This window comes from Cervus elaphus, chromosome 20, assembly GCF_910594005.1.
Source record: "Cervus elaphus chromosome 20, mCerEla1.1, whole genome shotgun sequence".
NCBI lineage: Eukaryota > Metazoa > Chordata > Mammalia > Artiodactyla > Cervidae > Cervus > Cervus elaphus.
In genome coordinates this window covers 97,855,574-97,999,752 of record NC_057834.1, presented here as the reverse complement: position 1 = coordinate 97,999,752, position 144,179 = coordinate 97,855,574, and the positions used below count along the sequence as shown (strand labels likewise).

Below are 144,179 nucleotides of genomic sequence, written 5' to 3'. Positions count from 1 at the left end.
TTGAAAAAGAAGCAGAAGAAAAACCAAATGTGAAACGAATCACAAAGAGCTTTGACCACAAGAGACTCAATCCAGGGACCTGAAGGAGGTCAAGAAGGAAGGGGTATTACCTTTTTCTTTTCACCTTGAGCTGTGTGTCCTTTTCCCCTCTCCAGTCTTTCTCATGCCTTCTCCTTTATTCTTCCTCTGTCTCTAGACTTCAGCACACAGTGCGCCATGGTTACAGGTCTCAGGAGAGTCCAGAGCTAAACATTAAACAGTGCCGAAACCACAGCACAGCTTAACTCCAGAATGTGGTCCTTGCTAAACTGGGGCTTTTGGAAAAGAACTGCTTCTTGAGTCAAACACACTGCATGGGGGAGGGGTAGACTCGGGGTAGCTCAGCTTTTGCTTCTACAGTGCTCCTTGAAAAAGCCTAAGTACTGCTTGTGAACAGTATCTATGTTTTTCCATTCATATGTAGCTATTAGTTTGGACCCAGGTCTGTGAAGTTGCTGGATTCTAATGACCTTTTGTTTGTAAAAGATCTCAAGATTCTCAAATTATGCGATCCCTGTTGCCAAAAAGCGTTCAGGTGGCCTTTTGAGCAAAATAAAGAAAAATGGCACATGAATTCACATTCATTTTCTAATGTAAATGCCATTGTATTAAAAGTGGAGTCTATAAAAGGGCAATCATAATTTAAATTAATGTGTCTTCAAATAATACCTGTTATGGCCAATTATTTTTTCATATAATATAAAATCTCTGGGTTCATAAATGATAGTCTTTCCCTATTCAGGAAAAGCCATGCTCAGCAATGTGTTATTCATGACTTAATTATTCTATAGATGCTTCATTCATATGCATGCAGATATATCTGGCAGCATTGCATTTTAATGAAGATACTGAAAGGCAGCAGGCTATAATTTCTAACAGAATTCTGTCAGGATTGAACAATAGCAGCTCCTTGAGAGGACTAGGAAATAGCATAGCCTAAAAAGAAAATTAAAAACCCATTTAAATATTTTAATTATAATCTTCATTAGTGAAATCTTGAAATCCTTTTGCACATCCAGAGCTTCTATAGTTTAGGAGCTATTTTTGTTGGAGTAGAATAATTTGGAGAAAGGGGAATATTTTCAAGATTGCACCAGTTGAGATACAACCAGTCCCTAGGGAGCACAGGAATGGGCCTCTGACCAATCCCCTGCACCTCCTTACCCTCAGGTTTTTTTTTAATTGAATTAATGGGGCCAAACGACCAGTTAAGTCAACCTTGCAAGGGACAATGAAAAGAAAAAGGGGAGGGAGATCAGTTTTAGGGTTTTTATGCTATATATATATAGGGGTTCCCCATTGGCTCAGTGGTAAAGAATCCGTCTGCAATGCAGGAGACACAGAAGATGCAAGTTTGATCCCTGGGTCAGGAAGATCCCCTGGAGGAGGACATAGCAACCCATTCCAGTATTCTTGCCTGGAGAATCCCATAGACAGAGGAGCCTGGTGGACTACAATCCATGGGGTTGCAAATAGTCGGACACAGCTGAAGGGACTGAGCACACACACACATACACTATATATATATATATATATACATATATATATATATGCATGTATGTATGTATGTAGGTATATATAGTGTAAGAGTTTAGCACTGCAAAATGCACCTCAAATTTCTATCCCTTGACTCCAGAAAGTTCAACTTGACTAGAAACAACTAAGACCTATTTTGACTGTAGAGATTGCCACAATTTTGTTACTCCCTTTTTAATCTTCCTGGAAAGGAAAAACTGCCAGACAAGTGATACAATTCTTAAAAGCATGTGAAATCAGCTAAGTAAATCATGAAACAGATGGTAATTCTACTTGTTCTGTTACAAAATAAAAGCCAAATAGATACCTGTCACTGCTGCTGCTGCTGCTAAGTCACTTCAGTCATGTCGGACCCTGTGCGACCCCATAGACGGCAGCCTACCAGGCTCCTCTGTCCATGGGATCTTCCAGGCAAAAGGACTGGAGTGGGGTGCCATTGCTTTCTCCAGTACCATGGGTGTTTTAGGAGAGCTGTGAATATGCAAATGCTAGGGCATTTTAGGCCTGTAGGAACTGCTTCTTGATTCAAGCACACTGCATGGGGGAGGCGTGGCATTTTCTGGAAGGGTAATGAACAAGAGACACAGCTGTCCATGCGCTACCCTGGGTTTCCTCCTACTCCATTGAGAAGCTCTTGTTCTGGTCATCAGTTTTCTTTGTGTCTTCAAATCCAGTGTATGCTTTTCTGTCTTCCTCAAATTCCCCCATCAGTAGAATTCAACACAGATGGCAACTTCCTTTCTACAAACATGCTTCTCTCAGGACTCTTGAGACGTTGTTATTGTTTAATCGCTAAGTCGTATCTGACTCTTTGCGACCCCATAAACTACAGCACACAGGCTTCCCTGATCTTCACTGTCTCCCGGAGTTTGTTCAGACTCATGTCAATTGAGTCGGTGATGCTATCCAACTATTTCATTCTCTGTTGCACTGTTCTCCTCCTGCTCTCAATCTTTCCCAGCACCAGTATCTTTTCCAATGGGTTGGCTCTTCAATGAGACATTGCACACTCCTGCTTTTCAGACTTCTTGTTCTTCCTTCCTTTTTCTTTGTTCACTGTTGACCTTTGATAGTTGAATTTAAATTTTTTTTACATACTTCAATTTTCAGTCTTTTTATAAATTTATTTTACATCTTTCATTAAAGAATTCCTTGCTGTAAATGTTGACAATTTCTATCAGCTCATCATATTTTGAGGTAGAGATCCAGCCTTTTTGAATTCTTTATGTATGATCATTTGTCCTAGAATTACTTATTGAATAGATCCTCCTTTCACCAAGAATCTGCAAAGACAGCTCTGTCATCTCTCAAATACTTATATAAATACAGGGGGGTGCATTAGTTGTCTATTAGTTGCATAACAAATTACCACAGAAATTTCAGGTTAAAACAATACCCACTTATTATCTCATAGCTCTGTAGATCAGAAGTCCAGGTAGGCTTAGCTGGGTTCATAACTGAAATCAAGATGTTGGCTAGACTGGGCTCTTATCTGGAGGTTTTGGAGAATAACCTGCTTTCAGAATCATTCAGGTTGCTGGCAGAATTCAGTGCCTTGGGGTTTTAAGAATGAGGTCCCCATTTCCTTGGCTGTTAGTCTGGGGCCACTCTCAGCATCTCAAGGCCACCCACATTCCTTGGCCCATGCCACCTCCATACTCAAAGTCAGCAATTCCATGTTGGCTGCTTCTCTGCCTTTCAATCTCTGAGTCTCTCTTCTCTCACCAGCCGGAGAATAGTTTTTACTTTTAAAGGGCTCATTTGATTAGACCAGGACTACCTATATAGATAATATTCATTTTTTGCATATAACTTTTCATGGGAAGGACATTTCATTATATTCTACTTCAGTGAGGGGGGTGGATATTAAAGAAGGACAAGGACCATGGGAGTCCATAGAATTCTGCCTACACACTCTGTTTATAGCCTTTCTAACCTCTGTGCTATGCTGTGCTTAGTCGCTCAGTCATGTCCAACTCTTTGCAACCCCATGGATTGTAGCCCACCAGGCTCCTCTGTCCATGAGGATTCTCGGCACAAGAATACCAGAGTGGGTTGTCATGCCCTCCTCCAGGGGATCCACCTGACCCATGAATCGAACCAGGGTCTCCTGCATTCCAGACGGATTCTTTACCAGCTGCGATACCGGGGAAGCCCTTTCTAACCTCCACCATTGGCTTATTCCTGTGTCAGTATCTAATCATGTCTAATCATGTTTAGACATGTCAATATCTAGTCATGTCTAATCATGTTTAGACATGTTAACACTGTCTAATCATGTTCCATCAAAAATCCCACTGTTGTTTTAATTGGAATTTCATTGGATCTATAGTTCATTTTTGATATTGAATTTTATTTAAAAACGAAGTGTATCTCCTCATTCATAAGCTTGTTCATAAGTCTTGAATATCTTCCTTTTTCACATGTCATGATGAAATGTTGCAGTAACCTGTGGCCCAAAGCAAAAAATTTGAATGTGAGATGGGACTTCTGGAAAGGTTGAGTGAGGAGGGAGGCAAAACCTTTTCCTTAAAAGCAAGTATAAAACCAGACAAAGCTGTTAAAAACAGCCACTCCAGGATTTTACAAATTGACCAAAGGCATCCATCTAATTGAGAAGCATTTATTCAATAAAAACTAAGCATCAGTAAGAATAGTGGGAGTCTATGGCATTTTATCCTGGGGATTCTGCCATTCCTCACCCAGCTCTGCTGTTCAGTACTTTTATTAAGGCAGAGCAAGTTGTGAGGAATTGCAGTCTCCTTACCAGAGGGGGCTGATTTGCTCTGGAGCAAAGCACAGATACACAAGGGCATTGTCAAAAATGATAACAGGAAAAGCCAGGAATAATAGCAAACATTTTAAGTAAGCTGCCTGAAGTCACAATACTGCTTGGGCAAGGGAGAGATTGACAGACCAGCTAGAAAAGTAAAAGGGAAATTCAGAGACACAGAGAGTGATAACAGAGTTCACAAATGGCCACTTAGCTCTTGTGATTTAGAAGCAGGTATGTGCGTGCTCAAGGATGTGCACCCACAGAGGAAAGATCAGACAGGGCCCTGGCTATCCACTTGTCCGCGATGAATGTGAAGCTTTGAGATGCAGAAAGAATAAGCTAGAGCAGATTGTAAACTGCCTGAAGTTTGATGACATTCTTTAAACACACACAGTTCCATGGCAAAGGGTGGAAACTTTATTGTTTCAAAAAGTTTTATGTACACTCTCTAGTCAGTCACTGGCTGACCATTAAATTATGCTGTCCCTTAGGGAGTCAGGCTTAAAAATGAAACAAAAATATATTAAACAAAAAAAACCTGAGCAAAGACATCAGTGGCAGCACACTGCTGGGGAAACAGACTCTACAGAGTTAATCCAGGCAAGTCATTAAAGAAACAAAAAAATCTGCAACAACAACTATCCCTGGAGGGGATAAGAATCCAGAGTTGCTACAATACATTATCTAAAAATCCCCAATTTAAAAATTGCATGTAAAAAAAAATTGCTTAGGAAAGTATGACCATACACACAGAGGAAGAAAAGTGATTTCAGGACATGCCACCCCAAAATATGCCACCTTGACATGCTGATTATTTTGAGCTAAAGGAACTTAAAAAACAGCAGGTGAAAGAAAGGCACTTGATTCCACTTCTTATTCCTGAAAGTGTTAGTTGCTCAGTTATATCATATCTTTGCAACCCCATGGGCTGTAGCCCTCCAGGCTCCTCTGTCCATGAGATTCTCCAGGCAAGAATATTGGAGTGGGCAGCCAAGCCCTTCTCCAGGAGATCTTCCCAACCCAGGCATTAAACCCAGGTCTCCTGCATTCTAAGTGGATTCTTTTCTGTCTAAGCCACAAGGGAAGCACCTTTTATTCCTGAAAGCTGAAGTTAAAATTCACATGTGAGAGCTGCCTTCCCTGTACCAGGAGGAAATAAACATTTTTATCACTAGAAATAGGAGTCGAGGCCAGGAGAATGCTGTACTAACAAACCTTGCTAAAATAATTTCTTACCTTCTCCTGGTTTCTTCATTTTGGTTATGCTTCCATAATTAGCACTCTTTGTTCAATCCAGTATATAAGCATTTAGATTTTACCTCTTTGGATCTTCATTCTCTTATGAATGCTCCCATGTCATGCAAAACTAATATTAAATAAATTTGTTTTCTTTTCTTCTGTTAATTCTCAGGCCCAGCCAGAGACCCTGAGAGGGTAAAGTACTTGCCTTCCCAACAGTTTCTGGTGGTGACAATGGGATAGTACTGACTGGGTCTCTGCTGATTACTCTGGGGGCTGGAGCTGAGAGATCTTGGGGCTTTTGACAAAAGCTGGAAGCTGGCTGGAGTTCTTACAATGTCACTGTCTCCCAGACCTCTGCCTGTAGGGTCTGGTTGGGGTGACAGTGATAAGAGTCTCCCCTTGTCTTTTTCCTCATGCAAGTTCAGATTGGCAGGGAAAACCATTTATGTACAGTAGCTTTTTGGGTATAGCAACTCTAATGTCTTCTCTTTTGAGTATTCTTGTTTTCTGTTGATTTCCAACCTCACAGAGACAGTTATTGCTTTCCTTTGTCTGTTTCTGTGTCATTTGTCATAAAGAGGAGATTCATAGAGTAAACCTGAGGCATAGGTCTGACAAGACTTGTTGGAGCGGGCCTCACAGTCTGCTTAGTTTACAATTTTGACCAGATCAGTATCTGTTAAGACAAACTTTGCTGTGGATTACAAATAAAAACAACAACTGGATCAGACTCTCTCTTTATTTGTTTTACGTCTTGAGAGAATATTCTCTCTAGTCTCTGCTAGCCGGAGGAGACTTTTGTTGACTTTGCCTCAGGTGACCTCCCCACAGGCTGGGAACCCAAGATAAGAAATGACAAGCAGCAGTCTCTTTGTCCAGACACTTACTCCTTGGAAGGAAAGTTATGACCAACCTAGACAGCATATTGAAAAGCAGAGACATTACTTTGCCAACAAAGGTCTGTCTAGTCAAGGCTATGGTTTTTCCAGTGGTCATGTATGGATGTGAGAGTTGGACTATAAAGAAAGCTGAGCGCTGAAGAACTGATGCTTTTGAACTATGGTGTTGGAGAAGACTCTTGAGAGTCCCTTGGACTGCAAGGAGATCCAACCAGTCCATCCTGAAGGAGATCAGTCCTGGGTGTTCATTGGAAGGACTGATGCTGAAGCTGAAACTCCAATACTTTGGCCACCTGATGTGAAGAACTGACTCATTTGAAAAGACCCTGATACTGGGAAAGATTGAGAACAGGAGGAGAAGGGGATGACAGAGGATGAGATGGTTGGATGGCATCACCGACTCAATGGACATGGGTTTGGGTGGACTCCGGGAGTTGGGGATGGACAGGGAGGCCTGGTGTGCTGCGGTTCATGGGGTCCCAAAGAGTCAGACATGACTGAGCGACTGAACTGAAGTCTCTTTGTCCAACCATGACAGCTTTCAGGGGACTTTGTCTTAATAAAAGATCTCAGTCCATAAGGGGCCTATGTCTCACAAGTGCTGGTAAAGCCCCTTCCTAGTATTGCCTACCCTGTGTCACAAACTAGTAGGTCTATGACTGGAGGAATCTCAGATTCTTATGGGAGACCGGAGTCATGATTTTCACAAACATTATTCTTACCTAATGTGACAATAAGGATCTTTGATTTCTTAGGCTAACACTTGAAGTGAAATTTTTGGATAATGTGGCTGCATCTTCTAGACCTGCTTTGGGGATGCATCTTGTGTCCATGCAAGATGGAATTTGCCTCTTGATCTTTCCATAAAAAGTTTTATTGGATTGGGTTGCTATTGAAATAATGATCTTCCCAGGTGGCTCAGTGGCAAGGAATCCATTTGCCCAGGCAGGAGACATAGGAGACTTGAGTTCAATCCCTGGGTCAGGAGATCCCCTGGAGAAGGAAATGGCAACCCACTCCAGTGTTCAGCTCAACGTTCAAAAAACTAAGATCATGGCATCTTGTCCCCTCACTTCAAGGCAAATACAAGGGGAAAAAGTGACAATTTTCTTTTCTTGGGCTCCAAAATCACTGCAGATGGTGATGGCAGCCACGAAATTAAGAGATATTTGCTCCTTGGAAGGAAAGTTATGACAAACCTAGACAGCATATTCAAAAGCAGATACATCACATTGCTGACAAAGGTTAGTATAGTCAAAGCTATGGTTTTTCCAGTAGTCATGTACGAATGTGAGAGCTGGACCATAAAGATTGAGTGCTGAACAAAGTACTGGACCATAAAGATTGAGTGCTGGAAAAGACTCAAGAGTCTCTTGCACTGCAAGAAGATCAAACCAGTCAATCTTAAAGGAAATCAACCCTGAATATTCATTGGAAGGACTGATGCTAAAACTGAAGCTCCAATGCTCTGGCCACCTGATGCAAAGAGCTGACTCACTGGAAAGACCCTGATGCTGGGAAAGATAGAGGGCAGCGGGAGAAGGTGATGACAGAGGATGAAGTGGTTGGATGGCATCACCATCCATGGTGGACATGAGTTTGAGCAAACTCTGGGAGATCGTGAAGGACAGGGAAGCCTAGTGTGCTGCAGTCCTTGGGGTTGTAAAGAGGTGGACGTGACTTAGCGATGGAACAACAAGGTGCTTTGCAATGTTGTGTTAGTTTCTGTTGAACAGCAAAGTGAATCAGTCATATGTATAATGTATCTGAGCTTCCCAGGTCACTCATCAGTAAAGAATCCTCCTGCCAATGCAGGGGGTGCAGGAGGCATAGGTTTGATCCCTGGGTCGGGAAGATCCCCAGGAGGAGGAAATGGCAACTCACTTCAGTATTCTCGCCTGGAGAATCCCATGGACAGAGGAACCAGGCATGCTATAGTCCATAGTTGTGCAAAAAAGAGCGGGACATGACTGAGCACACACACACACACACACACACACACACACACACACACATCCATTCTTTTTTAGATTTCCTTCCCATTTTGGTCACCACAGACCAATGAGTAGAGTTCCCTGAGGTATACCATAGATTCTCACTCATTACCTACTTTATACATAGCAACACCAGCTCTTTCAAATTCCAAAGCATTTTTTGCTGCCATTTTCAAGTGTTAGTCGCTTCAGTCATGTCTGACTCTTTGTGATCCCATGGAATGTCACCCTCCAGGATCCTCTGTTCATGGGATTTCTGAGGCAAGAATAGTGGAGTGGGCTGCCATTTCCTTCTCCAGGGGATCTTCCCGACCCAGGGATTGAACCCAGGTTTCCTGCATTGCAGTCAGATTCTTTACCATCTGAGACACCAGGGACACCTGAACATTTTCAAAGATTCTACCATATTTAGAGAAGAGTTAGAAAGATTAGTGGCCTTTCACAGCCCCACTGTAGGGACTTGGACTGGCTATTAAAGGATGTTCTTCCCACCTTTGATTATACTGATATTATCAGACAGGTTAGATGGCCTCAGGGGGAGAAACCGTCCCCCAACCCTCCCCTGGCCCCAGAGGAAACAGGTGACCAGCATCTCCCCAACCTTCCTGCAAGGAACTGGAAATGGCTCAACCAGGCCAACATTCAGGGCCTGATGTGGGGATAATGGAGGAGGCCTTTTTCTCTAAGGTAAATTGGTCTCAGGCTGAATTGTGTGCTCAGAGGAAGGGGAACATTCTAAGACTTTGGTGGAACACTTTACACAAACTTTGAAAAGGCACACTGCAGTAAACCCTGGAGCCTAGAACATTTTAAAATTTCTGCCTTGATTGGAAACCTTCCTTCTTATACGAGAGAGAAATCCAAAATAGTGTCATTGGCCAGGCAGGTATGTCTCTTAACATTATTAGAGAAGTAACTATGTAACTCTTTGGAAATAGCACACAGGAAAACAAGACAAAAAAGAAATTAAAATGAACAGACCTTGATGTGCATATTGAGTCTTTACAAAAGTAAAAATGATGACTATAAGGCTAACTCAAAGTTTACTCAATTTTCTCACCAACCACACAGCCTCCCTCCAGACATCTGCAAATATTATGAAAAGCTAGGACACTAGAAGGACAATTATCTTTCCTTAACTTAAAAAGTTCAAATAACCTTTTCCCTAACCCTCAGAACTGTCAGAAGTTTCATTTCTCCCCTCCTCTAGCACAATACTCTACCAATTGACAGGATCAGCCGATCCTCAGTCACACTCCAAAAACCACTATTATACTTAAAATAGAGGATTGGAAACCAGACTTCTTAACTGACCCAGCTGAGTCTCTCTACCATCTGCTCAGAGGATTTAAAACTACCTGTCACCTCGGATTCTATTCGAGGTGTCAGAGTCTCTGGACAGCCTGTTCCATTGTCCACATCTCAGGCCACCCGAATATCCTTAGGCTCTCTAGCCCCAATATGCTTTTCTAATTTCTGATTCCTCACCAGCTAATCTTTTATTAACAGGTAGAGAATTGTTATGTAATTTTAATGTCATCATACGATGTACTAAGAAAGGCAGGTTTTTCTCCCCCTGCCCTCAGATTAAACCTCAAGTTTCTTACTTTCCCTAAGGAAATATCTCAATTTAAATCCTCTGAAGAGAATGCAACTTTAAAAGTTGTCCCAACTAGTATCTAGGCTTCACATGCAAATGAAACTGAATTCCTACTGAGTGTAGAGCTTGCGAAGAGCCAGGTATAGAAAGAAATCTTTCCGATGAGAAGTCCAGTAGACCCTTTAAGGAGACACAGTGGGGAATTGAACCTATAATAGAATTTTTCTTTTTTATTAAATAGCATGATCTTATCTTTACCTCCTCACTCTATAATACCAGGCTTGCCAGTAAAGAAAGAAGGGAAATTTGATTCAGATGGAAATGAAAACTATCAATTTGTACCAGATCTAAGAGCCACAAGCTCAGTTCAGTTCAGTTGCTCAGTCATGTCCAGCTCTTTGAGACCACATGGACTACAGCATGCCAGGCTTCCCTGTCCATCACCAACTCCTGGAACTTACTCAAACTCATGTCCATAGAGTCGGTGATGCCATCCAACCATCTTATCCTCTGTCATCCCCTTCTCTTAACTGCCTTCAATCTTCCCCAGCATCAGGGTCTTTTCCAGTGAGTCAGTTCTTCAAATCAGGTGGCCAAGGTATTGGCCACCTAGCCAAGGCTGAGTTTCAGCCTCAGCATCAGTCCTTCCAATGAATATTCAGGACTGTTTTCCTTTAGGATAGACTGGTTGGATCTCCTTGCGATCCAAGGGACTCTCAAGAGTCTTCTTCAACACCACAGTTCAAAAGAATCAAGTCTTTGGTGCTCAGCTTTCTTTATAGCCCAATTCTCACATCCACACATGACTACTGGAAAATCACAGCTTTGACTAGATGGACCTTTGTTGGCAAAGTAATGTCTCTGCTTTTTAATATGCTGTCTAGGTTGGTCATAACTTTTCTTCCAAGGAGCAAGTGTCTTTTAATTTCATGGCTGCAGTCACTATCTGCAGTGATTTGGGAGCCCCCCAAAATAAAGTCTGTTACTGTTTCCACTGTTTCCCCATCTATTTGCCATGCAGTGATGGGCCTGGATGCCATGATCTTAGTTTTCTGGATGTTGAATTTTAAGCCAACTTTTTCACTCTGCTCTTTCACTTTCATCAAGAGGCTCTTTAGTTCTTCCTTGCTTTCTGCCATAAGGGTGGTGTCATTTGTGTATCTGAGGTTATTGATATTTCTCCCTGAAATCTTAATTCCAGCTTGTGCTTCATCCAGCCTAGCATTTCGCATGATGTACTCTGCATGTAAGTTAAATAAGCAGGGTGACAACATACAGACTTCACACACGCCTTTCCTGATTTGGAACCAGTCTGTTGTTCCATGTCCAGTTCTAACTGTTGCTTCATGACCTGCATACAGATTTCTCAAGAGACAGGTCAGGTGGTCTGGTATTCCGATCTCTTTAAGAATTTTCCACAGTTTGTTGTGGTCCACACAGTCAAAGTCTTTGGTGTGGTCAATAAAGCAGAAGTAGATGTTTTTCTGGAACTCTCTTGCTTTTTCGATGATTCGGCGGATGTTGGCAATTTGATCTCTGGTTCCTCTGCCTTTCCTAAATTCAGCTTGAACATCTGGAAGTTAATGATTCACGTATTATTGAAGCCTAGCTTGGAGAATTTTGAGCATTACTTTACTAGCGTGTGAGATGAGTGCAATTGTGCGGTAGCTTGAGAATTCTTTGGGATTGCCTTTCTTTGGGATTGGAATGAAATCCAAACCTAACCTTTTCTAATCCGGTGGCCACTGCTAAGTTTTCCAAATTTGCTGGCAATATTGAGTGCAGCACTTTCACAGCATCATCTTTCAGGATTTGAAATAGCTCAACTGGAATTCCATCACCTCAACTAGCTTTGTTCGTAGTGATGCTTCCCAAGGCCCACTTGACTTTGCATTCCAGGATGTCGGGCTCTAGGTGAGTGATCACACCATCGTGATTATCCTGGGGTGTGAAGATCTTTTTTGTATAGTTCTTCTGTGTAATCTTGCCACTTCTTAATATCTTCTGCTTCTGTTAGGTCCATACCATTTTTGCCCTTTATTGTGCCCATCTTTGCATGAAATGTTCCCTTGGTATCTCTAATTTTCTTGAAGAGATCTCTAGTCTTTCCCATTCTGTTGTTTTCCTCTATTTCTTTGCATTGATCTCTGAGGAAGGTTTTCTTATCTCTCCTTGCTATTCATTGGAACTCTGCATCCAGATGGGTATATCTTTCCTTTTATCCTTTGCCTTTCACTTTTCTTCATTTCACAGCTATTTGTAAGGCTTCCTCAGACAACCATTTTGCCTTTTTGCATTTCTTTTCCTTGGGGATGGTCTTGATCCCCACCTCTGTACAATGTCACGAACTTCTGTCCTTAGTTCTTCAGGCACTCTGTCTATCAGATCTAATCCCTTGAATCTATACATGAATGTTTATAGTAGCTTTATTTATAATAACCCAAATCTAGAAGAAACCTAGTGAAGAAACAAACTCTTACATCCATAGAATAGAATGTTTATTCAGTGATAAAAGGATAGGAAGTCATAAAAAAGGCACGATGAAATTTAAATGCCTATTGATAAGTTAGAAATGCTATATACTCTATGATTCAAATTATATGACAATCTGGAAAAGGTAAGACTATAGTGACAGTAAAGTGAAAGTGAAGTCGCTCTGTCGTGCCCAACTCTTAGCGACCCCATGGACTGTAGCCTACCAGGCTCCTCCATCCATGGGATTTTCCAGGCAAGAGTCCTGGAGTGGGGTGCCATTGCCTTCTCCAGTGACAGTAAAAATATCATTAATTTTCAAGGTTCGGCAGGAGCTTGTGGTGGAGTTGCAGGGAGGTCAGTGGGTGAAGCATAGGGAGTTTTAAAGGATGTTGAAAGGATTCTGTATGATAATATAATTATGGATATGTGACACTGTTTGTCAAGACTTTAGAGCAAAAGGAGTGGACTTTAATTACAAAAATGTAAGCAAATCATTTAGGAGATTGGAGGAGTCTCAGGACTGACTGCTGCATGTAAAGAAACAATCACACTGTATGTATTACAAATGTATGAAACAACCTCACTGAAGGGGGTGGAGATAACAGGTACTAACCGAGGTAACTTTGGAGGTGATGGAGTCTGCAAAACTAATGACTACAGAAACTGTGCCCAAGCACTGTCACTACTTCAGTACCCTTCAGCATACAGCTTAACAGTTCTATGCTGCTATTCTGGGATTGAACAATTCAATAAATTGATGTCAGATCATGGGAATCAGATGTTAGATGATGTCAGAAGAAGTCTCACTGTTGCACTGAAAATTTATAGATATGCAAAGGAGGAAGGTTAGAATTAATCAAGCGGTCATGCCTTCCCAGGTGGCGCTAGTGGTAAAGAACATGACTGTCAATGCAGGAGATATAAGAGACACGGGTTTGGTCCCTGGATCAGGAAGATCCCCTGGAGCATGGCATGGCAACCCACTCCAGTATTCTTGTCTGGAGAATCCCCATGGACAGAGGAGCCTGGCTACAGTCCATAGGTTTGCAAAGAGTTGGACATGACTGAAGTGACAGCACAATGGGTTAGAGTTTGAGATGTCAATATGAGTTCACGTTTAGTTTAATACCAATACAGATGATTGCATATAGGAATGTGTATATTCACAAGTTAGTGTATACACATGTATTTCCTTGCTCTGGCAGCTGAGCAGGCCAGAAGCAATAGCACTCCAGTAGAAGTGAGTATACCTAATGCCCAGATCTTTGTTTTTGAAACCATTCTTCAATCAAAGGAACTAGGCTCCTTGGAGAACTGGCTGATTCTAGAACTGGGATAGGAAATACACAAAATGAGCCTGGAGCACCTTGCAGCACCAGAAAGTAAGAAAGAGTTGAAAAAACTAACCAACCAACCAACATACACCTACAATGTTGGGGATATGCCTGGGGCATAGGAAGCAAATGAAAGCTGCTCCCAGTGGCCAAATATGGAAGAGTTTGAGGAGCGAAATGAATAAAGTACTATTGCGTAGTAAACCAAATTATAAAATAAGCATCCATGAGTCCATAATGACATAAATAAATGATTGAATAAATAATAAATGGGGAAGAAGATACAAATTTCCTGTGTAGAGGAATTCTAAGTAATTTATGTAGATACACTTCCCTCAGAAAGGTGGAGTGTAATTCCCCACTCATTAGGTTTGGCCAGTATATAGTGAAAGTGTGACTTCCTTTCAAAGAGTACCATATGGAAAGGAGAAAAAAAAGAGTACCTGTACAGGAGAAAGTTGACAAACATTACCTTGATCAGCTGATCAAGGTCAACATCCACTTTGATAAGTCACATTGATAGTATGTATCTTTGATAAAATACAAAAATTGCACTTTACCTTTCTGATTTTCCTCTGCAAAACCCATAACCCTAGTCTAATTGTAAGAAAAACATAAGTCAAATCCCAATAGAAGGACATTATGCAAAATACTTGACCAGTACTCTTCAAATAATGTCAAGGTTATCACAAACAAGGCAAATCTAAGAAATTGCTTAGCCAAAAGCAGCTAAGTAAACATGATGAATAAATATAACATGGCATCCTGGATAGGATACTGAATCATAAGAAGGAAATAGGAGAAAAACTGAGGAAATTTGGTTAAATAATGGACTTTAATTAATAATAATGTATCAATATCAGTTCATTAATTTTAAAAAATGTACCTTATTAATGTAGGATGTTAATAATAGTGGAAAGTGGATGTGAGTTATAGGGAAACTCTGTACTATCTAAGTAATTTTCTATAAGTCAAAAACATCAAAAATAATTTATTTTAAAATACATACTATATATATGCATCTAGGTGAGTGTGATGCAAACAGTAAACTTAAAAAGATGTAGCAGCTATAATAATGTCAGGTAAAATGGAATTTAAGAAAAGAATATTTATAACAGATAAATTGTGGTATGTCCTAAAAGTCCATATAATGGAATATTATTCAACAATAAAAGGTATGAACTAGTGACACCTATCACAATATGGATGAACCTCAAAAACATGCTAAGTGAAAAGAGCTAGACACAAAAGATCTCTTTTAATAAGAGACTGTTTATATGAAGCATCCAGAAAAGCAAATCTGTAGAGAGAGTAAACGGATTAGTGGTTGCCTAGGGCTGGAAGTAAGAAAGTGTTTTGGCTGCCAATAGGCAAGAGGATTCTTTTGAGAGTGATGGAAATATTCTAAAATAGGAGTGTGGTGATGGCTCTGTGAATTTACATTTATGGAAAATCACTGAATTGTATACATTTAATACGGGCAAATTTAGGGGGAGGTGAGTTTTCCGGTTGTGAATTATATGTCAGAAAGTTGTTTAAAGCATTAAAACATTTTTACTCCCTAGAAAAGCTAATGATTAATAACATTTCCAGTAAAAAAAAAAACCCTAGTTAATGATTTTTAAAAATACATATCTCTAATTGTTAGGGGAAGCACACTGACTGAAACTGCCCACCCTGGCCAGGCCCCATAGTAACCATCTGCATGAGTTGTTTTACGACAGGAGGTCCTGGTAAGGAACACAGAACTAATAAGCCACCACCAACCGGAAGAGTTCGGGAAAGGTCAAAAGGAGACACCACATGTCCAACCACCTCCCAGAATCGTTCTCACTGGCATTCATCTTGCCTGAACGAGGTGTGCACCACCAGGAAGGAGTCTGAGTCAGAATGACTGGATAAAGACAACCCGGAAATTAATTCCATCACCATAAAACCAAGACTGCAGCCATGTGGCAGAGCAGTTCCCCTGAGTTCCTTTACCCTACTGCTCTCTTGGCACCCTTTCCCAATAAATCTCTTGCTTTGTCTGCACATGTGTCTCCTTGTACAATTCATTTCTGAGTGTTAGACAAGAGCCCAGTTTCGGGCCCTGGAAGGGGTCCCCTTTCCTGTAACATTATGACCAGATAGCCTAATATAAACATTTTACAAAAAAGGCAACCACTTCCGGAAACAAATGAAGAGAGTGCTCAATTTAAATAAATAGTTTATTTCCTCATTACTCTCCATTCAAACTGTTTGTTCTTTAAAGATAGGACTATTACTTTCAGAGAATAAACTTAAATATACAATAGCCCTCCAATTAGTTATTGTTTTATTGACTTCAAAGATTTATCCAACATTTGATTAAAGACCAAGTGCTATAATTTATTGGGCTAAATCTGTGTAGCCCAAGATGAGGTGCAATTTCTGATGACCTCTAAAAGGAAGCATTGTGAATTATTTTACTGTTCAAAATATCTACTCTCTCCCCATAACCTCATGCGAAGAGCTCTCTTTCCCAACTCATCTGATGTTGGTCCTGATTCTTGATGATTTGTTTTGGCCTCAGCTGGTCAGAAGGTACTTCTAAACTCCTGACCTTGGGCTCGGTTATGTGATTTGCTGTGGCTGGTGGTGCTTAAAGTACTGTCTTGTGTTTTTGCTATTGCCATGAAAACTTCTCAAGGGAAGAACCAGGTTCTAGGTTCTTCCTTACCAGCCTTACCGGACTTTGCTGAGAACCTGGGAGGGGCACACAGCAGCTAGATAACCTCTTGGATACTGTACCTTTCGACTTCTCTAAGGGCAACCCCAGGGTCAGGGGGTTCTTTCCAGTGCTGGATCCATCCACAGACCCATCAGAGAAGAAAATCTCAAGAACAGAGAAGCCTGCATAAACAGGTTATTTCACACACAAGGGTAATTCTGTGGTGGCTGGTGAATCTCCCATTGGGGTTGATGAGTTCACAGCAGCCCGAATTGAGTTATGAGAAAGTTAAAGTCATCACCAACATCATTAGTAATGAGAAGATGGTGGAAAAGAAAGGAGCTATTCCAAGTTCTTCTTTTTTTTGCCCCCAGCACTTTGTGAGGTATCCTGTCTTCAGACCTTTGCATATACTCCCCTTTTCTGTCCTGTCTTTCACCTGGGGAAATCCTTTACTACCTTCAAGATTCAACTCTGATATCCCCTCCTCTGAGACACCTTCCTTGACCCCTTTAGCCTTAATGTGGCACACTATCCTTTATATCCATGGGGCTTGGCACCCACTTGGGTTTTTGTCTTTCTCACACTGTTTATGATTATATACCTCACTCTCCTCAGCCTTACATGAGGAATATATATTACAGGGGCTGAACTGAACTGGTGATTAGTCTCTATGCTCCTAGTACCATGTACAGTGACAGGCATGGACAGAACTTTTGTAAATATTTCATCAATGAACAAGGACTGTCTGAAAGAAGAATGAAGAGAGGCCAGCCTCCAAAGGAATCTTTGAAGTTTCCTCTTACCTCATCCCTGTATGCCCCAGGTGGTCTGGGTTGCCAAATCCTTTGTGGGCTATGTGCTGTTTCCAGCCCACTTTAAAAGAAAATATTTTTATTATATATTGAAATTTGCAATGTCAAAAGTGATATTTCAACATCATGACCTTCAGGGCTAGAATTAAGTTGCACATATGTGTCTTTGGTTCTTAGCAATGAATAAAAGGTTGAATGAGAGATATTTCCAAGGAAAGGACATTTGATATTGCTACAAAGAATAGTCTTTAAACATTGCAAGGGAATTCAAGTTATTTCAAATGTTTTTATAAAGAGGTTGGGGAGGAGGGTGACCTTTAAGTATAACCAATTCTGTCTCTATGGTTCTACTTGCTGATTTGCAAATAGGCTGCACCTCATTGTTATTAGCTAAGATAAGCTCTTTAAAAAAAATGTATTGTTATATATCCTGCCTCCCATACTTGTGAACTTAAGTTCAAATCATACTTCTTTCTTCTTTCTGAGCAAAAAGTTATCAAGATAAATAGATGTGTAATTTATGCTGAATCCTCCTGCAAAGTACCTTTTTCACAAATTTGACCATCCTTTTTCCTGGTATACAAATGTTTTTCAAGAAATATGCTTATTTCACCTGTAACTGTTCCCCGGAAAGCAGTTCTGCTCCAAATTCAACCCAGTGCCCAGATATCCTTGGAAAATTCTTATTATCCTATACCTAATTGAGTGGGGCTGGTTTGTTTCAGTATTATGGTTTTATTAGGGGGAGGGGTGTTAAAATTTGGCCTCCCTTGGTGCATCAATTTAGGATGAGCCCACTCCTCCTCTATACTCTTGGCATAAAAACTTAATGCAACATATTACAGATCCTTGTGTACATGACTGTTCCTTTCAGTTCCTTGAAGGTAGAGATCAGTCCTGGTTCCCCTTCTTATCCCCAGCACCTAGCCCTAGGCCTGACACCTTGAAGGCACTTGGCAAATGTCCTTTGTTTTTTATTTTTTTTTTTGTAACCAAAACTTTAATCCCAAAGATTCTCACAAAACATATTACAAATGACAGCATGAAAAAAGAATCTTGCACAGTAATTCACTTCAGCTCTACAATGTACCCTTAAACTGGCAGGACATTTGTTATCTTGAGTATCTCCGATTTTCAAATAAAGAACGTTACAAAGAGCTATGTATTCATATACAGCAATCACAGAAGGAACTTACAACCTAAAGCAAAGGTAAACTAACTTCCTCGAAACTTCTTAGATTCTACACCAACTGGACAACCTTTTGTCCAGTGTGAAGACTAGTGGGATTTTTAAACCTATAATCTAGTTTAAGGGTGAAGCTTTAATTTTTCCAGCTGGTGTTTGAGTTCACAGCAGCTTTTAAAAACTGCTTAACTACAGCTGCATACCATATCCCAGCTATGTTGAAAAAAATCTTCCATTTTTTGCCAGTTTTTATTTCCATAATGTTAAACATTGACTTTAGCTGGGCAGGAGTTAAGAGGTTTATTATCAGCCTATGGAAGACTAAAATTCAAAGCAAATTAAATTTTGCTTAAGGGAACATTGTAAAGTAACAATTCTTGATATTACATGCCCCATATGATCCATTTCAAACCATAGAGAATTACACCTTTGTGTCACTGTTCCAACAGACAAACATGTGAACAGCTAAAACATTTTAAAAATGCACCAAGCTTATGAAGTCTCAAACAAAACTTGAATTTTCTGTACATACTCCTGTCAAATGAAGTTATTTCCTGTACACCACTCCTCTTGCAAACTGGTCTTCTATTTCCTTTCATTTGACCTAAATCGGCTATAAGACCTAGAGAAAGATCGGGACGGCTTGTGATTTCTCTCCCGGGACAGTGATCTCTCTCTTCTCCTGTCTCTAGAAAGGGACCTGCTCTGGCTGTGGGAGAAGCTTCTCCATCTTGGAGATCTGCGTCGAGGTGGAGGACTCCTCCTCCTATAATCATCTCAAGGGCGAAGACCCCAGGAAGGAGGTGGTCCACGATTACGACTTCTCTTCTCACCATTCGATAGTTCCACTCTTACTCAGCAGCCACACAGTGTTCTCCCATCTAGCTCTTGGACAGCATCAGCTGCATCTTGGGGATCTTTAAATTCAACAAAAGCAAAGCCGGGAGAGTTTCTAGCAACCCACACACTTAGGAGCGATCCATAATAGCCAAAAGCTCGTTCCAATTCAGTCTTGTTACCATTGTTTCCAAGATTACCTACATAAACTTTACAGTCCAATGGACAGGAATCACAATGCATTTCGAGATCTTGGGTTAGAAATGTGGAGGTCCAAATCCATAGAACCTAGGCTAGGTCTTCTCAGTCCCCTCCCGCCCTGCGTTCCCGGATGCTCTCGCACACCCGGTGTCCACGAAATGGCCAGTAAATGTCCTTTGAATGAATGGATGAACAGGTGAATAATAAGTTCGCCTTATTATGGAAGGCTGTGACTTTTAATTTTTACCATTGGAAATACAGCATGGCTATGTTAGCACCTATAGGACCAGTGTTAGTAGACGGATAAGAAACCGGGGATGTTTGGGTAGTGTTTGAGAATTTGTGGTGGTAAGGAAGATCTCTCAGGTAAGGAGCAGGAGAACAGAAAAGAGGAATAGTGAAAGAAATCCCATCTGCCAGACTCCATTCTTCCTTCTTCCCTCCTCTCAGCTCCAGGACCCACTGAACTCTTTTGAGTTTCTCTTTGTAGTCCATCCCCACTTGCTCCATTTCTGGTCAGAAGAACTGCAGTTCAGGATGAGGAATTATAAGCAGGTGAAGAATAGCAGCTAAATGTAATGGTTAGAAATTCATTTAGCCATGCATTTTAACATTGTATTCAATGCCAGGCTGCATTAAAATGTCCTCAAGGGGTAGGCCTAAATGACTAATTATCTTTGTATTTTATGGGTATAAAACTCAGTATGGTGTAGTGGAAACAGCTCATGAGGAGCCTGGTGTTCTTCTTTTTCAGTGTCTGCCAGGGTTGCTGCTGGGTTGATTCAGTGGATTGGCTGGGTTAGGCTAAGGTTAAGCCAAGAAGATCTTTTCAAAGTAAGTGTTATTTGGGGCCAACTACTGTATCTTCCCAAAGAACATATGATGTTGACAAAGAGATGTGACCTTAAAGGTATGTGATCCCAAAGAACATGACCTCGGTCTTTTGCCTGACTCTTACTTGTCAAAATAGTCAAGAAAATGTGATCAAGGGTCATGTTTAAAGAAAACTTAAAATTTTCCAAATTATATATTTTTTAAAGCATCAGTTTCTTAAGAAGTAGGGAATAAACACTGATTACAATGTAGGTGTATTTTTGTTTAATTATGAAAAGATTTTTAGGATCTCTCAAATGCCCTCCAGAATCTGGAAACTAATATTTAAAGTATACATGTTTAAGTGAAACAGTGAAATAAGAAACTTGCCTGCTGGGAAAAATGAGAAATTTTGAGCTCTTCACTTGGGTTCATGGTGATACCATCTGTATCTGTGTACCCAAGTGCTTGGCATATAGTGGGAGTTCATAAACGCTTGGTGCCTAAGTAGAGAAACTGAAAGCCAACTGTATTATGCAACCTTGCTCTGCTGTTTCAGTTGAGAGCAGCTGGTTGGTTATAACTAATTAGATGTCAGCATTTGTTATTTCTTTTGCTGTGAAAGTAGGTAAAGTAGGACTTCCCTGGTGGACCAGTGTTTAAGAGTCCACCTGTCAATGCAGGGGACACAGGTTCAATTCCTGATCCAGGAAGATTCCACATGCCATGGAGGAACCAATCCCGTGCACCATGACTACTAAACCCACTCTCTGGACCCCGAGAGTCACAACTACTGAAACCCCTGCTCCCTGGAGCCCAAGCTCTGCAACAATAGAAGCCACTGCAATAAGAAGTCCACACACTGCAACTAGAGAAAGTCCACCCACAGCAACAAAGACCCAGTGCGGCCAAAAATAAAAATATAAATAACCTAATAAAAGACCTAATAAAATTGTTAGGCCTACTTTTATTTTAAACCACCTATTCTAAAAGCTTGTTATTAACAATAAATTTGTTTTACTAGAAGTATTTACATGCGCCTGCATGTGTGTGTTTGCAGAAAGACCTACCATGTAACAAAAGCAGTTTTCTAAAAATTCACCATTCTATCTTTTGTAATCAGTAATTCATGCAGTTGTAGTCATTGCAAATGGGTAAATAGATAGCTGCAAGATTCTATAAAATCACAGTGATTTGAACTAAATCAATAACAGCATCATTCTATAGTTTTCCTGATTGTCAAGTCATATTTTCTTTTTTCTTTTTACTGCATAAAATGAAAAAGTGGAAAGAAATGAAAACTTGGAATTGCCACTATGAATACAATTCTCAAGTATTTTCAGTGTGAGGATGTGTAAAAGGCAGAATTCTAAGATGCCCCCATGATCTCCACCCTCCAAGGTTGTGCCTACTGTTAGGTTACGTAAAAGTGGCAAAAGAGATTTTACAGAGGTACTTAAGTTACTAATCAGTTGACCTTAAGATAAGGAGATTATTCAGGTGGACCTAACCTAATCATCTGAACTGTTTGAAAGCAATTTTTCCTCTGGCTAGTTGGAAAGGCAGAAGTCAGAGATTCAAAGCATGAGAAGAATTCAACATAGCATTGCTGGCTTGAAGAAAGAAGGGGCTGCAAGATAAAGAATGGGAATGACCTATCAAAGAATTGATGCTTTAGAACTGTGATGTTGGAGAAGATTCTTGAGAGTCCTTTGGACTGCAAGGAGATCCAACCAGCCAATCCTAAAGGAAATCAGTCCTGAATATTCACTGGAAGGACTGATGCTAAAGCTGAAACTCCAATACCTTGGCCACCTGATGAAAAGAACCGAATCATTGGAAAAGACCCTGATGCTGGGAAAGATTGAAGGCAGGAGGAGAAGGGAATGACAGAGGATGAGATGGTTGGATGGCATCATTGACGCAATGGACATGAGTTTGAGTAAGTTCCGGGAATTGGTAATGGACAGGGAAGCCTGGTGTGCTGCAGTCCATGGGGTCACAAAGAGTTGGACACGACTAAGCAAGTGAACTGAACTAAACTCAGAATTGAGAGTGAGTCCCAGCCAGCAGCCAGCAGTCAGTGGAGATCTCAGCCTATAATCACAAAGAACTGAATTCTGCTAGCTACCTGAATGAACTTGGAAGAAAACTCTTATTCAGAGCCTCCAGCTTGGCCAGTGCCTTGATTTCAGCTTTGAAATCCCAAGCAGAGGACCTAGCCTAAGATACGTCTGACTCCTGACTCAAAAAAAAACAAACTGTCAGATACAGGCTTTCCTTGGAGATGTTACATATTTGGTTACAGACAACTGCAGTAAAGTAGATATTGCAACAAAGCAAGTCACACAGATTTGTTTCCCAGTGCATATAAAAGTTATGTTTATACTATGCTGTGGTCCACTGAGTGTGGGGTAACATATATAAAAAGCAATGTACATATCTTTAAAAAATTTTTTAATGTATTTTTTAATTGAAGGATAATTGTTTTACAGAATTTTGTTGTTTTCTGTCAAACATCAACATGAAGCAGCCATAGATGTACACATGTCCCCTCCCTCTTGAACCCCCCTCCCGTCTCCCTTCCCAGCCCACCCTCTAGGTTGATATGAGCCCCTGTTTGTGTTCCCCAAGACATACAGCAAATTCCCATTGGCTCTCTATTTTACATACAGTAATGTAAGTTTCTGTGCTACTCTCTCCATACATCTCACCCTCCTCATGTTCATAAGTCTGTTCTCTATGTCTGTTTCTCCACTGCTGACTTGCATTTAAATTCATCAGTAGTGGGACTTCCCTGGTGGTCCAGTGGCTAAGACTCCATGCCCTCAATGCAGGAGGCCAGAGTTCAATCCCTGGTCAGGGAACTAGACTCCACATGCTGCAACCAAGAAGTTGCATGCCACAACTAAAGAAGCTGCATCCACAATGAAGACCTGTTGTAGTCAAATAAATAAATAAATATAAAAAAAATAAATTCATCAGTACCATTTTTCTAGATTCCATATATATGCGTTAGTATACAATATTTATCTTTCTCTTACTGACTTACCTATCTTAACTAAAAAATAATCCTGTTGGAAAAATGGTGCAAGTAGAGTCTCTTGAAGCATGGTTGCTACAAGTCTTCATTTTGTAAAAAACACACTATCAGTGAAATGCAGTGAAGTGAAGTGAAATGAAGCACAATAAAACAAGATATATCTGTAATAAGTATGGGTTGTTTACAGTTGCTAAGTTTGTGATAATTTGTTATGCAGTAATAGAAGACTAATACAGATTTTGGTATTGAGAAGTGGGGTCCTGCCCTCACAGTAACAAATACCTTTGGAATTAAGCAGTGCTGGGCAAGTAGCTTTGGAATTAGGCAGTGCTGGAGGCTAGAAGAATTTTGAGGAGTATGATAAAAGAAGCCCAAATTGCCTTGAACAGGCTATTTGCAGAAATATGGACATTAAAGATTCAGCTGGTGAAAGCTCAAAAAGAAGTGAGAAACACTATAGAGAAAACTTAAATTTTCTTTGAGAAAGCCTAAATCACCATGAACAGACTGTTCTTAGAAATTTGGACTTTAAGAACAATGCTAATCACACAAACACTTTAACTCAAGAAAGTTTTTCTCTGGGTGGAGAAGCAGAAGTCAGAGATTCAAAGCATGATAGGAGTACAATACGTAATGGCCAGCTTAAAGATGGAGGGAGCCACAAGCTGAGGAACGTGAGCAAGAGTGACCCCTGGTCAGCAGCCCCCATTGACAGAATAGAGACAATAACCCCACAACCACAAGACCTGGATTCTGCCAGCAACCAGAATGAGCTTGGGAGCAGATTCTTCCCTTTGAACCTTTTGCAGAGAACTCAGTTTAGTTGATACCTTGATCTTATTCAACCTTTGAGACTCTCAACAGAAGGCTCAGCTAAAGTACATTGGACACCTTGACCCTGGAATCTGTGAGATAATAAATTCATGTTATTTACTGGTGGAAGCTTGTGATAATTTGTTATGCAGCAACAGAACACTAATGTGTGTGTGTTTAATTATATGCTCTTAAACAATAGAGATCAAATTTTTACTAAACCACATAAAATCAGTCTAGCCAGAGGTTTATAGAGCAATCTTGTAGGTCAGTGATGAAATGAATTTTATGGTACACACATGATTCTAATAATTTTTTAAGAGCCCTTACTAGAAAGAGGTAGCTCTAAGCTTAAGCCTCTTATTGTTTTACGCTTCTGAGAGATTCTGTGAGGAATATACCTGGATAGTAAGCACTTTCAGAGAGATGAGATCCCAGTTAAACCAAATCATTTCAATAAATTATGGAAAAACTTGCATGCATCACTAGACACGGGGCTTAGCACTACGAATTTAATAATAAATATAATGGTGATAATATTTCTGGCCTTCCAGGGGCTTTATGTTGGTTGGGGGTAACAGTAAAGTAAATATATCATGGCAATATAGTGTGCTATCTACTATAATTGGATAATACAGGAGCACATATAAAAATGACCTAATCCAAACTTAGGAGGGATGGCGATGGGGGGAAGATTCCAGATCTGAGGAGCAGGGAGTAACAACCAAGCTGGGAGTATGTTGTGCATACACGGACAGGTGTGCAGAATTGAGGTATGTATTGGGGGTGTGAATGGGGAGAGTGTTTTAAGCATAGGAAATACATTTAAAACATGTCCTGAGATGTGAGAGCATTTGATTGATCTACAAGTATTTGAGTGTACCTATAACTAGAATGCAAGGGAAGTGGCCAGGGGGATATGATGAGGTAAATATAGGCTGGTTATGAAAGGTCTTATGTGCTAACTTGAACTTTTACATCAGACCAGATTCCTCCAGGTTAGAGATACCTGAGTTGGGTGATGGTGGGGATAAAGAGATAACAGGAATAAGAGCAACATGTGTTTATTTGCACCTGAACTGTGAAGAAGGAGAGTAACAAAGGTTCAGTTCGGTTCAGTCACTCAATCATATCCAACTTTGTGACCCCATGGATTGCAGCACGCCAGGCTTCCCTGCCCATCACCAACTCCCAGAGCTTACTCAAACTCATGCCCATTGAGTCACTAATGGCATCCAACCATCTCATCCTCTGTCGTCCCCTTCTTCTCCCACCTTTAGTCTTTCTCAGAATCCAGGTCTTTTCCAATGAGTCAGTTCTTTGCATCAGGTGGCCAAAGTATTGGAGTTTCAGCTTCAACATCAGTCCTTCCAATGAATATTCAGATGCTAATAAAGGTTAACGTCTAGGTTTTCAGCTTGTGAGGCTGGGTAACTAGTTGCATCAGTTGAAAGGAAGGGAACCAAGAGAATGAACAGTTTTCAGGGAGAGCTGAGCTTGGTTTTAGGCATATTGAATGTGAGGTGTATGTCACATACCAAGGGGAAATGTCAAATAGAAGGTCGCTAATATTGTTCTACAAGTCAGGAGAAAAATCTGGGCTAGACAGAGGTTTAGACAAGTAGGTGAAGTTCAATTACTATTGGAAAAGGGAGTTGAAACTGTTGGCAAGAGAAGGTTTGAAGTGATAAAATCTAGGCTATTTATCTATAAAATGGGGATAATAATTTATCTGTAGTAATACTGCAAATATTCAGGGTGGAGGCTTTCCAAACTAAATGTACGGATGTTATAAGAACATTCTAAGCAAAGGGTGCCCAGATATCTCACCTAATCTATGTGAAGTAAGTATAACTTCTCAAGTTTCCCTAGTTCTTCACATAACAACTGCCTACTTTGCCGGTGATGGTGTTTCACCCGTCTATGGTGAAGTCCTGCCAAGTGGCAGGAAGCTCTGAGTGGGAGCTTACCAAGTCTCTTATATTCCATAATATGTCACACTCCAAACTCCAGTATAATTACTTTATAAAGCTGAAAAAAACCTTTTTCTTGGCAAGCCCCATTACCTGTATCTAAATGGCATAAGTTCCAGGTATAATTCCTCACTAAACCACAATACCATCCTGCTACATTGTCCTAGGGTTTAGAGTGATGGCTATGCATCTCCTGCGTGCAGTTACATTGTCACAATGAGCAGTGCATATGTATCCAGTTGGATACCTAGAAAGGGCTCAGAATGGAAGACTTGAATAAAACCGTTAACACTTAGTCCATAGACAAACCCTGAATCCTGAGAATTATATCACGGAAGGCACAAAAATGCTTAATACGGTGCTTAGAATAAATTAATAACTGTACAAATGTTAGTCATTGTTAATTGCTATTACTTACTTGCTATTGCAATTACTACTGTTGTAGCAACCATTGATATTATTGAAGAAGTGAAGACTGAAGACAGCATATTAAAAAGCAGAGACATTACTTTGTCAACAAAGGTCCATCTAGCCAAGGCTATGGTTTTTCCAGTGGTCACGTATGGATGTGAGAGTTGGACTATAAAGAAAGCTGAGCACAGAAGAATTGGTGCTTTTGAACTGTGGTATTGGAGAAGACTCTTGAGGGTCCCTTGGACTGCAAGGAGATCCAACCAGTCCATCCTAAAGGAGATCAGTCCTGGGTGTTCATTGGAAGGACTGATGCTGAAGCTGACACTCCAATACTTTGGCCACCTGATGTGAAGAGCAGACTCATTTGAAAAGACCCTGATGCTGGGAAAGATTGAGGGCAGGAGTGGAAGGGGACAATGGAGGATGAGATGGTTGGATGACATCACCGAAACAATGGACATGGATTTGGGTGGACTCCGGGAGTTGGTGATGGACAGGGAGGCCTGGTGTGCTGCGGATCATGGGGTCGCAAAGAGTCGGACATGAATGAGTGACTGAACTGAAGACTAGAGGGGCTGATATCAGGAGAAATGAGGGGGTATCTGAAAATCATGATGAGGTTGAATAAATAACACTGTGGCAGTAATTGAATGAGAGAGGTGGAAGGAAGGCTGCAGTGAGTGGGGAGTTTGAATTTAAGCCTTGAGAAATGGGATGGGACCATTTCATCTTGGAATGAATGTGGGAGTGAGCAATGTGAGATGAGAGATGGAGGAAGAAGATGTGAGGTGGAGGTCATTAGCAGTAAGGAGGTCAAAGAAGTCAGAGACTGAGAAATGCAGGGGCTCATCTATGTGACTATGGGACTCCTAGGACAGATGACAGCCTGATATGGATTAGAGGAGACAAGTGTGAGTAAGTTCTAATGTTTAATAAAAGAAGGAAATACCTGAACTTTGCTTGGTAGGAATCCCCATGCCTGAAACTGTCTCTGGATCCTGTGGTTTTAGCAGAGTTATTATGTGTACTACTTATACCCTTGGCAGAGTTCTCTTTAAGCTCTAACTTCTATTGAGCCAGTTACCAGAGAACTGCTGGGATAGTGTATTTAGGCCTGAACTGGCTGTTTGAAATACATATGATGTGCTGTCCCCTTTCTTCTAGTCCAGGCAAACTGCCCTGGTTCCAGGAAGAAAGACCCCGTAAGAGCTACTTGACCGAACATCACGAAATCTGTTCTCATTCTAATTTAGAATGCAGGGACTTGTGTCGTGACTCATACATTTGAAAAGCTCAAATTAAGTGGTGGTGATCTCAACCATGATTCACTGATGAAAACTGGAAAGTGATTCATCTCCTTTGTGTGCTTGTCCTTGGGAGTCACGAGGCTTAGAGGTCTTTCTTCCAAAGAACACACAGCACTCAAGGAAAGACTCTGGGCCCCCCTGTGGTGGTATTTTAGTAATTACACAGAGTCATTCACTAGGTTTTCTGACATGGCCATTTTCTTTAGTTCATTTTACTTCCATCTATAACCTGAAAGCTACTTTTGTGTTGTAATGACTCACTGCTAATAAATTAGGGAAGGCAATGGTGCTTTCAGGCTAAAGGTGGGGATACATTTAGAAAACCACAGGTACGGATTCTAACTTTGTAATCTGTAGAGCTACTGTAGCTTTCTCAGTATCTATTATCAAGGAGTAACCTTTTCATAGAAGAAGGACTAGATTTAAATGAATAAATAAGATCCTCAGAGGAAATACTAATTAAAAATACTTAAAAGCAGAGATGACTTCTGAGGCAAATAAACAGATAGAGTAATGACTCATATACCAGTAACAGTATGGAATTAAAATTGATACCACAAAGATCCATCTGAAGATGAAAGACCATAATTCTTTGCGCACCTCCTAAGTGCCCAACTACTATGCTGACTACCCAGGACTAGGTAGGAACTCTTCCTATGAGCTTCCCTAGCACTGTGTACTATTAATAACACTGTTGCTTTTATAAATTATCAATTCCAGTGCCACCTCGTATATCTTACTTCCACACAATTGAATTTATTTTGTGCCAGGTTCTGGGTATGAGTACTAAACATGTATTAATGTATTTAATCTTTACAGCAACTCTAGGAGATAAGTGCTTATTATTATCATTATCCCTATTTTTATATACAAAGAGACTGAAGCACAGAGACATTAGATTAATTAACTAAGGTCACACAGCATAAGATGGAGGAGCCAGGGTTCCAACTCAGGTAGACTTTGGAGTCTGTATTCTTCATCACTCTCCTGTGTGACTCTATTAACTCTCTTTCTTGCCCATCATTGCATCCCTAGTACTGGGTATCATGTCTGGCCACTCAGCTTTCTTGTTTGCTTCCTGTTTATCTATTTTTTATGCAGTTTCCAGAATAATATTTAAAAACCATTAGATCAAATTATTATCCTTGTCAAAACCTCCAGTGACTCTCCATCTCATTTGGAATAAAATCCAAGCTCCTATGAGATCTGATGCAATCTGGCTACTGATTACACAAACTGATCTTTACCATTTCCTGCCTTATTCATGCCCATCTACCTACGTTGTTCTTGCTGCCCCTCCAATACAGCAATTCCTTCCTGCCTTAGGAACTGGAAAATTACTTGTCTCTCTGCCAGTGAGATTCTTTCCCCAGCATTTCTTTTGCTTCATTGATACATCTTTTGAAATACCATTTTCATGGAGGGGGCCCTTTCTGAAGAGCCTACCTGTTACACTCCACCCATTCCCAGTCTTTGACTTTCTCTTACCCCTCTTTGTAGCACTTAATCGCTATCCAGAATGCTACACAACAATACCACTCTTATGATGGCAGGCAATTTATTGTTCTATTCAGTATTGTATCTTGAACACCAAGAAGAGCACCTGGTTTCTAATAGGCATTCAATAAATATTTACTGAATAAATGCCTGTCTAGTAATACATATAAATTTTTTAAGTGAGTGAAAAAATGCATGCAGTCTTGTAGATGAAACACATACAATTTTAATACAGCATTAAAATGTTTATGAGTGCACAGAAGAGGGATTGCTAAGTATTTCTGGAGAGAATGGTGCTGAGCAGTCTTGAAAAAACAGGAATTACTTAGGCTTAGAATGGGCAAATAGGGCCTTCTAATCAAAGGAAACAAGATGCACAAAGATTTGCAGGTATGAAACAAATAAGTATTGCGTAGGCTAATTACAAGTAATTAGAGTATTCTAGAGGCACAGAGAAGGCAATGGCTCCCCACTCCAGTACTCTTGCCTGGAAAATCCCATGGACGGAGGAGCCTGGTGGGCTGCAGTCCATGGGGTCGCTAAGAGTCGGACACGACTGAGCGACTTCACTTTCACTTTTCACTTTCATGCACTGGAGAAGGAAATGGCAACCCACTCCAATGTTCTTGCCTGGAGAATCCCAGGAATGGGGGAGCCTGGTGGGCTGCCCTCTATGGGGTCACATAGAGTTGGACACGACTGAAGTGACTTAGCATCAGCAGCAGAGCCATAAAATATAAACAAACAAAAATGGTCCTGGAAATATAAGCAGGGACTTCCTCAATCTCTCTTTAACACTGAAATTAAAATGTCAAAAAAGCACAATCAACCAAGCAAAAGCATCCTGTATTAATAAATTAATGAGATGTACTAATGTATAATGTATTTACATAATTTAAAAAGTTATTATTAGTTCTCATGCATCTTTTTTAAGAAAGATAAAGGACATCTGAGACACAAGGGTATCAATTACAAACTGTTAGTACATGAGCAACTCAGGTTACTCCTGGATGATGAACACTTTCTGGAGCTGTAAGCCATGACTTAACTATGACACTGCCTAGAATGAAGGTACCTTCAGTGGTGAGATATCTCTTACCCCAACTGCTATTTCACTGAGAAGAGCAGCAAGTCTATTTCTTGTTGGTGGTTGATTTCCTTTCCAGATTATATGTTTCTTGAAGGCAGGACTTTACATATCTTGTTTATCACTGCATCCCCAGCACCTGAATGAACATTTGTTGAATGAACATATGGATATTCAAGTGGAGATATCTAGGAGGTATTTGCATACATGGATATAGAGGTGGTTCTCTGGATTAGAGGTAAATAAAGATGGTGTTGAGATGGTCCCCCAAATTACCAGTGGCTTTGCAGATTAATTTTATATGTGAAATTTAAAATTACCCACAAAGAAGGCAGAAGTTAAATAAAAGGAGATCTGGACTAGCAGTCAAAGAGTGCATGTTTGCAGGACAGTAACTAGGATGTCTATAGATGATAGCAATCATTTGAGATAGAGAGTGGTATAGATGGATGTCAAGGAGGTAAGTGATTCAGCCTGAGTATGGAAAAGCAACAAGGTACAAAAGAATAGGAAAGAATCTGGACTTTGTGGTACTTGGAGTGAGAAAATAGGCAGCCTTGAGAGGACTTAGGAGAAGATGTATTCTCCTGGGGGATTCAAGTTTTTGGTAAGACTAAGAAGGTGAAGGAACATCCTGTGACTACGTTGGCAATATAAAAAGAATTGTTGCAGTGGAATCAAGAGTTTTGTAGAGTACTGAAAAATAGGAAAGCAATGAAAAGAAGAATCAGAGGTGAGGAAGATGTGTGAAAGTGTTAGTCCATCGGTCGTGTCCAACTCTTTGCAACCTGATGAACTGTATGTAGCCTGCCAGGCTCCTCTGTCCATAGAATTCTCCAAGAATACTGAAGTGAGTAAACATTCCCTTCTTCAGGGTATCTTCCTGACCCAGGGATCAAAACCTGGTCTCCTGAATTGCAGGCAGATTCTTTACCATCTGAGCCACCACAAAAGCCTGAGGAAGAAGTATAAGATTGTATAGAAGGAATAGCATATAAAGGAATAACGGATTATAAAACATGCGTTTTGGCCAATTACCAAAGATGGCAGAGATGAGGGGCACAGTGGCATTGTTCTTGAGAGAGGGAACATTCTTAATCTGCAGCCATCTCCCAAAGTGTTAATTCATTCTACTGGTATTTACTGAGGATTTGTCAGCTGTGTTCTAGTCAACGTTAATAGACAGGGGAGTAAAATGACTCTCACCCTTTTTCTAGCGGATGCTATAGTGTAGCAGAATAGGTGGATTTAAACAGCTATTTATGTAATGACAAACATAACAGATCCAATGAAGGACATGTAGAGAACACATGAGAATTTATAATAAGGGAACTTACCTTAATCTAGAAATTCAGAGAAACTTAATCCTAAAATATGAGTAATGATATGTCAGATTATAATAGCCGACAAGGGAAAAGTCACTATTCAGTTTAGTCTCTTGGTCATGTCCGACTCTTTGTAAGCCCACGGACTGCATCACTCCAGGCTTCGCTGTCCATTATCAACTCCCGGAGCCTGCTCAAACTCATGTCCGTTGAGTCGGTGATGCCATCCAACTATCTCATCCTCTGTCGTTCCCTTCTCCTCCTGCTCTCAATCTTTCCCAGCATCAGGGTCTTTTCTAATGAGTCAGCTCTTCACATCAGGTGGCCAAAGTATTGGAGTTTTAGCTTCATCATCAGTCCTTCCAATGAATATTCAGGACTGATTTCCTTTAGGATGTACTGGTTGGATCTCCTCATAGTCCAAGGGACACTCAAGAGTCTTCTCCAACACCACAGTTCAGAAGCATCACTTCTTCAGTGATCAGCTTTCTTTACGGTCCAACTCTCACATCCATACATGACTACTGGAAAAACCATAGCTTTGACTGGATGGACCTTGTCAGCAAAGTAATGTCTCTGCTTTTTAATATGCTGTCTCGGTTGGTCATACCTTTTCATGGAATTCTCCAGATCAGAATACTGGAGTGGGTAGCCGTTCCCTTCTCCAGAGGATCTTCCTAACCCAGGGGTTGAACACAAGTCTCCCACATTGAAGGCAGATTCTTTACCAGCTGAGCCACTAGGGAAACCCAAAGTCACTGAGAGAAGTAGAAACTGTCTGGTACAGTAATACACAGTGTTCTGTAAAATTTAGTATGCAGTAAACCTTTAGTACTGTTATAACATGGAAAAGTGTTCCATGTGAAATGTGGCATTGGGTGAAGTCTTTAGTATGGGCATTTAAAATGTTTTCAAGTTCTATTGTCAGATATACATTCTCAATAGGTTGGTTTTGACATTTTCCTTCAACACCATAGCTATGTCTTTCCTACTGATAAAGAAAATTGAAAGGGTTGTTTAACCTTTAGTTGAACTCAATTGCAGTTCACTGACTGCAAAATGTTGTACAAGATACAAAGATGGTCATGAGCCCAAAGAAATTACAGTGTTATTGAGATTACAATATATTAAAATAATGAGAGAAAACAGTCATGCGATTAACAATATAGTAGATGGTACAGAATAGTATACAACAAATGAAGGTCATAAACAGGAGACATTGAATCATTGGGGAGAGATAATACCCTCTCCTGGAGTTATCTAAGAATTCTTTATGATGGAGTTGAAGCTTGAGATAATCTGCAATATCTCAGAAGAAAGGCCATAGCCAGATATTTTTATTTTGAAGTAAGCCTTTTAGAGTGTATTATTTAGGATCATTCTGGTTGCAACTAATGAAAAATATAACCCAGAGTGGCTTTAATGATAAAGGAAATATATTAGCTAGCAAAACTAAAAATTCCACTAGTAATGTAGGCATCAAACACAGTTTGACCAAGGACCTAGTTGTATTTCTTTTTAATTATCTTGGCCCTCATCTTCAATATCCTCAGGCTGTTTTCCTTCAGGCTTGTTTGACTGCTGCATTCAATAGCAAGGGCTACATGCCTCTTTGTTCACATCAGGGACAGAGAGAGAGTTTTTTTCCACAAGAGTCCTGAGTTTTGCTCTGACAAATTTGTCTTGGGCTTCCCATGTGGCACTAGTGATAAAGAACCCACCTGCCAATGTAGGAGACATAAGAGACGTGGGTTTGATCCCTGCAGCGGGAAGATCCCCTGGAGAAGGGCAGCCCACGCCAGTATTCTTGCCTGAAGAATCCCATGGACAGAGGAACCTGGTGGACTATGGTCCATAGGGTCACAAAAAGTCAGACACAACTGAAGTGACTTAGCACATGCACACAAAGTTGTCTTGTGTCCTTTCACAAGACCATGGGGACACTCTGTACTGGTTGTCTCTGGTTCTTGAACCAAGCAGCAAGGGAAGGAGGAAAGGGGAATTAAGAACTATGTCTTAGAAATAACTGAAGGTGGGGGATAAATTGGGAGATTGGGATTGACATATACACACTACTATATATAAAACAGGTAATTTAAAGCAACCTACTGCTCAGTACTCTATAATGACCTATATGGGAAAAGAATCTAAAAAAGAGTAAATATATATATATATATATATATATATATATATATATATAAAACTGATTCACTTTGCTGTAGAGCTGAAACTAACACAACAGTATCAACTATACTCCAACAGAAATCAACTATACACCAATAAAAAATTTTAAAAAGTAACTGAAGCTAGTCAACCATGTGACAATTAATTTCATAGCAAAATGACCTATAGTTTCAAGAAATAGAAATTTACAAACCATTAATTGTGAACACTGGCTACTTGTCCAGGCCTGTGCTGTTTGGTGTTCTCAGATTTATTTATGTTCAATAAAGGTGTATTGCATGCCTATCATGGCATTGTGCTAAGTGCTGAGGGATATGATATCAAGAATGAATTACTTCTTACCCCCACCCACCAAAGTATATTGAAGTATTATGGTAAGAGTAAAGATAATAAGGAACAGTGCTATGGGGGAGAGGAGATGCTGGTGGGAACCATCTCAGAAAGATTGCTGGGGATAAGGAAGAAAAACTTAAAGCATGCATAATAAATTTTCCTGTTCAATATTAGTGTGGGTTTTCTCTGCTTGAAACAGAAACAAAGAGTATGCTGACATATTAAGGATTTACCTAACAAAATATATTTGACTTGAAATAAAATCTGATTTAGAGTTAGGCTTATTCTTCTAGTCAATACATGCTAGTCAGAAGTATCCTTTAGTTGTTGTTATTGTTTAGTTGCTAAATCATGCTCAACTCTGCGCCCTCATGAACTGTAGCCCACCAGGCTCCGCTGTCCATGGGATTCTTGAGGCAAGAATAATGGAGTGGGTTGCCATGCCCTTCTCCAGGGGATCTTCCTGACCCAGAGATAGAACCTGCGTCTTCTGCATTGCAGGCAGATCCTTTATCACTGAGCCACCAGGGAAGCCCTATCTTTTAATAGAGTGCTGCCAAATTTTATTTCTTTGGTCACAATAGGGGAGGAAAATAATTTTCCCTCTACCTTTCTGAATTCTTGGCTGAGACTCCTGTAACAAAAGACAAATTAATAAGAGGAAAACAAGCAGAAGTTTATTAGCATGTTTACTTCAAGTACACATGGGAGACATCCAGAAAAAATGACTAACTCTCTGAGGATGCTTAGAATTCAGATTTAAATACCATCTTCATAGGGAAAGTGCCAGGCCTCTTGTTGTTCAGTTGCTAAGTTGTTCCCTACTCTTTGCAACCCCTGGCTTCCTGTCCTTCACTACCTCCTGGAGTTTGCTCAAATTCATGTCCATTGAGTCAGTGATGGATTTGATCTAACCCTCAGTTCCATGGACATTTCCACCCCAGGGCCAGGACTGGGAAAATAAGGTTACACGCAGCTGGGTCTGTTTGTTTCTTTTTTTCTCATTATCCTATACTGGTTAGTTTCTGTTGCGTAGTAAACCATCCCAAACTTGGTGGTTTAAATCAACAATTGTTTATTTGCTTATTCTTCTGTTTTTGACAGTCTGGTCTCCCTCACACATGTGTTGTCAGTGAGCAATCTTATGTAGCCTCCCTTGTTTGGCAGTTGTCATTCCTGGTGGCTCAGATGGTAAAGCATCTGCTTGCAATGCAGGAGACCTGGGTTTGAACCCTTGGTTGGGAAGATCCCCTGGAGGAGAGCATGGACACTCACTCCTGTATTCTTACCTGGAGAATCCACATGGACAGAGGAGCCTGGTGGGCTATAGTCCATGGGTCGCCAGGCAGACACAACTGAGCAACTAAGCAGAGCACACAGCATAAGATCATGGCAATGAATGCTGCCCAGCTTATTCACATGGTTGTGGCAATAGGGTTCTTAAAAGCAGCAAGAGACAGCAAGCCTCCAAACCCAAGCACTTTCTAGGCCTCTAGTTGTACCATGTTGACTAAAGTCCCATTGTCACATGGAAGTCACAGGACTAAGACCAGATTAAAAGGTGGAGAGACACTCCACCTCAATGGAAGAGACTGCATAGTTGCTTTGCAAAAGAGTGTGGATAAGGGGACAAGGCAAATTTCTAGTCAATGTTTATCCCACATCTACCACACACTCAGCAAGTAGTCTCTCTCCCTTTTAAGAGTATAGTGTAAAAATATGCATAACATAAAACCAGAGAGTGGACTAGAAGGAACTGATTCAGGCTCCTTGAAAAATCATTGTTAGCCCAGAAGATTTTCTGCAACAGATGTTAATGCCAGAGCCAACTTTATTTTGAGGGAGAAAACATCAACATAGAATAGATGACAGCATTTGTGAACACCAACACTTTTCTTGTTTAAAGATCCAATTAATTAGAAATTGGAAAGATATATGGAGTCTGGTATATGTCAGTAGCTAAGGATGCAACAGTGAAAAGTGTTACTATACCCAATTGTCGTGAAGAAACAACCCTGAACACAAGATTTGCAATCAAGAATCACCTTGCAATTGTGTATCTCATTGATAGTGGAGGAGCATTCTTGAACTATATAAATGATAACATGATGAATTATTAATCTTCTGGTTTCTTTATAGATTCATATCATTTATTATCATTGGACAATGTTGATGATCTTCACTCACGGCAGGAGGTTAATTTCTGGAACATTGATGATACTATCTCTTAGCTATGCTAATACCTAGTTATGAAATTACTTAAAGTGATTAATTTATCTAACCTGGGCTCTTTTTTTCAATGATATCATTGAACTAGCTAATGATAATGTGGTAACATTTCACCTATATGGAATTCCGCAATCAGTTTCATTCAGTTCCACAAATATTTTCTGAGCACTTGATTTGGTATAGGCATTGTATAGGCTGGGGATATAACGATGAATAAAGTAGGCATGTTTGGAGCCTCTATTTTGGTAAGAAAGACATAGGTTAATTAATTATAAATATGTTAGATATTTCAGTAAAATTAGCTATGAGATCACGTACTAGGATATCTACCTTAGTTGAGGAATCAGAGACGTCCTTCCTGAAGAAGTGATACTTTAGCTAAAATCGAAGAATGGATAGGAATTAACTGGATGGAGACAAGGACAAGATGTACAGGGTAGAGATGAGCTTTACAAATAGATGAAAATATATGTAGACAGACCTGTAGGTACAAGAGAGCAAGAATATTTGACAACCTGAGGGTAGTCCACTGTACCTGAATTAGAGAGAGCAAGGGAAAATGATGGGCGATGAGGCTGGAGGGTCTGTCATGGCCAGATTGCTAAAAAAAAAATCACTGAGATTGACAGGAAAAGTATTATCTTTCTTGGAGATTGTCATATATATAGAAAGTGTAGATCTCAAAAAGTATGAAAAATCTCTGGCTGTGCTCTGTGTATCCCCTAGGGCAAGAAAAGTGTTCAAACTCTGTTTTTCATGGATTTGCTTCATTATACAGATAGCTGTCTAGTTTCTCACATTTCCCTAAACAAAACATGTGGATTGTTTTCAGTTTTTTGGTATTATAAGCAATGTTCCAATATACATATTTCTTGCAGAAATAAGTTGAATATTTTTGTGGAATAATTCCCAGAAGTGGAAGTGCTAAGTTAAGGTGTATGTGCATTTCAAGTTTTCTTAGAAATCATTGCTTCACAAAAGGGTTATATAAATGACCATATATGTATTTGAAAACCAGGTGCTTAATATTATTATTCATCTAAGAAATGCAAATTAAAGCCACAAGGAGATACCATCAAGTCCCCATGAAAATGCCTAAATTAAAAAGACTGATTAACCAGTGTTAGAAAGGATATGGTACAACTGGAACTCTCGTACACTGTTTGTGGGAGTACAAACTAATACAGCACTTTGGAAGACTGTTTGGGAATATCTATTAAAGCTAAAGACATTCTGTGGCTCAGTAATCCCAAGATAGATGAACATATATGCCCACCAAAAGACATGTGCAGGAATGTTCACAATAGCTTTATTGCTAACAGGCCCAAACGGAAAATAATCTAAATGTTTACCAATAGAAAATTGACCAAAAATCTGAACTCCTTACCCATGTGAATGAATTCACAGATGCGTTACTGAAAGAACCCAGACACAAAAGAAAACTAACTGTATGATTTCCTTTACATGAAACTCAAGAATAGGCAAAACTAACTGTAATGATAGGAGTTACCATATCTTAATCCTGGTGATAGCTACATGATATTTTACATGTGTAAAAAATCTCCAAATTGTATAATTAATATAGTACACTTTACATGCTTTAGCATAGATATTATATCTCCATGAAAAAGAAAAGTAATTAAAAAGGAAAGACAATACACTTTACTAGATAGTATAAAACTGTCCTTCAAAACACTACAAATACACAGCCCTGTCTAAAGACGCGGATTCCCAGGTGGCTCAGTGGTGAGAATCTGCCTGCCAATGGAGGAGATGCAGGAGACATGGGTCTGATTCCTCTCCTTCCTCTTCCTTCACCTTCTCCTCCTCCGTCCTTTTACGCTTCTCTGCAATACTAGGCTACTCTTTGGCATTTCTTCTCTCAGATGAACTTTGGAATCGATTTTTCAAGTCAAGTCTTCCTATCCGGAATGCAACATACTTCTCTATTCAGTTATTTTATGTCTTTCATAAAATTCTAGAGTTGACTCCAGAGAAGTGTTGGATTTTTCTTTTTAACTTTATCCTGAGCTATTTTAAAAGTTTTTCTTTAATGGGATTATTTTCATGGCATTTTGAAAATGAACTTTGCTTGTATACAAGAAAAAGATCTCTTTCTCAATTTGTACCACAGATTTACTTATTTGGTCTAAAATTCTCAGTTGATTTTTTTTGAAGTTTCCAGGTAGACCATTATGTTACCTGTAGATAGAGATAAAAATTCCTTCACTTTGTAATATTTGATGCTATTTCTTTTTTCTATTTTATTGTATTTCCTAACATAGCCAGACAATATTAACTACTAAAGTCAATAGTGTTCCTATCTTAGATTTTAATAGAATGTTTCTATATTTAAGAGAAATAAATATTATTAATATTTATGTAAGTATATGAAATAAATATATAAATGTTAGTTTGTGCAGATGAATTTTATTAAGGATCCTTACATTTATTCTTATTTTACTAGTTTTCATCACAGTTGTTTAAAAATGTGTATCTGTACATTTTTATTCTAAAACTATTTTGGGGGTGACTGTTAAAATTTAGGTATAGTTGATGTACACTATTATATAAGTTACAGGTGCAGACTACAGTGATTCACACTCTTTGAAGATTAAACTCCATGCATGCGTGAGTGCATTTTAGGTCGCTTCAGTTGTGTCCAACTCTTTGCGACTCTATGGCCAGGCTCCCCTGTCTATGAGATTCTCCAGGCAAGAATACTGGAGTGGGTTGCTGTGCCCTCCTCCAGGGAGTCTTTCTGATCCAGGGATCAGATCAAGTCTCTCATGTCTCCTGCATTGGCAGGTGGGTTCTTTATCACTAGCACTACCTGGGAAGCCCTAAACACCATGTATAGTTATCACAAAATATTGCATGTTGCACAATATATCATTGTAGCTTATTTTATACCTAATACTTTGTACCTCTTACTCCCCTACTCCTATAATGCCCCTCACATCCCTTCTCCTTAATGGTAACCACTAGTTTGTTCTCTGTATCTATGAGTCTGATTCTTTTTTTTGTTATATTCACTAGTTTGTTATTTTTTAGTTTCCACATATAAGTGATATCATACAGTATTTCTCTGTCCAGTTTATTTCACTAAGCATAATGTACTCCAGGCCTATCCATGTTGCTGCAAATGGAAAAATTTCATTCTTTTTATGACTGAGTAGTATTCCATTGTGTGTGTGTGTGTATATATATATATATATATATATATATGTATATATATATATATGCCACATCTTCTTTATCCATTCATCTGTTGATGGACACTTAGGTTGCTTCCACATCCCCAAGTGAAGTGAAAGTCATTCAGTTATGTCTTACTCTTTGCAACCCCATGGACTGTAGCCTGCCAGGTTCCTCTGTTCATGGAATTCTCCATTCTCCATGGAATACTGGATTGGGTTGCCATTCACTTCTCCAGGGGATCTTCCTGACCCAGAGATCGAACTCAGGTCTCCTGCATTACAGGCAGATTCTTTACCATCTGAGCCCTGCTATGAACATTGGGGTGTATGTATCTTTTCAATTAGTATTTTTAGATTTTCTTTATAGATATATACCCAGGAGTGGAATTGCTCGGTCATATGGTAGCTCTGTTTTTAGTTTTTGAGAACCTTCATACTGTTTCCCACAGTGGCTGCACCAATTTACATTCCCACGAACAGTGTATGAGGGTTCCCTTTTCTTCACATCCTGGTCAACACTTGTATTTGTGTTGAGTTCTTTTTTTATGACAGCCTTTCTTACAGGTGTGAGGTGACATCTCATTATGGTGTTGATTTGCATTTCCTTGATGATTAGCAATGTTGAGCATCTTTTCATATGCCTATTGGCCATCTGAATTTACTCTTTGGAAAAATGTCTATTCAGTTATTTTGTCCATTTCAAAATCAGGTTGTCTTTTTGATGTTGAGTTGGATGAGCTGCTCATATATATGTTGGATATTAATCCTTTATTGGTTATATTTTTTCAAACACTTTCTCCCACTCAGTAGATTGTCTGTTTTGTTGATGATTTCCTTTGCTGTGCAAAAACTTTTATGTTTATTTCGGTTCCATTTGTTTAATTTTGCTTTAGGAGACAGATCCAAAAAATTGACTTTTAACAAAGGAAAAAGTGCCTATACTTAGCCAATTTCCCTTATATTTATATGACTGCTGCCATTTTTAAAAACTCTCTATCAGTAATATTATCAAAGTATCTTAATATTTTAAAATCTAGAATTCTTGCATGCTAAGTTGCTTCGGTCATGTCTGACTCTTTGCAACTCTATGGACGGTAGCCCACCAGGCTCCTCTGTACATGGGATTCTCTGGGCAATAATACTGGAGTGGGTGGCCATTCTCTCCTCCAGGGATCCTGACCCAGGGATAGAACCAGTGTCTCTCATGAATCCTGCATTGGCAGGTGGGTTCTTTACCACTAGTGCCATATGGGAAGCCAAGTTTAGAATAAAATTGTATAATTAGTTATAGCTTTTGAATGCTGAGTAGAAAATGTAAAGATGTGTAACATATGGTTAATAGTTTGTTTCAACTTACAAATTTTGAATAGAAACTGATTCTTATTTTTAAAGACTTAATTGAAGCCTCAGGTGGAATTTTTTACTTTATATCTGTTTGATTCTCATCCCAGGCAGACATTTCTCCAAAAGAAGAGCATGGTGGTAGAATGATACATAGAACATAGTGTTAATGCCTTCAGTGAAAATCCCATAGGTACTATACTATTTTTAATTCTGTAGGATTTTAGAATATACATATTTAATAAATTATTTATGTAATATTTTAGGTTCTATTTGTAAAATTGCTACTTACAAATCATTCTAAATATTTGAATTTGTCTTTCCTTTGAAAACTTGTGTGTGTTTTCACTGTAAAATATTTATAATGACTTTAAAAAGAATCAAAATTCAAAAAGAGGAAAGCAATCACCCTGTAACACTGATAAAATACTACTTTTCTGATACATTCGTTTCTGGTATTCTATTCATATACACACATTTACATAATTATAATTAGAGTAAGCATGTGATCTTTGTAAGTGGTGCATTTAACTTTATATCACTTATCTGCATTTTCCTTAAATAATACATAGTTATCAACAATGGATTCATAATATGAAATTTTTAGATGTATTATAATTTGCTCAGTCATTTTTCTTTTGTCAGAAATTTAGGTTATTCCTACTATTTCACTATGATAAAGTAATTTTTTTCCCCCTGTGATCTAAATTTTAAAAAATTTTTTGAAAGTATAGTTGTGTATGATGCTAGTTTCAACTGTTCTATATAGCTATTTGACATTTGCACACACTTGGAAATGTTGATCCTTTCTTTAAAGGCCAGGTTACTTAGCAGTGCATTTATTGAATAAAAGATTAATCAATTTTCTTATTTCTTTTGATGTATTTTTGCAAACTGTTTCCAGAAATTCTGTGCCAAATTATATTCCCATCCATCCTTCCAGAAATGTATGAGGGTGGGATTTTCCTGGTGGTCCAGTGACTAAGACTCCATGCCCCCACTGCAGGGGGCCCAGATTCGACCCCTGGTCAGGGAACTAGATCTCAGCTGCTGCAACTAAGATCGAAGATCTTGCATGCCACAAGTAAGACCCAGAGCAGCCAAACAAATAAAATAAATAAACATTTTAAAAAAGAGAGGATTTCACAACATTCTTATCAACACTGAGTATTATCATCTTATTAAAAGTTTTATTTTGTTATTTCATAAGATGAAATTTTCAGGCATTGGCACAGAAGATAAATATAACCATTTAATCGTAAGACCTGAAAAACAATGACTTTTGTTTGCTTCTCTCATTCAGTGGTGTGTGGTTCTTGTGTAGCAGGAGCTGCCTACATTCCTAGCTTAAAGTGAAGAATGTATAATTGTAAACAAAATTGGGTCTGTGTTCCTAGCTGGCCCAGCTTAATAAAAGAAGATATCTCTGTAGAAGACTTGGGAGGAGCCATTCTGAATTCTTGTAGGATAAGAGATGAATGAATTAGATGTTCTCAAAAAGTACTATTTGAAACACAGGTAAACTGCATACTACTTTTATGCAGACTGAGTAATTATAATTAGAGCATTATAAAGAAGGATCAGTTCCTTTGACCAATCCATGCTGAACATTATGCGGTGACCAGTCATAACTAGGGCTCACCCTAGTTTAGGAATCTGACCTTGAACTTCTCAAAGAAAATCCAAAAGATTGAAATCATACAAAGTATAGACTGACAATCTCAGTAATCATCCCAAAATGTTAAATAATAAAAGCAGAAAACATTGAAATGAAGAAAAATTTTAAAATAAAATCAACAGTTTGTCTCTTTGAAAAGACTAATAATACTGATAAGTTTAGATGAAAATTATGAAGACAAAAAGTGAGAAGTTAAAAAAAAAAAGTGAGAAGGAATGACAAAGGCGACAATAAAAAGAACCATACCTAGAAGGGTGGGATGATATGGGGGGTGGAAGCGAGGTTCAAGAGGGAGGGGACATATGTATATTTATGGCTGATTCACATTGTTGTACGGCAGAAGCCAACACAACATCGCAAAGCAGTTATCATCCAATTATAAAGAAAAGAACCATAAGAGTGCATTATGAACAGATTTATGTCAGAGCCTTAGAAAATTTAAATGAAACAGACAAATTTCTAGGTAAATAAAACTTACCAAAATGAGAGAAGAAGACAAAATCAAGGAATTATATATAACTGCTTAAAAAGTTAATGTATAATTAAACACTTTCCATAGAGAAAACTTTGAGTTCAAATCATTACCAATGAGTTTTTCAAAATATATAAAGAAAGAAATACTGCATCTCACACATTTTTTCTAGAAAATAGGGGCAAAAAGAACACTTACCAACTTTTTTGTGACATCTATATAACCTTAATAATTAAACCTGATGAGAACTTAAGAAAATTCAAGCCAGCTTTTTAAAAATAACCCTAGACACAAAAATCCTAAATAAAACAATGGGATACCAAATCCTGGAATTTATAAGAATAATAATAACATATAACCAACTTGGGTTTATTTCTAATAATGAAAATTTAGAAAATTTTATTTGTCACATCAACAAAATATAGAAGGCACATCATATGTTGATAGACACCAAAAAATCACTTTAATAGTCAACATCCATTCATAATAAAAAAATTCCTAGGAAATATGAAATAGAAGGAAACATTCTTAATCCAGTAAAGGGTATTTACAAAACACAAAAACCAGTTGAAAATACTTTGCTTATATCAGGCAAATTCATTTTCTCTAGGGAAGCTCATTGTTTAGTGCTTGAGTTACAATTTTTCATGGTATTTAAGAAGCAAATTATATGGATCATGTATCATCATCACAGATACTTAATGAATATCTACTGGATATGTTTAACTGTGCTGGGCACATTATGGGAATTTTAAGTTTCTAGAGAAGTGTGAGAACAACTCGTTTAATACATCCAGTTTTATTATCTAAATGTTTTATTAGTTTTAAAATTTTGGAGTGACACTAGAGAGTACTGAGATCAGGAATTAATAGTCTTCCTTGATCAAGCATTCTAGGAAATAATTGAGACAAATAAAATGGGCTTTCCAGGTATTAGTACTGGTAAAGAACCTGTCTTCCAATGCAGGAGACTTAAAAGACTCAGGTTTGGATGGGGAAGATCCCCTGGAGAAGGAAATAGCAACCCAATCCAATATCTTGCCTGGAAAATCCCATAGAGAGAGGAGCCTGGCAGGCTGCAGTCCATGGGGTCACAAAGAGTCAGACAAGACTGAAGCAACTTGGCACAGATGAGGGGGCAAGCAGATCCACCTTGGGGTATGAAAGGGATGTTTCCTCAACTGGTTAGAACCAGCTGGTCATTCACATGGACATTTATGAAAGTCAGGGCAAGGTTCAGGCAAAGAGAGTGGCTTTGGGGTTGTGCTTTGAATGTGAGAAGAAAAGAGTCGAGGTAGAAAAAGGAGAGATATTGGGAAAGCAGCTAATTCACTTGTTGAGACTGGGTTTCTTTGCTTATAAAAACACCAAAGAAAAAATGCAGTTTCATTAAAAAAAAAAAGTCAGTTCCTCAAGCATGCTATCACCAGCAAAACCCACTAAAAATGCCCAAGAATTAAAAACAGAATTATGGTAATAAAAAGTCTAACTTTTTTCCCTTTGTGTTTCATCTAGTTTTAATTGCTCATAGGGTGCCACTGGCTGAAGTCTTTCCTGTGGTACTTTGGACCAGCATTCGTAGTGCTAAATGGTTGTGCCAACACCACCTCAGCTCCAGGGTTGTGTAAAGAGACACTTTGGATGTAGCTCACTGAAATCCAACATGGCGGCAGAAGGCCGTGTGCAGAGACGTTGCAGCCGACACCGAGATCTGGAGTGAGTTCCCTGAGCAGCATAGCCTAGGAGACCCGGAAGAACTCTGCCCTGGCTCTTCTGGGGTAAAGCAGCCCCGCCCATGTCCTGTCGGGAGAGCACTGCCCTAAGAGTGTGAGCTCCAACCTCTCCATTCTTTGAAGGAAGAGGAAAATTTTCCTTTGCTTTTGAAGCAAACTTGGTCTCGTTCTTTTGGCTCAAACAACATGGGGCAGAATTCTTGTCAGGGCTCAACTAGGGAGGGTAGGTTTTAATGATGGCCACATCTGAAATGATCAGTAGTCATATGTGGCCAGTGATTATAGCATCGAACAACACAATACAGAACATTTCCACCATCACGGGTCTAGAGAGTAGAACCGCTTGGAACATAGTGGTTACTCAATAATATTAGCTGAGTGAAAGAGGTGAATAAACAATATTTGCTTTGCCCACTTCAGTTTTTGAGAATCAAAAGCTCTTTTCAGATGGTGAGGGATCTGGGCATGTTGAAGAACCGTATTTCCATGATGGCTGCCAAACAACAAATACTTCAGTGGAGAACCTTTTGTTCTATTGTCACACAAAGAATTTTTACTGTTAACTGTGTTTTACGAATGGTGTTTCCTTGTGTTCCTGCAGTTAAACAAATCTTTCCTGTTGATTACGGGAAACAGAGTAAACTTGACATAACTGTGTGATGTCATTAGTTCTTCCGTTTTTCTCTTCAACCATTTGACTCTGTTAAAAACCCCTTTGGGATCGCTCGTAGGAACATTTGGTGAAGAAGTCTAAGGGGAATAAAAGTGGGTGTGTGTGTGTGTGGTGGTGGTGGTGGTGGTGGTGGTGGTGGTGGTTATGAGCAGAGCTGGCAGTGAAGGGGTTTGTAATCCACTTGCAGTGGTTTCCCAAGCAACCTCTGTAGATGACAAAAAAAGCTGCTTTTCAGTAACAGGAGTAAAAGTGACTTGACTTCTTTGTGCTCTGGTTTTAATTTATTATGTTTTTAAAACTTCTTTGCTAATTGATCTATTTATTACTCTCAAAATGAACAGTTAAATTATTTAAAGCAGTGCCTTATACTTGAATCTGTCCCCTCAGTTTATTAAAATGCTTATATGGCATCTCACTTGTCTTAGAATGGTTTCAGAGGGTGGTTGGACAGATATAATTATTGTGGCAAGCAGCATTTTGAGTGTTTTGCTTCAGGTTATGTAGCTTATGAAAAGCAAAATAGGGCTAGAATCCAGGGCTTCTGATACTTACTCCTTTACACTCTGCAGCCTAATTTACTTTGAAGGGGGATGAACCCAGAGGTAGGTACTAGTATAGACACTAACTTGAGCCTATTTCAGTTTTCTCTAATATCTTTTAAACTGGGTTGTGTTTTGCTATTCTTTTATCTTTGCTTAAGTTAGATACAAGAATGTAGGATAGGATGGATTTTAAAGTCAGACAGGTTTGAGTTCTGATGTCTCCTCCACTACTAACTAGATGAATACATTTAGGCAAGTTACTTCCATTTTCTGAACTTTGGTTTACTCATTAAAAAACAAACAAGCAAATTAGCAAATCAGGAACCTCAGCTTGCTTACAAGTATACTATGACTTAGTAAGCTTTTTATAAATACAGCATTCTCCCCCCTTTTAGAACTGTTAGTGACAGATCTCAGATAAAGTTTAGGCAGTCCATGTGTTCTCAAAAGGCCTACTACTTATTTAGGTATCTACTATGTGCCCCTAAAATGTGCCATGTAAGGCTCATCAGAATGCAGAATCTGTGTTCCTGTCCTTTGAGGCTCTGGCACAGCCTATTGATTAGTGAACAAATACGGTTTATGGAGCACTTATGCATAGCAGTATGTCAAAAATGACATGAAAAATGGTAAGATGTAGCCTTACACATAAGATGAAATCTCAACCACTGGACCATGAGGGAAGTCCCTCCCATGTCCTATTCTTAATCTTGTCATACCCCTTACTGCAAACTCTCTACAATCTCAATTTCACACACTATTTTGCAACCATTACTGTCTGTTTTTTCCTATTACAAAATAGTTTGGCCAGACATGACCACTGACCCTATCCTAATAATCTTTTATCTTCCTGTCTCTCTCTGCTTAAATTCCATGTCTATTCATTATAACTTTTTTGCATGATACTGGCTCAACCCATCCAAAGTGTACATGCCTCAGATTCCAATCTTGTCTTTTCAAGGACATTGCCCTAGAAATTTTCTTCTGTTTCGATCAACTCATCATGTTCTCCTCTTTACTAGACCATTCTTAACAGCATAAAAATTAGCCATCATTTCTTCAATTAAAAAAAAAAAACTTTTTGGATCCCAATTTCTCCCAGTTACCCCCACTATCATTTCACTGCCCTCCTTTCCTTTATGGAAAAGCCTCTTGAAGGTGTTTGCTATGCTTTATATTTTTGTTTCCCCCTTTCATTTTTCTTGCACCTATATTTGTCAAGTATCTTTCCCCAGCACTCTACAGAAACTACTGTTAACAAAGTCAGCCAATGACTTCCATATGACTAAGCCAAATGAGCAGATGAGGTTAGTTCTCAATCCTTTTCTAACTTGACCGATTGCAGCATTTAACACAGATGACCACCCACCTTTTCTTAAAACACTTTTCTTCCATAACATCCATTTTCTTTATTTCTTATATATTTCTGTCTACCCTTTAAAATTTTTCAATTAATTCCTTCGCATCTCCCTGACTTCTAAATGTTGGAGTGTCCCAGAGCTCATCTTTGAATCTCTTTATTTCCCTTTTGCTATCTTTTCTTTTGTTGATTTTATTTAATTTCATGGCTTTAAGTACCATGTATGTGGTAACAACTCCCAAATATATGTCTGCAGACCTGATTTCTCCTCAACTCCAGAAACTTATAAACAGTAGCTTACTTGATATGTCGTGTGGATTGCTATAGACATCTCAAAGTTAGCATGTCAAAAACAGTTCCTGATATTTGTCACTAAACCAGCTCTTCACATTGACTTTTCCATTAATGGTAATTCTATCTTTCCAGGTGCTCAGGAGAAAAATTCTGGTGTTATTATTTACTTTTTTACTGTCTCCCCTCAACATAATTTGTCAGCAAATTTTGTTGGCTCTATCTTCACAATATATGCAGAATTCTGCTTCTCATCACTTTCATCACCACTTTTCCAGTCCAGACCTTCATCCTCTCTCACTTGGATTATTGCAGTAGCTTCTTAACAGCCTCCTTATCTCTGGCTTGTTCCATTGTAGTCTAGCCTCTGAACAGTTACTCCAAAGATGCCTTAAACCTGTTTAAACCAGATGACCTTAAACCTGTTTACCTCTCCAACGGCTTGCAATCTGAAAGCCCAGGAAATCTCACCAACCTCCCAGTTCTGAAGACCCGTCTGCCTACAAACTTTGCTAGTTTATTCCATTGTAGATTCTTCCATCAGGAATGACTAAAATTTCACCTAATTAAGACTAGCCATCTCTCCTAAAATTTTAATCCCCTCCCAATATTTCATGTACTTCCTTTTTCACTTATTTTCCTTAACACTAACCACTATTGAACGTATGTATTTTTACTTACAGTGTTCATTTCTGCTCAACTCACTAGAATATAAGCTCCATGAAGTCAGAGATATTTGCCTATTTTGTTTCACCTTGTGCTTGGAACAGAGAGCCTGGCACACAGTTGATTATCAGTTAGTACTGAAGATATTATTTAATTGTAAATCAACATAGAACTAATAACCTCTATGCTCTCTTAATGTATGCATCCTATACAGAACTCTCAAAGCTAGAAGGAGCCATAAAGATAATATGGTCCAGCACCTCTCACTTTGAGGACACTGGAGAACAGAGAGATAAGAAGACATTCACAATCCTATGGATAACAACAGAGCCCTGCCAAAGCTTTTTCATTACATGTCTTATAGTAACCTTCATCTTCAACATTTACATGGTCAGGGCTTACTTATAACTTCATGTAAAACTCTAGCTATTTATTTTTCAGTCTCTAAGTCATGTCGGACTCTTTGCAACACCACAGACTGTAGTACACCAGGCTTCCCTGTCCTTCACTATCTCCCAGAGTTTGCACAAACTCGTGTCCATTGAATCAATGATGTTATCTAACCATCTCATCCTCTGCCACCCCCTTTTCCTCTTGCCCACAGTCTTTCCCAGCATCAGGGTCTTTTCCAAAGAGTCAGCTCTTCGCTTCAGGTGGCCAAACTAGCTACTTATGCCATAATATTAGTTTACTAATATTTTCTTAAATGTTAAGTTTATTAGTTGCAAGTGAACTCCCCTGAAGTCAGGAAAAGCTATGTGACACATCTCACTTACATGACACTAAACACATTTCTAGTTTGATGGATTATGGTTATACGACTTAATTTTTAAGATCACAAAACTTTAATATCTTAGTGATTATTATTGTACTGTTTGTAATATTGTGATTTATATACTTTGAATATACCTATTATCTAAGGATAACAAAAAATATTCACAAGCACCACTTTCTTAGAACAAAGCAAGATTTTTCTGTTGTTCTTCTTGGTAAGAGAGTTATTGTTTATAATCCTAATGTAAGTAAAGTTTTATCTCAGTAAAAGTTAGCTTTCTCACAAATAGATCTGTAAATTAGTGTACCCACTTGTCTCAGAAATAATGGGTTCCTATCACCAGGGGATTGAAGAAGAGATTAGATAATCCCTTCCCTAAAATGTGACAAAGATTTATACCAGATACAGGCTGACCTGGATGACCTTTCAGTTTTAAGATTCTCTTATTCCAAATGGATGTCAGGTATCATGCAATTTCTATTTTATAAAATATATGGTGGGAAGAAGGCACAAGGACACATATTATACAGTTTTTAAATGAATGTGCAAGCTTTGTGAAAACTGAGTTTTGAAATACCAGTACGATTATTAATAAATATTTCTAGGAATATTAGTAGAATATATGTAAATGTATATATGGGTATATTATATACAAGTTTCTTATCAGCTGTATTTTTCGGAAATGTTTTCTCCTTTTCTGTAAGTTGTTTTTTTACTTTCTTGATGGTGTTCTTTGAAGCACAGATTTCAAAAATTTCCATAGGGGACTTCCCTGCTGATACAGTGGTTTAAGACTCCATGCTTCCACTGCAGGAGGGTGTGGGTTCAATCCCTGGACAGGAAACTAAGATCCTGCATGCCTCCCTGTGTGGCAAATTTTTTTTTCCCCCTCGTCTAATTTATTTGTCTTTTTATTTTGTTATTTATGCTTTTGGTATCACATCTAAGAAACCAGGCTTATTGAAATTTACCCTTAGGAATTCTGAAGTTTTAGCAGTTACATTTAATTCTGTAATCAATTTTGATATAATTTGTACATATTACGTGAGATAAAGGTCTAGCTTCATTCTATGGCATGAGTATATCCAGTTTTTTCCCAGCATCATTTGTTGAAAATACTATTCTTTCCCTATTGAATTCTCTTGGTGCCTTTGTTGAAAATGATTTGACAAATGTAAAGGTTAATTTCTAGACTCTCAATCATGTTAGTTTGATCTATGTCTCTATCCTTATAGTGATAACCATACTGTCTTGATTACAACAGTTTTGTAGTGGGTTTTGAAGTGGAAATGTATGAATCCTTCAATTCTGTTCTTTCTTTCAAGAACATTTTGGCTATTTTTGGTCTCTTCCCTGTTCCATGAAAATTAGAGACACCAAGGAAACATTTCATGCAAAGATAGGCTCAATAAAGGGCAGACATGGTATGGACCTAACAGAAGCAGAAGATATTAAGAAGAGGTGGCAAGGAGAAGGAAATGGCAACCCACTCCAGTATTCTTGCCTTGAGAATCCCATGGACAGAGGAGCCTGGTGGGCTACAGCCCATGGGGTCACACAGAGTTGGACACACCTGCAGACACACGCACACACTAAGCAGGCAAGCCCCTTGCACAGGAAGGGGCCTGATAGGCCTTCTGCCTGTGTTGCAGGGCTGCTTCAATGCCAGCTCCAGCAAGAAGAAGCTGGTGTCCTTCAGACGGTGAGCACGCGCTGTGCGGCCAGACCACACCGGAGCACGTGCCAGGACCCCGTCCCACCTGGGACCCACAATAAATGTGTGCGACTCACCTTACCAAAAAAAAAAAAAAAAAGAAGAGGTGGCAAGAATACACAGAAGAACTGTACAAAAAAGATCTTCACAACCCAGATAATCATGATGGTGTGATCACTCACCTAGAGCAGGACATCCTGGAATGTGAAGTCAAGTGGGCATTAGGAAGCATCACTATGAACAAAGCTAGTGGAGGTGATGGACTTCCAGTTGAGCTATTTCAAATCCTGAAAGATAATGCTGTGACAATGCTGCACTCAATATGCCAGCAAATTTGGAAAAATCAGCAGTGGCCATAGGACAGGAAAAGGTCAGTTTTCATTCCAGTCCCTAAGAAAAGCAATGTCAAGGAATGCTCAAACTACCTCACAATTGCACTCATCTCACACAGTAGCAAAGCAATGCTCAAAATTCTCCAAGCCAGGCTTCAGCAATACGTGAACCGTGAACTTCTGGATGTTCAAGCTGGTTTTAGAAAAGGCAGAGAAACCAGAGATCAAATTGCCAACATCTGCTGGATCATTGAAAAAGCAAGAGAGTTCCAGAAAAATGTCTATTTCTGCTTTATTGACTATGCCAAAGCCTTTGACTGTATGGATTACAACAAACTGTGGAAAATTCTGAAAGAGATGGGAATACCAGACCACCTGACCTGCCTCTTGAGAAATCTGTATGCAGGTTAGGAAGCAATAGTTAGAACTGGGCATGGAATAACAGACTGGTTCCAAATGGGAAAATGAGTACATCAAGGTTGTATATTGTCACCATAATTATTTAACTTATATGCAGAGTACATCATGAGAAACACTGGGCTGGATGAAGCATATGCTGGAATCAAGATTGCCAGGAGAAATATCAATAACCTCAGATATGTAGATGACACCACCCTTATGGCAGAAAGTGAATAAGAACTAAAGAGCCTCTTGATGAAAGTGAAAGAGGAGAATGAAAAATTGGCTTAAAACTCAACATTCAGAAAACTAAGATCATAGCATCAGGTCCCATCACTTCAGGGCAAATAGATAGGGAAATAGTGGCAGACTTTATTTTTTGGGCTCCAAAATCAGTGCAGATGGTGATTGCAGCCATGAAATTAAGACACTTGCTCCTTGGAAGAAAAGTTATGACCAACCTATACAGCATATTAAAAAGCAGAGACATTACTTTGCCAGCAAAGGTCCATCTAGTTAAGGCTATGGTTTTTCCAGTAGTTGTGTGTGGATGTGAGAGTTCAACTATAAAGAAAGCTGAGTGCCGAACAATTGATGCTTCTGAACTGTGGTGTTGGAGAAGACTCTTGAGAGTCCCTTGGATGGCAAGGAGATCCAACCAGTCCACCCGAAAGGAAATCAGTCCTGAATGTTCATTGGAAGGACTGATCTTGAAGCTGAATACTTTTTCTACCTGATGTGAAGAACTGACTCTTTTGAAAAGACCCTGATGCTGGGAAAGATTGAGGGTAGGAGGAGAAGAGGACAACAGAGGATGAGATGGTTGGATGGCATCACCGACTCAATGGACAGGAGTTTGAGTAAACCCTGGGAGTTGGTGATAGACAGGGAAGCCTGGCGTGCTGCAGTCCATGGGGTCACAAACAGTCAGACATGACTGAGTGACTGAACTGACTGATGGACTGATGTTCTATGAATTTTAGAATCAGCACATCAATTTATGTTTAAAGACAGTAAGTTGCATTGAATCTGCAGGCCATTTTGGGTAGCAATGCCAGCTTAACAATATTAAATCTTTCAATCCAAGAACATGGGATGTTTTTCCATTTAAGAATTTTTTAATTTCTTTCAACTTTCAACTGTGTGTTACAGTTTCAGGATACAAGTCTTGAAACACTTTTCTTAAGTTTATTTCTAAATATTCTATTCTTTGATACTATTGTAAATGGACTTACTGATTTGTATTTTCAGATTGTTCATTGATGGTATATAGAAATACAACTAATTTTTGTGTATTGATTCTGTATCCTGCAAGTTTTCTGAACTTACTAGTTCCAGTACATTTTTTAAAGTTAATTCCTTAGAATTTTATACATACAAATCATGCCATCTGTAAAGTTTCCCTTATTTTTCAATTGTATACATTTTGTTTATTTTCTTTGCCAAATTGCAAACTTCCAGTAAAATGTTGGATAGTAGTGGGAAGAGCATACAACCTGTTCCTGATCTTGGGGAGAAAATTCAATCTTTCATCATAAAGTAGAATGTTAACTGTGGGTTTTTCATAGATACTTTTTATCAGGATGAAGAAGTTTCCTTCTAGATGTGATTTTTTTCATTTTTAAAATGAATGTTGAATATTTTCAAATGCATTTGCATCTACTGAGATGATCATGTGACTTTGTCTGCTGCTCTATTAATATGGTGAATTATACTGATTAATTTGTGGACATTAAGCCAACTTTGAATTTCTAGGAGAAATCCCATTTGGTCATGATGTAGTCTATTTTTATGCATTGCTGAATTTGGTTTGTTAGTGTTTTATTAAGGATTTTTCATGTAAATTCTTAAGTGATATTTGTCTGTGGTTTTCTTTTCTTGTGATGTTTTTGTCTGATATTGTTATCAAGGTAAATTTTCCCTCATAGAATGATTTGGGAAGTATTTTCTCTATGTCCACTTTTGGGAAAAACTCTGCAAGTAACTAGTATTAATTCATTTTTAAATGTTTTGTACAATTCATGAGGGAAGCCATGTGAGCCTGGATATTTCTTTGGGGAAATTTCTGAATTACTAATTCAGTCTCTTTACTTCTTATTGATATATTCAGATTTTCTATTTGTTTTTCAGTCAATTTTTATTTTTATCATTTTTCTAGAAATTTGTCTATTCCATCTAGGTTGCTTAATTTGTTGGCATAGAGTTATTCATAATATTCCCTTATGTGTTATTAAAATTTACCCTTTTATCATCACAAAATCTCTTTGTCTCTAGTAGCAATTTTTGTCTTATTAAAGTCTATTTCATCTGATGTTAGTGTAGCCATTTCAGTTCTCTTTTGGTTACTTTTTCCATTCTTTAAAAGAAAAATCTATTAGTGTCTTTGAATCTAAAGTGTGTTGCTTGTACACAGCCTATCAGTAGATCATTAAAAAAAATACATCTTGCCAATCTCTGCCTTATGATTGGAGTGCTTAATCCATTTATATTTAATTGCTGATATGATTTTTGCATGACATTTTGCTATTTGTTTTCTATATCTTTTTTTTTTTTGGTTCCTTTCTTCTTCCACTTTTGTGTTCTTTTTTGTTAAATGTTTCTAGAGCATATTTCAATATTTAGCACATTTAAAAAGTTATCATTTTAGTGGTTGTCCTGGTGATTACAATTAACATCTTTAAAATTTAAAAGCACTGGATATTTATTAGGATTCTAGCTTGTTTTTGAGACATATGTCTCATGATATGTGTCAATAAAAAAGGTTCTATCCTTGTATAAGATTGAGAATTGTTTTATACTCTCTCCCATGTAGTATATCATAAAATACTTTAAATATTAAAGACAAATCATGTAGTAAACAAAGCTGTTAAGTTTGTTGAAACCCCAAGTTAAAAATATTAGCTACCATTTCTTGAGTAGCTTAGGGACTTTTCTGATAGCTCAGTTGGTAAAGAATTGGCCTGCAGTGATACACCACATTGACAAATTGAAAGATAAAAACCATATGATTATCGCAATAGATGCAGAGAAAGCCTTTGACAAAATTCAATATCCATTTATGATTAAAAACCCTCCAGAGAGCAGGCATAGAAGGAGCAAACCTCAACATAATAAAAGCCATACATGATAAACCCACAACAAATACTATCCTCAATGGTGAATTGAAAGCATTTCCCCTAAAGTCAGGAACAAGATAAGGGTACCCACTCTCATGTATTATTCAACATAGTTTTGGAAGTTTTAGCCATAGCAATCAGAGAAGAAAAAGCAATAAAAGGAATCCAGACTGGAAAAGAAGAAGTAAAACTCTCACTGTTTGCAGATGGCATGATCCTTTACATAGAAAACCCTAAATACTTCAGAAAATTCCTAGAGCTAATCAATGAATATAGTAAAGTTGTAGGATATAAAATTAATACACAGAAATCCCTATACACTAACAATGAGAGAACAGAAAGAGAAATTAAGGAAACAATTCCATTAACCATTGCAATGAAAAGAATAAAATACTTAGGAATAAATCTACCTAAAGAAACAAAAGACCTATATATAGAAAACTATAAAACACTGATGAAAGAAATCAAAGGTGACACAAATAAATGGAGAAATATACCATGTTCATGGATTGGAAGAATCAGTATAGTGAAAATGAGTATACCACCCAAAGCAATCTATAGATTCAATGCAATCCCTATCAAGCTACCAACAGTATTTTTCAGAGAACTAGAACAAATAATTTCACAATTTGTATGGAAATACAAAAAACCTCGAATAGCCAAATCAATCTTGAGAAAGAAGAATGGAACTGGAGGAATCAACCTGCCTGACTTCAGACTATACTACAAAGCTACAGTCATCAAGACAGTATGGTACTGGCACAAAGACAGAAATATAGATCAATGGAACGAAATAGAAATCCCAGAGATAAATCCACGCATCTATGGACACCTTATCTTTGACAAAGGAGGCGAGAATATACAATGGAGAAAAGACAATCTCTTTAACAAGTGGTGCTGGGAAAGCTGGTCAACCACTTGTAAAAGAATGAACTAGAACACTTTCTAACACTATACACAATAAACTCAAAATGGATTAAAGATATAAATTTAAGATCAGAAACCATAAAACTCCTAGAGGAAAACATAGGCAAAACACTCTCTGACATAAATCACAGCAGGATCCTCTATGACCCACCTCCCAGAGTAATGGAAATAAGAGCAAAAATAAATGAATGGGACCTAATTAAACTTAAAAGCTTTTGCACAACGAAGGAAACTATAAGCTAATTAAAAAGACAGCCTTCAGAATGGGAGAAAATAATAGCAAATGATGCAACTGACAAAGAATTCATCTCAAAAACATACAAGCAGCTCCTGCAGCTCAATTCCAGAAAAATAAAGGACCCAATCAAAAAATGGGCCAAAGAACTAAACAGACATTTCTCCAAAGAAGACATACAGAGGGCTAACAAACACATGAAAAGATGCTCAACATTACTCATTACCAGAGAAATGCAAATCAAAACCACAATGAGATACCATCTCATGTTGGTCAGAATGGCTGCTATCCAAAAGTCTACAAACAATAAATGCTGGAGAAGGTGTGGAGAAAAGGGAACCCTCTTACACTGTTGGTGGGAATGCAAACTAGTATAGCTACTATGGAGAACAGTGTGGAGATTCCTTAAAAAACTGGAAATAGAACTGCCATATGACCCAGCAATGCCACTGCTGAGCATACACACTGAGGAAAGCAGAATTGAAAGAGACATGTGTACCCCAATGTTCATTGAAACGCTGTTTGCAATAGCCAGGACATGAAAGCAACCTAGACGTCCACCAGCAGACGAATGGATAAGTAAGCTGTGGTACATATACACAATGGAATATTACTCAGCTATTAAAAAAGAATGCATTTGAGTCAGTTCTAATGAGGTGGATGAAACTGGAGCCTATTATACAAAGTAAGTCAGAAAGAAAAACACCAATATATTAACACATATATATGGAATTTAGAAAGATGGTAATGATGACCCTATATGCAAGACAGCAAAAGAGACACAGATGTAAAGAACAGACTTTTGGACTCTGTGGGAGAAGGCAAGGGTGGGATGATTTGAGAGAATAGCATTAAAACATGTATATTATCATATGTGAAATAGATCACCAGTCCACGTTTGAGGCATGAGAGAGGGTGCTCAGAGCTGGTGCACTGGGATGACCCTGAGGGATCAGATGGGGAGGGTGGTGGGGGGGGGGTTCAGGATGGGGAACACATGTAAACCCATGGCTGATTCATGTCAATGTATGGCAAAACCCACTACAATTGTAAGGTAATTAGCCTCCAATTAAAATAAATAAATTTTTAAAAATTTAAATTTTCATAAAAAAATAAAAGAATCCACCTGCAGTGCAGAAGACCCTGGTTGATTCCTCCTGGGTTGGGAAGATCTGCTGGAGAAGGGATAGGCTACCCACTCCAGTAATCTTGGTCTTCCCTTGTGGCTCAGCTGGTAAAGAATCCACCTGCAATGTGGAAGACCTTTCTTTGACCCCTGGGTTGGGAAGATCCCCTGGAGAAGGGAAAGGCTATCCACCTCGGTATTCTGGCCTGGAGAATTCCATGGACTGTATAGTCCATAGGGTCACGAAGAGCTGGACACGACTGAGTGACTTTCACTTTCATTGCATGTTAGGCACCATGTTCGGTACACAATCCCTCCCCAAACCAGTCAAAGGAAGATCTAGTACTATTTAGTACTACTTCCTATCATAGCACTGAAATAATAACTCATAACCACTTATCTTATAAAGAATATTCAAGTCTCTTCTACATTTCACTTAGTCATCACATCAAGGCTTTTACAGCCCTCTTTATAATAGCTTCAGCCATAATGTGTATTTTTTGCTTCTTGGATTAGTTATTCATTAACAGTTCTATTACAAATGTACTATTATATAATTCCCTAACACTCAGCAATATTTCTTCTTTTAGTGTGGTAGATTGTTTGATCCTGAATTCTTAGTCCTATGTCTCAATGCAAGGGTTGCTCTTATAAAGGGGTGATACCCCTTTGCTTACTTTTTGGAAGGAGATTAAGATATATGTGTATATATATATGTGTGTGTATGTGTGTGTGAGTATATATATATATACAGATACGAATCCAAGGTAAAAAAAACTTGAGAAACAGTGAGTTTTGAGATTATTTTTGGTAGCCTCTTGAACATATTTTATCATCCATATAGTATAATATTATCAACATATTAGAATATGAAATATCCATACTAATCATATAAATATTGAATATTTATCTTTCATCTTTCTTTTTTTAAAATAAGTAAAGCTCTTCAATGCAAATTTAATGTAATAACAGATACAAAATGGCTTGCCTTGAGGATGAATTTATAAACTTATTTAAATCATAACCCTCTAGACTAGGTCCTATGAGCTTTACCTACTAAGTTAAAAATAAGAGTCTTAAACAGAGATTCTCTAACTTTCTTGCTTCACAAAACCTTTACTGTCAGAATTACTTTTTAATGCACACTAAAAGAAATACATAAAACCTTTGCTTGTTACATTGATAAGTCCAGGTGACATAATAGACATCTTTGTTCTAATTGCCTAGTAACTTTTGGACATTGCAGAACTTCTCAAACTTTGGAATCAGATTGGACACGGTCATTATCACTTTGTATCCCACATTAATTTTTGCATGTAACATATTTTCACAGAAATCAATGGAAAGTGGTTTTTTAAAATGTCATCAAAAGGAATGTAGTGATCTAATGTTGAAATTGTGAACTACCTCAAGGTAGTATAGTTCATGGTTCCCAAAAGATACAGATGGTACTTGGAATCAGATTTTCATTCTGTGTGGAAAGTTGACCAAGTTATTTAGGTTATTGAGCTTTACTTTCTTCACCTGCAAAATAGCATTATCAAAACTATATATATATATAAAGACTAATTAGTGGAATCTCTAGCATAATATATACTTGTTATTTGGCTACTATTATTCAAGGAGTATTTGACCCACTATCAATAGCAGGAGTTACTAAATTGTCAAAGATTTTATTTGCCCCCAGCTTTTTTTTTCATTTATTTTTATTAGTTGGAGGCTAATTACTTTACAATATTGTAGTGGTTTTTGCCATACATTGACATGAATCAGCCATGGATTTACATGTATTCCCCATCCCGATCCCCTCTCCCACCTCCCTCTCCACCCGATTCCTCTGGGTCTTCCCAGTGCACCAGGCCCGAGCACTTGTCTCATGCATCCAGCCTGGGCTGGTGATCTGTTTCACCCTAGATAATATACATGTTTCAATGCTGTTCTCTCGAAACATCCCACCCTCGCCTTCTCCCACAGAGTCCAAAAGTCTGTTCTGTACATCTGTGTATCTTTTTCTGTTTTGCATATAGGGTTATCATTACCATCTTTCTAAATTCCATATATATGCGTTAGTATACTGTATTGGTCTTTATCTTTCTGGCTTACTTCACTCTGTATGATGTTGCCCCCAGCTTTGATGACTGAGTAGTATGAAAGTGGTTGTATTTGAAATAAAATTTAAATTAGTAGAAATACTTTAGAAAGCATCAGAAACCTATTTTTAATGGAAGGCTTAATTTTAGGGTTAGGGTTTTAATGGATAGGCTTAGATTTCAGTTGAAGTTTTGTTAGAAAAGTTACTTGACCTCCCTTTCCTGATCTTTAAAAAGGTGAAGATAGTATCATGGTGGGTATAATATTTGGAGTAATTTCCCCCTTTCTGTAAAAGTAAAAGGCACTCAATGAGTATAAGTTTCCTTTTCTCCTGTTTTTCAGAGATTGTTTTCCCATTGAGACTGATTTGGTATGGCAAGCCACTCCAGTACTCTTGCCTGGAAAATCCCATGGATGGAGGAGCCTGGTGGGCTACAGTCCATGGGGTCGCAAAGAGTCAGACACGACTGAGTGACTTCCCTTTAAGGGATCCTTTAGGAGACATTTTCTCTTAATCCTAATCATTGATCACTCTTATCTGTTTACAGAAGAAAGCACTGCATTTTATTCTTCAGCCAGATTGTAGATGATAGAATAAAACTGCCACAGAATTCTTGGAATGTAGGCTGGCTTTGCTGCCTGTTGATTTTTTTGGTTTAGAATATAGTATAGGAACTCTAAAAAGCAGAGACATTACTTTACCAAGACAAGTCCATATAGTCAAAGCTATGGTTTTTCCAGTAGTCATGTGTGGATGTGAGAGTTGGACTATAAAGAAAGCTGAGCACCAAAGAAGTGATGCTTTTGAACTGTGGTGTTGGAGAAGACTCTTGAGAGTCCCTTGAGGAAAACAAGGAGATCAAGCCAGTCAATCCTAAAGGAAATCAGTCCTGAATATTCATTGGAAGGACTGATGCTAAAGCTGAAACTCCAATATTTTGGCCACCTGATGCAAAGAACTGACTCATTGGAAAAGATTCTGATGCGGGAAAGACTGAAGACAAGAGAATGGGATGACAGAGGATGAGATGTTGGATAGTATCACTAACTTGATGACATAAATTTGAGCAAGCTCCAGGAGTTGGTGATGGACAGGGAAATCTGGCATGCTGCAGTCCATGGGGTCACAAAGAGTCAGACACGACTGAGTGACTGAACTGAGTTGACTGATAGGAACTCTGTCTAGATTGTCAATTATCAGTTACTAATTATTATTTTATATTCTCGAAGATGTTATTATTTCTCCTTGGCTATGACAAATAGGGTGCTGAAATGGAAAAAAGCTGACTTCAAACAACTTATTTTAAAAGTAGGTACTTACTAATAGGTTTATTTATCTTAATTCAATTTGAATTTTCCCCTTAAAACAGATTTATGTGTTTATGAATGGGACATGATTCTCTAGATTCCTCCAGATGAATACCCTTGATTCTTAGAAATCAGGTTACTTAATTTTTTCAATCTGAATTTCTGAGTTAATCCTTCCTGCTTGACGTAAATCTTCCTTATCCTAATTTAAGTTTTTAAAACTCACGTTCTATCTTTGCACTTGTAAAGCAGCTCCTAAGTCTTTTTGGTATAATATCAGCAGTGACTATATAGACAATCCAATTGGTGAAAAGGTATTGACAGAATGCTCCTTTAGTCAGATGTTCCTTTCTCCCTTCTTAACACTGTGGCTATCTTCACAGAGCACAGAGCTCAAAGTGGGATCTTCCAACTGGAGGAGCAGGCACAAAGAACTGCCAGACTTTCCGGTGGAAAAGGAATGGGAAGAAGGCAGGGGCTGACTGGCAAGTGTGGGAAGTGACAGTATTAGGAATTCTCTTACATTTAGAGACTTAAATAAGCACAAAACTTGGTAATTATTCAGCAATTTATTTTCTGCATTTAAAAAATAAATGTATGAATAGCTTTCTTTGTGGAATTAAGTTCATGTGCCATATCTAGAGACAAAATCCAGCAGATTGATGTTTATCTACAGTCACATATTCCATGTTATTTTATGGCATTTTTCTTTTTATTTTTTTGAGATATTTTTGAGATAGGAATTACTCCCAAAGAAATAATGATTACATTAAAAAGCCACACATGGGAAATGATGGGAAAGGCCAGTAGTTATGCTTAGATGAGCTCTGCATGATTTTACTTTGTAATTTCTGCTTTTTTGCAATTTTAGATTTTCTTTGAAAAGTATATTTTAATGAGTACTTATAATCTTAAAAAATGAGTTTGCATTTTATCTAAATAAAGAAATCAAATGGATGCATCAAGTACCCTAGTCAGTCTGTTCCTTCAAGCTGTTTTTACTTAGTCAAACAGGATTAAGATATAGAATAAAATTTTTTTTCAATATTCATTTTTTTTGCAACATATATCTCAGAAAAGAATAATTTTAAAAACAAAAGTGCTTAAATATATTCATATCTGAGTGTTAATGACAGTATTTTCTCTTTTTTCACTTTCTCTTCAGTCAGGTGCACTGTGCTTAAACGTAATTAAGCAGAAAAGGCAACAAAGTATAACCCCCCCACATTATTATCCCCATAATCTGATTTTAAACAGCAATTATATTTGTAAGTATTTTATGCTATTTTTTCAAAAAAATTACAGCCACTACTATATGTAATTGCTTTGATGTTATGTAAGTTTCTAATAGATAACATAATCTCTGAGAAGTTATTTGGTTGAGAGCCCTCAGTAAATTAGAGACAGGCTGCCTTACTGTGAAATCAGAAAAAGTAATAACTGCCTATACTAAATGGATATATTAAAGTTTAAACCATGAGAATCCTTGAACAATAATACATATGTGCATACAATTACAATGATTGTCTTAGATCAAAGACCCTGGTTTGAGAAGAAGTTTGATTTGACATTTAGTAACTAAGTCTTTTTCCAAGATGCTGCCTTGACACAGCAAAGCCACATACACATCAGCTGTAGAAGACTTTGGCTTTTAAATGTTAAAAAGTAATAGGAGCAGATAGTTGCCTAAAATACACTTTTATAATAGGAATGAAAAACAGTTTAATAAATCCACATTCATTTTCTATTTGATTGTAAATATATAAAGAGTTTTTAGTTATGATGTACCTGTCTCACAAAGTACGATTATCTAAATAAGCACTTTTTAAAAAGGAATTCCTTACTCAACTCTGTGCTTTCTGTAAAATACTGCAAAACTGTGTGCATCTGCAAGTTAAAAACCCTTACAGACAGTAGGCTAAAGCTAAACAGAATTTGATTGCAGACCTGACTGTGTTTTTCTGTGTTTTGTCACCAGAAACATGTCATGCTAGAATGTGCTCAGGATTTTTTGAACAGTCCATGAAAAGTGACAGGAATGTTAATCTCCACTTCAGCCCTGGCAACTTCACTCAAGTCCTTGGCATTCAGAATCAGAAGATAAGCAGGCTTTTGTCCTGCCCCAGGGCTCACCACCACACTCAGAACTACACCTGTTAATGAGAAGTTAATAAGGCAGTGTTGAATTTAAAAAAAAAAAAAAAGCCCAGAGCCATACAATAAATGTCACTGAAATACTACAGGAGACATTACACTCACAAATAAAGAAAACCAGATGACCTGATAGCGTGTTCTGACTCTTCTGCCACCTGGCCGTGTGGCAACCATGAAAGTGAAAGTGTTAGTTGCTCAGTCGTGTCTGACTCTTTGCAACCCCATGGACTGTAGGCTGCCAGGTTCCTCTGTCCATGGAATTCTCCAAGCAAGAGTACTCTCTTGCATTGCAGGCAGATTCTTTACTGCCTGAGCTACCAGCAAAGCCCGTGGCAACCATGAGAGGGATGTTAAATTTTTCAAGTCCCCTAGACTATAAGCTCCAGGAAGGGAGTGACAGTGTTCTTCTTGCCCACCATTGTATCCCGATAGCCTACCACAATGGTTAGAACACAGTGAATATTCATTGAATTCTTATTTAATGAATGTTTCTGTGTTTTTATTTGTGTCATAAGATTTAACAGCTGCTCTACTTACTGCAAAAAATGTTGTGACTTTTTAAAAAGACTTCTTAAAGACTTTGAAAACAGTAAGGTACATTATTTCTACAATTTCCAAGACCTAGCTTGGATGCTTTCCATCAAACAAAATAGGAACACAGTTTTCGCAGTTTTTACTGGATGCACTGCAAATGTAAAATCACTTAGTGTAAAACGGCTCTACAACTCTTTATTCTATTCATTTCTCTGCAGTCTCCCATATTTTAATCCCGGAAAGTATAACCTACCCCACTGTCCCAGCTTTGTAGTTGAGTGTATCTGAATTGCTGTTTTATAGACTGTTGCTCTAGATCCCCTTCTAGCCCCAGTTTACTAAAAAGAAAAACCAAAACTAGAATCTCAAAGTCCCAATTCTCTTGGATCAGTTAGAATATTCAGTTTCCCTCCTTAGAACCCTATTTGTTTTCAGAAATGTATCTAGGTCAGGAAAGGCAAAACTTAGATAACATGCTGCTCCTTCTTCCTTCTCACCTCCATCTAGAGCAGATACTGATATTCTGTTGTGACACCCAATGGTGCTCTAAGTATTTTTCCAACAGTACCTAATGAAATCTGACCATAAGATAAAACTTATCTTCAAACATATTTACATTCTTTAGTGCTGTCCTATTCAATAGCAGGAAGGATTATTTCTGAACATTTGGAAATAATCAACATAAGTCCTCTCCTAGTGAATTAACTATATGAACTCCAATGAGAAAAGAGGGTTCAGACACATCTATTACTCTCATTACCGTCATCTTCCTCCAAGGCATCTGGGTGAGAAACAAAGATAGGTTCTGAGGGGTATGAATCAGGCTCTTGCCATACCCAGGTTTCTTTAGTTTTGACGTTCAGCTTACAGAGCTGCTTATAAGAAAGAAAAATCAGTCAATATGCTTTACTTGACTAACATATGATTCAAAGTACTGTTTGAATATTAGGAAGAGGGATTAATTACCCTGTCTGGAACAAAGTGATTCAAGCCAAGTCCATACGCATATGTGTAAGGTTTCCCACCATACTTCTGGTAATTGATTTGAGGAAACTCAAATGCTACAAAATAAAATACATGCTTAGGAAAACTCACTTTCTTTGAGTGGAACATTTTGTTCTCTCACATGTGAAGTTTTTTCCTATACCATCTCACCTTGGCGAGGCCCTGAAAAGAGAACCTCAGGTTCCAGCCAGATGGTCTCGTCACTGCACAGAATTGCAGTGGCAGTTGTGTTGGGGAGTGTGACTAAATTCTTGCCTGTGTCAGCCTAAGAAAGAGGATAACAGAAACCTCAGTGAACAAGGAATAAAATTCAAGCAGCCGTGAGAACAGTTTCCAGGTTTAGTTTCCTGAGTTCTTCATTTCCTAAGTCAACATATAGAAGAAACAGTACAGAAAACTCTAGAGGGAGAGCCCAAGAACACGACTGGGAAAGCTGTCCATGACCATGTCAGTCACTGACTGTGTATTACTGGGAAAATCAGTGATATATGAAAAAAAAAAAAAAAAACCTCGTAGGCCCTTAGTCTTCTCATCTGTGAAATGAGGCTAACCTCAAAGGACACATAGGGCCCTGAGGATGTGGTTCTGGAAAAAGAAGTATTTTGCTTCACAGTGACAAAGACTTCAACCTGTAGGTATTCATACAATGTTTATCTCCTTTAAAGTTAGCTATATTTTGATTTTATTGGAAAAATATCATACCCTTATGTTGTCAAAAAAGAAAACAAATGAAAAAACTACTGAACCTGATGTTTTCTAAGATCTCTTGATACCGAAATTGCCCCCATGTCATTTTTCAGATCATATTATGAAAGGAATGAATAAATATCATGAGCTCTTCAAAGAACATATGCATTTAGTTTTGCATTAAATACCTGAATACATGGCTTGTACTAGACTCTATTCTAGACATTTGTGATATTTCAGAGAACAGAGTTCCTGTTGTTATGAAGTTTACATTCTAATTTGGAAAACTATAAGTATAGATAAAGTGTTCAGTATATCATGAATGTGGAGAGAAAAACAGAGCAGAGTATGGGGATCAGAAGTGTGAAGGGTAAGTGATTTATAATTTTAGTAGGTAGTTAGGGTGGGCTTCATTGATAATGTGATATTTGGGATAAAACTTGTAGGAGATGAAGGAAGCAATGTAGATATCTGGGGAAGAGCATTTAAGCAGAGAGAACAAATTGCAAAGGTGTGAGGCAGGAGTATTGTCAAGGGTGCTTGAAGAGCATTAAAGAGACCAGGTTGGCTGCTCTGACTGAGCTGGGGGGAGAACACAGGAGAGGAGGGTAGAGGGGTATCATGGGGTTAGACTGGGTAGAGCCTGATGGGTCATTGTGAGGACTTGGGTTTTTCCTGTGAGCAAGAGATGAGCAGAAGAGTTTGCAAGGCTATGATTTATTTTTAAAAGAATCACTCTGGCTGTTCTGTCAAGATCCCTTTAAGAATAGGTGATATGTAGGTGTGAAATCAGGGGAATCAGTCTGTCTTATAGTAGTCTAGTCAAAAGAAGACAATGGTTCAGACTGGGCTAGTAGCATTGAAGTTAGTGAGGAATGGAAGGCAGAGCAAAGGATTTCCTGATGGGTAAGATACTGGATAGGGAACAGGCATGAAATTACGTGAGAAGTCAAGGATGGCTCCAAGGTTTTGGGCCCAAATAGTTAAAAGTTGGAGTTGTCACAATAAAGATGGGGATTACTGAAGGTGGGATAAATTTTTTGGTAGGGGAAGAGGAGAAGTTTGAGTTTTGTCTTATTAAACTTGAGATGTTTACTGAACATCAAAATAAAGACTTAGCATTGGCAATAGCATACAAGAATCTTGAGTTAAAAGGAAAGTTAGAAGTGGAAGTGTAGGCTGCTTTAAGGCATGAGTCTTTACAAAGGAGTTAAGGCACAAATAGAAGCAGGACAAAGGGCTGAGTCCTGGTGCCCTCAAACATTAAAGGAAATACAGGAAAGAAGGGATAAATGAAGGGGCAAGAAGAGTCAAGAGAAGGATTTTATAAGAAGGCAAAATAACAGCATGATATGCATGAATTAATGAAAACAGGAGGAGAGTGAGATATATGACAGAGTGGGAGAGTTGTAGAATAATGTCCTGGAGTGGGTGAGGAAGGATGGGAAAGACTAGTTCTGAATAAGACGATGGATAATTCAGTCTGAGTACAGATGCTGGTGGGTGGGTAGATGTGGTGGCAGGAGTCTACATTCTTTTCTGATTTCTTTCATTTGTTTCAGTAAAAGAGGAAACAGAGACATTAGTTGAATATGAGTGTGGAGGTGGGATGTGTTAGAAGTTTGAAAGAGGAGGGTGTGAAATACTTAACTAGGAAAATGAAGTTGGGAAATGTTGCAGTAAGGTTTGTGGTCATATATTTAAAAAATGGGCCAATGAACACAATTGTGTATTTTTAGCATTTAATTTGAGCCTTAGATGTACAAGCATGGAGTGGGTAGAGACTTGAATGTAACTAGGATTTGTGACTTTGACAAATAAATTCTATAAAGTAAGAAAGTGGCAAGAGAAATGAGGATCTACTCAAGGGGGTGATTACAATGATCATGAAATTTTAATCAAATAAGGAGGGAAGATAAGTCTTCAGGGGAGTGAGAGATGGTGAGCAGGTTCAATAGACTGGAGGTTCTGGTGGGAATTGTAATAGGGTTGGTAATCTTGAAAGGTAAGTCAGAATGTGTCCTGTATGAACCAAGGTTATGATACACGCACGGTCAAAGGTAACAGCAAGGTCAATTGTATGACTTAGGAAGTGAGTGGCTGAGTCAGAATGGAAGACAGGATCAGTGGAAGATGTCAAGGAATTAGGCCAGGTTGTTGGAAGAATCATCTATGATGTGTATACTGAAATCACTGAGAGTCGGAAGTAGATCAGGGGAGTGTGACACTGAGCCAGAAGAAGAGGGAGTGATGATTAGTACGTGAAAACAATAATGAGGGGTTGTATATATAAATGTACACATACCACTTGAGTATATAATTAGTTGAAGTGAGATCTGAAATTGAAAGATTTTAAGGTTGGGCAGAAGGAACAATGGTTTGGAAGCAGCAAAGTGGAACAAGTGTTCCAACCCCAGGCCCAGTGGTACAAGGGCTGGAGGAGAAACTGCTACCACTGGAAACTGCTGCTGGAGACCAGTGTCCTAGAGAGTGTCAGATTTTTTGGTAAAAGAGATAAGATGGAAGGAACCTTCTGAGCAGAGGATAGATGGAGTTTTTCTGGTGATGTACAATGAACTAAAAGGAAATAGTGAAGGATTTTCAGAATTGGGAAGAGATAGGAGGTGAGGAATGGCTCTTTTAAGATTCCATGAAGTGTGACCTCAAGGCTCTTCGTGGTGATGTTGGGAAGCAGAGAGCAGCATGTATGTATAGATACATATTGATATATGACTACCTAAAGGTGGCAAAATAAAGAAAATTATATATATGTCTCTCTCTCTCTCTCTCCAAACAGAAGACCTGGAAATAACAATTGATCCAACATAGTGAGTCCTTATGATTTGTAGCATTGTATGAATTAAGAAAAAAATATTAGTTCAAATGTTGATGTTTAACACATTACTTATGGGACTGTAACTAACGATTTTACTCTGTTGTATCTTATTTTTTCTATTATTAAATTCAGGCTTTTTAATGCAAGAGATCTGTAACATCATCTTTGCTTTCCAAACCAGCACCTCTCTCCCTCTCACTATTTTTTTTTAAAAACAGATGTGTTTATCCTCTGATACAGCAAACTCACTTCTGAGAGTCTATCCTATTGCTATATCTGCATATACATAAAAGAACATACATACAAAGTTATTCCTTGTGACATTATCTGTAACAGTCAAAGAATGGAAATGACTCTGTCGCTCAGCAGTGAGGGACTGCAGCATATTGGTAAAAAAGAACACTGTGTGGTTGAAGAAAGTAAGATCTTCAATATATATTTTAAAATGAAAATAAGCAAGGAACAAAAATGTGGATACAGAAAGTTACTTTTTGTGTAAAAAGTGGGAATAATAATTCTATATGTTGGTATTTTTTAATATTTGCATAAACAAGCAAATGCAAAGGGAAGACATTAAAAGTTACACGTAAAAGTGAAGAGGAATGGTATGGAATGGATGTAGATAGAGGTTGGAGCGACACTTTCAGTGCAAACCTTTTTAGATCATTTTCATTTTCTGACCACTTAAATGCAGTCTATTCAAAAATAAGAAAGATATATTTAAAAATATCACCATTATTTCAATCGCTAAACCTGAAGCTTTAGTCGTCTTATACTCTTTCCCTTCCTTAGGCCTTCCTTCAATTTGTTTATCTCTTCTTTCCCTAATTTATGATCTAGTTTTCTCTTCATTACCAAACTTTAAAAGTACTGGCTATAGTAATTGATACCACATTGTCACTGTGGCTTGAAACCTGATTTCTGCCTCTCTCTGTATTCTACTGGAGGTCACTGAATCTGGTTTTTGGCTCCTTTTTCAGCTTCATTATTTTTAGCTTGCCTATACGTAGCAGTGGACACCAATGAAACCTTCTCTTGCCTTGTCAATGTGGCATTTTCCTCTCTTAGTTGTAACTAGGACCCTTTAGTGAATTTTTTTTCTTTCTTTTTCTGACTCCTCTTTTTCTACCACTTTCTGCACATGGGTGTTTCCCCAACTTATGTGCTTGGCTATCTTTTATTTCAACATTTTCTGGCTGTTAAGTTCCTCATTTTTTAAAATCAACAAATTGGTAAGTTTCTTTTAGAATGCTTATTCTGAAGTATGAACTTTTGCTGCCAGCAATGTCTATCCTCATATATTTGATCATCATTTCAATGCCAATAACTATTAGCTCTCTTCTTCTAACCCTGCTTTGTGTCACAAGGACCTGCACTTCCACATGAAAGTCTACCTGATATCTTCATGAAGATGTTCTTGATGCTGATCTTGTAATTCTCATCAACAACAATAAGATCAGCATCAAGAACATCTGCATGAAGATATCTGGTAGGCTTGCATGTGGAAGTGCGGGTCCTTGTGACACAATGCAGGGTTAGAAGAAGACAGCTAATAGTTATTGGCATTGAAATGATGATCAAATATATGAGGATAGACATTGCTAGCAAGAGAAGTTCATACTTCTTTGTTGTTGATGAGAATTATAATGAATATTATTTAACAGTTTATGTGGGGGACTATATTCAGAGATTGATATATATCACCTCATTTATTGATCATAAAAATCCTGTATGGTGGATATAGGTAAAGAAAATGAAATGAAAGTGTTAGTTACTCAGTTGTGTACAACTCTTTTGAGACCTCATGAACTGTAGCCTGTGGGGCTCCTCTGTCCATGGGATTCTCCAGGCAAGAATAATGGAGTGGGTAGCCATTTCCTTCTCCAGGGGATTTTCCCAATCCAGGGATTGAACCTGGGTCTCCTGCATTGCAGGCAGATGCTTTTACTGTCTGAGCCACCAGGAAAGCCCAGATAAAGAAAAGGGGATGTGAAAAGGTTAAATGTCTTGCCCCAAATGACACAGGAGAAAGCTGGAAGCCCTGGTCAACCTGGGTTTGTCTTCAGCCCTTTCACTCATTATTACCCTTTCCTCCTAGTTCTACAGTTCATGTCTATCTCCAAATCTGCTCTGCCTATTGCATTTCCTATTTCCAAAGGTATCAACATTCTAGACACATAGGGTTTCCCATGTCTAAGACTTAATTCATTCTGCCATCCAATCAAATGTAGGATCCTTTTAATTCTATCTGTAGGAACGCTCACTTTTGTCTTTCTGTTGCTACTACCACTACATTTTTCTGGCACCTGAGTAATTTAAATTGTCTCCAATCTCAGGTATCTTTCTCCTTCCAATACTACTTACACATGACACAGCCTTATTTTAGAAAATCAAAACAGCAAATGACCTAGTTATTATTTAGTCCAATTTATTTAGGTTTCAGAGCGAGCAACTGAACTTTGGGGTAACTTGCTCATTGAGAGACTTGCTCAGGGAAGTCGGACATTTAGCAGGAGAGACAACTAGAAGAGTCAGTACACTTGATACCCAGTCCACCCACTCTGAGTGTGGCTTTCTTCTATTCAAAATCCTTAATTCCCCACCACCTGTCAAATAAAATGCAAACCTTTTAGCCTAGCCTAAAAGCCTTCAAAGATTACCAACCTATTGTTTTTTAAGTTATTTTTGCCCACTTATCCCACTGTTTTTATTTGTTTATGTTCTAACCAGTTGGATTGCAATCAGGTTTTTTTTGTTTGTTTGTTTTTTTGTTTTTTTTTTTTAGCAATCAGTTTTAAAAAGATTTTGCAAAAAAAAAGAAAAACAGGTTGAGAGTGAAAACTGGTTTTCACTTTGACTCTGTCACAACTGGATTTTGCTAAGTCATGAGCTTCAGTTTCATTTATAAAATGAGGGGAATTGAATTTGCTAATTTTTAAAGTCCCTTCCAGTTCAGAAATTTTGAGCTTTTATGTATAAATACACAACAGGAGAAAAAATCCTGAGAAAGATGAAACATTCTCGTTATATCTAAAATCTATGTAGAGGGTGGTTACCTTGTCAATATTCAAAGGAAGTACATATCTCCTAACTTCAGGCTGAGGAGCCTTTCTGGCATTTTTTTTCACCTCTTCCCAGTTCTCACGTAAATTGGCTAAATATAGATAATTATAAACAAATTCAAATCTGCAAAAATAAGAAATCAAACATGAGGACAGACAATTACAAATAATTTTAGAGACATGATGCATGTCTTTTAAAAGCACAAGTGCTTGTCTCTTCTTTAGTCTCCAATCTAGAAACTCCTAAAGACTCAGGTATACTGGAGCCACTTCTCCTGCCCACTCTGGGTAGAGAAAAGAGTCCTGCTTCATGGGTATGTTTAAATAACAGCAGCCTTTGAAACTTTCTGCTCTGTTTCTCTATCACCATTCTGTCTGTGTCTCTAGGGGCTACTGTCTTTTTTAGTGACTTGCTGTTCTGAAGAAAGCATGTCTGTCTTTTTTTAAAAAAATCAAACCCAGAGTAGATGCAGTTTAAGGCTCCTCAAAGGATCTTGTTAACTTTGAGGGAAATTAAGTTTAAGTTCATTCATCAAGTCATAGAATCTTTTATTTTCAGGTCTGTTTCGTGGACCTGACCAGTTTTCAATCATTACCCATGGTTTGGGTAAAAAACCCTGATTTCCAGGAGCAACTGGAGAGGTAACATTTAACCATTCAATGTGCTCTCTTACCCTTTCCAGCAACAGAGATCCACAATCAGAAACTCATGGTCTTCATAGGTATTGATGTGATGAAAGAGGTTAAAAGGAGAGGTCCTGTATTTGTTATTGATGTACTTTTTTCTTTTTTTGTCAGCAATATGAAGCCAAACCTAAAAGTGAGAATATTTTGATGCATTTAAAAAGAAAAAAAGTATGCATTATGAAACACATATTCTTTGGACTCATCAACCTGACAAATAAATGTAAGACTTACCCCCATGGTTTCATTGGACTCAAAACAATCCATGTAGTTGGCTCCCCAGAGACTCCATGAAGAAAGAAACTTGAACAGATTAATTTTTACTGGTGTCTCCACAAAAACAATATAGTTGGGAGTCAAACCAAAACTGTTCAGAAACAGAAATAAACTTGTGAGTGGGAAGGGTTGATGCTCAAACCACAAAGAAATATGTACACATGAGGTATGCTCAGTTATATGAATCAACAGTGCCTACATGAAATTAATTACATTTAAATTTAGGTTTCTGCAAGAAAATGTCATGATCAGGACTGGTATCAAAGGTAGGCAAAGCAGATCTTTAAACTTGAGTTTTCCTGAAGATTCATAGCAGGCCTTCGAGTTACCTATGGACGTAAGATGGCTTGAATCGGTCACTGCAGGGGAATTGTACAACGATCTCTGACTTGCTTATTGGATCTTCCTTGTCTGAAATAAAGTGGTTTTAAAAGGCTGTGGAACAGCCTCTTTTTTTAAATACAAAGCATTTAGAACAGCTTATGCGAGCAAAGAAATACATTTTCAGATCTTGATTTTTTAAAGAGTTTATTTCCATCTTCTTGGTCACTGGCATTTCTGAGGGAAATTTCATGTGGAGCTGCAATCACCCAGGAAAATCCAAATAGCAGCAGATCTGGAAAGTGCGCTCAAACAGTGTGTGGTAGATAGAGTATAGTGGAGTCACATCTTACTAACTGGAGGTGGGTTCTAAGTCAAGGGGGTAAGGCAAAACTTTAGTATGGTCAAAGTGACTTTTACAATCTCTTAAATTAGCTGTAAAGTTGTAGAATATGTGGTTTTGTTGTCTGTGGGTGCTAAGTCCCTTCAGTCATGTCCGATTCTGTGTGGCCCTATGGACTGTAGCCCATAAGGCTCCTCTGTCCATGGAATTATCCAGGCAAGAATACTGGAGTGGGTTGCCAGACTCAGGGATCGAACCCCCCGTCTCTTAAGTCTCCTGCGTTAGCATATACCACTAGTACCACCTGGGAAACCCTTTTTGTGTCAATAGCCCTGTACAATAATTCTTAAGCACATTAAAGTTTATTTGCTACTAAGGCAGTGTCTTTAAACCTTAGTGTACACCGGAAATACATAAAGAGCTTCTGAAAATACTGATCATAGGCCCACCCTCAGAGTTACTCATTCAGTCTACCTCAGGAGGGGCTTGAGATTTGTATTTCTAACAGGTTTCCAGGTGATGCTGCTGGTCCAGGATCTAAACTTCACAAATTATACTAAGCAAAAACTAAATAAAAATCCATGTATACTCAAATAATTCTATTAACAAGATCAATATCAAATTTCTGACAATGAATGGAGGATGAATGTAGAATTCTAAAGAGTACTCTCTTCTGTTTTAGCATTCTTTCTGTATAGTCTATATATGAATTAAAAGGTTTTATTTGTAGTTTTGGGAATTAAATACATATAAAATACTAAGTACACTTTCATATACATAGACATAGGTTTGTTTAAAATCTTAATTTTGTCTGGCACATGGATAAGTGCTCAATAACTATTTGTTTGATTTGAATCTAAATTCTATATGATCAAAGTCACATATACACTACATCTTTGAAACACTGTAGAACAGAACATGGCCACATGTTTTTTATATTTTCAATTTGTCATTTCCTACTGTGGTGCTCTTGGGTATTTGTCCCCTGGTAGGGTGAGGATGAGGATAGTTTTCTGAAAATCTGAAAGTAATTTAACAGTCCATATAGTGGAATCCTGTATTTCCAGTAATTTTCTCACATTATAGATACTTGTTTTAAGAAGAGTCAAAGTGGTAAACTGACCTGCTTGTAGTGGTGGGATCTTTACAATATTGTAGGCAATTGAAAAATTTTTCCCAAAGCAATTACCAATGTTGTAAACAGTCCCGTCATTTTCAATGTGGGGGTGAGCAGTGGCTCCATTGACTGAGACATAGTTGCAAAGGTCAACCTATGGAAGGAAAAGAGATGTCACCCATGTTAAGAGAAAGACTGTATTCTATCTTTGGTCCCTCAGTCTGACCTCACCTCTACCATCACCTTCAGCCTAAGTGCGCCTTCACCCTAAGTGCACATTCTCTTTCCTTCCATCTCTCTGGGTCCTACTTTCTTTCAAACCTGTGGAAGTTCCAACTTTAGTGCAGAGCTCTTCCCTGACCCCCACACTGACCCTTCATGCCTTTGAAATCTTTAAGTTCTCTCTGATTGTGCTCTTCTGTTGATGTAGACCATGAATTGCTCTGGTTGGTTATTTTCCTTTTGTATATACAAGCTGTCCTCAAACAGTGATGAATTTTAATCCTGAAACTTCTTTACATTTTCCTTATTGAATTACATTGAACTGCATGCTGATAGCTATTCATTTTCATTTTATAAAAATACAAATTTTGTATGATACAACCTAAATACCAAATCCAGTGTCTTACATGTAGATGAATTGAAAGAAAACTCAGAATTCTAGTATAGAAAGTCTTAACCTGAACAGACTTCAGGGGAACCATGAATTCCTGGAATTAATGGAAACTTCTGAAAACAGGATTCAGTACTTCAATTGAATTTGATTCTCATAAAAAATTAAAAACCATAAATCTATCACAAACCTCAGTTTACATAAGGAGAACTTGAGTCAGAGAGGTCAAGTGACTTGTCAAAAGATGCAGAGCACTAGAATTTCTGCTTGGGACCTGCTCAGTAAAGATTTATTGAATAAATAATCCATGATTATACATTTGTCTAACCAAAGTTCTTTCTATTTGATTAAGATAATATGTTTTAAAGCTTAGGGAGTTTTTAGTATTCTCATTTAAATATTAGGCAAGACATTCATTCATTCAGTCATTTGTGAAGTACTCATTGGGCTTCTATTATATGCCAGATGCTTTGTCAGTGTCTAGGAAAACAGAGATGGTCCTTGCTTTCAAAAATTTCAGTATTGATTTGCAGTATCCAATACTGTAGCCACATGTAGCAATTTAAATGTAAGTTAATCATAATTAGATAGAACTTCAAATTCAGTTCCTCAGTCACATTAGCCACATCCATGTGCTCAATACTTGGACAATACAGATATAGAAATGTAGAAAGTTCCATTGACAGCACCGTACTAGACAATTGATTGGCTCAAGACTGAGAAAGGAGTACAGCAGGGCTGTCTGCTGTCCCCTATATGCTGAGCATATCATGAGAAATCCCAGGCTGATAAGTTACAAGCCGAATTAAGATAGGTGGGAGAAACATCAACAACCTCAGATATGCAGATGATACCACTATAGTGGTGGAAAGCAAAGAGGGACTAAAAAGCCTGTGGAGGAGGGTGAAGGAGGAGAGTGAAAGAGCCAACTTAAGGCTAAATATTAAAAAAACTAAGATGGCATCTGGCCCCATTACTGCATGGCAAATAGAAGGGGAAAATGTGGAAGTGGTGATGGGTTTCCTCTTCTTTGGCTCCAAAATCACTGCAGACCGTGACTACAGCCATGAAATCAGAAGACAATTGCTTCATGGCAGGAAAGCGATGATGGACCTAGACTGTGTGTTGAAAAGCAGAAATGTGATTCTGCTGACAAATGTCCGTATAGTCAAAGCTATGGTCTTCCAGTGGTCACATATGGTTGTGAGAGCTGGACCATAAAGAGGGCAGAATGCCAAAGAATTGATGCCGTCAAACTCTGGTGCTGGAGAAGACTCTTGAAAGTCCCCTGGACATCAAGGAGATCAAACCAGTCAATCTTAAGGGAGATCAACCCTGAATACTCTCTGGAAGGACTGATGCTGAAGCTGAAGCTCCAGTATTTTGCTCATCTGACATGAACAGACGATTCATTGGACAAGTCCCTGATGCTGGGAAAGATTGAGGGCAGAAGAAGGGGGTGTCAGAGGATGAGATGGCTGGACAGCATCATTGATGCAATGAACATGAACTTGGGCAAGCTCCAGGAGATGATGATTACAGGGAGGTCTGGCATGCTGCAGTCCATGGGGTCGTAAAGAGTCAGACACGACTGGGTGACTGAACAACACTAGAACAATAAGTTGGAATAAGTGTAGTAAGTGCAAAACCATATCTGTAAAGAAAAGCCATTTAACCCAAACTGGGAGATTAGGCAGGGCTTCCCAAGGGTGATGACTCCAACTCATGTTGAAAGATGAGTAAAAGTCAGTCAGATGCAGAAGGATAACAATGTGTTCTAGGAAGCAGGAACCTTACTGTAAAGGCAGTTGTAAATAGAGTTGTAAATAGTGAACGCTGCTTGGGGAATTCTATAGTCATTCAGTATGGCTGTGGTGAAGAGCACACAGGGAGAAGGAGAAATAAAGATGGGCCAGCCACAAAGGTCTGTGTTTTAACTTTATCTTGGAAACTGTGGGTGCACTAGATGGAATAGCACATTTATATTTGCATTTTAGAAAAAAAATTGCTTCAGCTGAATTAAGGAAGCTGTATTTAAGGGAATCAGTCTGGAGGCAAAGGTACTTGTTAGCAGGCTATTTCAGTTAAGGTAAACAAATAAACAAACAAAAAACCCTCAAATTTTTAAAACTACATTTTTATATGAAGTTAGGATATAGAGATGCTCACAATGAAACCTGACTCCTAATAAAGTCTATTTTGGAGCCATACCATGAACTTCACACGTCCAGTTAAATTACCATGGCAATCTGATACACTGTCAAAGTCAAGTGAGTAGTTTAGAAACTTAGTTTCAGAACTTCTGTAACCGATCTACACACACACTCATATGTGGTTACAAACATACATCCAAACCAAGAAAAAGCTGTTGAGAATATGTCAAACCTTAGTAAACAGTCTGGGGGATTATAAATCGGCCTCTAGTATTGAGACCCAGTGTTGCGATGACTTTCCTTTCTATTCCTATTACACTAAGTTTCTCCTTCTGGTCTTCAGTTTCACTAACTGGTCTCCTAGTTCTTTTGCCCTCCCATACAGCTTACACATAGTTTCCAGATTAAATAACCTAAAGCTTTGCTTATACCACTTCTCTGAACAAAAACTTTCAGTAGTTTACCATCAACCAAACAACTTATTCCAAATTTCTGTCCATTATTCAAACTTCTAGTTTCACTCTACCTTTGACACTGCATGCTCTGATCACTAGTTTGCACCTAGGAGTGCTATTGTCCCCTAGTGGGGAAGTTGGAAATGTTGGGGAGCATTTGGGGTTTGTGCAATGATTGAAGACATATCTGGTGTTTAGTGGGTGAGACCAGGGATGTCAAACCTCTGCAATAGGTGAGACAGTCCCCATAGTGATGAAGTGCTACCTGCCCAATGTCAATGCCACCTCCATTGAGAAATACTGCAATTCTAGCCAAAAAAAATTATTCTTTATCCTCCAGTTTCCCACCTCTATTCATTTGGTCATGGTACTTCTTGTATCTGAAATGTTCTTTCCCCAAATTCAATGAAGTTTTGCCTTCCCTCTAATTTCACACTCAAATGCAATACTTTAAAATTTTCCTTGATCTGCTCCACTTCACACCCCTCAACACTGCTAGAAGTAATCTTTATATGCACTTCCATAGAAGGTTTCCTTCTCTGAAAGGACTTACTATATTCTGTGTTCTATTATAGTTAAGTAATATATTTAATTGATTTCTCCACCTATATGTTAAGTGTTCTGAAGGCAAGAATGATGCCTTGAAAACAGCTGCAACTTAATAAACAATGGTTGGAAATGTAGATCTGTCTTACTGAATGCTGCACTGAGACTGCCTCATATCTCAGCAAAATTTATCACTTTCTAGTATTGCTCATGTGTTTCTTTATGCTTTTTCATGTAAGGTATGGCTTTATTTCAAACAAGAAGGTCTATAAGAAGGGGTAAAATTGGTGCAGCACACTTTCTTAGAACCATGAACTTAATCTTTTCAATATTAAATGTGCCAGGTCCATGCTAGCCTATAAAAGCCACAAAGAGCAGGGACCATGTTGTCTTACTCATTGGTGTATCTTTTGCATCTAGCATACATTCTGGTACATGGAAGGGACTTAATACTTGTGTCACAAATAAATATGTTAGGCATTTTATATAGTTTTCCTCTAATTCACACAATAAATGTTTAAAATTTCACAGATGAGAAGTTTGCCTTATGTCACATAGCTAGTAGTTGATGACAAAGCAGTGATTTGAAACTTAATGTATCTGGCTCTCATATTCTTCAAACAAAATGTTCAGTGGACTTAATTCTAAGGTGCAAATTCTAAATTCCTAAGCGATATCTTCTGAGCACTGTGTCCTACCTGCTTAATTGTTTCCAAGGTCTCAGGATTAATCTTTGTAATGAAGTTGGTCTCTGTGCAGGCATAGTAATCTTCCCCCACTGGGTATATATTAACAAGGGCATTGTCAGTAACCTCCACTCCTCGAAAGTAAGAAAAAAACCTGTAGAAGCAAATGGATTTTTAGTCCAGTAACTTTCAAGTCATGAGAGAAAAAGGGCTAATGTAAAATGTCTTTAATAACATGCAGTTGGGTTTTAGAAACCTGGAAAATATATTCTTGCAGGGATCTGGGAAAGCACAGGTGCCAAATTCTGTTATGACGATCCTTTTCTCAGTCATTGCCCGTACGTAAGCATCAGTGCGGATGAACCTGAAGGACATTGAGACATGGGAAAGGTTACAGAGAAGGGGAATTAGTGTAGTCCCTGGGGAGCACAGAAGGTCATTCCATGTGCTGTTATCAAGGATCATAAATTCACAACATGAAGAATGAAGAGTCAGGTCACTTTCTTGGGGTGACTGAAGGAGAAAGAGACAATGTGCCATGAGCTTCAATTATAAACTTCACAGTGACAGATGAGGAAATCAAGGCTCAGAGAAGTTAATGATCGGCATATATGGCCTGAGCCGGAAAATATGACTTTTCCATATCCCACCATGCAGCCCTATGGATAGTTCAAATTGGGCCTCTGACTTCCTGTAGCTTATGACTCATCATCCTACACTGAGTGGGGAGGCATAGAACATGGTGTGCTGAATTAGATTTCCTTCAATCTTCCTCATATTCCTCTAGTGTTTTTCTTTAATTTAAAATTTTATTTTGCTACTTTTAAAAGTAGATATTCTTGAATCCAATCTCTTACACAGGCAGACCTCCTCAACCATATCCCAGACTAGACAGCATACGTTGCCTAGGGTTTCTCATGTGGAGAGCCAATTAAAATTTGATTTTGTACTTTTGTGAAGAGGAAAAAGTACCAAGGTCTTTAGAAGGCATATAAAGGCTTTCTCTGACCTCCAAAATAAGCTTTCACAGCTAAATTTTTGCTTGACCTGATCTGTTTCTTTTCTAAAACAGTCCAAGTTATCCCAACTACTTCAAGACTCCATTTATTCTTGCTTTTGATGTCTCTTCAGAATGCCTGAAATCTGTGGTGATCAACAAAGCCACTAATAGGCCTGAATATTAAAGCATAAAACAAAGTATTTATTGTGGTGCTAATGAGTCTTTGTAATGAAGCTGGAATGATGGTTTAGGGCCTCAAGCCTTTTAGCAACCATCTCCTGTTTTTAGAAAACTTATTCCTGGTATCATTATGACATATTTGGTCCTTGCCTGCTTTGTGACACCCCCTCCCTCCTTTCCATTGGCCTTTCTGATTATAAAAAAGGAAAGAAATCAAGCAATCCATGGTCTAATAATAATAAAATGACTATTATTATTATTAAATGCTTCTGATAGACTAAGCACTGTGTTCTCATTTTATCCTTATAATAAACTCTGAAGTAAATTCTTTTACTTCTCCCATTTTTATAGATGACAAAACAAAGAAGTAGAAGTTAACAATTTGCCAAAGGGCACCGACCTAGGCAAATGGTATCTAGGACATACAGGATTTGAGGCCAGGCATGTCAGACCCCAAAGCCCTAGTTCTTTGCTGTTTCTTTATCCTGTCCTATAGTTCCCAGGTGTCCATGCAGACTCATGGCCCAGGAGGATTCTGAGTGGAGGTGAGTATAAGGTCTCCTCTTGGGTTCAGGAAGCTAAAAAGCACATGCAAGGAGGAGCTGAGCCAGGCCCCAACCCTAGGAAGGGGAGTGGAACCTAGTCTTCTTTACCTTCTGTGGTATGTGACATGTCCTTCTTTAAAGTCAAACTTGTGCAGGAGGGCTTGCCCATCAAACAGGTGATAAAATGGTTCAGATCCAACTTCAAAGAGTCCTGGCCCACATCGAAGAAGACTGCCGGTCAGCCAGAGGGGGATCCTGCCTGTGAAGAAAGCGAGACACAGAATCTTGTTTCTTATACCTGCTCTTCTCATCCCTGGTAAGGAGCAGTGATTATATAAGCCATCTGGATGGGCAGCCTTTTACTTCTGAAGCTGGCAGTGATTTCCATTCCCAGCTCTCACGTGGGGTAGCTCTCAGGAAATGTCTGCTGGCTGACTCTCCTTTTTCTAGGGGACCAAGGGGTGGGAAATGTGGCAGCATCTCTGAGTTTAAACAAAAGGTTGGAAGGAGACTGGGAAGAACACCTGGAATGGAATGGGATTCTCCATCTAACAGATTTTCCCAGCTACCAATACATTTGCCTTTTTACCATCTTACTTTTAAGAAAAAAAATCAAATTTCTTGATACAAGAGGGATGGATTAGAAGTAGAGATCGAGATACTAAAAAAAGATGTGTCAATAGAACAAACCATTTCAGTGAAACAACAGGATACTGGATTTTTAAAATACAGAGCTAAATTCCTTTGAGAATATGGGCTACTGTCCAGATAAAGGTCACCTTGCTGTAGCAGAAAGTACACAGGGCTGTCAGAGACCTGAATTCTGGTTCAGGATTTGCTGTGTGCTATCTCTGGGCCTTAGTGTCCTTCTCTGCAAAGTGAGGGACACACTTAAAGGTTTTAAGGCCATTCAGTCTAAACAGGTTGTGCCCTTTGGTCCTTTGAAAGTACAGCATATGGCAGTATTTGTTTAATCCTTATCAACTCTCCAACCCAAAATGTATTATTTCATACAGTCCACTTTATAAAGATTTATATTTCTGATAAAAATTTGAAAAGAAGACATGGCTCACCTAAAAGACACAGCATTAATTTGATTGCTAGCATCTAGACTGTTAACATCAGAATCTAGTTGAGAAAGAGTATTGGGTTCATCTCTACCATTTTCCAGAAGAGGCAATTGGGAGGAAAGAGACAGTTTAAAGATGAACAAAGGTATAGTCCCAGTAATTAAGGAATTCTAGCTGGGTAGCATTTTTTAAATATATATTTTAGAAAAGTAAAGAAAAGAGGAAATGGGTTCTTGGTATAAAAAGCCCAAATCTCCAGATTCCTCTCTTTGTAGCCCACAAGGGAACCTGTGTTGAGAGATGCCAATGAATAAGGAGACAGCGAAGAGAGATCTCGACAAAAAAGAGAAGATAGCTTCAAAAAAGCTGAGACCAACCTGTAACATGGGCTGTGAGCGGCGAGGATAGCTCCTCCACAGTTTCAAACAGTTTCTTGTAACCACCAGCTGGATGTTCAACTCTGAAATGGTGGAATAATGAGGAAGAAGTTCATGTGGAATCTCAGAGAGTCCATGGAGACAGAGGCAGAGCTCCAGGAGAAAAGATGTCCTCTACTCAATGCTGGTGTGTACTGCCAGTCTAGCCGGGGCTGGGAGTACAGTGTTTTAGGAGGAGATATGGTGGTGGTGGTAGAAACTGGGGAAGGGTGGCAGAAATGTATCACATTGGCAAGGGGGCCCAGGTTGGTGTTTCTCCTTTGATGACAAGGAAAATTACCTCCCTTTTAATATTACAGTGGACTTGCCTTCTGCAGTTGTCCCATATTTCTGAGGACAAGTCAACAAATCCCATTATTATTGTCACTTCTCTTCCTGATCAAGTCTTTCCCACAGAATTATCCTACTGTGTCCATACCCTCAGCTTACTGTGTCATTCATTCTCTTGACTCCCAGACAGTCTCATTCCTCTCCCTCTTATGAAGTGGGAGACCACAGGTTTTGGGATCAATACCTCATCCTTTGCTATTCATGCATATTATACCATCATCTCTTCCCACTGTCTTATTTCGTCACCAATCTCTAAGAGCTTCAGTACATTTTAAAAGTAGTCAGACAAGAATATTTAGGTCATATGTACATATATGTATATATTTTAATGTTCTTCCTTCTCACTTTGGCTCATTTTATAACTTCTTAGAGTGACAGCTCTGACAAGACTGCCTAATTATGAGAGTTATCTTTTATTAAGCATTTACTATGTGCCACATACAATCAAAAGGAATTTATATGCTCTTCATTCATTTAAATCTCACAGCTCCACAATGAGGTAAGTACTACTTATCCTACATGTGGAAAAGCTGAGACTTTAAAAAGTAACTTGCCTAAGATAACACAGTTAGGAAATGACTGGACAAGAAGTGGAACCCAGGTCTGGCTCTTTGAATCTTCATGCTCACTACTGCTTCCAAGGCCCATTCCAAGCCATAAAATCCCACTGTAATTTAGACCTGACTTCTAGATATTTGCTTCAATATGCATATAGGAAGAAACAAACTCTCCCACCAAGACCCAAGGCTTTCCCTAAATGCATCATCAGTTGTCTTCAGGAGCTCTTGAAATAGCTCATTTACCATCAACACACTAAAGCATTAATAAAAAATCTCCCAGAGATACTTACTGGATGGACATTTTCTCTCAGTAGAGGATTGAGGGTTCTGGCACCAACTGTGGAGTGAGGAAGCAAGTCCTCAGCCATAGGCCTTTATATGCCTTCTAAATCCCCCTGAAAGGAGCGATGGCTTTGGGAATCTGTTCCCACCCCCTCAGCTGAGAGAGGGAAAACAGAAGTGGCTTTCAGCACTCAGATACTCCTGGTACTTGAGCATTAATTTGGGCTGGCTGCTCGCTTAATTGTTTTTTGGCCATCTTCCAGAGACCTCAATCCTTCCCAAAGAGAACAAGAAGTGGATTAGAAAGAAAGGAGTTGCGTGGGAGTGGCTAGCATCAGGCCTGAGCTGATCCGTGTCACCCCACAGGAACCTGGCATCCTTCTCTGGTGCCCACCTCCCTCTTCTTCTATGCCCTCATCTTTACCCTCATTCATTATTCTTTCACTTACTTATTTTTGAAAATATCTGTTACTCATTGTCTATGGAGCAGGCATGGATAAGCTATCTCTGTCTTCACAGATCTTGTAACTCTGCAAGAATGACAAGAAACTAACAAGCTAGTCTATAAAATTTTATCAGTGCTATGATTGGACAAGTACAGAGTATTATAGAAGCACACTGCACTGCCTCTCACCCTCTCTGGTCACCTTTTTGACCCATTTCAGGGCCCATTTCTGACCAGGCTGAGGACTTCAGCTGTGTTCTTTCGATCTGCTGCAGATGAACCCCTTTTGATATCCTTGCTTGTCACTAAAGCTTGCCTGAACTCCACATCACCTTTCTATTCCTTGGTACATGTGCTGCACTCAGAAAGTAAATAGCAATATTCCATTCATATTTCCACACTCTTTTATTAAGCCTCAATAGTTTGTCAGCACAAATGTGGTACTGTCCAAAGGGGTCCCCAGGAACATACAAGATATATGCCATACCAGCTGATAACTTTAACATTTTTAAGAAACTCATTAACCTATAAACCTGTTAAACTCATTAAACTTTTTAACTCATTTAAATATTAATAAGTGGTTAGGCTTCTCATCCTCAAGATCTTCAACAAACCTATAAAGCAATTAATTTGAGCACTCTCCAAGATAGATGACAAAAGCTTACTTTCCCAGCATATTTTGCAGTGAAGATTCAGGCATGTGTCCTGGACTCCATCAATCAGAGGCAAGGGCAGAGGTCTTAGTGGTAGCACCCAGTGCCCAGGATCAGGCGTATCTTTATTCACCCAAGGCAGTCATGGTGTGGAACCATTCTACAGTGGGGCCTGGAGCATTATCACTGGACTGGTAGTCTCCAAGTCTCATTTTTTAGCTATCCTGGAGATTCTATTCGCTATCTAGTATATAAAATTTGTGTGTGTGGCTTTGATTAACTAAAGGTAGTTTTTACTATTTATAACTAAGAGCTCTGTATCTAGAAAATGATGGTAATATAGGATACTGTAGTATCACATAGAATGAACATCTGTATTGATGTATGGAGGATTTTTGAGAACGTATCTAAGATGAGATAGGAAGAATATATAAACATTAGCCAGTCAAAGCACAGGGAGAAGAGAGTTTAGGCACAGTTTGGAGGAATTTACAAAAGTCTGGAAGTGAGCAAGATTTGGGAAAATGGCAAGAGATGAAGTTAGACTAGAGATAATCATAGGTTGGATGGCATCACTGACACAACGGACTTGGGTTTGGGTGGACTCCGGGATTTGGTAATGGACAGGGAGGCCTGGCGTGCTATGGTTCATGGGGTCACAAAGAGTTGGGCACGACTGAGTGACTGAACTGAACTGAACTGAATCATAGGCCAGATTTTGCGGAGCTGTGTGAACTATGAAAAGAAATTGATACCCATATCATGAGAACAGAGGGAATCACTGAAATATTATACCCAGGAGAGTGATCTGATCTGATCTGCCTTTTATTAAGACCACTATGATTACATTGTGGACAATATGTTGGAATGGGTGACTTGGGCAAGATAAACTAGAAAGTGAACAAATAACTGAAGGTAGTTAATGAAGGGGAATGCTTTGGGTAGGAGGGGGATAAGAATGGCCAGATTCAAGAACTATTTCAGAGGAAGACTGAGAAAACTCTGTGCTTGACAGAGTGAATAAAGACAGGCAGAACAAGGTTTGCCTGAAGGTTTCTGACTTGAAATATGGTACAGTTCAATGAGATAATGCATCAGTTCAGTTTAGTTCAGTTCAGTCGCTCAGTCATGTCCAACTCTTTGTGACCCCATGAACCACAGCACGCCAGGCCTCCCTGTCCATCATCAACTCCCGGAGTCCACCCAAACCCATGTCCATCGAGTTGGTGATGCCATCCAACCATCTCATTCTCTGTCATCCCCTTCTCCTCCTGCCCTCAATCTTTCCAGCATCAGGGTCTTTTCAAATGAGTCAGCTCTTCGCATCAGGTGGCCAAAGTATTGGAGTTTCAGCTTCAGCATCAGTCCTTCCAATGAACACCCAGGACTGATCTCCTTTAGGATGGACTGGTTGGAGTTCCTTGCAGTCCAAGGGACTCTGAAGAGTCTTCTCCAACACCACAGTTCAAAAGCATCAATTCTTCGACACTCAGCTTTCTTTATAATCTAACTCTCACATCCATACATGACCATGGAAAAACCATAGCCTTGACTAGACGGACTTTGTTGGCAAAGTAATGTCTCTGCTTTTTAATATGCTGTCTAGGTTGGTCATAACTTTCCCTCCAAGGAGTAAGCATCTTTTAATTTCATGGCTGCAATCACCATCTGATTTTGGAGTGATTTTGGAGCCCAGAAAAATAAAGTCAGCTACTGTTTCCCCATCTATTTGCATACTCTGTGTGATATTTTAGCGATGCAGAAAGAGAAAAGCCTGATTTAGATATATTTATTAAAAGAAAGACATCATTGGGAGTTGTGATAGTTTGAAAGCTTTATAGGGAAGTGAAGTGAGTTGGAATCTAAAGGACAGCCTAGGTATGGAGAAGGCAGAGAAGAAGGAGAGGTCACTTCTGGTGAAGGGAGAGAGTGAAGGCAGTACGAGAGGCACATGTTAGGAGGATTTTCTGACTTTGACACCATTTCTGCTGGATTTCATTTTCTCAGAAGGAATCTCATTTCCTTGAGTAGAGCCATGTGCCGTATTGTGATACCTGTACACTGGCAGTCCACTGAAGAGAAATCTCAGGAATACCAGGACCCAGATGCTCTTCTTCATGTTCAGCTCTCATTACAAGGAGCCAAAAAAGAAGGCTTTGTAGCAGCCAGGTGCCAGAAAACCACACTACACTGTACTACTACACATTGGCTGAGTGACGGGGCATTAACAAACTATATTTTATATTGAATATCATTTCCAGGGAAAACCAATCTTACTGGTAACCACAAATGCACCAAACACCTTTCTTAGGTATTCCTGTGCTGCTGCGGGTGTAGTCATGTTATTTAAAAACAAGAACTGATTCTAGTGATTTTTGTATTTTGCTTTTCATCTTTGGTAGCCTTTATTTTTCAGCCTGTTTTAATATGAGAAGCCAGCTAGCTGCTTGAGGACTAATTGTTTGAAAAATACAAATAATGGCAATTCCGGGAAGGCTTACAGACTCATGGATTGTATGAAATGTCAAGTTACCATGTGTGATTAAAGTCACAATGAAAACTAATTACTATGTACTGAACCTCACTGGGCTCGAAGTTCTTTAGGTAAAAAGCAAGAAAAATAGGTATAAGCATTTTCTTAGCTACATACTCTGTATAAATAGAGCAATACCAAAACTGATTCTCAGGCAGTTTGATTTCATGTCTAACTGTTCAGCTAATACCTTCTACCTCAGGTAACTTATTTCCTCTGTCCTGTCTCTGTGAAGTTAGAGAACAGCTGGGTTATATCCTTTCCAAAGCCTCAAATGTAGACCTGTCTTCCAGGTCTGAAAGCGTTAGTAGCTCAGTTGTATCTGATTCTTTGCAACTCCATGGACTGTAGCCCCCCAGGCTCCTTTGTCCATGGAATTTTCCAGGCAAGAATACTGGGGAGGGTTGCCATTCCCTTCTCCAGGGGATCTTCTGGGCAGAGGCTTTATGTTTGAGCTGCCAGAGAAGCCCCCTTCTAGGTCTAATTGTATCCTTCTGTCATTTCAGCCTGATACACTGGACCTCCAATGGAGTGTTACTTTTTCTTTCATCGTCTCCTCTTATTCGCTCCCTAATTTTTTTTTTTGTTATTTGGTAAAATCAAATCATTTTTTGATTTCTGTGTTTTCCAAAGAAACTGTTTCATTGTGATAAATTTTGGTGGTGGTGTTGTCACTCAGTCACTAAGTTGTGTTCTACTCTTTGTGACCCCATGGACTGCAGCACGCCAGGCTCCTCTGTCCTCCCCTTTCTCCCGAAGTCTGCTCAAATTTGTGTCCATTGAGTCAGTGCTGCTATTTAACCATTTCATCCTCTGCTGCCCCCTTCTCCTTTTGTCTTCAATCTTTTTCAGCATCAGGGTCTTTTCCAACGAGTTAACTTTTCAGACCAGGTGGTCAAAGTATTGAAACTTCACCATCAGTCCTTCCAATGAATATTCAGGGTTGATTTTCTTTAAGATTGACTGGTTTGATCTCCTTGCAGTCCTAGGAATGAAGGACAGGGAAGTCTGGTGTGTGGCAGTGCATGGGGTTGCAGAGTCAGACATGACTTAGCGACTAAACAACAAAGTTGGATTTCTAGGTTTTTGCTTGAGCATTTAGATGAATATTACACTCTTCCTTAAGACTAAAGGAGGAATAGTTGAGTAGGAATGGATGTATCAAGAGTTCACAGTGAAATCTGAGATGCTATAAGATCTCCATCTTCTCCATAGGGGTTAGTTGTTTATCCTTCCCTCCTGTAACACCTCCTTACTCTGAGGGAACTTGTTCAGTAGAAACAGAATTTCAACCAAAGCAGTCATATTCCAAGGTCTATGTTCTTATAAATACTACTTTCATCCACAAATGGAAGTTCTGGTAAATGTTATTTTCTCGATTTCATTACATGCCCAATGATATTTTAGTGCTCCGTGTAGATAGATGGGCCTGGAAGCTTCTCAGCTAACTTGCCTTCAACCATTCCCTAACCATACTGTCAGAGTCATTCCTCTTAAAGGAAAATAAGATCATGTCCCTTCTATACTTAGGACCTTTCAAGAGGTCTGCATTACCACTGGATAAAGTCCAAGTACTTTTGCACAGCAATAAGATCCCACACACCTGCCCCTGCCTACGTCTGTGTCAACATCTGCCGCTCTCCCCTTTCATCTGTGCTCTAGCAGTAGCAAGCTGTTTACTGCTTCTTGTCAATTGCATCCTGTTTCGTGCTTCCCTTTCTTCACACAGGCGAACTCCTTTACTTGGAGCTCCCCTCCTTCTTTCATCTGGTAAATTCCCAGTTTTCACCACTACCCTGATAGAGCATTGCTTTCTTGTGATGCCTCAGACAAGATATTCTCTTTTGTACTGTTTTTGAAATTCAAGTGTAAGTTTAAAATTTTTGTATATATCACATCATGTTGTTCATTTGTTAGCATGTCTGTCTTCCACTTCTGATTGTGTGTGTCTTGCTTATTGTGTGCTCAGTCACTTCAGTTGCCTCCAACTCTGTGACCCCATGGACTAAAGCTTGCCAGACTCCTCTGTGGGATTCTCCAGGCAAGAATACTGGAGTCGGTTGCCACGCCCTCCTTCAGGGCATCTTCCTGAGCTAGGGATTGAACCAGCATCTCCTGCATCATAGGCCGATTCTTTGCCCACTGAGCCACCTGGGAAGCCCTTGCCTATTGTAGAGAGAGAATTAACTCACCCTAGCACAGTGACATTTGGCTAAGTCATTCGACATCTGTCAGGATGGAAGTTGGCAGCCACCCATCTGTTCCCCCAGGGTGAGAACCAATAGATGGTCAAAAGTTCTGCACTTACTTCTGCTGCTCCCCTCTCCTCCCATAAGTCACATATAAGGCAACCCACCCTGCCCCTCCCCTCTCCCCTGCACCACCAGCACTTAGTCTGCCCTGGCACCATTCAAAAAGATAATAGGCAAAGAAGGATATGTATAGACATCCTTATGATCATGCACACTCTGCCTCTCTCTTTCCTCTGGGGATGTTAAGAGTGCTCACTTGCTGGTGGATCCTGCCCCTCACTCATGGAATCCCCCTTGCTTTGTATATGCCTGTTTCAGTAATAATTTGAATAGTTTGTGGTCTCTGGTTTGAGTGTGGTATATTTTGATATATGATATCTTGAAAACTTACAGCCCCGCAGCAGCCTACAGTAACATTTATGCACTCTTATGCTCAGTGAATCAGTATAAGAAGGAAATAAAGCTCGTCTGCTCAATCAAGTTAATAGAGGCCACTAGAAGAACTGCCTTAATGAAATGAACACAAGAATAATTTAAAAATTGAATTTATAAATGAGTTCTTAAGGATTTGGGTTTGTTTTTTTGAAGGAATTTGAAATATTTTACTTTTTCTTAAAATCTTGATTATACTCATTTAAATTAATCAGCTCTTGATTCACAGAAAAAAAGGCACAATAAAAGAAAGTTCTGGGCCAGCCCCATTGGATTATGATGCCTTAGCTATTGAAGACCTCGGTACGCTTTTAAGTTCTTAGGTTCTGCCAGTTGGTACAAATGTAAAACAAAGGGCGGGGGGTTGGTTACTGAATCTTTTAGAACAGACTCCCCCCACCCTCTGGGCCAGAGAACTGGTTTATTAGACAAAAGAACCTTACATGTGGATTAGGAAAACTTATCCTCTTTACTTCAGGCACATGAACATCAGAAAAAGAGCTGTTCTAATAGTATTAGGAATTCTGGTTGCACTGATTCAGTTTATGGAATTACTGGATTGCTTATGAGTCATTCTCAGACAACGGAAGAATAGGTTTCCTAACAAGAGGAAGTTGTTAGTAATATTTAACCTTAAGTTCACTCTTAATTGTATTGCTTATCAGAATGTTATATCAGTTTTTATGTTTGTTTACCCACTTAGTGTCTTGAGGACAGTGCCCTTATTTATTTGTTACTGTGTTGTAAACCTCAGCACTTAATAAGTAATTGTTAAATGTTATATGCTATTGTAAATGGTACTGTTTTATTAATATGAATTTATTCTCCTTGTTGATGCTAGTGTAGAGATGAATTTGATTTTTGCATATTGATCTTGTATCTGAAATTCTTCTAAACTCATTAAGAGTCCTAGTAGTTTTTTAAAAATAAATCATCATGTTTTCAACATAAAGATCATGTTGCTATGAACAAAGACTGCCTTACTTCTTCCTTTCCAATCTAGATGCATTTTATTTCTTTTATTTTCTTGCCTTATCACACTGCTAGAATTTCAGGACAATGCTGAATAGAAGTAGTGAGAAATGATAGCCTCATCTTGTTCTTATCTTAAGGAGAAAGTGTTGAGTCTTTCACTACAAAGCATGGCATTAGATGTAGGCTCTTTCAAACATCCTTCATCAGGTTGAAAAAATTTCCTACTTGTTGAGGGCTTTAAATCAGGAATGGAGATTAGATTATGTCAAATGCTTTTTCTGTATGTTAAGATGATCACATGCAAATTGTTTATTAGCTTGTTAATATGGTGAATTATATTGACTCATTTATAATAGAATATTAAACCAATTTTGCATTTTTGGGATAAACCAGAAAAATATACTATCATTTTACCAATTTTTAGATTCTATTTGCTAAAATTTTGAGAGTTCTGCACTGTGTTCATGGGGGAATTGGTGTGTAGTGTTTTATTTCTTTTTCTGGTATTGATATCAAGGTAATGATGGAGTCAGAGAATAAACTGGAAATTTCTATCAGCTCTTAAGTTTATTGGAAAATTCTGTACAGATTTACTGTTATTTCTTCCTTAAATGTTTGGTAGATTTTACCAGTGAAGCAATTTGAGCCAGAGCTTTGTTTTTTGAAAGGACTTTAACTATAAAATTCTTTTTCTTTAATACGATCAAAGACATATGACTCTAGGTTATTTATTTGAGACATTTATTTCATGATATCTGTTTGTGTCTTTTAAGAATTTGTCTATTTCACCTAGGTTAGTGAATTCAGTGGCATACAGTTGTTCATAATAATTCCATTTTATCTCTGTAGAATCTATAGTTATATTGCATTTTCCATTTCTAGTATTGTCCAACTGTACCTTTTTTCCTTTTTTTTAACTGATAAGTCTGGTTAGAGGTTTATCAGATTTATTGGTCTTCTCAAAGAACCATATTTTCTATCTTCAACCTATTAGTGTCTGTATCTACTTGTTTTAGGGTGACAGTAGCATTGGCTCAAATATATTAAAAAAATCTACATTTTCTTACTTTCTTCTCCCTCATTTTTCTTTTTTTTGCCACTTAATTTTTTTAATTGAAGGATAACTGCTTTACAGAATTTTGTGATTTTCTTTCAAACATCAACAAGAATCAGCCATAGGTACACCCATGTCCTCTCCCTCCCAAACCTCCCTTCCATCTCCCTCCCCATTCCAGCCTTCTAGATTATCACAGAGCCCCTGTTTAAGTTCCCTGAATCATACAGCAAATTCCCACTGGCTATCTATTTTATAGGGTATTGTAAGTTTCTATGTTACTCTCTCCATATTAATTTTTTAAAATTAATTAATTAATTAATTTTAGTTTAAAACACTGTATTGGTTTTGCCATACATTGACATGAATCCGCCATGGGTGTACATGTGGTCCCCATCCTGAACCCCCCTCCCACCTCCCTCCCCATCCCATCCTTCTGGGTCATCCCAGTGCACCAGCCCTGAGCATCCTGTATCATGCATCAAACCTGGACTGGTGGTTTGTTTCACATATGATAATTTACATGTTTCAATGCCATTCTCCCATATCATCCCGCCCTCAACCTCTCCCACAGAGTCCAAAAGACTGTTCAATACATCTGTGTCTCTTTTGCTGTCTCACATACAGGGTTATCATTACCATCTTTCTAAATTCCATATATATATGCATTAGTATACTGTTTTGGTGTTTTTCTTTCTAGCTTACTTCACTCTGTATAATAGGCTCCAGTTTCACCCACCTCATTAGAACTGATTCAAATGTACTCTTTTTAATAGCTGAGTAATATTCCATTGTGTATATGTACCAGACCTTTCTTATCCATTCATCTGCTGATGGACATCTAGGTTGCTTCCAAGTCCTGGCTATTATTAACAGTGCTGTGATGAACATTGGGGTACATGTGTCTCTTTCAATTCTGGTTTCCTCAGTGTGTATGCCCAGCAGCAGGATTGCTGGGTCATATGGCAGTTCTATTTCCAGTTTTTTAAGGAATCTCCACATTGTTCTCCATAGTGGCTATACTAGTTTGCATTCCCATCAACAGTGTAAGAGGGTTCCCTTTTCTCCACACCCTCTCCAGAATTTATTGCTTGTAGACTTTGGGATAGCAGCCATTCTGACTGGCATGTGGTGGCACCTCATTGTGGTTTTGATTTGCATTTCTCTGATAATGAGTGATGTTGAGCATCTTTTCATGTGTTTGTTAGCCATCTGTATGTCTTCTTTGCAGAAATGTCTGTTTAGTTCTTTGGCCCACTTTTTGATTGGGTCTTTTATTTTTTTGGAGTTGAGCTGCAGGAGTTGCTTGTATCTTTTTGAGATTGCAGAGGAAGGTAAACTTCCAAACTCATTCTATGAGGCCACCATCACCTTAATACCAAAACCTGATAAAGATGCCACAAAAAAAGATAAAACTATAGGCCAATATCACTGATGAACATAGATGCAAAAATCCTTAACAAAATTCTAGCAAACAGAATCCAACAACATATTAAAAAGATCATACATCATGACCAAGTGGGCTTTATCCCAGGGATGCAAGGATTCTTCAATATCCATAAGTCAATCCATGTAATACACCACATTAACAAATTGAAAGATAAAAACCATATGATTATCTCAATAGATGCAGAGAAAGACTTTGACAAAATTCAACACTCATTTATGATTAAAACTCTCCAAAAAGCAGGAATAGAGGGAATATACCTCAACATAATAAAAGCTATATGACAAACCCTCAGCAAACATTATCCTCATGAAAAATTGAAAGCATTTCCCCTAAAGTCAGGAACAAGACAAGGGTGCCCACTCTCACCACTACTATTCAATATAGTTTTGGAAGTTTTGGCCACAGCAATCAGAGCAGAAAAAGAAATAAAAGGAATCCAGATTGGAAAAGAAGAAGTAAAACTCTCACTGTTTGCAGATGACATGATCCTCTACATAGAAAACCCTAAAGACTCCATCAGAAAATTACTAGAGCTAATCAATGAATATAGTAAAGTTGCAGGATATAAAATTAACACACAGAAATCCCTTGCATTCCTATACACTAACAATGAGAGAACAGAAAGAGAAATTAAGGAAACAATTCCATTCACCACTGCAACAAAAAGAATAAAATACTTTGGAGTATATCTACCTAAAGAGACAAAAGACCTATATATAGAAAACTATAAAACACTGGTGAAAGAAATCAAAGGTGACACAAATAGATGGAGAAATATACCATGTTCATGGATCAGAAGAATCAATATAGTGAAAATGAGTATACTACCCAAAGCAATCTATAGATTCAATGGAATCCCTATCAAGCTACCAACAGCATTTTTCAGAGAACTAGAACAAATAATTTCACAATTTGTATGGAAATACAAAAAAACCTCGAATAGCCAAATCAATCTTGAGAAAGAAGAATGGAACTGGGGGAACTGACCTGCCTGACTTCAGTCTCTACTACAAAGCCACAGTCATTAAGACAGTGTGGTACTGGCACAAAGGCCATATATAGATCAGTGGAACAAAATAGAAAGCCCAGAGGTAAATCCACACACCTATGGACACCTTATCTTTGACAAAGGAGGCAAGAATATACAATGGAGAAAAGACAATCTCTTTAACAAGTGGTGCTGGGAAAACTGGTCAACCACTTGTAAAAGAATGAACCTAGAACACTTTCTAACACCATACACAAAAATAAATTCAAAATGGATTAAAGATCTAAATGTAAGACCAGAAACTATAAAACTCCTAGAGGAGAACATAGGCAAAACACTCTCCGACATAAACCACAGCAGGATCCTCTATGACCCACCTCCCAGAATATTGGAAATAAAAGCAAAAATAAACAAATGGGACCTAATTAAACTTAAAAGCTTTTGCACAACAAAGGAAACTATAAGCAAAGTGAAAAGACAGCCTGCAGAATGGGAGAAAATAATAGCAAATGAAGCAACGGACAAAGAATTTCCCCTCATTTTATACTTTTGATGTCCTCTACTACATCTTCATGTTTATCCTTTTGCTGTTCATTTTGGTTATCATCATTTTCACAGAATTTAAAAATTAAAATAAAGAAATCTGTACACTGACTTATTTAAGTGATTTGCTTTCCAATTGTGATTTTTCTCTTTCCTACAGAGTCTTACTTCTTTTCTATTTAAAGAAGGCTTTTCAATATTTCCTTTAGTATAGATTTAGTATTGCCATCATCTTTTAGCTTTTGCTTGTCTGAGAAATTCTTTCTCTCTCCTGTTCTAAATGATAATCTTGCTGGGTAGAGTATACTAGGTTGAAGAGTTTTCCTTTTCAGGGCTTTGAACATATCTTTCCACTCCCTTCTGTGGATGCCAGACATTTTAAATTTTACTTTATTGATTGTTAAGTTTATTTGTATTCTTTTAAATATTATTGAACTTTATTCTGTGACTCGCTGTTTTTGGAAACAGTTTGGCCTTTATTTTGTTTTTAAGAATTTTTAGATTGGATTGAAGCAGTGCTAAGACCAATTTTCCTTAATACTGTATTATATAATATTACTGTCCAATACTGAGTCAAGAATCTTCTGAGAATTCTACCAAGTTCTTCATGAATCATGAGGCTTTCTAGTCTGTGTGGTGGGAACAGGTACTATATACTCAATTCTGTGTGGGTGAGTAGCACTGTGACCTCTAAACCACTCAGGTGATTCTCCTGGCCTTGGATAATTTCCTAATATAGTAGTGCTAATAAGTATTTCAGCTGAATACTCAAGGGGAACACTTCACAGAGATTCAGAATTCTTTGTAGATATCCCCTTTTATGACTATTTCCTGTGAACTCTAGACCTCTTGTTTCCCACAATTCTCAACTCCATCTCCTCAATTTGGAATACACTGTATGGGCATGACAGCCTAGAATCCTTTCATAGCATTAAGCTGGTACAGTTAGGTGCCTCATCTTGTCTAGTGGTCATTTTTTTTTTTTTTTAATTATAGCTTCCAGTATCGTGAACAGCATTGCTTTTTACACAAATTATTTCATTAGTCTGGTCCTTAGTACTTAAATTTGGTTGGGAACTAAATTTCACTGATTGGTAAGTATATATTTTTGTCAAATAGATTTCAGAGAATTGCCTGAGCTTCATATAGAACAGTGTGAGGAGCTTCTGTTATACATTTTTAGAAGTGGGAAAATGAGATTAAGGAGCTTCATAACTGAAGGCATTAGGTATTATACAGTGGTACTGGAAGTAAGACAATGCAAGAGGCAAGAAATTTAAGACTTTTCTATTAAGACTTGTAAGATACAAATGTGTTGACCACTATGTATATATGGCACTGAATAAAAAGACCAAGTCTCTTTTTTCATTAAACTTCATCCCAGTGTGCATGAAATCAAGTTTTGAGTACCTATTATTTTTGTATTCAATAATTCAATAATTGAGATTTAATTAGGGTAGACGATGTAATACAAAAATACACAACATGTGATACATGTTACCTCATAGCCTTATACTTTGTTATAGCACTTGTTACATTATAATTGACAATTTATTCATCTCTTTCTCTAACCAGCCTGTGAAGTTCTTTATATAAAGACTAGGGTTTCTTATTTTGTCTTTTAACTCCATTGTCTAGCACAATGCAGTGGACACAGCAGGTATTAGTGAGTGAATACACTAATGGATGAATGGAAGAGTGAATGGTGCAACTTTTCTGTACCACAGTTGATTGTCAAGGGAGTTGTTTTGAATAAATAGGGCTTCTGCCCACTCTCCTATCACCCTTCAGTCAAAATGGCTAACACATTTATTCTCAAGCACAACTGAGGTTGGTGTATAATAATAGGTTAAATGTTCAGTACATATTTTCTAAAGTTTTAATACTAAACTTCTATGACAACTTCAAGCTTTTGGCCTTTAAATTTAAATGAGCAGCAGTAATTCTTAAATTCAAAGACGTGAGAAGATAATTACATATCCACTTGAGTGTTACTCAGTACTTACTTCAAAATATGACAAAGGCAATTCTGTGATCTTTTATGTAATACAGAAAAAAAAAATGAGGCAACAGAGAATTGTGGCCCATGTCCATGGCAGCAGTATCTTTCTGTCTCCAGGATCTAGAACAATGCCTAGAAATGAAGAGATGAACATCACCTCATCCTTCTCAAGGCTAATTCACCATCAGCAAAATGATTCAGTGCATAGCTGGAAAAAAGAAGCAAGTGACCTCATTTTTGATAATATCAATTTGTGATGAGGATGCTATTATCATAGTTTATGAAGAGAATTCTAATTTATCAAAGGGTTTCTTCTAAAGATGCCTCTTCAAAAAAGCAGAGATTTTCTAGTCAAATGCATGAGCAGATTGCTTTTTAGAATATCTGTGGAATATAAGGCTTCAGCTCAAGCCAAGCTATTCAAGCCATGATTCAATATCCTGAATTCCAATCAGGTTTGTAAAATAAGATGTCAGATTGAAAACCTCAGTCATTCTTAACTTGCTTCTCAGAAGATCCTTCTATGCAATCAGCAGAATAGTACAAGGGCGCACAGGAGAAGAAAAACAAGCCACACACAAACATAATGTGGTAAAGTTGGGCATAAGTTACAGGGCTTTAAGCCTATTTTATAATTAAAAATTTGGCCAAACATTTGTTAAGATATCAAATATAATTACGAAAAGGTGAAATACCAGAAAAGAATTCACTGAAAATGCCCAAATCAGACTTGTTGAATTATTTATTTCCAGACTTTGCTTATCTTGCATATGAAAAAAAGAAAAAAAAGCTGAGTGGGAAAAAAAGCAGATTAGTAGATTCTAATAGCTTACCATGCAAGCTTTGCCAATTAGTTTGCAACTGCTGATAAAAGCACAAAAATGTGTACTAGAGCCATGAGATATTCCATGAAACTGCTAGTGTCTTTTCCTGGTACTAATTGCAAATTCAAAAATTGACATTCAGTAAGATTTGCAAGTAATTTCTTTCCACATAAATCCCTCATAATCTTTCTTTAGCTAAGTTAATCATGTCTGTTCAGGTTGTGTGCAATTGATTCAATTTTTCAAAGAATCTTGGTCTCAAAAAAATCACTTTGATCTGTAATATTCATATTTCTGAATGAATGCTTTCAAGTTTTATCTGAATTATCTACTGTTGAGTCAAATTCCTGTTTTATTCTTTTGCATGAGGAAACATTTTTGAGTGTCCTGGTAGCTCAGCTGGTAAAGAATCCAACTGCAATGCAGGAGACCCTGGTTTGATTCCTGGGTTGGGAAGATCCCCTGGAGAAGGGATAGGCTACCCACTCCAGGATTCTTGGGCTTCCCTGGTGGTTCAGACAGTAAAGAATCCACCTGCAGTGTGAGGGACCTAGGTTCGATACCTGGGTTAGGAAGATCCGCTGGAGGAGGGCATGGCAACCCACACCAGTATTCTTGCTTGGAGAATCCCCATGGCCAGAGGAGCCTGGCGGGCTACAGTCCCTTGGGTTGCAAAGAGTTGGACATCACTGAGCGACTAAGCACAACAATTTATTGTTTCTTTTTGTATTCATTAGAGATGTTTTACTTAATTAGGAATTTCTTTTAACAACTGGATTTAGAAAGGTTCCAACTGGACTGAAATTAAATTTTAATTTATCTTAGGATTTATCTTAGACAGAAGCATTGTGCAACTCTTTGCTGTGTCTTGGAATTTTACTCAGCCATGAGAAAAAGCTCAGGCTAGACTGCTGGAAGGTGAGAGGCATGAAATGAAGATAAGCCATCTAAGCAGAGGCCCATTCTAAATCAGGTAAGATCATGAAAACTATCTTTCTGAACCCAGTTAAAACTGCTGAATTGCAGAATTGTGAGCTTAAATAAATGGTCATTGTTTTAAGCTTTTAGATCTTGAGGGATGGTTGTTTAATACAAAAATACCTATTTGATATCTTGCAACTAAAGATGAGGGACAGATGTCAACTGATGAATATTTGCTCATTTGCTACTCTAAGCCAACTACTAGCATTTGGCTAATACCATAAAACATATTATCAAAGAATTTTAAACATGATATAAACTTTAAAGATATCTTGATAGAAGTTCCTTAGTTTACCAATGAAGAAACTGAGACTCAAAGAGATTAAGTGATTTGTAAAAGGTCATATAGGTAACTGTAGTGCTAGATTTTATGGCAACCCACTCCAGTACTCTTGCCTGGAAAATTCCATGGTTGGAGGAGCCTGGTGGGCTACAGTTCATGGGGTTGCCAAGAGTCAGACATGACTGAGCAACTTCACTTTCACTTTTCACTTTCAGTGCTAGATTTTAAGAATGCTAGGAGAATAACAAAAAAGATAGATGACAAATGCATATCAATTTTGGAAGCAAAGTAAAGTGCTCAGGAACTTCTTTAGAAAGAGAAGAGAATGTGACCATCGAAAGCTTAGGAAAGGAGTTCTGCATGACTGAGAAGTTTTCCATCATTACCAGTAGACATGTGTCTCTCAAATCTTGTCACCCAAATAGTCTGAATGTTGGATGAGAATGAACTCACTCTCAAGGGTTTTGTGGGCATAACCAGAGGTTACTGACTTGCAGGATCAAATTTCCTTGAAGTCTGTAAAATACTTTTGTATCCTATCACATAGTATAGATTGTTTATATAAATAAGGATTTATCTCCAAAATTTCATGACAAACTGACTCTGAAGAAAAATGAATCCTACTTGTCTTACGTTTTGAGTTATGCCCTGAACATAACCTTGAAACCTATTGGAGAAGCACATTAAAGTGGTCAAGCAAAAAAACCATATTCTATACACTGCTGATACAGGGTAAAAATTCACAAGGCCTCTGGTTGTCTCTTTGGGGTACCTCATTGTAAGTCCTCTCTATTTTTTACCCCCTCTATACATATTTATTGAGCACCTTATATGTTCCAGATACTGTTCAAGGTCTTGAAGATTTTTTAAAGCAAAGATATACTATTCCAATTGTGACTCAAACCAAAAACAATAGCTTTCTTATACTGTAACCACGGATACAAGTGGTATCCCGACAGAAAGTGCAGAAGAAGCAACTCTAACAACCCAGATTCACTTTCAAAGGTAGTCAAAAGCAAGAAAGACTTAAACCATGAAAACTGGCAGTGGTAGGTAAGATACCTGCTGCAAATAGGGTGCAACCTACATTTCTGGCTTGTTATCTAGATACCCTTGGCTCCCACCCCACCTCCCTGACAGCTGGCTGCTTGCAGATGCAGGTATGACAACCTATATGCTCTGGTAGGAGAGAAGCCAAACCTTCAGCACACAGAACCAGACAAACAAGAAAGCAATAGCTGTCTCTGGGAGGGAAAGGATCAATAATCAGTCTCTCAAAACCAAATTCACAGTAACAATCCAAATAACTAATTTTTACAAATGTTTTTCTTCTGTTAATCTAAATTTGGAAAAGGTAAAACAAAAAGACTTTGACCACCCTGAAGATAGAAATCTGAGAGGCTGACTTTGGGAAGAATTTTTACCTTAGGCCACCTTTGTCAGGGGTCCTGGATTTCAGTTGCAGTATCCAGAGCAAGTGAGTGTCATAGCTAGCCTATTCTTATCTCCAGAAGTCTAGGAGAGAAAAAAGTCTTTCATCTACCCATTTTAAGTTCCTTAGCTGGGGCCATGATAATCTGGCCAAAGGAGATTGTTGTTTTTATTGTTCAGTTGCTAAGTCATGTCCGACTCTTTGCGACATTAAGGACGCAGCATGCCAGGCTTCCCTGTCCTTCCTTCACTATCTCCTGGAGTTCGCTCAGATTCTTGTCCACTGAGTTGGTGATGCCATCCAACCATCTCATCCTCTGCTACCCTTTTCTCCTTTTGCCTTCAGTCTTTCCCAGCATTATGTTTTCTTCCGATGAGTCAGCTCTTTGCATCAGGGGGTCAAAAGTATTGGAGCTTCTGCTTCAGCATCAGTCTTTTCAATAAATATTCAGGGTTGATTTCCTTTAGGATTGACTGGTTTGATCTCCTGCAGTTCAAGGAACTCTCAAGAGTCTCCTCCACCACCACAATTCAAAGGCATCAATTGTTTGGTGCTCAGTCTTTTTTTATGGCCCAACTCTCACATCTATACATAACTACTGGAAAAACCATAGCTTTGACTATAAGGACCTCTGTCAGCAAAGTGATGTCTTTGGTTTTTAATAAACTGTCTAGGTTTGTTATAGTTTTCCTTCCAAGGCAGATTCTTTACTGACTGAGCTACAAGGGAAGCCCTTATCAATGTAAGTTTCCTTTAAAAAGGATCCTGTGCCCTGGTTTAGAGCTTTTCCTCAGCATTTTGGTTCTACTGGCCTTTAGCTCAAAGAAACATACTTTGGCTTGGTTATTCTGTACCATTCAAGATAGAGTAGCAATGAAACCAAAACTCCTGCTCTCAAGGAGTGTATTAAATTCCTGCTGTTAAACACCATACACTAACTGAAACAACAGAAACATTATCTTAAGTTTCTGGAGGTTAGAAGCCTAACTTGATTTCACAGAATCACTTTTCTTCTGAAGCCTCTAGGAAAGAATGTTTTCTTGACATTTCCAGCTTTTAGAGGCCATTAAGCAGCAGCACAGCATCTTCTCTGTCTTCTGCTTCCATCATCACATCTCTGTCTCTGATCTTCCTATCTTCCTTTTATAAGGACTCTTGTGATTATATTGGGGCTACACAGATAATCCAGGATGATCTCTCTATTACAAGATTATTTCAATCACATTTGCAAAGTATTCCTTTTTTTTTTTTTATCACATAAGGTGTTATAGTCACAGGTTTTGCCATTAGGACATAAACTTATTTGGGAACCTGTTATTCAACTTCACACAAGGAAGTTACATTTCAGCAAAGTCCACCTTTATAGGATAAAGTCTAAGTTCTTGAATACATGTCAGATAAATTTTTATGATGTTTTGGAAGGAGAAAGATGGGGGAATAGAAGGACTTCTGCTTATCCCCTCTCTTGAACACACTAAAAATAACATTAATAGCTGAACAACCATTGAAAAAAATGACTGGAACCTACCACAAAAGATATTCTATATCTAAAGACAAAGAAGAAGTCACAAAGAGACAGTAGAAGGGGTACTTTTCATGATATAATAAAATCCCATACTCACCAGTTTGGTTATCCACAGATTGGAAAATAATTATATTGCAGAGTTTTTCCCACAGGAGTGAGGGTTCTGAGCTCCACGTTAGGCTCCCCAGCCTGGAGGTCTAGCACTGGAAGCAGGAGTCCCCAGAGCATTTGGCTCTGAAGGGTGGTAAGGTTTGAGTGCAAGAGCCCCACAGGACTGGGGGAAATGGAGACTCTACACTTGGAGCGTGCACACAAGGTTTCATGTGCACTGGGACCCATGGCAAAGCAGTGACTCCATAGAAGCCTGGGCCAGATCTAACTGTGGGTGTTGGAGTGTTTCCTGGAGAGGTAGGGGTTAGTTTTAACTCACAGTTGGGGTGAACAGCGGTGGCAGAATCCCCAGGGAATATTCACTGGCATGAGCTCTCCTGGAGGTTGCCATTTTGACACCGAGACCTGGCCTGACTCAGTAGCCTGCAGGTCCCAGTGCTGGGATGCCTCAGGTGGAAACACAGCCCCATCCATCAACACACAGGCTCCCTACAGTCATCATGAGCCCACAGTTGCTGCCTCTAAACACACCCTGTGACATGGCTCTGCCTACCAGGGACAAAATGCAGCTCCACCCACCAGTGGGTAGGCACCAGAAGCAAGAGGAACTACAATTTTACAGCCTGTGGAACAGATAGGACAAAGATAGGAAACTAGAAAAAATGAGATGCCAGAGAAATATATTCCAGATATAGGAACAAGATAAAACCTCAGAACAACTAAGTGAAGTATAGATAGGCAATCTGCCTGAAAAAGAATTCAGAGCAATGACAGTAAAGATGATCCAAGATCTTGGAGAAAGAATGGAGGCAGACTGACAAGATTATAAGGAATGTTTAACAAAGAGCCAGAAGACTGAAAAAAAAGAAAAAAAAAAAAAAAGAGACGAACAATACAATAAATGAAATGAAGAGTACACTAGAAGGAAGCAATAACAGAATAAATGAGGCAGAAAAATGAGTAAGTGAGCTGGAAGACAGATTGGTGGAAATCACTTCAGTGGAACAAAATAAAGGGAAAAAATAGTATGAAGTTTTTATGGTGTTCTTCCCAGCAGTATCTCTAGTACCTCCCTGACTCAAATCCATGGCTCAGCAATCTTGACTTGCTCCTATTACCCCAACCTAAAGAACACATTTGCTATTTTTCATTCCCAATGATTTGCCTCTATCTACACTACTCTAACCCTACCATACTCTGTCCCTACATCTGTGAACCCTCTGCCTGGAAAAACACTCATGCAAGATATCACCTCATCTGAGAAATGGTGCCCCTTCCATTTACTCCAAAAAGATCCTTTGTTTCTACTATGGGCTCCAAAATCACTGCAGACAGTGACTGTAGCCATGAAATTAAAAGATGCTGGCTCCTTGGAAAGAAAGCTATGATAAACTGAGACAGTGTACTAAAAAGCAGAGACATCACTTTTCTAACAAAGATCCATATAGTCAAAGCTGTGGTTTTCCAGTAGTCATGTATGGATGTGAGAGCTGGACCATAAAGAAGGCTACTAATGATGAGAAAGAGTTAGTCGCTCAGTCGTGACTATGACCCCATGGACTATAGACACTTGCCAGGTGTCTTTGTCCAAGTAATTCTCCAGGCAAGAATACTGGAGTGGGTAGCCATTCCCTTCTCCAGGGATCCTCCTGACCCAGGGATTGAACCAGGGTCTCCTGCATTGCAGGCAGATACTTTATTGCCAAAGCCACCATGGAAGCCCAAAGACGACTGAGAGCCGAAGAACTGATGCTTTTGAATTGTGGTGCTGGAGAAGACTCTTGAGAGTCCCTTGGACTCTAAGGAGATCAAATCAGTCAATCCTAAAGGAAATCAACTGTGAATATTCATTGGAAGGACTAATGCTGAAGCTGAAGCTCCAAAACTTTGGCTACCTGATGTGAAGAAATGACTCACTGGAAAAGACCCTGATGCTGGGAAAGATTTAAGGCAAAAGGAGAAGAGGGCATGCTATGAGATGGTTACATATCATCACTGACTCAATGGACATGAATTTGAGTAAACTCCAGGAGATAGTAGAGGAGTGAGGAACCTGGCGTGCTGCAGTCCATGGGGTCGCAGAGTTGGACGCAACTTATCGACTGAACAATGACAACAATGGATTTGATCACACATTGTATTACAACTGTCTATGTGATAGTAGTCTTGCTCTATTAGTAGAAGGCTCCTTGAGAGTAGGAAGTGTATCATTCATTTTTTCTAGCATCATCACTCACTCATAGTAGTTGGCACACAGTGAGAGCTTAAGTAACATCAAATGAGTATCACTGAAATTGTTTAAGTATAGTAATTATGAGAGGATGGAGGGAGGGAAAAATTGAAGGAGTTTTGTCTTGAGTTGTTAAATAAGTTTAGTAAAGAGCAGCTTTCTCTGCTGAGCCTTAGAAAAGGAATAGCAGACAGGAAAGATGAGATGAGATATACATGACTCACAGGCAGTGAAGATAACAAGAGCCGGAGGCGCAGAAGCTTCAGGGCTGCTCCTCTCAGTTGGGGTGCTTTTGATGTGTGCCTGCTTTGATCCCTGCTGTGTAGCTATGGCCCAGGATGTCCTGGAATGAAGAAAAACTACTTACTGTCTTCTGTTTCCAAATCCAGAGTGTGTTAGAAAAGAAGCACATGGGGAGGGGGCTGGTTTATCTGGTGGCAAAATAAAATCATTTCGCAAAGGTAAATAGTCTCTCCCAATGGTTGAGAGCTGATGCTGAAGAAAAGAGGATGCACAGAGGGGACACTGTTGTGTGCAGAAGAGAAAAGCTGAATGCAACATAAAAGCAGAGACAAAAAAAAAAAAAAAGGCAGAGACAAGATAAAATAGAAAAATGCAAAAGAATAGCTGCGCACAAGTGAAGTCAGCTAAGCTGTATAATTAGTAAAGGACACAGTGGGACACTGGGCCATACATGGAGGGATTTTGCCAGCCTCTTGGACAACACATGGGAATATAGTTAGTGACATTCCAGCACCTTATAACAAGGAAAAGGACACACAGCTAACAGATCATGATGGGGGCAGAGGGAGAAATACACAGCTACTTCTCTGTGTATGGGGGGCCAAGTAGAACTCCCATTTGTGTAGCTTATTTTTAAAAGCATAATTCTATTATAAATTATGCCCAAGTAAAATCATTCTAAGTAAAAGCTGGCTTAAAACTCAACATTCAAAAAACTAAGATCATGGCATCTGGTCCCACCACTTCAGGCAAACAGAAGGGGAATAAATAGAAGCAGTGACAGATTTTATTTTCTTAGGTTCCAAAATCACTGCAGATGGTAACTGCAGCCGTGAAATTAAAAGACGCTTGCTCCCTGAAAGGAAAGCTATGACAAACCTAGACAGTGTATTAAAAAGCAGAGACATTTTTTTGATGACAAAGTTCCTTATAGTCAAAACTATGGTTTTTCCAGTAGTCATGGATGGATGTGAGAGTTGGACCATAAAGAAGGCTGAGCACCAGAGAACTGATGCTTTTGAACAGTGGTGTTGGATAAGACTCTTGAGAGTAACTTGGACTACAAGGAGATCCAACCAGTCTATCCTAAAGGAAATCAGTCCTGAATATTCACTGGAAGGACTGATGTTGAAGCTGAAACGCCAATATTTTGGCCACCTGATGTGAAGAGCTGACTCATTTGAAAAGACCTTGATTCTGGGCAAGATTGAAGGCAGGAGAGGAAGGCGATAACAGAGGCCTAAATGGTTGTATGGCATCCCCCACTCAATGGACATGAGTTTGAGCAAGCTCAAACTGGTGAAGGACAGGGAAGCCTGGAGTGCTGCAGTCCATGGGGTCACAAAGAATTGGACATGACTGAACAACCATAACAACAAATTATCATTAAATTTGAGATGTGGATTCAGTTATTCTCAAAACTACTTTTTTGAAATAGAGCTTTCATTCAGAAATTTTCTAAACTTGTATAACAGTCAGAGTCTCTTGACTGTCTCAGACTAACCTAGTGTAAATGTTCAACAAATTTAATCTCCCCAGGTTGGTAAAGAGAGAAAGGAGATACTATGAACTCTCAAAGAAAAGGAGAAAAAGGATCCAGATGGAACAAGTTTTGGAGAGTTATTGTTAGAAGAAAAATCAAGTACTATGATGCCATGCATATTAAACGAGTTTAGGGGTAAAAATCTGGGGCTGTACCTAAGTACTTCTGATGGACTTGATTCAAAAGGGAAGCACTTCCAGAATATGCAATATTTTAGGGTTAATTGCTCCATCTCCACATCTGGGTATTAGATGAAATATACGTGGAGGTCAAAGTCATTATAGTTCTTCTGCTACTGTTGCTGTTTAGTCACTAAGTCGTGTCTGACTCTTTGTGACCCCATGGACTGTAGCCCACTAGGTTCCTCTTTCCATGGGATTTCCCAGGCAAGAATACTGGAGTGGGTTGCCATTTCCTTCTCCAGGGGATTTTCCCGACTCAGGGATTGAACCCACGTTTCCTGCTTGGCAGGCGGAATCTTTACCACTGAGCCATGTGGGAAGCCATAGATCTTCTACAAAGGCCTAAGTCATGTGATTTAACATACCCCAAAGCAGAAACTTTATTTTATTCACCAATAGAAGAGTTTCTGCACATTGTGGATACTCAACAAACAGTTGATGGAACAAGAATAAGTGTAGAGAAGCTGAAGCACTGAATCTATTAAATTTGTCCTTGTGAATGGGGATAATAACTAAGAAGAAAATCATGATTTTTCAGACCTGTTGAGCTTCTGAGGCTTGGGCTTCTGTGATTTAGTCTTAGGAGAAAATTAATATTAATAGTTACATTGTTTTGAGTTCCATGAATACCAGATATTGAGCTAGACACTTAGATACACTGTTGTTAATCCTCAGAATAACTTTCCAAGTTACATATTATCTGTTTTACAGATGTGTATATAGGTTGTGAAAAAGTTAGACAATGTTCAGAAAGTTATATAGCCATTAAATGGCAAGCAGTAACTCATATCCGTATGACTGCTAAATCAATGTATTTTACTTTTATCGCATTTAATATTGTATATATTTTGAAAATTTTATTCCTTGTAGTAAAATTAGTGTATGTTCATTAGAATAAATTCAGAAAAGAGAGAAAGGTGCAGGGGGACAAAGTCAGCCATGATATCTCCATTCTTTTGTAAACATATGGCAATATAATGTTTCTATAAAGTCACCACAAACACTGAAATAGGAATCACAAACCTTTGCTCCTAGGGGAATTATAAAGTTAGGTTCCTTCCAGCCTTTGGCCCTAACCTTTTCATGAACTAACTAATCTATAACCTTGTTTTATGTATGTTTCTGTTTAAAAATGCATTACTTAATTGCTTTGTTGATTCATTAACATTTAACCGATAGTCAACATACTATAACTTGTGCCTGAATGGAGTTTACCTAACACATTCATTTGCTCATCAGGTATATCACCACCTTGTTATTCTTAGAAACAAAAGGCAGCACTTCAGCACTGTACTTGGGGTTCATTTTAAATGGTGAAGTCACCTATCAAAAGCTCCAAAATAAAAACATGGCACTGCATAACTGTAAAAAGGACACTTACTTACAACATGAGAGCTGAAACAAGAAGGTAGAGCCTTATCTTGCTCAACCTCAGCTGGAAACATGCATGTCAGGTGATTCAAATATGGTGTTATTCTGGGCATGTCCATGAATAACCATGGAAATTATAGTCTACTATGTAATCACAGAGCTAGCAACTGAATAATCATGTCAGCCTCTGCTTTCCAAGAGGACAGATCTTAGGCAGTTTATTCCATTCTTATCAATTTTGAAGAAAGCTGTCTACAGATTCCCTTGAAAATATACATTACAATTTTAGAGAAAATTTACTCAATCTGAATTACTCAGGTAAGACTTCTCTGTCTTATTTAGAAGCAAAGATTTATAGAGGTGGGGGTGAAGAGAGGGAATTGTCATTCATTTTAATATAAGGATAATCTCAGATATTTTCCTTTTCCAAATATTTATATTTATTAGCATTCTATTTTGGAAAAGTAATGTTGGACATGATAGAAATTAAAACAGTTTCAGGGGTACACACATTAAAAAAAGAAGACTCCTTCATACTCCCCAAATTCAGCAATCACTGTTTATCATTTCTTATAAATATATTGTAGAAATACTCTATGCAGCTACCAACATATATATCTACATTTAAATTTTATAAAAGACATAAAAATGAAAAGATATACAGGATAGGATAAGTATCCCAAATTCTACTTTATCCAAAAAGGTAATGGTATATTTTATAACTCTTAAATGCAGTAGGTACAAAGACAGTAAATGGTCTTGAGATTTTTGTTCTAATTTTAAGGGAAAGGGAACTATTAATATCAATTGGTAGCATATTGTATGCACACTTGTGCTAGGCATTTTATACATTTTATGTATTTTGAGGTCTCAAAGATGTCATGAAGGAAGTATTATTCCCATTTTATAAATTAAAAATACTGCATTTCAGAGAAGTTAAGTAATTTCTTTAATATCACACAGCTGATAATATATACACAATTAGAACCCACTTCCAGAGCATTATTCCAATATCTATGCTCATTTTATATATATAGTTTACATCTTACACATTATGCTTAACATTTGAATTATTAATATGGATATGGCAGTTGATTAGCTCAGTGGTTTAAAAATCTCTAATGAGGATCTGTACCTATAAGTTCATCCTTCTTCAGTCTGTGATTAATGCCACTTTGTACTTGACATTATAAAACCATAAATATTCAGTACAGTCAAATATCTTAGAGAACACCAGACACTAAGAAGAATGGCATCACAGACCTGCAGATGGCACTGCTGCCCACAAGTCATCCAAATCTAACTTATTAATGGGTTTCTTAAAAATACACTCACTTTACAAATTATGTAACACTGATTCCGAAAGTTAAATTTCCACTGTCTGTGACTTTTAAACTATGTAATTCTTCCAATTTATGATTTGATTTTGAAATTTAATTTTCTGTTTACTGACCAATAAGTGCTTAATAGCAACACTTAATAGCACTACAGCCTAGCAATAGGTGAAATATAAATCTGAATGGAGGGGACACACAATGTTAAGATGGGGAAAAGAAAGACTTTGAACTCTTCACTTGAGCATAAAGTAATGCCTGGCAAGTTAGATCACTGAATTGTAAGAAGACAGGTAGAAACTGCTAAAATCTAAAGATGGATGCAGTCTTTAGAATTTCCAAGATATAAATCAAAAAGCTAACAAAAAGTCCATAAATACAAAAGTCTGAGACATTGTACATAATGAGTAAGAATGCAGGTCCTTTCACTGTATTTTTAGCTTCATCATGAACTTTTAAGAAAAATTACTGTTAATCTCAGTCAATCATATAAGCCTTTGAAGATAAAAAGAGAGCTACTTTATTCTGAGTTGTTGAGAGATAGGATACTCCAAGATTTCATAGGGTTTTATCTGATTGTTAAGATTACAGGCAATTTAAACTTTTCAATTCCAAATCATCTATTAATATGATAGACATTACTCTTTAATAAATCAACAAACAATAAAGCAAATAATATCCCAAAACATCAACTCTCATAACCTCTCTCATATTAACCCAATCCCTTTTCTAGTTTGCTTGTTTTAATGCTAGGGATCCCTTGCAGTGGATATGAGGTGTTCTCCATAGAACCCCTTCTCACCAGTCAGGGATATTGGCTGCAGTCCTCTTTAGGAACCATGCTTGACTGGAGGGAACTGCTTCACCCAGGGTTGCACTTCCCAAAATAACCCATATTGATTGACTGGTTTACAGGAAGGTACCTTCCCTGGTGGCTCAGGTGGTTAAGAATCTTCCTGCAATGCAGGAGACCCAGGTTCAATCCCTGGGTCAGGAAGATCCTCTGGAGAAGGAAATGGTAGCCCAATCCAGTATTCTTGCCTGGAGAATCCCATGGACAGAGGAGCCTGGTGGGCTACAGTCCATGGAGTCACAAAGAGTCAGACATTACTGAGTGACTAACACTTTCACTTAGATGAAGGCACAAAGGCTCAGTTCCTCTTTTCAATTTGGGACAATTCTGAAGGCCCATCCCAGCTCCAAAGCCTGTTCATTGGATCAGTTGAGGCCTCTGTTACAATTCTGTTGCAGTTCAACCTTTTCTTTTGCCCCATCCTTCCCACTCCCCATCACTTTTGCAAGTATTGCTAAGTGTTGTTCAGTTGTTAAGTCATGTCTGATGTTTTGTGACCCCATGCACTGCAGCATGCCAAGCTTCCCTGTCCTTCACTGTCTTCCAGAGTCTGTTCAAATTCATGTCTATTGGGTCGGGGATGACATATAATCATCTCATCCTCTGCTGCTCCCTTCTCTTTTTGCCTTCAATCTTTCCCAGCATCAGGGTCTTTTCCAATGGGTCAGCTAAATGTACTACTCAGTAATCTCTGACAAAGATTTGTCTCAGTACTGTAATATCGGTAACATGACCAAAGGCAGAACTAAGACTAGTCCTACGAACATGACTAAACTAGGATTTTGGATCTGGATCAATCAACGACTAGCTTGTAATGAAGAGACTATTACTGGTGGTTGATAGCATACTGACAGCCCTTGCCAAAATTTTTACTGGTGGAGAATTTACACCAATTCTTAACCAAGAAAACAAATCTAAAACAGTATCACTTAATTGTCTTCTCATTTACAGTTTTAAAAAATATTATTTAAAAAAATCTTATTTTTGTTCCTTTGTATAAATTGTTTGCTCTGAATGCTTTTCCTCTTTATCATTAGTTTTCAGCAACTTGCTTACATGTGCCTTGGTGCAGATTTGTTTTTCTTTTGCTGTGTTACTTGAACTTCTATGGGTTTATGGTCTTTGTTACATTTAGGAAAACTTCAGCCATTATTTTTGGCCAGTAACTTTTACATCCTCCCTTTTTCTTCCTTCACTTCTAGGCTCTAATTCACACAATTCTGTTTCATATTTTCACAAAGCTCACTGAAACTCTGTTCTTTTTGTTTCAGTTTGCTTCCTTTGTACTTCATTTTGAAAGTGAAAGTGAAAGTCACTCAGTTGGGTCTGACTCTTTGCAATCCCATGGACTGTACAGTCCATGGAATTCTCCAGGCCAGAATACTGGAGTGGGTAGCCTTTCCCTTCTCCAGGGGATCTTCCCAACCCAGGGATCGAACCCAGGTCTCCCAAACCCAGGTCTCCCGCATTGCAGGTGGATTCTTAACCAGCTGAGCCACAAGGGAGGCCTAAGAATACTGGATTGGGTAGCCTATCCCTTCTCCAGAAATGGAACCAGGGTCTTCTGCATTGCAGGCAGATTCTTTACCAATTGAGCTATCAGGGAAGCCCAAAATCATACCTTCCCTTACCAGGAATCGAACCCAGGCCACAGGGGTGAAAGTGCTGATCCTAGCCACTAGACCACCAGGGAACTTTATTTTGGGTAGTGGATATTGATGTTTCCAAGTTCATGAATCTTTTCTTCTGCTGGGTCTAATTTGCTCTTAATTTTATTACATTTATTTTTCATTTTGGATATTATAGTTTTAATCTCTAGAATTACCTTTCAATCTTTTTTGTATCCTCCATGTCCACCAGTATATTTCTGATTTTCTTTATATCCTAGAAAATATTTATAATGTTTATAATAACTGTTAAAGTGCCTGTTAATTTCATTATCTCTGTTATATCTAGGTACATTTCTATTGATCACTTTTACCTCTGGCTATGGATTATATACTTTTCTGTTTCTTTGCATGTCTGATAATTTTTGATTGGATGCTGGACATTGTAATTTTTACATTGTTAAATGTGGATTTTGTTGTATTTCTTTAAAGTATTGTTCCGGCACACAAAAGTTACTAGAAGAGCAATGTGAAGATTTTGGGGCTTGTTTTTAAGATTTATAGTAGGGTGAATTCATAGCAGTTTTTATTCTAGTGCTAATCTGGCCCACTCTTGAAGCACAACTCTTCTGGAGATGCTACCCAATGCCCTAAGTATTAGAGGTTCTCTATACTTTGACAGATGGGAATATGTATTCCCAGATCTGTGAGGTACTGAGATTGTTTGGTTTACTGCTTTTCAGTCCATTCTTTCCTTGCCCCCCGCACCCTTCTTTTTTAAGTACTCAACTGACTTACTTCACCTTGCCCCATGCCAATTAGTACTCAACAAAACCTTTAAACTACTGCAGATCTCTGAAGAGTGTTTTTTTTTTTTTTTTTTTAACTTTTTGTCTTCTGTATTTTTTAATGGCTTCCTCAGTCATCCTCTGATCTCTAGCTACTTAATGCACTGAGATGCTGAGCTTTATTTTGGCTGTCCCTCCCTGCACCGTGGCATGGCAACTGCCTATAAGCAGTAATCTGGAGACAATCATAGGGATTCTCCAGTGGCTCAGCTGGTAAAGAACTAACCTACCAATGAAGAAGACACAGAGATACAGGTTAGATCCCTGGGTTGGGAAGATCCACTGGATAAGGAAATGGCAACTCACTCCAGTATTCTTGCCTGAAAAATTCCATGGACAGAGGTGGATGTGATTATGCACACATGCATAGGGCTTACCTCCTTTGTTTTCATTTTCTGAGGAATCAGTCTTTTATTACCTGTAGTTGGTATCTAGTAACAGTTGCTTCATACATTGGGCTGGCCAAAAACCTTGTTTGGGCTTTTCGTAAGATGTTATGGAAAAACTTGAAAGAAAGTTTTGGCCAACTCAATACTTGGTTTTTTAGTTGCTTATGGAAGGATAAGTTAGAGACCAATTAATGATACGAAAGTTGTTTTCATAATGAGCAAAAGTCAAAACTATTTTCAAATGTCTTATACATTCTGCATTTCCTCAGTACACATTCTCAGAGGTTTTCTGGAGGGATTAAAAACAGCTATTCTGTATATTTTTTCCCCTAGTTCTTAGAAAATAAGATTCTTAGTCAATACAAAAGCTAAGTTAATTCTGAGTTAATAAAAGATTCTATAGTATAAAGTTGGTATACTTTATTGTATTTGGGACTGTTAATTTTATTCCAGTGAACTGATTTTATTTCCTTAAATTCAGAGTTTAATGTTAAAACCACAATCCTTCATTTCTCTTCTAGAAGTTTCAACAATAATACCACATGCATACACATATACACACATGTGCTTTACCTTCAAAATCAAAGGGAGTTATATCTGTTGGAGAAGTAACAGGCTGCATGGATATAAAATTCTTCCAAACATGAGGTAAAAATATCACCACTGATAGAAGAGAACAGAAAATATATTGTGAGATATGAGGACAGATTTGGAAGGAAAGGAGTTTTAATCAGCAGAAATTTTATTAAATTCAATATAAGAGGAAAGGACCTAGAAATTGAGCTTAGGCTTGCTAAGTTCAAGATTTAAATACATTACATTGCCTCTCTTAATTATCCTTTCAACTTGGTTAAGTAGATGTTATTATTCATATTTTATGGATGAGGAAACTCAGAGTTTACACTTTCCAAGGACAGAAAGCTAGTCAGGAGGAAATTCTTTGTACTTTCCACTACTGAGTATAGATTAACTAGATAGTATATGAGAAGAGTGGATCCCTAAATGACAGCAATTAGCAGAAGCTAGTGGGAATGCTTGGTGGTGATAACTTTTGGCACCAGAAATAAAATTTCCTACGTGTTCCAACAGATTTGCTAGACCATTTCATATCTTCTTCCTTGAAATTTGCAACATCTTCCCCAAAATGCTTTACTTTCAAGGGCTAATTTTGATTCTTTTTTCCCAAGGAAGTAAAAGTGTTAGAAGAAATTTTCTATAAGCATTTAACATCAAACCAACCCATCAATATTTGAAATTAAAAACTCTTTTTTCCCCCTGATACAATGGTATCTGTCCACACCCCAGTCAAAGGCTAAGCATTCTACTTGTGTAATGCATCCTGTATGTTTTCACATATTCAAGGACTGCTTCTGAAGATATTAATGTTTTCTTTTCTCATTAATTTTTTTCTTTATACTAGACCAAATATTTTCAACCAGTATGTACAATCAGAAGTTTTCTTTCATAATTAAAAATAGTTTAATAAGAGACACACTACAAATTAGTTTAACAAGAAATTGTTCACAATTTGTTTTGGTCCCTTCTCTTTTGCTCAAAGCAATTGAGAGGACTATATTTTTTCCTACAATCTCTTCTAATGCTATAATTCTAGGTGTTCCTAGTATTAATTTCTAATATTTATAGAGTGCCTATTTTATGCTAGATACTTTGCTAAACACTTCTCTCATGCATTATTGTATTTAATGCTCACAACATCCTAGCAGACATGTACTCTTATAATCTTTATCATACAGATAAGAGAAAACTGGGATTTAGAGAAGTTAAATAACTTGTCTGTGGTTACATAGTAAATAGCACAATAGGATTCAAACCTGACTTCAGAGTTCACATTATTAAAATGTTACATCATGTACTCTTTAACCTCAATTGAATGCACACGAATGGATATGAAAGTTTACTATGTCTTTATAGTATTTATATACTTAATATCAACCAATAAATATAAAATTAAATTGTTACAAAACCCACAGTAGTTTTTATCACAATACACAACATAATTCACACTAGTGCACACCTTTAAACAAGTAATTTTTGAGTCTATAAACACCTTGGGAAGAATTCTAATTTGGTTCTATATTTTTAGCTAAGGTTTCTGGGTAAAAGATATGTTATTTTCTGTTCCTATTTTTAATAAAAATATTAATCTCAAATGGAACATTGTCATTTTACTGTATGACATTACACTGAGAAATCAAAACCACCACTGAACAATAGATGTCTATTACATCCCAGTCAGTATATATATCTTTACACTTACCAAATAGATATCAAATAATCTTCAGAAAAATTTGGAAGAAAAATTGCTTCAAGTTTGTACTGATAGTCAAGCAGAAATTTGGAGAATCTTCTATCAAGATGACAGGAACTTACACTTGGGATTTTCTTCCATGAAATAATAAAGCCAATGTGATACCAGTTTGACATTTTATTTATACAAAGTATTTAGGGCACTGATTCTCAAAGTTGGCTGAATATTGGATTCACCTGGAGAGTTTAAAAAATATAGAGGCCTATATACCATCCGTTAAAATTTTGATTTAATCAATATAAGGTAGGACCTGAGCATTTTTTAAAACTCTCCTGGTGCTTCTAATATGCACCAATTTAAAAAACACTAGCTTAAAGAACTGTTTCATCATTAAAAAGGCTAGTTTTCAGTAGGAATGAATCCTCATGACTTGATTTCAGGGGGTGTACTGTTATTTTAAGTATATAATAGGTATATTTTCCTTGATTAGAAAATATTTTAGGGGAAGAGGTTTTTTGTTTTATTCATCATTTTCTTCCCACATCTTGAAAAATGAAAGGCATAAAGAAGTTGCTAAATAAATATCTTTTAAATGAACATATGATTGCTTTCTACTTCTTTCATATCTTTACCTTCTTGTAGATTCATGACAATTAGAATGCAAAAGATATTTACTGGAAAAGAATGAATGACTGAAGCAGTTGGGGTAAACATTAAAGGCAAATCCAAGTCTTATATATACATATTTTAAAAACATAGATATATAAATAGATCAAAAGTAGAAAAAGAATATATAAGAGTGCAATATTTAGTAGATGAAAATTAATTCATCAAGTTTCCAAATATTCTTCACATTCTTGCACTTAGAAACAAAAGTAATTATAAACAACTAAAACAACTAGTTCTTTAAGTAACATCCATAAGCATGTGCAGATAAGTTTTTTTTTTTTTTAAAGAGAATTACAGCTTAATCTTGATGAGCAAATGTCAGTTTTCAAAATTCAAGTAAATACAGTTTTAGCACACATCATGATAACTTTTCCAGATAGCTGTATAAAAAACAAAAGATCATTTCTCGTTAAAATACCTGGTATCACCTACTGTTATTTGCTCTCAGTTAAGATCTACTAGTTTCTTAGCAGCTTCACATTGATAAAAACTATTTGGCACCTCCTTATATAATGTTTTATTGAAAAAAAAAAAAAAAAAAACCTAGAGGGAGGTGGGAGGGGGGATTGGGATGGGGAATATATGTAAATCCATGGCTGATTCATGTCAATGTATGGCAAAAACCACTACAATATTGTAATTAGCCTCCAACTAATAAAAATAAATGGGAAAAAAAAACCTTATTAATAAATAGACTTCCTTTTTAGTACCTGAATTCTTACATATGGCTTCACTTACCAAAGTTCTAGAAGTATTACATAATTTTCAATTCAATTAGTATCTTAAACTACGAAACTTTGGTTTTCTTAAAAATAGCATTGGTTGCTTGATTGTAGGTTTGTCACCGAAAAGTGCTGCTTCACTTTCAGAGGTTGGAAATCTTTTCTGATATATTAAGGGATATTCCTTCTGAAACTTAAAAATGGGGTGAAGAATTAGAAGATATTTAACATTATTATCCAAGCTGAAACCACTGGTCAAGATTTTATAAGGATTTAGTGCTTTTCTCAAACATGTATTTGATGAGTATCCTTTTACTTTATCCTTGCTTCTCCCTCCACTTTCTCACATATGAAAGGTATCTTGTAATATTTCTTGGAGCCCAGTTAGCATTAATTTTCTAGAATTCTCCTCTGGTATTAATTCTCCTAAATTCCAGATATTCTTTCTTCTCATTGGTAACACCATGAAGGTCACTGGGATCTAGTTAGTATATTTCATATTTCTTCGAGTGTCTCAGACCTGGAATTGGACATGCTAGAATCATGTGGCTACAGTGCTTTGATATAGAGCTAAAAATTCTTAATGGCAATGATGAGTCACTAAAATGTATATATTATAACCTAAAGTTTATAATTATTGTCCTAAGGTAATCCATGTTATAAATACAAACTACTCAACATAAAGGAGAGTATATGTTATTATTGTTATCAATTTCAGGACAGAGTAAAACCAAGCAGGTAGAAATACATAGGTGTTATATATATATGATATTTAAAATTGAAAATATTAAAATAAGAAATTAGATTCTAAATGTTTTTAAATAACAAACAGCAATAGCTTATTAGAAAATATTTATGATTAGGAAATTATTCAATCTCTTACCTGTTTTAGTTTTCTCCTTTTCTCCTTTAGAGGCAAACTCTTATTTTTAATAATATTCTCTAAAAGTTCTGCAATTGCAGCTTGAGAGGTAGAAACTTTCTGTTCATCAAACTCCTGAGCACTGATCTGCTTACAGTATGAATACGTTGGCAAAGGAGCAATCACTCCATCTCCAGGATTTTTAATCTGTAGAGAACAAATGATACAGTCAAACCTATTAATTCAGGTCATGTTCCTATTTGGTAAATGATTCTTTCAATGGAATTTTGTTCATATTATTTTGCTACCAAACATTCAACACTTTAAGAAAACTGTATTATGCAGCAGAGAAGTAATAAGTCAGTAGGGTCTCACTCCCAGTCCTACAACCTACTACAGCTTTATAACCAACAGCAAGTTATTTAAACTTGTCTTGATTTGTTTCATCCATAAAATGGGATGTACACAAGATATTAATAATGTAAAATCATCATTAGTATTATTAACCATAGTTTTATCCTTTTAACTATGAAACAGTAACAATCAACATGATATTTTAATTCATCTTAAAACACTAATGTTTTGAAAGAGTGAAAGTGTTCATCTACGATTTTTGAGGTGTAAGAATATGGGCAGGGCCTCTAACATTTGTAGACAAGAGGAAGAAATTGTAGGGGATAGTTATAATTATGGTAAGTCGGGGCAACATTAGAATGGTATGCATAGGAAGAAACATGAGTATATATGCGGGACAGTCAAAGACTGAATAGAACAGGTGGTTGTTTTTGGCTGCTTAGATTCCTTTTTTCCTTCCCATTCCACCAACTATCCTTACCTTTTTTTGAATAACAGATTATTCTCTAATCTATGTAGAGTCACTCAGAGTATGGCCCTCTCTCCAAGTCACTCACTCCCAGCCACTTAAAAAATGTGAATTTAACCTAGATTGGGCCAATATGAGTCCATACCAGTAACTTTTCAAATCAAAGGTGAAGGAATGGCTCTTTTCCCCCATGGAATGCAAAAAGCCTTAATGGACCATAGGGCTTCCCTCATAGCTCACTTGATAAAGAATCTGCCTGCAATGCAGGAGACCCTGGTTTGATTCCTGGGCCAGGAAGATCCACTGGAGAAGGGATAGGCTACCCACTCCAGTATTCTTGGGCTTCCCTTGTGGCTCAGCTGGTACAGAATCCTCCTGCAACGTGGGAGACCTGGTTTTGATCCCTGGTTTGGGAAGATCCCCTGGAGAAGGGAAAGGCTACCTGCTCCAGTGTTCTGGCCTGGAGAATTCCGTGGACTGTATGGGGTCACAAAGAGTCAGACACGACTGAGTGACTTTCACTTTAATCAACCATATCCCATCATGTGAAGGAGTCAGTTTTCAACTATAGGACTGAAATGGAAATAAGGGATGAAGGGATGGAAAAGAGTCCTCTGACTATTTGAATCTCCATATTCTGTCTATATTCCTGACTTTTGGAGGTTATTTACATGAGCTGAAATAGTCTCCCTTTTTGATAAGGTTAGTTTGAGATGAGTTTGCCACTTGCAATAGACTAATATAAAGAATTTTAAGATTTACAATACATACATGGCCCTTTCTTAAGTAGTCAAGATGTTTCTCCACTGCAGCCTGTAGGTAAGAAGGCACTTGAAGAATTTCCTGTTGATGATCCATCAAGAAAGATACTAATCTTGCAGCAAGAAGCTCATCAAGATCTACTTCTTCAGCACAGCGTAATACACTCCGAGAAAAAGTGTGTATCATCTAGAAACATAATAAAAGAGGTGAATTTAAAAGCTTAAGGTTTTATATAAATTAGAGTATCAGTAAATTCTAGGTAGCATTATGCTAACAGATTGAGATAAAGTGATAAGCCAACTTCAGCTTAAAAAATGAGGACAATAACATAACATTAGGAAGAATAAAATGCCAATTTTTTTTTGTCTTATATATAAGTATTTCCTTAATATAAATCCCAAATGATTACAGAAGACTTAGCTTTTTAACTTTGTCACAATTTTATTAGCAAGTACACAGATTCCATTAATACCATATAAATATGGTGCCCCTGAGTCGGGAAGTTCTCCTGGAGAAGGCAGGAAGGGATAGGCTACCGACTCCAGTATTCTTGGGTTTGCCTGGTGGCTCAGATGGTAAAGAATGTGCCTGCAATGTGGGACACCTGGGTTTGGAAGATCCCTTGGAGGAGGGCATGGCAACCCACTCCAGTATTCTTGCCTGGAGAATCGCCCTGGACATAGGAGCCTGGCAAGTTATAGTCCCCAGGGTTGTAAAGAGTCAGACACAACTAAGCATAGCACAGCACAAAGACTGTTAGAGAAGAGTGACTTATTAAATTAATCCCACAAAAACACCAATAGGAGAATATATAACATTTAAACACACGTGGTTACAAGGTTGGCACCATATATCTTTTGAAACAGGAAAATAGTTTTTAATGCTATTCCATCAGTCTTTAAAGACAATGTATATATTATTCAGTTCCATCATGATGATCTTCAAATCCTGGGATAAATTTTGGGTTTCAAAACTAATTTACTCTCATTTATATCCATATAAGCCACCAAATATAAGACACATACATGCATGCACCCTTGCACACACTATTTTCCAGTTTCAAAAGATATATGGTGCCAACCTTGTAACCACGTGTGTTTATATGTTATATATTCACCTATTTGTGTTTTTGTGGGATTAATTTAATAAGGCACACATAAACACACAATTCATTCTCAAATAATTTGAATACAGAATTGTATTTTAGGTATTGTGCACATAATAGATGCTGAGCATATTTATTGAATTATTTTTGGTTTTATTTCTACATGTCTGGCAGGTTTTTCCTATCTTCTTCTAAGGTTCAGTCCTCAGATTTTTATTCTTTTCCTCAGCTTTGTAGAGCTCATTTACTCCCATACCTTCAACCACCACTTTTCAAAATATGTACCTTCAGCCCTGATCTGTTTTTACCAGGCTCATGTTTCCAACACTCCGTAGGATAAATTTCACTTGGATGTCCTATAACCTAACTGAAAAAGTGTAAAATCAAAATTATCTTCTTTCTACTCATATCTCTCTAGATATCTTTCCCTACAAACTTCCCTATGCTTTTTAGTGGTGCCACAATCACTTGAGAGTAATTCTTTCTCTTTATATTAGGTCTATTATTATTAAATAACTGTCCTTACTGAGTGAAAGAATAGAACTTAGCTCCTGGTTCCTTGCTACAAGAACATCCTATAAATCGAAGCTGTGCTCTGAGGAAGTGACAGTACTTTATAGACAGAGAGAGAGAGTGATAAAGAGAGAAACAGGGAGAGACATATTAGAGGTACAATTTCAAGAGTTCATTTCCAACGGGGATCTGTATATGAATGCCTCATCCCTCATCTTCATATGGAACACGAGACTATTTCACAGAAGTTCTCCCAACTTCCTGCCTAAGTGACAAACCATCCTAATTCACATAATACATCAAATACAACTTTTCCACTCCCAGAGTATCTGAAACACTCTGACTTACTACACGTGAATTTCCGGTTAATTCTCTATTTCAAGGGTTACAGTGCCCTTCAGCTTTCAGTAGTGCCTATATCTCCTCTTCTTTCCCCACCAAACAGAATTGGCACGAGGCAATATAATATGGTTTGACAGTCTGACTCATTCCAATATAGAATGAATGAAGAGGCAAAGTCCTCAGACAATACAAAGATCAAGATGTGAAAGTATAAAAGACTGGGCACAAAGGACTAATGTGCATTCTGCTGCACAGTAGGGAAGGTTAGACTTTCAAGTCTTTTAAACTGAAGAATCTAGGATTTCAAGACCATGACATCACTTGAATAGTATTCTTAGTTTGGTGTTTTTTTTTTCTTTTTTTTCTGCTGGGGGCGGGGGGAAGGTGGTGGTGGTGGTTTATGATTCAGACTTATTCTTTCCTTAAGAAATCAACTTACCAGTGATCTTGTACCCATTGCATCATGAAGTTGGGGCATATCAACATTTTGACTCATTCGAGAAATCATGCGCATTAAAAGTTGAAGCTTTCTACGGTTTGGTGGGGGAAGTAACAAACAACATAACTGCAGTGCATCGATGGCAACCCTCTCTAAATGAGGTTGCAGCAAACCTAGGAAAGCAAAGTCAACCCCCAGAAAAAAAAATCATCAATGACACTAGTTGTTTTAATACCACCAGCATATAGTTATATAAGGAAGGCAAAATAATATTTTAATATTTTGTTTCTTTTAACTATTCCATGAAATTTACACATTCTTCAAAAACATGGTTAGATTCTCATTATTTTCTTCATAACCCATTGGATTATGAAGGACTGAAAATCTTTCACCAGTTATAAACAGTGACTCAGAATAAGTGAAATTTAAGGCAAAGAAAAGGAGTGCTTTAGGTAAGTAGAATAAATCTTGGTTATGCCATGACAAGTCTTCTACAACAAGAAATTTTTCTTTTGGAGAAAAAAATTAAGCAATTTCAGAGAAGAAAAGCCAGGTAAGCAAAACAGGGTTAGTAAACACTAAAAATTAATATTACATGCATTGAAAGCATCAACCTTACTTTGTGTGCCAGTCAACATAGAAGAAACTGGAGGTAAAGAGTTTTCTGAAAGTTCTATTGTGCTTTTGCAGAGTCTTTTATTGATTGTGGTACTAGACTCTCCGAGTTCACCTTTCATAGCTGTTTGCACACTGGTGCTGCCTTGTCCAAGATTTGGTTTCATGATAATTTCAGCCACTGGCATGTTAATATAACTATTCCTTCTTGTACTACTTCTTAAAAGTAAACTCTGAGATCTACAAAGCTGTTTTGGTTTGCACTTTCCATTATATAACTCCTCTTGGTCTTGAATGGTCAAAGTGGAGGTTCTCTTATAACCAACAGAGAATGGCTTTTGAATACTTTCCTCTGAATGAAGATTCATCAGGGATTCCTGTTTGGTCTCAGACTCTAAAGATTGCTTATTATTTTGTCCTTCTATGTTCAGAACAGATTGATGGAAGACACTGGAGACCTCTTTACTTGAACTCCCTGGTAAATCTACAATTCCTTCTAATGAATAGCACCTTGGTTTGATGTTAGAGGATAGAACATGCATTCTACGTAAGCCTACTAAATTATGACAACTTCCTCCCATTATGTCATTAGCACTGGCTCTTCTGTTTTTTAAATGAACTAGCTGCATTTTCTTAGCATATTTTTCTTGAAATCCTTGATCACTTATCTGCAGTCTCTCAGTAGTATCTGATTCTTCTTTTGTTTTGTCTTTATGAAGAAGACTGAGAAGAAGACACTCAGTTGATTTGAAGGAATTCAGATTGTTTAAATGAAGAATTTTTGAAGACTGTGGATCATCTTGGATTTTATGTATCCCACTGGGTCTATCTGAAACTGTGACGTAGCCACAAACAACTACCAGGAAATGAAACAAAAATTAAGATGCAACTGTATGATAGTGGACAAAAATAAAACAAAAACAACAGTAATATTAAAAAAATAAAGCATCGCTATAGTACATATTGTTAGTATAGTACAAATAGCAGCTGCTTAATTCAGAAGCCACTTGAATAGGACACATGCAACATTCAGTTACAAAGTGCAAGACTAGAGTTCCAACTTGTGATGAAAATAACTTGAAAATTTACTTCAACAATCTAATTAAATGGATTGAGTCAAATACATTCAAAAATATCTTTCAGTCTGCAAGTATTAGAAAGCTCTTAATTGTAAGACAACTGTAGTTTAAGAAAACATATATATGATTTTTCTCTCAGGTACCTGGTACATAGCTCCTAAAACCCAAGGAATTTCAAGAGTGATTGGAGCCTTTTATTCTGCACAATGAGCCTATCTGAGCACGCTTCAGTTTAAGCTAATGAGTTGACTTAGGGCTGGCCTGAGTAAAGTTGAGTAAAGAATCTACCTGCAATGCAGGAGACCAGGGTTTGATTCCTGGGTTGGGAAGATCCCCTGGAGAAGGAAATGGCAAGCCACTCCAGTATTCTTGCCAGGAGAACCCCATGGAGAGAGAACTCTGGCAGGCTACGGTCTATGGGGTCGCAAGAGTTGGACACAACTTACCTACTAAACCACCACCAGTGCTGTCCTTGCTTAGAAGGTTGGAATTTTAGTCCTACCTCAAGGAGACCTGGGTTTGATCCCTGGGTTGGGAAGATTCCCTGGAGAAGGGGATGGCTACCCACTCTAGTATCCTGGCATGGAGAATTCCATGGACTGTATAGTTCATGGGGTCACAAAGAGTTGGACATGACTGAGTGACTTTCACTTCACTTGACTCTGGAGTTTCCCAGGTGGCACTAAGTGGTAAAGAACCCACCTGACAATGTAGGAGACTTAAGAGACATGGTTTCAATTCCTGGGTCGGGAACATTCCCTGGAGAAGGGCGTGGCAACTCACTCCAGTATTCTTGCCTGGAGAATCCCATGGACAGAGGAGCTGGGCAGGCTAAAGCCCATAGTGTCACAAAGAGTCAGACATGACTGAAGTGACTTAGCATGCATACCTCCCTGGAGCAGGTGGTAGGGTGGTTGGTGGTGGTGGTGGAGATCAGACTTAATCAACAGTGACCAATGATTTAACCAACCATGTCTATGTAGTGAAACCTCAAATTAAAATGGAAATAACACAGCTATGGGAGCTTACCAGTTGGTAAATACATGGACAAACTTGGGAGAGTGACATTCCTGAAGAGAACATAGAAGCTCTGCACAGGCTTACCCCTATTTCTTGCCCTATATCTCTCTTTCACTTGGCAACTCCTGACTTATAGACTTCATAATAAACTGGTGATCATTATGTAAAGCACTTTCCAGAGTTCTGAAAACCATTACAGTGAATTATTAAACCTCAGGGGGGTTGTGGGAATCCCTGGGTTTGGTAATTAGCCAGGGACAAGGGCTATTAAACCTGAGGACCCCATTTGCAGCTCCTGTATGAAGTGAGGACAGTCTTGATGAACTGAGCCCTTAATATGCAGGGTCTAAGCTAGTCTTGGGTAGTTAGTATCCAAGCTGAAAAACTTTGCCCTCAACTTTTGGGGTCTGGGTTAACTCTGGGTAGTGTCAGAAATGAAGTAAATTGCAAGACGTGATTGATGTAGAGAATTGGTGTTAGAATGGTATATTTGAATGACTGGAAAACATAAAAGCAACCAGAATATTTCTGAGTTTTAAAATAATTTATAACCTGTCACTTTCATACTTATCTATACTTTCAGATTTTTTAAAATTATGGGGGACTTGGAAACCAGTAAAATAAATCTAAATAATAAGGAAAAATCTATACATACCCAAAATGTTCACAAATAATTCATAATATTCAAAGGTAAGTAGAGGTTCAGGGAGATCTAGAAAATAATCTGCAATTGTTCTGAATACATCTCGCTCAAATCCAATATAAGTTGGATTATTCATGTCATTACTTCTTGGCCCTAAGTGGAAAGCAAAAAAAATGGTGAAATATATTTCTTTTAAATATAATTTTTTAAAGATACTTATAAAAAGCCTAAAGCCTGTATTTATTTCATGAAGGATCTATGCTTAACAACAAATTCTGTCATAATTCAAAAATTTAAAAGGTTGTGCATATCTCATGCCTTCTCACTATCTTTTCACTAGAAATCACTGCAATTATTAACATTTTGTTTAGTTTTAATATGTATATGACTGAAAAATTTGAAATACATTTTAAAAGCATTGGGAAAGTTTATTTTAATGGAATTTTATCACAATTCATTTTATACATCACAGAATATTTAGATATTGCAAATAATTCTTTCAAATTGTCTTTTGCAAATTTATATTTTCATGATTAAATTTTGCCTGATATAAAGCATACTCTGAATGAATTTAAATAATATTACATTGCTGTTCAATTAGCTTAACATTATTGAAATAATTATGCCTACTTATTGGTATTTTCCTCAGGAAATTCTGATCTCATGTTATAGATGAGGAAACTGAAGCTCAGAGCCACTTGCTCAAGATGCAAGAGCCTTTGATGGCAAAGTTAAAATTAGAACTCAGATCTCTGTAAGAGCAAGTCATAGGACCTTGAGACTCAACAGCATTTAAAGTATGGTCCATGGACTACATAATCAGAAACATCAGTGTGCCTATTAAAAGCATAATCTCTTCTATACAGTACAGAATCTATCATAATTCCTATGCAGCTAGGAATTATTGATCTAGAAATTTTTGTTGTTGGTTCACTAATTTAGTAGCTTCCAAATACTGATCTGGGCATCTTCACTATAAGACTCTTCTGAGATATGATTAAAAAAAAAAATCCTGACATTGTCAATCAGTTGAACCTGAATTTTTGGTGAGTATCTCTAGTGACTGTGATATGCACTAAGATTTGAGAGTTACCCTACTATCTTTCAAGGTAACACACACATCAACACACTTAATAGTTTAAAGGCTAATGAGGGCTTTATGTGGAACAAAACAGACAATTTTTATAAGGAGGATATGAGATATATTCTTAATATGTAGAATAAAAATTTTGATAATCATTAGAAGTTTTCTAAGATAGAAAATTCCTGACTGGAATTAAACATACAAAATTTTCAGTTAGAGAATCTAGGTTTGAACACATAGCTCCTCATGTATTAGAAAAAAGTCCTAAGTTTTCTTTTCTAGAAAAAAATTGGGAATAGTATATTGATCATTGATTCTTGTATGTCACAGGATTACTGTGGGGGAATAAATAACAAACATGTTAAATGAAAGTCTTAATATTGCCTCTGGCCAGACATATTATTGCTAAATTGAAATCCAGTAAGTTACATCTTTGGTATCATTTATGCATAACATGGACTGGGAAGCAAAAGAAACAAACCTTAAAGATGAGGTATCAGAGAAATCCCTGGAAGTATGCTATCTGAGTTGCTAACTATGAGGCAAGGTATGACAGAGAAAGGCAGGTACGTAGGGGCAGTTAGAAAGAGAATTTAAAAAATCTTATGTTTCTATTCAAGATCTTTACCTTGATTTGATAAATAAAATTTTTCTGTATCTAATATTATTTACTTTATTGCTATTCTGTTATTTTGTCATATTGACACCCAGTGGACAATAAGGGAATATATACTTATTTTGAACATTAATAAAATACAAATTTTATAAGACCTAGAAAATTACTTCTGTAATATAATTATTAAAATATAATTTTACTTTTGATTATTAAGAAGCACACACCTCTGCACACATTTTTAAAATTGACTTTTGAGAGCAATTAGTGTTTTGTACTTGAACAGGGCCTTAAATTATAAAAATCAATCATCATTGACCAGTATGGAAAAAGCTTGAAGAACAAAACATTAAAAAATGATCTAATTTAGTGAAGATCATTCTTTTTGATAAACATAAAAGCCCCATTAATATATCCTATGGAGAAGAAGCATATCATGAAACATCTGAATGCTGAAGCTGTGTACAATGGCAAGGGGAATGAAGTGCGTTTTATGAGACTTCATTTCTGATTGAAACTTTATACTTACAAGCTACTTTACTTGTAAGTTGCTATTTGAACTCCCTGGACTCATGAGACAATTGATGTAGATTATACCTAAAAATCCTTTGAGATCTTCTAGCTTATGATTTTATGATCTATGAGAACTGAGTCATAAATGATTAGCTTGGATTACAAAATCATTACCTGCACAAAGTTAAGTGCTCTATAACACAATCCACATGCAATGAAATGTAATCAGTTTTACTAGATCTTCATTTAAACACCAACAGAAATGTTATAGTTCAATTTTATCATGACTTTCACGAATTAGAATAATCCCTTGGTTCTTATTAAAAACTATCAATATAATACACATACATATCACACATAAACCATTTGTTTACTTACAATTTGCTAGGCACTTCATGGCAGATAGTACCCAGTGAGGAAGATCATCTACACAAAAAATTAATATCATTTAATTATACAATTATTTTAACAATATATTCAAAACTTCACACTTGCTACATAATTATACATATATTTATATATAGGTATACGTACTACCAGAATTAAAATTGATTATATATTTAGTAAGGTATAGGGCCATATAGTATTTTAAAATACAAGTTTAAAAGTTAGCTATGCTTCTTCAATATTACTGATTTGAGTGAGACCTATGATAGAAACAAGCTATATTTTAATATTTTATTTTATAAAATATAAATATACAAAATATAATATTAAAATATTATATTTTAATATTAAGGTGATTTCAAAGCAAGCTTGCTTAAAATCTCTCAGTTGCCACTAAGTGAAATATGATGCATAAGTGTTGCAGTTTTTTGACACAAACACAAAAACCACACATACATTTCACTTGAAAAGTTAATAAAGAATAGAAAGCTTAGATGAGAGCATACACTCAAGTTATTTCAGGTAATGAAAGATGGGACTGATCCAAAGCTGCATGCATATACAACATAGCTCCTGGTTTTCAACATTTACTTTTTGTTCTTATGGTTAAAATCTCAAAAGTTCCTGCCCACAGAAAGAAAATCAAGGTAATGCATGTCAGTTAATTCTATAGCCAGCAACTGATTATTAGGAAAAAAAACACAAAAAACAAGAGCCAACATTTTGAGTAAATTTATTAATACACTTCCTGTAATGTAAATTTTCCAATGCAACTGGCTTGATTTCCCTGATTTTCTTTAAATCTGAAACCAATACATTATATAAAATACATACAATATAAAGCCAGTATTCTTTTAAATACTGTTCTTAAATTTGGACTTATTTTATTGTGTGTTACTTTGGTTTTGCATGTGCCTTGACCCATTTAAGTATGTATGTAACTTCTCATTTAAGCTCCAGAAAGGAATAGACCATATTTCTCTTAATCATCTAATCTTTAGCACAATGCCCAGCACATTGTAGGTCCTCAATAAAATCTGATTAAACAATAGTTTCAATTATATTTGCATACTCTTTGGATGCTTACTCTTCCATTAAAAAAAAAAATTCATGCAAGAATCCACCTTTAGAGCTAAAACAATAGTGTGAATAATATTCATTTAAAAATTATTTCACCATGATTACCAAAGCACTTCTGATAAAACAGTAGTCTCCCTAATGTATATACTTTATATATTTTAGTCTTTCTTTATCCTCACTATAGCTGCAGCCTTTTTTTAGCAAGTTTAAAATGATTCCAACTTCTTTTATTGATACCAACCTGATTTGTCTTGCAGTATAACTACTCCATGTTTACTTGTATTGGTCATGTTGTACATTATATACTGAGGAATAACTTGTTTGGGATTTATGACTTCTTCTAGGGAGGATACACCTAGAATGGTTTGCAGGCTAAATAGAAGAAAGAATACAAGCTTTTTTTTCTCCATAAAATAGGTGGAACATAAATATGAGAGTATGAATAGAAAACAGACAAAGCTTTTAGAATATTTTTCTTAAATCAAACCTCTAAGGCTTATATTTAGTATCTACTTTAAAGTATATTTATCTTTATAACCTTTGAAGGATTCCAACATAGACCCCAAACTATAGCTACAACTTTGAGTCAAAGAAAAAGCAAATCATAGTCAAACCATTCTACTTCTACTGTACCAGAACAATAAACACAAGAGTATTTATTAAGAAACACATATACAGGTGAAATTCTAAGCTTTGAGAATTAATCTGCTCTTCTTCAACTGAGCATCTTGATGAAAATAACAAAATAACATTCTAAACACCCCAGGAACTTGGTTATAGCTTAGTTTTAGCTTACTAGATCAGAATAACATATCTCCAAACTTCTTCAACATCTTTCTGGCTTATTTCTCTGTTATCAGCTACATTTTCTTGATCTTCATCAATTATTTCACAGTTCATTTTCTCTGCATTTTCCTGAAAAAAGAATTACTTTGGTTTAATATGATATGTTCAAATTTTGGAAATAATGAACTGATACTACTTCTAATATTTAGTAATTCTATTAGTATCAGTCTACTGTGGAGCTGTAAAGGTGTCACTTGAAGAAATAATACAGTATTTGGGGCTTCCCAGGTAGCACTAGTTGTAAACAAACTGCCTGCCAATGCAGGAGGACTCAAGAGACACAGGTTCAACCCTGGATTGGGAAGATCTCCTGGAGAAGGAAATGGCAACCCACTCCAGTATTCTTGCCCGGAAAATCCCATGGACAGAGGAGCCTGGTGGACTATAGTCCATGAAGTTGCAAAGGGCTGGACATGACTGAAGCAATTTAGCACTTAGCATACACAGTAACAGAGCTTTTGGTTTTGTATCTGCCCCCACTGCTGTCAAATTAATTTAAAATACAACGTGCTTAAATTATACAAATAGTATTTCAAGTATGTCTCACTATAATTTTTATTATTATTTCTCTGAGTTCCAAACAAATTTACATGTATACATTTAGAATGTAATATAGCTAAGTGATTCCAAGCATTGGCTTCAAATCTTAAAGAATCATTTACTTTTAATTATTCTATTGATATTATTAAGCACACAGTAATTATATTTAAACTAGTGATTAGTAAAAAGGGTGTTTTTACCTGAGAGAAATGTAGTCCATGTTTTTTAGGAGTTCTTCGAGATAAGTTTCGCAATTTAAAAATACTATCTTTATCTTTGGAAAAATTCTCTATGCTGTTTCTTCTCAATTCTGGATGCCTTCGTGGAAGAGTTTTAAGTGGAGAACTTGTAGGAAATCTGGTTTAAGAATATGCAATTAAATAATGTGAGATAATGAACTTTTAGTGCCTACTTATCTTTTGAATTGTGGTTCTGGGAGAAGACTCTTTAGAGTCCCTTGGACTGCAAGGATATCAAAAAAGTCAATCCTAAAGAAAATCAACCCTGAATATTCCCTGGAAGGACTAATGAGGAAGCTGAAGCTCCAATACTTTGGCCACCGGATGCGAAGAGCTGATTCATTGGAAAAGACCCTGATGCTGGGAAAGATTGAGGGTGGGTGGTGGGGGGGAGTGGGACAGAAGATGAGATAGTTGGATAGCATTACTAACTCAGTGGACATGAGCTTGAGCAAAATCTGGGAGACAGTGAAGGACAGGGAAGCCTGGCGTGCTGCAGTTCATGGGTCGCGTCGAGTTGGACATGACTTAGCAACTGACCAACAACAAAAATCTTAAAAATAACTCAAAAACACTGGATTTAATTTATCAAAGAATGAATATTCTACATAAATTAATTTTCTCATTAAGCCTTTAAATTTTTTTTAATAGTTTCCTGATATCATGAGTAAACTGTATATTTTAACTTTATTCCTGTATAATTCAGGGTTATTATTAGGACTAATTCTTATGGAGAGGTACATACAAAACAGTTCTAGAAAGTTACATTTTCTAAATTTCTCTTATTATCTAATTTGTACATATTTTCTGCCCTTTGTGATTGTTCAATTTTCAGAACTCTGTTGCTCCTATTGATTATAATGCTTTTCCTCCCTTCAATTTAATATAAAATATTTCAAAAATACAAACAAGTACAGGGTGTTTTTATAAAATAACATCCACATAGGCGACCATCAACAAATGGAACTGTTAACATTTTAACAAGACTTCTTAAACCAATTCATAGTTTTATTATCACTGTAAAAGGCCTAGAGGTAGAAAGATTAAGAGTTTTGCAGAATTTCAGGTAAGAGAGAACAATAGTCTAATAAAAAAAATATCATGAAGACAAGCAGATAGATCAGAGAGTACTGAGGCAGCATGATATACACGGTTTGATAATTACATCATATTTAAAGAGCAGAAGGAAAAGAATGAAAGCAACTACAGGAAAGATTGCCATTCATTCAGATATGGATATAAGAGGTCAAAAGTTAGGTTAGGAGATGGTAGTGATTTTTCATATGCTATATGATATGTGAAGTGCCTGTTTAACAGGCAAAAAGGGAGCCCTAAAGCTCAGGAGTGATATTTGGGTTGGAGGCATGAAAGTCATTAAGACGTGGCATGAAAGCAGAGACATAGCAGGAGATTGTCCAGGGAGAGAGGTGAAGTGTAGACAGGCCTAGGACCTTGAGGACAGTAAAAGCTAAAGGATGAGCGCAGCAGAGAAACTCAAAAGGTGACTGATGAGTAGCACAGAGAGGAAAGATTTATATAGTTTTATACAAAGTATTTATATATTTGTTATTATAGTTTACTTGTGTGACATAAATCATCTTTGATGCATAGGCAAAAATCTATTTCTACATCTCATTTGAAAAGTACTCATTTTGTAGAGTAAAAAAGCATGTGTATTAGAATCCAAAGATCTAATTTAAGGGATATATAATCAAGAACTCTGGGTGCATGAGAGAAAACTCAATTATGCTGACCCAAGGGAGTCAGAAAGGTCTCCTGTCCTCAAGGTGGGCTACAACACAGCTGACATGAGAAGAAATGTATTCACTAGTCTGATGAATGTGTACATAAGCATATTTCAGACTGAACGAATAAGATTTGTTGACACATGGTCTCCACCTTTTCACCTGTAACAATGAGTTAATATCTATCCTGTTTAGCTATTCTAGGGATTAAATAAGGAAAACACATAACTCATAAATTAAGGCTTCTAGTACATGATAAATGCTTATTTTTTTCAAACTGTCATATATTTCTTTTGTTAGTTATTATATAAGTTTGCTATTATTTATCTCATCACATGTATTCTTAGATTATATAGATTATATGTCTATTGAAGGCAAGAACCTGTGAGAATTTGTAATTCTTAAATCTATGAAACTAAAGGTTGATAATGTTCTGTCCTTCACATGTTACAGAGCTTTCAGAAGATGTTAAAGTTACAGTATCTCCTTCTTTCCTCACAACTTTCTATATGATTATATATACTGTCTATCATTATAAGGTTTGAATTGTGCAGGAATTAGTCTTAAGGACTTTAACTTAAGTGGTTTCAATTGAACTCAGAGCAACAGTTTTCTAAAGAAAATATTACTTCTCCTAAAGAGACTGCTGTTTTAGTAGCTATATAATAGAAGCAGAGTGAAACTTTATGGTTAAATAATTCAGTTTTGCAGTTATTTCTTTGTCTAATACCTGAATAGCTGACTGTTGTCATCAAGATTTTCCGTCCCCCATTTGCCTTTGATATCTTCAATTACATGATTCTTAAGAAATTTTCTCAATAGCTGGATAGTCTGTTGCCTTGTAACTTCAGGACCAAAATTGCTATTAGCTCTTAATAGGTCATAAAGCCAGTCCACCGCTTCTCCTGCTGTAAAACAGTTGCCATATTTTTTGAAGTGTTGCCTATGTTTTCTTAGGGGCATTCCCACTCGAAAAGATGTGGTAATTTCATTCCACTGTAAAATGAAAAAAAATAAAAATAAAAAAAAATCCACTCATTCACATATTATTAAATCATTGAAATTCATGAAGAAATCATTTGTCTTATTTGTGCTAAAAATTTTTACATCTCATACTGATTTCTTATTATTAATTACAGTGTTGCAAGAATATTTTTATGTAATGGTTTTTGACTAAAAGTACTTCATTGGCTGATTGGCTTACTTAAGAAACCTACGAATAATGGAGAACTGTAATGAACCTGCCTTTAGTCCTCAACAGAGAAAGCATTTATTCCTGTTTCTACAACTTCAACTAATTTTGATATGATAGTAGCATTTGTGTCAGACACTATGCATTACATTCATTTTTTCACTTTAATTCTCACAATTCAATGAATAGGTACTATTATTATCCCATTTTCAGATTTGGAATATGAAGCACTGAGATATTTAATAACTTGACCAAGGTCACACACCTGAAAACCAGGTGTTGGATAAACTCTAGAACCTGTACTCATAACTAAGCAGGGCAAACAACACTTATGGCAGGCAGTATTTTTACTGGTAAAACTTTTTACCTTTAGTTTTACCTTTAGTATTAAAAAAGTTTATATATTTACTAGTGAAGATTCCAATAATGAACATAACAGATGGAGCAAATTAAAACTTAAGTCTATTGTTTGTTTAATGACACTGTGATATATGTACATTTTAAAAAGATGATCACACTTTCAAAAATCTTTTTCAAATTACCCAAACTTTTGGCTTTGTGGCAGGTGTAAGAGTGGTGATATAGAAGGTTGTGGTGATAAACATTTTTTATTGGAGTACAATTGCTTTACAACCTGTGTCAGTTTCTGTTGTACAATGAAGTGAAGCAGCTATATGTGTGCCTATATCTCCTCCCTCCTGGACTTTCCTCCCACCCGCCCCCTATACCACCCATCTAGGTCAACACAGCACCAAACCTAGCTCCCTACGTTATACAGCAGGTTCCCATTAGCTATCTATTTTACACATGGTAGTTGGGCTTCCCAGGTGGCTCAGTGGTAAAAGAATCCGCCTGCCAAAGCAGGAGATGCAGGTTCAATCCCTGGGTCGGGAAGATCCCCGGAGGAGGAAGTGGCAACATACTCCACTATTCTTGCCTGGAGAATCCCATGGATAGAGCCTGACAGGCTTCAGTCCACGGTGTTGCAAAGGGTTAGACATGACTGAGCACGCCCAAGTGTATATATATATATGTCAATCCTAATTTCGCAATTCTTCCCACCCTCCCTTTGTCCACACCTCCATTTTCTATGTCTGTGTCTCTATTCCTGCCCCAGAAATAGGCTTCATCTGTATCATTTTTTCTAGATTCCACACATATGGGTTAATATAACAATATTTGTCTTTCTCACAGACAGCTCATAGAGCTCAATATCAAAAAACAAACAACCCAAGTCAAAAAAATGGGTGGAAAGCCTAAAAAGACATTTCTTCAAAGAAGACATACAGACGGCCAATAAACACATGAAAATATGCTCACTGAAAATGGGCTTCCCTTATGGCTCAGGTGGTAAACAATCTGCCTGCAATGCAGGAGACCCAGGTTCAGTCCCTGGGTCGGGAAGATCCCCTGGAGAAGAAGGCATAGAGATGGCCCATGAACATATGAAAATATGCTCAACTTCATTAATTACTGTTGCTGCTGAGTTGCTTCAGTCGTGTCTGACTCTGTGCGACCCCAGAGACGGCAGCCCATCAGGCTCCGCCTGGGATTCTCCAGGCAAGAACACTGGAGTGGGTTGCCATTGCCTTCTCCGCACTAATTACTAGAGAAATGTAAATCAAAACTACACTAAGATATCACCTCAAACCATCAGAATGGCCATCATCAAAAAAAATCTACAAACAATAAATGCTGGCGAAGGCGTGGAGAAAAGGGAACTTCTTGCACTGTTGGTGGGAATATAAACTGATACAGTCAAGTGGAGAACAGTAGGAAGATTCCTTCAAAAACTAAAAATAAAACTACCATATGACCCAGCAATCTCACCAGTGGGCATATGCCCTGAGAAAACCATAATTCAAAATGACACATGTACTCCAATATTCATTACCACACTATATGCAATAGCCAGGACATAGAAACAACCTAAATGTTCCATGACAGAGGAAAGAATAAATAAGACATGGTACATAGAGAGGAATATATAACTTTTTAATAAAAAAAAAATCCTACATTAGAGGTGAAGAAATCTGATCTGTAAGTCCAACTATGTTACTACTTGTTAAGCTACCACTTCGCTAACCTATGTGGTCCCAACATCATAGCACAAAATTTAAGGGCTGAAAACACAATAACCCTGTTCTCTTCTTTATACACCTCCACATTTCATATATTATTCAAGAAACATATCGAGCTGCGGTTTATACAGAGAATAAGTTGTCTGTTATTCTACAGATAACAACACACTTTCACCTACAGTAATATCTACTCTGGAGAACTCTCAGCTCTACTTTACCAGTGGGGAAACTGATGCTCACACAAGTGACCCTCCTAATGTCACAACATAACCAGTGGCACGGTATCCTCGTGGACTGATGATTCACCAAATACACAAAACACTGTGCGTGAGCACAAATCCTGTGACTACTAACAGTGGCTCCTGATGGGTACTTAAAATATTCTGAGTTTAGTTATGAAATAGCTGTTATTGAGTGGTATTCAGTCGATACAACCTGTATTTAATTCCACAGGACCGGCAAAAGGAAGCTGTCACAATCTGATCCTACAAAACACTGGAACTCGTTCTAAATTCCCCTAGAATCCTGTTGGGGGTAGAAAATCTGGAGTGAGGAGCACCTAAACTCAGAATATTCTAAGTCATTCCAGGGGACGCCGAAAACACCAAGAACAGAGTCGATTAAGAAGTTGGGTCGATGCGTCTACCCCGGAAGCCTGGAGCAAAGGAAGGGGGCAGGCTCAAAAGAGGGGGACAAGCGTGTCCTACAAAGGTCCGCGATACCCGAGAACTCCCCTCATCCTCCTCTTCAGCGATCTCCTGGGCTCTGGGGCCCATCCCTCCGCCCTAGGAAAAACTATGAACCTTCACGTAAAACCGGCCATCACCCCGCCGGCCAGTCTCGTCGTTCGCGCTGTCTTACCAGCTTGGTGGCCCGATAAGGGCCTGGAGGCACATCCCGATTCTCCATTCCGCCCACCGGGCCCAAGGGTCCCTCAGCGCCCGGTGCCCGGCATGGCAGCGGAAGGCGACACAGGTTTCCACAACCGTCGGCCCCGCCGTTGATTTGAATACCGCCGAGGGCTGCGTTGATTGGCTAAGCCGTCTGGGCACGTGACGCACCGCCCTGGCCCGGCCGCAGGGGGCGTGGGCTGTGGACTCGCTCCAGGTTGCGGCGCAGGCCGGCTTGGCTGAGAAGAGCTGATCTCCCTCCCAGGAGGGTGAGACGGGCTCCTGACCTCACCTGGCTTCTCTGAAGTTGCTTGTCCGTCTTGCGGTCATTGGCGAGGCGGAGTCATGCTTCCACACTCAGAACGGGTGAGGCGGTTTATTCCCCTACAGGATGTTTGGAGCCCAGCGTTTGGCTTAAAGGAATTTGAAATTTGAAAGGAAAAAAACGAACAGACACAAGCCTTTTCTGCCTGGTCCAGCCGGGTCTCAGGCAGTTGGTTAGCAAGTGAAACAAATCTGGGGCGTAGCTTTCACCCTACTGACCGCTTGGTTTTGCTTTTAGGAAGCTTTCTGGGTATAAGGCACCACAATTCCATCTTCCCCAGTGCTGAAATGTAAGTTAACCAACCCCACCTACCCCCCTCCCCGGTTAATTGGGTTGTGAAATGGAGCTTAGTAGTTTTCCGTCAGTATACGGCTTGTGACAGGTGATGCAAAACTTGCCAAATTGCTTCCCTTAAAATCTGTCTCATCTGACGAGAATCCTGGTTTTATTTAAATCATGCATATACAGAAACTAAAGTTCCTAGAAGTTGCTCAGAATCTCAGGTCCTGTTGGCAGATCTAGACTTCGTACTTTTAATGAACGTTCTATCACCAGTTTGAAACTGTTTGGTGGTGGGAGTCTCTTAGTTCAGACACTGAGAAATTACCTGAGTGAATTGAAGCCGTGGAAGAATTAATTTGGAAATTAAACGACAATTTGAAAGGATAGACCATAGTAAAAAAGAGAGGTAAGAGAAAATTTTTTAGGGAGAAGTAGTATAATGGTGTGCAGAGTTTACTTATTGCATTTAGGATTATTTCGTTGGAGATACATATTTTTTCTGAACAGACCAATGGATTGGAATTTTCAAAAAGCTCTTAGTGGATAGGAATAATCAACTCGGGTTTGCATTTGTGTTAAGGAAAAGAAGTACAGTGACAGATATTACAAAATAGTGTTAACCATTTTTTAAATCTGGCTTTATGACACATTGTTCTAGGGTTTTCTTTTTTGTTTCCTGTTTCTCTTCAGAATGAAAGAAGATGAGAATGTGGAAGTCAAAATGTAGTTTGCATTTTTTGTCTAGCCTTCTAGTTGAACATTATCTTATATACAGCCTCGGGATGAGTAGCCACAGCCTAATATTACCTGTTTTTATGTAATATTACCTGACAGGGTATACCATTAATGGCACAAAATTAATTTCAAATTATAAAGCTTCATCTGAAACATTATAAAAGGTAACAATAAAAGTGGGCTTCCCTGGTGACTCAGTGGTAAAGAATCCGCCTGCCAGTGCAGGAGACTTCTTTGCTTCCTGGGTGAGGAAGATCCCCTGGAGAAGGAAATGGCAACACACTCCAGTATTCTTGCCTGGGAAATCCCATGGACAGAGGAGCCTGGTGGGCTACAGTCTATGGGGATGCAAAAGAGCCAGCCTCGACTTAACAGCTAAACAACAGCAACAACAAAACAATAAAAGCACATCTAAATTTTTTGTAAGAAAATGGTTGGAGGAGTTCTGAAAAGGTGTGTAATAAGATGTAGGTGTCACATCTTGAGAAGATGTCTGAGACTCTTATTTAGTGACTTCCATGTTGTTTGTGGGCTCCCTCTGTATCACCTACCGTCCTCTGACCATTCCTTTAGATAAGAAAATATGTAAAAGTCAAGGTTTTGTCAAACATGGGTGGTTTGGCTTTTGTTAAGGTGACTTTACATATCTTTGCTCTGTGAAAGTGAAGTCGCTCAGTCTTGTCCGACTCTTTGCGACCCCGTGGACTGTAGCCTACCAGGCTCCTCCGTCCATGGGATTCTCCAGGCAAGAATACTGGAGTGGGTTACCATTTCCTTCTCCAGGGGATCTTCCCGACCCAGGGATCGAACCCAGGTCTCCCGCATTGGAGGCAGACGCTTTAATCTCTGAGCCACCAGGGAAGCCCTCGATGCTCTTAGCAACTGTTTATTGATTTCATACTTTGATTCTTAGACGTAATTTTTTATTTCTCTCATTACCAAGGTTTTAAGAGTCACTTTATCATCTTTTCCTCATTCTTTGACATCAGAATGTCTCATGTGCGTTATAAACCACCTGCATTTGGATTACTTGGGATATCTGTTAAAATGCAGATTCCTTAGATTCCCCAGACAGTTTTGGGGGAGTGTTTGTGTGTAGTTGGGCATGGCAGGATAGTACAAGGTGCATTCTTAAGGATGGAGGAGTCTGAGTTCTCTGAAGATTTCATGGAGCTGATCTGCTAAAATGCCCATAGACTTCCTACCTGTGGACTTATATATGTAAGAAATAGTCCTCTGTTAATTTACTTTTGTGGCTGAACCTAATCATAACTGTCAGAATGAATATCACTAAGTTAAATGAAATGAATGCATCACCTCTTAAATATGAAGAGACATAAAATACAATGAAACAAATTTTTCCACCTTGACAGAGATTATCTGTCTTGATAAGTTTTCACCTCTTGCCTTGCAGTTTAATTTTTTAAATTAAAAAATTGAATTTAGACTGTAGTTTGTTCATTGCTCTATCTCTAGGTGCTGCTGAACAGTACATAGTAGTAACTTAATAAATAATTGGTGAACAGATGAGTTTTTTTTATCCCTAAAGGAAAGTTTATATATAGGTGATATAAGTAAATTATCTTTCCTAGGAAATGTTTTATGAAATCTTTCTGCATGTTTGTCAGTTATCCTTGAAATTTAGCCATTCCACCATGCTATGGTATGTTTAGAGTTTGAGTTCATGAGTATTGACTAATATTTGGTATGATCTGAGAAAATTTCCAGTTCTCTTACATTGCTCCAGTTTGTTTTCCTCCTTGCTTCTGAGACTAGTACTATTGATTATTTTATTTCCTGGCACTATATTCTTTTTCTTAAGTCCATCATCCTATAATTTTCATTTTATTATTATTTTCCCTTTAAGTTCTAAGAGAATTCTTCGAGCTGAGCTTTAAATTCATTGGTCCAATTTCCTTTACTCTGTTATGTTTTACACACTATGCTTAGTTGCTCAGTCGTGTCCAACTCTTTGCCTCCCCGTGGACTGTGTAGCCCACTAGGCTCCTCTGTCCATGGAGATTCTCCAGGCAAGAGTACTGGAATGGGTTGCCATGTGCTCCTTCAGGGGATCTTCCCAACCCAGGGATTGAACCCAGGTCTCCCACATTACAGGCAGATTCTTTACCATCTGAGTTACATAGTAACTCACTCTAAAATGCTCCAAAAGGATGCTCGTCTTTGAACTGCTGGTGTTTTAATGGTGTGCATTAATTTTCTTTATGTATTCTTATAAAAGATTTTTTGAAAATTTACTGTCAGTAACTGAGATGAGTCTCAGTGAAGGCTGAATCAGTCAGTTCAGTTCAGTCAATCAGTTGTGTCTGACTCTTCAAACCCATGGACTGGAGTCACACCAGATTTCCCGGTCCATCACTAACTCCCGGAGCTTGCTCAAACTCATGTCACATCGAGTCGGTGATGCCATCCAACCATCTCATCCTCCATCGTCCCCATCTCCTCCTGCCTTCTATCTTTCCCAGTGTCAGGGTCTTTTCCAATCACTCAGTTCTTCACATCAAGTAGTCAAAGTATTGGAGTTACAGCTTTAGCATCAGTCCTTCCAATGAATATTCAGGACTGATTTCCCTTATGATTTGAGTGGTTTGATCTCCTTGCTGTCCAAGGAACTCTCAAGAGTCTTCTCCAACACAATAGTTCAAAACATCAATTCTTCAGTGCTCAGCTTTCTTTATGGTCCAACTCTTACATCCATGCATAACTACTGGAAAAACCATAGCTTTGATTAGATGGACATTTGTTGGTAAAGTAATGTCTCTGCTTTTCAGTATGCTGTCTAGGTTTGTCATAGCTTTTCTTCCAAGGAGCAAGTAACTTTTTAATTTCATGGCTGCAGTAAACCATCTGCAGTGGTTTTGAAGCCCCCCAAAATAAAGTCTGTCACTGTTTCCATTGTTTCCCCATCTATTTGCCTTGAAGTGATGGGACCTGATGCCATGATCTTAGATTTTTGAATCTTAAATTTTAAGCCGGCTTTTTCACTCTCCTCTTTCACCTTCATCAAGAGGCTCTTTAGTTTCTCTTTGCTTTCTGCTATAAGAGTCATGTCATTTGCATATCTGAGGTTATTGACACTTCTCCCTGAAATCTTGATTCCAGCTTGTGCTTCATCCAGTCTGGCATTTCTCATAATGTACTCTGCATATAAGTTAAATAAGCAAGGTGACAATATACAGCCTTGATGTACTCCTTTCCCAATTTGGAACCAGTCCCTTGTTAAATGTCCGGTTCTAACTTGTTTCTTGACCTGCATACAGATTTCTCAGGAGACAGGTAAGGTGGTCTGGTATTCCCATCTCTTGAAGAATTTCCCACAGTTTGCTGTGATTCAAAAAGTCAGAGACTTTAACATAGTCAGTGAAGCCGAAGTAGATGTTTTTCTGGAATTCTTTCACTTTTTCTATGATCCAATGGTTGTTGGCAATTTAATTCCTTGTTCCTCTCCCTTTCTTAAATCCAGCTTGAATATCTGGAAGTTCTCTGTTCATTTACTGTTGAAGCCTAGCTTGGAGAATTTTGAGCATTACTTTGCTAGCATGTGAGACGATGCAATTGTGTGGTAGTTTTAACGTCCTTTTGCCCTGCCTTTCTTTCAGATTGGAATAAAAACTGACCTTTTTCAGTCCTGTGGCCACTGCTGAGTTTTCGAAATTTGCTGGCATATTGAGTGCAGCACTTAATGTCATCTTGAGGATTTAAAATAGCTCAGCTGGAATTCCTTCCCCTCCACTAACTTTGTTCTTAGTGATGCTTCCTAAGACCCATTGACTTCACACTCTAGGATGTCTGGCTGTAGCTGAGTGATCACACCATCATGGTTATCTGGGTCATGAAGATCTTTTTGTATAGTTCTTCTGTGTATTCTTGCCACCTCTTCTTAATAGGTCTCTCACATTGCAGGTATCCCACATTATAAGCATATTCTTTACCAGTTGAGCCACCAGGGAAGCCCAAGAATACTGGAGTGGTTAGCCTATCCCTTCTCCATCACATCTTCCCAACCCAGGAATCGAAGCGGGATCTCTGGCATTGCAGGTGGATTCTTTTCCAGCTGAGCTACCAAGGAAGCCCCGAAGGCTCGGTACATCCATGGAAATATTTTAAAATACCTACTTTTTACTTTCAACCATCCATGTCCGAATTCCTGTATCCTCAGGTATGCTATAGTTTAGGGTTGGAAGTATAGTTGGCATTCATTGTTTTGTTTGGCAACTCACTCATTTCTTTTGTGAGGAGCATACTTCCTTATTTGGAATACTAATTCTCCCACTGTGGCATGTATTCTGAATGGACTCTTCCATCTTCCCTATGTCCAACTGATTCATAGCAATTTGCTTCCCTGACTCAATGAGGTAGTCACATGACCAAGCTGAGTTAAGCAGAGTCCTCTGAGATTTTTTTCAAACTGGGTCAAGATGGAAGAGTTTTCCCTTTCTGGTGACTGAGAAGATATGAGCTAGGAGCCAGTGTTGGCTATAATTACAACTGAATGGAGTCTTCTGGTCTGTTAAAATGCACTGATTCAAATAAGGAAAAGGAGAGCTAGCGAGTGCTAGTTTTAGTCTTTCTGAGGCTAATTTATAATGCTATAATTTGATTATATGATTCATAATTTTTTTTTTTAGTTTGTTTAGATCTTTATCATGTAAATGTTGTCAAACCATACTTGAGTCCACTCACCAGGGTACATTAAGGCCAATCTACTGACACTGGGTTGTGCTGAAGGAAAGTGCAGTGTTTATTATAGGTGCCAAATGAGGAGTGTGGGAGCTAATGTTCAAAAACCCCTAACTCTCCAACAGATTTCAGGGAAACAATTTTAAAGGCCAGGTGAGGGAGAGGAGCTGCGTGGTAGGTGATCATCTTGTGTACCATTCTCTAATTGGTTGATAGTGAGGTTTTGTTTTTGTTTTTTGGTGTTTTGTCTTTTGTGGGGAGTTTTACGTCCTGAGACCTCTACTCTCCTGTCTAGTACACAGTAGATGGAAGTCCCTAACTCATTTCTCCAAAGCCTCCAGTAAAGCTCACGGTTTCAAATGTGCTATCTAAGTCTACTGAGTTTTGGAAGAGAAGTAGGAGGATGGGATCTTATAGTTAGGCTGCCGTATTCTATATTTTTCTGTGTTGTGCTTGTGTTTAATAGAATAATTTACAGGAAATAAACATTTGAGATTGAAAGGACTGTGAAGAATTCAATTATGTGATTTTTTTCCCTATGCAAAATTGGATTAGCCAGCTTCCAAGAGAGCCCCTAATGAGTCATGCTTCCTGGTATTTATGTCCTTGGGTCATCCCATCACAAACCAAGTATGGCTAACCTCTGTAACCAGTAGGATATTGTACAAGTGACAGTGTGATTCTTGACACTAGATCAGAAAAGAAATTCCTGCTCAAATCTTGCTATCTCTTGGGTCTTTCACTTTGGGAGAAGTTAGCTGTCATATCCTGAGGCCACTCAGGAAATCACTTGGAGAAATTCCTGTGGAGAGGAGCTGAAGCCCTCTATTTAATAACCAGCACTGAGTGAGTGAGCCACCATAGGAACTTCTGGCCCCAATTAGGCTTTGGATGGCTAGACTTAGGGAGCATCTTGACTGCAGTCTTATGAGGGTCCCTGAGTCAGAGCTACTAAGTCATATCTGAACTCCTGACCTATAGAAACTATACGTTTAAAGCATTAAATGTTCATTGTCTTAAACTATTAGGTTTTGGGAGAATTGTTACACAGCAAAAAATGACTAATACAAGGATCCTCATTTTTCTTAAGAAACCAACTGGATAAAGGGTAGTAGAATTTATTCTGATGGAAAAGATTAGGGGAAGAACAAATATGAACAAAGATTTCTTCATTGGACTTCTTAATTATGAGATGCCAAGTAAAAATTTAAGTGCAGAAGTCAAATATGCAGGTGGTCATAAGATTCTTAAGTTTTATAGAGAAAACAGAATTACATAACAAATTGAGAGGAATCTGTATATATATTATCTTTAAAATTATAGGAAGAGATGTGGACAAAAAGAATGGAGCTAATCACTGAGTCACGAGAAAGAAGAGTTAGCAAAGAAATCTGAGAAGAGACAGTCACTGAGATAGGTAAAGAAACTAGCCTGTGTGTTAAGGAAGCCGAGAGGATAAACTCTCTCTAGAAGGGAGCGGGCCATCCTTTATAATGACCTGAGAGATTGAGCAGGATTATTATAGTAGAGACATGTCTGTGGGAGTTGGTGACATGGAGATCAGTAACACCTTCATAAGAGCAGTCTTAGTGTAGTGGGGAAAGAATGAAGCACAGTTGGAGTGACTTGACAAGAGAATGGGAATAAGGAGGTTAAGACAGACATCACTAACAGGTTCATGAAGTTCTGCAGTGAAGAGGAGGTGAGAAATATGAAGGTAGTTGGAAGAGGGGAGTTTATTTCTGTTTGGTGTATTTATAGTTAAAATAAAGATACAGGATACGAGACGACATTTGTAAGTTGATGGGAATAATTAACTTCAAGAAAATAATTGGTGATGCAGGAAAGGGGATAATTGTGAGAGCAAATCCCATAAAAGACTCAGAGGGAATGGAATTGTTGTAGGAAGGGAGACCCCTTCCAGGCCCCGGAGTGGCTCATCTATCTCTTGGAAATGAATTGTCCGAGGAGACATGTGCTGAGACTCACAAAGCAAGAGACTTTATTGGGAAGGGACAGCCAGGTGGAGAGCAGCAGGATGAGGGGACCTAGGAGGACTGCTCCGCCATGTGGCTCACAGTCTTGGCTTTATGGTATTAGTTTCTGTGCTGTCTGCGACCAGTCGTTCTGATTCGGGGTTTTTCCTGGTGGTGCACACATTGCTCAGTCAAGATGGATTCCAGTGAGGAGGATTCTGGGAGGTTGGTAGGACATGTGGCGTCTCCTTTTGACCTTTCCCAAATTCTTCCAGTTGGTAGTGGCTTATTAGTTCCATGTTCTTTACCAGGACCTCCTGTGGTAGAATTACTCATGCAAATAATTATTATGGTGTCTGGCCAGGGTGGGTGGTTTCAGTTAGTGTTTCCCTGACAGAATAGAAGTAGAGATACTGGATTTTGATAGGAACAGAAATACTTCCTCTATTAAGAAGGCCATTATGGGCCTTTTCCTTAGTAATACAAAGAGTGTGGGAAGTGAAAACATGTCAGAAAATCTGTCTTGCCATCTCAACTCCTAGTCTATATAATTAATTGAAGGAATTAATCTCTGATACAGAGTTTTGATTGATTATTCATTAATGGAATATATGTTGAGCTCCAACAAAGTAGAAGTTACTTAGGCAAAATGATAGAATATCTTTCTCTAGGAGATTAAAACCTACTTTGGAAGTGATCATGCACACAAGTAATTCAGATGCAAGAATTTAATGGTTATAATGGAGATGTGTTCAAAGGGCATTGGAGCATAAGAGAAAGAAGGACCCAAGACTAAGGGGGAAGGCTGCTTAGATGACACTTAATGGAAACTATAAGGAAAAGTAGGAATTTGCAGTTGAGCTGGTTAACAACAGCTATAATAAAAAAAAATAGCAATGATGATTCTGAGACAACTCATTCATACATATGTGGGAGAACAAAATAAAAAGGTGGTGATGAATCCTTTTCTACTTTTCTTCCTGTGGTTATGTGAATGCCTTCACATACTTGCATATTAGCTCTTTAGTGGACTGTCCTTGGAGTTCTTTGTTTAGCTGTATGTAAGTGTAGGGCAACCCACTCCTGTGTTCATGCCTGGACAGTTCCATGGACAGAGGAGCCTGGTCAGAGATGACCCTTTGCACATATACACACAAGTGTATTGATTTAGACTTCATTGCTTGTAAACCACAATAGATTTACAATCCTTTAGAGATAGGAAGTTGAACATTTCCTTGAAAACCAACCCCAAGATCTAATAGTTTTAAAGTGGAAATTCTGCATTTTAGAATTTAAGTTAATTTCTGTCAAAACTATATATTGTGTGTGTGAATACACAGGTGTGTATATAAATTGAAATTCAAATTAAAAAAACACTTGAATGTATATAGGGTATACTAGCTAATCAGAATTTTCTGTTTAATCAGAATACTATTGGTTTTAATATTGTTGAACAGCTTTCTAAAATAAATCACTTTCCTTTGATGTCTTGTTAATGCTTAAAAATG

General features: G+C 38.0%; 2 protein-coding genes and 1 pseudogene across 6 annotated transcripts; all 3 read right to left on the bottom strand.

Annotated features, from left to right (window-relative positions):
* Window positions 1–18,346: 18,346 nt before the first annotated feature.
* On the bottom strand, window positions 18,347–31,292 carry LOC122677554 (annotated as a pseudogene).
* A 29,787-nt stretch (window positions 31,293–61,079) lies between these two features.
* On the bottom strand, window positions 61,080–104,219 carry RPE65 (retinoid isomerohydrolase RPE65). The gene is made up of 16 exons (XM_043877406.1): window positions 103,437–104,219; window positions 95,831–96,034; window positions 82,508–82,773; window positions 81,268–81,350; window positions 79,929–80,079; window positions 78,352–78,459; window positions 78,108–78,249; window positions 73,649–73,796; window positions 72,191–72,272; window positions 71,820–71,952; window positions 71,576–71,715; window positions 70,896–71,025; window positions 64,467–64,581; window positions 64,278–64,372; window positions 64,072–64,183; window positions 61,080–62,776 (listed from the first exon to the last, which is right to left on the bottom strand). Exons 3-16 carry the CDS (start codon window positions 82,516–82,518, stop codon window positions 62,625–62,627), a joined length of 1,602 nt encoding a protein of 533 aa, XP_043733341.1. The 5' UTR covers window positions 82,519–82,773; window positions 95,831–96,034; window positions 103,437–104,219; the 3' UTR covers window positions 61,080–62,624.
* Window positions 81,267–134,770, bottom strand: DEPDC1 (DEP domain containing 1). 5 transcript variants are annotated; one of them, XR_006335763.1, is made up of 14 exons: window positions 134,627–134,770; window positions 131,223–131,488; window positions 128,709–128,865; window positions 127,919–128,037; window positions 127,364–127,494; window positions 126,034–126,081; window positions 123,458–123,598; window positions 120,708–121,559; window positions 120,089–120,261; window positions 117,699–117,875; window positions 116,126–116,311; window positions 115,259–115,435; window positions 112,156–112,245; window positions 103,188–103,555 (listed from the first exon to the last, which is right to left on the bottom strand). XR_006335763.1 is itself a non-coding variant. In XM_043877404.1 (13 exons), exons 1-12 carry the CDS (start codon window positions 134,672–134,674, stop codon window positions 115,295–115,297), a joined length of 2,439 nt encoding a protein of 812 aa, XP_043733339.1. In that variant the 5' UTR covers window positions 134,675–134,770; the 3' UTR covers window positions 81,267–81,350; window positions 115,259–115,294. The 5 variants fall into 5 exon arrangements, 4 of the variants coding, with proteins under 4 accessions (XP_043733339.1, XP_043733338.1, XP_043733337.1 ...); XM_043877404.1 differs by lacking the exons at window positions 103,188–103,555; window positions 112,156–112,245 and adding an exon at window positions 81,267–81,350; XM_043877403.1 differs by lacking the exon at window positions 103,188–103,555 and having other exon boundaries at window positions 110,347–112,245.
* Between the last annotated feature and the right edge of the window lie 9,409 nt (window positions 134,771–144,179).

Coding starts and splice junctions, on each gene's coding strand:
- RPE65 (XM_043877406.1), bottom strand. Junction 71,953..72,190: donor AAGCCATCTTACGTCCATAG/GTAACTCGAAGG, acceptor GTTTCTGAACAG/TTTTGGTTTGACTCCCAACT. Junction 64,373..64,466: donor CTTTTCAGGGCCTCGCCAAG/GTGAGATGGTAT, acceptor TTTATTTTGTAG/CATTTGAGTTTCCTCAAATC.
- DEPDC1 (XM_043877404.1), bottom strand. CDS start 134,674: ATGGAGAATCGGGATGTGCCTCCAGGCCCTTATCGGGCCACCAAGCTG. Junction 123,599..126,033: donor CATGAAGTGCCTAGCAAATT/GTAAGTAAACAA, acceptor CTTTCCACTTAG/GGCCAAGAAGTAATGACATG. Junction 116,312..117,698: donor ACTACTTAAGAAAGGGCCAT/GTATGTATTGTA, acceptor TGTTCTCTACAG/ATTAAAAATCCTGGAGATGG.